Below are 109,833 nucleotides of genomic sequence, written 5' to 3'. Positions count from 1 at the left end.
GGGTGTCTGTGTCTCGTTCTCGACGATGTTCCTTATGAGCCGTGAAAGAATGAATGAATTTAGAGTGCTGCAAAACTCATGTTTACATAAATCCTTCTGAACTCATCTCTTCCTCCAGACCTCCAATGTCAGCAGAAACGGTTCTTGCTCAATTTTTAAGGGTATGTCCCGTAAACCTGCATAGAGCGTCATAGATGATTTTAATGCACTCGCTGTGGTGTTTTCTCTGATTTAATATTTCACCGTTCTTCTGTGAGCTCATGTTAAATGGGTCATTTTGCCATCAGAAATATCTGTCTGCAGAAGAACAGCCTTAATGACGATTTGTTTTCTTCTGTCATGGAATTGACTTTGCACTTTGGTACAGGGACTTGGGAGGTGGATGAATCTTTCTCATTTTAACCCTAGTTACATGAGAACTGTTACAAGGTTTTAAATAATCTACCATATTATGATATCATTTATGAGAAAACGCTATTTATTAGACTGGTTGTTCTAAATGTGTATGTTGAATGAACAGAAAAGGCTTTATCCAGCCATATCAGTCTGACAGATTTACTTGTGCACGGCTCTATGGATTGTCTGTATGTAATGTACGGTAATATACTTTGCACAAATGTCTGTAAATAAAGAGTAAGATGTTGAATGTCTGACTTTGTGTCATTGTTGATGGTAAAAATTTTGTTAATTGCTTTGTTTATTGTTACTGCATATAAATCATAATCATAAGAATATAATTTTTCTATATAATTAGGTATAATGGATTATATTTGTTTTTGAAAAACACACTTGTTTAATCAAAATATGGTAAAAACAGTAATATCGTGAAATATTACAATTTAAAATATTTTTTTCTCTGTTTTCCATGTAAATATATTTTAAGTAATTGTTTAATGTAAGAGAAAAATATATTTTACACATATTTTACTGAATATAAAACTAGATCATAAGAATCTTTTTTCACTATATTTAAATTTTTTATTTTATGCACATTTTTGTATTATATTTTTTTGAAAAAAAAAACAATTTCTCACTAAGGCTGCATATATTTTATCGAAAATACAGTAAAAACATTTGGCTTAGTGTCATTGTTTATAGTTATATGTATATCTTATATCTTAATATTGCACGTGATTTATACTATATATATATATATATATATATATATATATATATATATATAACTATAGCTATTTAGACAGACACTTAAGATATATTAAATATACATTTTATTTTTGAATAGAAAGTTCAGAAGATTATTTCATTATTATAGATTATTAAGATATATAAATATATATATATATATATATATATATATATATATATATATATATATATATATATATATATATATAATAAATGCCGTTACTGTCACTTTTGATTCATTTATTGCCTTCCTGCGGAATAAAAGTGTTGATTTTTTTTTATGTCTTACTGACTTAATTTTTTTATATTTTATATCTAATGTTACATAAAAGTATACATTACAAGAGTAAGAAACACACCCTTTTTTATTGCATATCTGATTCATTAACAAAAGTTCTGAGAATTTATATGTATAATACAATAAATTAATTCGTTTAGTATTCTAATTAATATTCATGAGGCGGATTCTCCTCCTCGGTCTGATTGGAGCGTTATTGTGCGCGTGTTCGTAGGGGTGTGACGTCACGAGCGTCAGTAGCGACGTGCAGACGCAGAGCTAATAGAGTCAATAAAGCCTTAACTTCCACTGTTTGAAACGCTCTACTGGACTTCTACCATCACAAATTACAAATCATTTACTTTTATTCGTCTGAGAACACATAGACACCTGTCTAGAGAACCACGAGTTGCTTTTGTGACTCGCTGTCAAATCTGACATTCATCAGGTAAGTTTTGATGACCGTTAGCTTGCTACTATGTTAGCATGTAAGCTAACAAGTTTACAATGGATTTCTCCATTCACTCTACTCTGCAGGCTAATTGTTGCTAGGTGTCTTCTGTACAGGCAGTTGCCTAGCGAAAAATAGTCTTATAGAGTGAATATTTAACCATATTGTAGTTAATTTGTTCGCGGTGGATATAAAAGCTGTGAAGTGAGTAACGTTAACGTTAATTTGACAGTTTCTGGAAGGAAAGCTCAATCTTGTCAAAGTAAATAAACAAGCTAAATAATTTCGATTTGCATAAATCTGTCTTTACTTACTGTGTGAAATCAACAATTAGAGTGTTTGTATTTACTGCCTACTTATCTAAACTTTGCAGGATGATTGTGACGTTGGACTAGAATTATTCATTGATTTCAGTCTGTGTGTTTACAATAACATTTAATAAAAATACAAGTTTTTTTTGCACCTTTTTGCAACATGGTTGTTTGTGCATCTTTGAGCGAATCCCACAAAATCTTTCATGAACTTAAACAATTTTATTGACCTATAGGTCATGTTTTATGTGCAAAAATGGACTCTTGTTACTGTTAAAAAACATACATATAAATATATGTTAATTTTATACCAGTCATTTAATACTAAAACAGAAATAATTCTTACTGTGAAACTGTAGAAATGGTATATTATAAATAAAAACAACAACATGGCTTATGCTGCTTTTATACTCATTTTAATAACAAATAAAAACACTTATATTTCAGTAATTCAATTTACTTTCCAGAAAGAAGTAACTCAGATCTGGATGCTTTATATTAATAGAATTGGCATGAAAATGTGCTTAATTGTCAAGGAAAACAATGTCCTGAATACATTTTCTTTATGCAAAGTATATATTTATATGTTTTCTGTCCGATTAGGGGCTTACGCAAAGGACAATTAGCTTCTTTGATTTCATAATGTAAATGTCATTTGATTGGTTGGAAAATGGTTATTAGGCCTAAAAAAAAAAAGTTTGGTTCCGGTTGGTTGTCAGTTGAGGTCATTGGTCGGTAGGGATTTATATTTTTTAAATTTTTTTTTTTTTTCTCCAGTGGCAGTTTTACACACACACACACACACACACACACACACGCGCGCGCGCGCTGATTTTAAATGTATGTACCGGTACTTTTACGACAGTGATTCTGTATTCCCGTTTAAAGTCTGTTGTTGCCATAGACACGCAAAACGCACACACACACAAAAAGCCTTCGCGGGAGTTTGACAGGCGATCTCATAGATTAACATGGAGGATTTGAACTTGAAAAACGGAGTGTACAGACATCTTCATGATCTAACTTACAGCGATCTGTTCGACACATTCAAGAGCCACAAAACGGTATTTATTGTTTACATTTCTTTAAAAAATGACCACATTTGAAAGGTGAAATAACCAAATGAGACTTTGTTTCATATTAAAAGTAAGCTGGTAATGTTAATGTCCTGTCTGTCAGCATGTTGTCAGTGCCCTCTCTGTTCCGCGATATATTGTTGACTCCCCCCTCCCCCCGTGTTTCTCTTAATGTTACGATTTCCAAACCTTAAGTTATAGCTCACTTTAGGAATTGAATTAGTTAAAGGGTTTTGATGCAATACTTAATGGTTTTTAACGGATTACTTAAGTGTAAAACAGCATTTAAAAGAAACTGTAATTTAATTAACGATGTGTGAAAGACCGTTCTTCCCCAGTCTCATAAAATAAATTTGGGTCGCACATAAATTGACAGGGTCGGTCGGAAACCGGAACCAAACAAATTTTTTTTTTAGGCCTTATGGATTATTATGGAATGGATCTACATCAGTGGCTTTCTTTAGGTGTGTGTGTAACAAAGCTGCTTTCACCTGAAGATGTAAATGAACTTCCTTCCTTGTAAGTCGAGAGAGTTCACATCATCTTCTGTGATCAGAACAGACTTAATATGAAGCAGGATGTTTAACCAAAAGCTGCTTTATGGCAGCCACATAAGAAAATGTGTGTGTGCTTAACAAAGAGGTGTGTGTAGGGCTCCGTGTCATGTGTGTTGACTCTTACTGGAGTGTATAGTGTAATCAGGTGTACATTTAAATGTTTATTTGAAACCTAAAATGTTCTTGCTTTAGGTGATTGAAAAACAGGCCTCATTAGTCAAACTAATGAAAGCGTATTCTCCCATGATCCTCCAGGTTTTGCTTGGCTGATGATGAGTCTCTGAGGAAGCCTCTGGTTGTTTCCGGAGGAGATGGGTGCAAACACCAGTCAGGTGAGCGACCTGTCAGAGAGCCAGAGCATCCGTACTCTGATTGGTCCAGACGCCATCTCAGAGAACGAGCCCTTCTGGAACCAGCTGATCTCCTTCACCTTCAGCAGTCCCACCTGCAGGTGAGGCGCTCCTCCTACCCCCAGCACTAATGTCCCATACACTCACATTCATTCAGATGAAACCTTGTCACCTTAAGCCTGGAACACACCAAGCCGACGAACTAGTGGCAACGAAAACAGACTACAGGGTCGCCTCACGTCAGCAGCGTCAGGGTCCAGATTTGCCCTGACACACCAAGCCGATTCTCGACACCCGACGGCCAACTAGCACGTCCGTTCTGCGCCTGCCAAAATGTTCTGTTCTGCCTCAGAAATAGATCATATGTGTGATTTGTGTTGTTTCTGATGAGCTACAGTATGTGAAAATTCACAAAGGATGGGCTTTAAATGCTGATCCACACGAGCTAAAGTGCATTTGAAGATGCAATGTGCCAAAAATCTTCCCAAAATTGTAATCAGATTTATAATTTATCAATAAAAATGTCTCCCTGCTGTTTTCTGCCAAAATAAAAACTCTAAGGGTACAGTTTGAAAGCAAAGAAATGAAGGAAGACATGAATATTAATATTGAAATACATTTGCAGTGCAATAGTATAATTTCTATACTCGTATATATGTCCTTATTTGATTTGTTTAATGTTAAAAATTGACTAAAGATCTGTATTATTATTATTATTAATAATAATAAAATGGTAACAAGAAGTTATTATTATTATTTGTATAGTAAAATTGAATAGGTTCCACAAAAACAACAATGAATGTTGCTTGAGAAAACAATGAGGGGATTTTTTTTTTAACTGCTTAAAAAATCTGGAGAAAGTCTGATGCGCTGATGCCCTGAGCTCAGGATCATCTTCTGGAGGGGATATGAGAGATGGACACCAGATGGAGACAAACACTAGTTCAGCAGCTCTCGGAATTATTCAGCGTTTGCTCAGATATGATCCAACTTATCCATGTCATTTCACATAATTCCCATGTTTTCGCTGTTGAGAACTATTAGATGTTGTTTAACAGATTTAACAGCATAAAATTAAGTCTGTGTGTGAAATGTGAAACTGTAAAATGGTGATTTCTGATGTCTTGACCTTCTCATCTAGTAAAAATCATACAGACATATCTGTCATAACCTATTAAATTGTTATTCAGTTCATTGCAGTAAGTAACTTCTTTTGAATAATTTATCTGTGCCCTACATTTTGCATGCATGCAACCTAGAGTAAGAACAATGACCTGATTTCCTTGATGTTTAAGATGATCTATTATCAATTGAGCATGGCTTGTAAATGCATTCTCACTCGCGTGCGTCTCTTGACCATGTGAAATGAGCTGTAAACACTGCTTTGATATTCCTCTCATCTTCTGATGATCTCTGTCTGTGTGCTTGCAGTGCTGATGCTAAACTCCTGGAGGAGGCTGTCGTCCCACTGGCTAAGACTCTGAGTATGTGTGTTTGTATAATTTACTGCTGTTTCATTACAGCCTTACGCTGATTTCAAAGCCTCTGTCTTGTTGAATAAAGGGCTGTAATTTCAGACTCTGTGCGCATGAAGCCACATGATTCGAATGATTACCCATCCCAAGCCCTCTCGGCTTTTATACTCTACTGTATGTCATTTATTGTTCGAGCCGTTTTTAATCATTCTGTTGATCTAGTTAAGTAGCTTTTATCATGAAGCGATGTTCGGTGTGTTTGATCATCTGTCTGTGTCCCTTGTAGTTCAGAACAACCCCAGGTCCGGGAACTTCGGGGCGTTGGTGAGAGTTTTTCTCAGCAGAACCAAAGAGCTGAAGATTTCCACAGAATGCCAAGAGTAAGTGAGATACATCTTCAGTAATGTGTGCACATAAGAGTTTTGAAATGTTCATGAAAGCTGAATAATATGAAGACAAACAGTATCCAAAACTCAATACTGATTCGAACTGCATACACGTTTCTAATGAAGCCTTTTCTCCATGAATGATGTGTTTCCACAGTTATAAACAGTATAAATCATTTCTTACACTATGCTTTGTGTTTTATTATCTTGCACACTAGTTAAAGCGGCTGCTGGCATCTTTCTCTCTTCTGACCACCTTAATCAATCTCAGTATATTTTTTGTCCTTTTTTGGAGTCGTAGAAATGCTATCATTTTTTTTTTTTTATATATATATATATTTACTGATGGGGCAAACGGGAACACAGAAGTGATATTTTGTTGAAGTTTACACAATTATGACAACTTTTACTTCTGAGAACCATGCTTTTATATAAAAAAAAAATGGCTTATTCAATTTTTTTTTATTTGTGCATTCTATGTTTATGCCTTTGATTCAGAAGTTACTCATTTTGTTCAGTTCCACCTGTTTTATGTTTATATAGTTTTAGTTCATTTTGTACATCATTTTAAACTAAATACAAATAAGAAACACTTCTTTGGTAAATAGCTGAAATATAACAAGTTTTTTTTCTAATATTTTTCAACCTATTTCATTTCAAGTGGCTTTCTTGAATGATTTTGTTATAATTCTCAGTAATCACCCTGGTAGCAGTTCATATACAACCTGTTGCATCTTAATATATATTCACTATAAAAGTGAATCAAACAATTTGATGTAAATATAATGGGTTTTGTGTGTGAAAGCGGCTGTTGAGATTTGTTTGTGTTTCTCCGATGGTCAGAAGGTCTGTGAGATTTTGAGAAACATATTCTTTATAAGCATATTTTCCCACTCAGGCTTTCCGTGATATTCACTAGTCACTAAAGCGTTAGGATGTTTTCTGATATGATTTTCCCATGGGAATAGCAGCAGTGCATCCCACGGCGTCACACACACACACACACCGCCAGGGCTGATATTTGTGCTCAAAGTGTTGCTGAAGCAGAAATCCAGAGCAGGGAGTGACCCAGCGCTCCTACAGCGTCAGCCGGAGAGAATATTTATGATCTGTTCTCATCACACTCAGCTGATGCACTCCAAAAAATATTAAGGCCTAAAATTAAGATTTATCTATTTGAATTGCATACAAAAATTCCAACCATCTGGATTGCACAGTTTTAACATAAACTAATAAACCTAATGCAATGCATACATAAATGAAATGGAATAAACTAAATGTGTTTTTTAATACACAATTACCGGATTTATATATTTGTCATTAATAAATCTAAATGGTTTCAATCTCACATTTGAAGTAGTTGAATATTGCTGGTTCTACAGCGAACCAGTAGAATTGGTCATACCAGTTGTGCTGTATATTCATTGCTAAGATTTGCCTGTATGTGATATGTGTAGTTGTTCCTTGACTGTAAAGCATATTTATCAGCGTCCTACTTTAAATATTTCTAGGAAATGGTTTTACCTAAAGTGCTTCGATAGACTTTATAAAAAATGTTTCTCCTGGGAAAATATTACATTTTTATTAAATAACAATTTGACAAACAAATACTTATTTATGTAAAATTAGAGTTTTTTTGGAGCCATGAATATAGCTTTTGATGCTCATATGGCATAAAATGATAATTAAATTCCTGGCTAGCCATTTTAACGGAATAAATTAATAAATGAACAAATGTATGCTTTTCTAAGCAATTTTAATGTAGTTTAAATAAACTCAAATAGATGATAATAATAAACTATAATAAACCATGCAGTGAATTTTTATTTATTTATTTTTTTTGTGCAAAAATCGGCCTGACAGTCTGTATGTGTGTTGGTTTAGTAAAGGATGATCTAAACTCCTGACAGTCCAAGCCGTGTGTGTTTTGAAAATGAACCGCAGGGTGAAGTCCTGGTGTGTCTGTGTAAGGCTGCTGGAGCTCAGTAAACCTCTATGACACACTCTTTCTCTCTCCAGTCAGTTGTTCATCTGGCAGGCCCACAATGCTTTGTTCCTGGTGCGCTGTTTGCTGAAGGTCTTCATCAGGGAGATGAATGAAGAAGAGCTGCACTTACAGTTCTCCTACCAGGAGAGGCCGCCGGGAACCTACGGTATCACATACACACAAATGAATTGTTTTCACTATATTAATTCCTTTGTCTTCACATGTCCGTTTTTACATGTGTTATTATATGTGGACCTCATAAATATAGTTGAACTGGTACACACAAACACATTGAGAATCTGTAGACTTCTGTAGTTGTTTTGGTCACACTTTACATGGGCTAGATATGTTTTAAAGAATTTATTAATCTTTGTTTCTGGTTGTATTATTTAGTGGGAATATCTGATGTCCATTAAGAAAGCTCACACACATCAGTGCCATTTTAATATTATTCATATTTTATTCTGTATGATAGTTTTAATTAATATTTTTAATCACTAAAACCGTTTTTAATTTAAATATCATTTTTAGTAATTTTGTTGTTCTTTTGTAGATTTAAAAAAATATATATTGTTATTTATTTAAGTTTAATTAAGTTTTATTTTTTTTAGTTCAGTTTGCTTTTATTTATTTGTTGTACATTTCAAATTTTTGTTTATTTTAAGCTGGTTTTCTAATTTTTCTATTTTATTTTTCAGCTTTATTGTAATAAATTAAAATGTTTTAATTATAGTTTTAGTTAATGATAACAACCCACATTAAACACACATTTCCAATGACAAAAGAAGATAAAGTTAGTGTGTTGAAGGTGTGTTTCAGCATCAGAGTAAAACATGTGGGCCTAGGTTTATGTCCTGATGTTTTTCCTCCTCCAGTGTCTTCTCTCATTTGTACTTCTCAATAATAAAGGCCAAAAGGCACAAATAATAAAGCTTTTTCAGCACTAGAGCTGTCAATCCTGACAGCTTCTCAGTTGTTTGATGTGTCACAATCCTCAGGTGTGCCACATCTGAGCATACGTGTCATGTCTGACCAATCAGAATGAGCGTCATACCTAAAGTAACTTCTCATAGACAGTATTTACATTACTGAGGTGTGTTTACAGACTCCATCTGTGAGGATCTTCTGGAGGAGCTGGTCTGTAATTTGGTGCATCTCATCGTCGAGGTGCCGCTTCTGTGAGTACTGGAGAAGAACTGTGTATGTGTTGTTCTGGATTTCTCTGTCTTGTGAATACTAAGTGATAAAGTATGTCTCAGTGTGAGAGGGAGGTGTGCGTGTGTTATTGTCGTGATATGTGACGATTCTTTCACGTACAGTCTGTGAAGGTCAACTCTGACACAAACAATGAGGTGTCACTGTCATTTACACACAAATATATTTTCAAACATTTGACCATGAAGTTCCAAGAAGTTCAATGTAGGACTGTTAATAACTTTTGAGAATAATTATAAACAAGTTAGCGTCGTCCCCACACGATGCGAGCTAGTTTAACTCCGACATGAAAATGTCTTCACCCTCAGGCCATCCAAGATGAGTTTGTTTCTTCATTAGATTTGCAGAAATGTAGCATTGCATCACTTGCTCACCAATGGATCCTTTGCAGTGAATGGGTGCCGTCAGAATGAGAGTCCAAACAGCTGATAAAAACATCACAATAACCACAAGCAATCCACACCAGTCCAATCCATCAGATAATGGCTTGCAAAGCAAAAAGCTACATGTTCGTTAGAAACAAATCCATCAGTAAGACGTTTTTAACTTTAAACTGTTTCTCCAGTGATAAAGTCTGGTCTGAATCAGAAGAGAAATCTGCACAGATCAGACACCATTTACAAGATGAAACCGTGCAAATGGGTGAATTTTAATGTGAGAGACAACATGGGATGGACTGTTTCACCGGAGGAAGCATTATTATGGATTATGGATTTATATTTTGGCCAGAAGCAATGGTTTAAAGTTAAAATACCTTGATTATGTATTTGTTTCTTACAAACACACAGCATTTGACTTCACTGCTGGACTGGAGTGATGCGGATTACTTGTGGATGATTGTGATGTTTTTATCAGCTGTTTGGACTCTCATTCTGACGGCACCCATTCATTAGTGAACAAGTGATGGAATGCTACATTTCTCCAAATCTAATAAAGACTCAAACTCATCTACATCTTGGATGGACTAAGGGTGAGTACATTTTTAGCAACTTTTACTCGTGGGAAAAAACATAAACATGCATATTTTCCACACTCCCTTTCCGTTTTTTGAAAGTTGCAGCTCCCTGAGCGCCCATGTGTCTCGTCAGACCTCTGTGTGACCCGCTGTCATTTACACACCTGAGTGGAGGACACCTTCATGCATGAAGCCAAGATTTATTGAGTGACGCCCCTTCACACACACACAGCGGCACAGGAGTTCTGCATTATTCAGCTCTCCTTCTGAGTAGCTCTAGTGTTTTTATGTATTTAAAGGACGGATTGATCTATCTGCTCTCATCAATGTCAATCTGTCTCCTTGTGTTCCACCCAGTCTATAACGAAAACCGTATTAGAGACAGATGAGTTGCGCGATGCTTATGTTGAAAAAAAATGTTGATGGGTGTGTGTGAATGTGAATCTCATCAGTTAAATTGCCCCTGTTTACCTTATTAATAAACATCTGTGATCTCATTAAGCATGTTTCATAAGTGCATACTATTCCAACAATAAAAACCCATCAAGATTCTTTTTTGAAATTGATAATTCAAGTCATCGAGTCAAGCAGTTAGTGCAGTCGGTCCAAATACACAGGACATAAAGGTTCAAATCTGGCGTGTCTTTACACTGCCTGGATCAATAAATATTCCAGATATTACCTTCAAAAATAACCAAATTAAGTGATGTCAGACAGCATTTGCATATGAAGAGAGGAAATAGAAATTTAGATTTCAAATTTGAAATAATAATAATAATAATGTCATCAGATTATTTGGGTCATGTTTTGCAATTATTCATCACTTATTTCATATTCATATTTTCTTTTATATTTATTTAAATATTTGATTTCATGTATCTTAATATTGATATCGCATTTACATTTATATTGAATTTATTTAATCATTAATAAGTGTAAAAATATTTAGTTTTCTACATTGTATCATGCATAATTAATTAATTAACTTTTATTTATTTATTAACAGGTATAAACCATTTTCTGTACATTTTGCGGCGAAACATGACCTGGATTTGTGTGAGATTGACGCAGATATAATTATTTATCGAATATTTGTGTTTGTTACAATATTGTTTCAAAGTTTCCTGAAAGCAATAGAAGTTATCTTCAAAAAGTATAGATTATATATATATATATATATATATATATATATATATATAAAAAAAGAGATTATCATCAGTGTTAGTCAACATCTGTATACAGACGATCTTGACAAATGAAGAGGCTTGAGTTTGCAAATCAGAAAGCCTTGAGAACTAACGGAGAAAGTGAGGAACGTCACGTAAACGTTTGAAATAAAGCGTGGACTTTTTGCTGGCTCACATGTATAAGTTCAGTCTGCTGTTGTTGTCCTGTGTCTGTTTTTGTGGCCGTTTGTCTCGTTTCCTTGCTACGTGCTGACTGAGAGAAGTCAGGCGCGGGTCACATTCAGAGCCCCGGCTCGCTGGTTCCTACGTGTTTGTGAGTGATTCTGTAGCTGGAGACAGGATTCTTATCATGCTGTTGTGAAGGATATTGTGAAATGTAGCTCAAATTACCACACAGATCAAAACAAGAAATTAAATAGCTGCAGAGTTACAGTACGGTACAGCGTTTATACTGTGCACGATTATGTTTCTGATCAACCAGAAACCATTTACGTGTCGTTCCAAGCCTGTATGACACTCTCTCTACTGTAAAACACAGAAGATAATGTTTAGCTGCATGCAATGCACAGTGAAAGGATGTAAATTAACCATGAAGTAAGTCCATGTGACTGAAATCTAAGGCTCACAATTTGCATTTCATCTCCTTCTAATGGAAAAAAAAACATATTCACTTTTAACAAAACACTTTTTATCATAGATGGAACGGTTTTGTATTGATAAATTCTGTTATGGTGACTAATCATGTTATTTCAATATAAAAATAATTTTTTTTTTTTGGAGATGCATGCCTGTCATTTGACAACATTCAAAACTTGACAAAATATGTGAGAGCCGAGGCCGTTATAATAATTTCGCAAATATCATAGAGGAAATTATGAATCTGTTATGAAATTATGAAATTCTGTTGAAATAATTAGCATTTTTAATTAAAAAAGTCCAACATGGAATCTGCGCATACAGATTTCTGCAGAACTGGAAGACCCATTATTCATAGTGTTTTTATTACTTTTTTTGTAGTCTATTACTCAGAATTCTGCTGATTTTCTCTCGAAGAGTCCATATTTTCAACATGAAAACCCCCATGTGGGCCGAGTCAAGTCCAACTCAAGATCATCTGAAAGCCCTTACTGTGTTGCACTTTTTTTGTAGTGCACCTTTATTTTCAGTTGCATATTTAACTTGTTTTGTAATAAGTTGATCTTGATAATCAAAACAATTCAAAGCATCACAATAAAATTGGAAAAAATTGTATTAGTTATGATTTAATGTGTTGCTAAGCCCAGTTTGTGGAGTTTGGTTGCTGTGTTGCAAAACAGAATCCAGCAATAAAGTGTGTGTGTGTGTGTGTGTGTGTGTGTGTGTGTGTGTGTCTAAAAAGTAAAAGGGAATCATGCCAAGTGACATCACAGAACTGGGAAGTGGAAGTGAAGTGAAAAATCTGAAGGAAGGAAATGAGGGACAATAGAAAGAAAAAGAGATTGTTCTATTGATGTTGTGTGTGTGTGTGTGTGTGTGCGCGTGTGTGTTTGGAGAATGAGAGGGGGCATTGAGTTCACTTTAGGAGTTCGCTATGTTGTTAATGTGATTAAATAATAATATGATCTGTTAGTCTAGGTCATATTTCATAATTTTTTATTTCACTTAGAAAATTATGCCACAATGTATAACATTTGAATGCTTATAAAATGCTTTTATAATTATTTTTTGTTAATTATTATTATTATTGTTTTTATTTTGTTGTTTTTTTTAGAATTATTTAAAAATAGTTCTTCGTCTTTTTTTAGGGTTTTGTTGTTTTATTTTTATTTTTAGTTATTTGCTTTATGTTTTTTATATATTTTTTGCCTTTTTTTTTCTTTTATCTTGTTTTGGTTTGGTTTATTTTATTTTTTGTTTTTATTTTGTTTTGATTGAATTGTGAATTGTTTCAGTAATATTCACATGAATATATTATTACATATTATTTATAATACATCTTTGTCTTTTTACAATCCTATAAAAGTCAAAACCCTCTTGACCATGGTAAAATCAGTGTATAGCACAGCAGAAACTGGCTCATTTACTTAAATATCTGTATTGATGATTGTCATGTGTGCGTTTTCATAGTGACATCACCTACAACATCCTGTTTGAAGCAGTGACCATCCTTCTGGTGCTGTTGTCCTATCAGCTCTTCCACAGGGAGGTTCTGAGGGAGGGGCTTATTTACGGCTACCTGACCAGAGGACGATGGTGAGAAAAAAAACATTGGATTTGAACATCCCTATAGTTTTAACCTCTACATGTACATGTAATGGACTGTATAGTCGATCAAATAAAAGAGTCGTAATTAAACTAATGGTAAGGCACAGACACTCGACACACCTGAATAGATGAATCTAATAGTTTCAGAGTTCCAGCGATGCATCATAAACTTCCCAACTTGTGAACCAGAGCCAATACAAGTGAAAAGTTGTTGCCTACCGCAGTGTTTTATTCTTATGAAGTTTGTCCCAGTGTGATATTGTGGCCCCCTGACCGGCATTAACAGAAGGACGACTGCCAAGTACTGCCATTTCATATGCAAATGAGGGTGTTCATTAATTCACCAGATGCTCTCGTCTGGAGCTTTGCTTGAGTTCACCCGGAGGGCTCGTTTGCATCGCACCAGTGATACTGAGCTTTTAAAGTTCCCTCGTTAGCTCTTCAGCACTGCAGCTGAGCTTGCATGTCTGAGGCCGTTAACGAACACTCGTCAAACCTCACCGGTGTCTTCAGGACTGAGACAGACTCTACGCAAGTACATAAAAACAAAGACATCTAGGGACACAAAGCACCTTTGTGCAAATGAACATTGATGATGCATCATTCCATCAATTTCTAGAAACCAAAAATGCAGGCATTGCCATGTTCCTAATTTTCATGTCTTTATTATATCTTATTTATGTCTTATTCTAGGGGTCCAAGAAATGCTAACGCTAAATGTGTTTTAAATCTGATAATATAATAACATTGTTGCCCTCTTATTTTATTTTCAAATAGTTTTCATATGCTCCTGTTATCTAATCAAAGCACAGTCGGCTATTTTAAATGTCAAAAGTGAGAAAAGTGAAAATAACATTCTCTTAGTGGTTTTCTTATGCTATTTACACTACACTAAGTGTCAATAGCGATAGATTCTTTTTAAACTATATAAGAATAGCAGTATTTTCTTATACTACTTATTTAAAATAGAGGCACATATCTGCACCTCAGTATTGTAGTACATTATGAAACAGTATGCAGTAATAACGTATTGAGTGTAAATTATCATTTTTATTAGGATATTTTATTATGGATGCAACCTTATTGGGACAATAAAACCCTCCCTACTCTTACGCTAACCTTTCCCAATACTTTATTCCCTTCATTTTGAAAATAAATGCCTTTTGGATGTGATAAGAGTTATTTATTTATTTACTTTTGAACAAACTTTATCATTTGAACATCATTTCATAAATTTTTGCTCCCGTGATTACTATAAAATATAAAAAAAACATGTATTTTAAAAACAAATTGTGTTTACTGCCTGTTTTCTGACTTCGGGAATAAGCATTGGAGGTCGAACAATGTTTTGATTTTGCCGATTAATCGGCACCGATAGTTGATTGCTGGAATTATCGGTTATCACCAAAATCCATGCCGATAGTTTTCAGTTAGTTTTGCCGATAGCACACAGTAATGAATTGTGTATTGTGCATTTTCAACTAAACGTTTGTCTTTCTGTGGCTCTAATAAAGTCTTTGTGCTTTATTCATAGAGCTATAATATAGATCATGCTTTCTCTTTACGTTTTTTAAACATAGAACTTCAAACTCATTTATGTTTCATTGTTCATTCTTGAAGTAAACTTGTGTCCGTTTGTTGATTAAATAAACTGTTTAAGACCACTGCTCGAGTTGAATGCGACGTGTTTGGAGTGTGTCTGATACCTACTTTTGTAATTTTATTTGTTTTGTTTTTTTCATTTATTTTAAGTATTTTTTTATTCATTAATATTATTAATTTTTATTATTAAAATAATAAAATAAATACTTGTTTCATGCAACTTTTATGAATGTTCTAAATCTATTTTTTTTTGTTATGGTTAAGTAAAATTCTTTAGGTTAGGTTTTAGTTAACCGTAACAAAAGCACAACAGTTGGTTGAATATAGACGGTTTGCTCACTCTCTCTCTGTCTGTAGTCTGTCTCTGACGAGTCGTCTGGTGAAGACGCTGCTGTATAACTTCATCAGACAGGAGAAATGTCCTGCTGCCACACATGTTGCAGACGCAGTCAGACGGAGGAGGCCTGCTGTATGGACTCGCATCAGGAGTCGCCAGTGAGTTTAATGCAACACATCTGATACATTTTGAGCTTTTTTACCAGATTTGAACAAACCATCCAGATCTAAATCAATTGATACACCGAAAAGATTCATTTTTGGGTAAACTATTCCTTCAGTGGTGTATATAAACATTGAACTTCACACACTGGCTCTTGATGATCTGGTGTTTGTTGGTTATGGCTCAGCAGTCTTATTTGCTTAAATGATGCCCGTGATGTAAGGTGATTATCCGGGTCTGTAAGGGTTGAACGGGGTCAGATTACTCTTTCAGATAATAATATTTGTTTTGGTTATAAATAAACCCTTCAGTCCAGTTTCTCCTGAATTTGCATGTGAAAATCCCCACATGCACCTGATTCACATGCCCATTTTGTTCAGCTTGGCCTTTTATCACTCCGATAAAGTTTTTCTGTTTTTTTAAACATGCTTTTGTTTGACAGGCCTGTCAGAAACAAAACCCAGGGCATATGAGTGTTTGCTTTGGGTGATATTGACAGTTGTGTCTGTCTTTCTGTCTGTTTGGCGTCTGGCTCGCTCAGACGTGTCAGCAGAAGTACACACAAACGTTTCATTGTGTGAACTCAACTCTTGGCTTGATCATTTACTTAATATTGAGTTACACGCTCTTCATTGTGTGCACTGAATTCAGACCAGTGTCCATCACACACACAGACTGTCCGTCACCAGACACACATTCACATCTCACTGTGACTTACCGACCTATAAACACACACTCGATTGTGAACGAATTAATTTGTACTTTTGGGGGGGGGTCTCATTCAAGAAACATGAACGGAATGCATTTCTGGTTTTCACGTAATTTGTCGAATAAGAATGGTTTTTACAAAGAATTTGTTCTTGTGTTTCATGAATAAGCATATACTAAACTACTGATGAACAAAAATGCTTTTTTTAACATCATAAATGCAAAAACTGAAATGAAACCAAAAGCAAAAAAAAAAAAAAAGCTAAATCGTCTGTTTAATAATAAAAGTGAAAGTTGTTTTTGAAGTAATTGAGCTATCCAAAGTATAATTTTGAGTTTTTAATGTAGTTTTTGTTTCGATTTTTGTTATTCATTCCAGTTTAGTTATGTATTGTCTTCAGGCTATTCTAAAAGTTTTTTTCTTTTTTTCTAGTTTCACTTGGTTATAGTTTTGAATTTAAGTTTAATAATAAAAAAAAAATAGTTTAAATTTTGTCTGAACTCCATGTTGGTCATCATCCCATCATGTCAAAGAATATAAGAAAAAAATACAAAATAAATATTAAATATAAAATAACAATAATGAAAAATAAATAAATAAATTAAAACCTATTTAAAAATATATATATAAAAAAAAGATATATATATAAATAAATAATAATATAATTTTTTTAAATAAGTTTTAATTTATTATTATTATTATTATTATTATTATTATTATTTATATATATATATATATATATATATATATATATATATAAATAATAATAATAATAAATTATAACCTATTTAAAAAAATTATTAAACTTGAATTGAATTTGAAATTAAACTTAAAAAAAAAAAAAATATATATATATATATATATATATATATATATATATATATACACACACATACACATACACACACACACACACACACACACACACACACACACACACACACGTATGCATGTATAGTATTGGATATTGTATTATTTTCTATTTGTTTGTTTCAGTGCTGCTTTTCAAATGTCTGAAATACTAAAATTGTTTAGAACTCAAATTGATGTTAATACAAATTATAATAACATGTTATTACCATTTAAAAATGAAATAAAAACTATTTGGCAACTAAACTGAAACTAGAAAAACAAGAAGACCAGAGCTTGAAATAAAAAGTAAACTGAAACTATTCGCACCACTGCTGAAATAAATACAAACTAACCTAAGGTCTAGTAAATTATTCAGATCTCATTTGAAAGTGCTCATATCTGTCTTTTTGTTGATTGTCTTTCACTGTGACCGAGACCGTTAGTCAGAAGGGTGATTAGAGTCTAGAACTTCATGTATCATCGACTGGCACCCGACTGGCCAAAAGATACAAAATGAGCTTGTTAACAGCTGTGAGTCAGTGCCAAGATGATGTCCCAATGTGTGTGTGGAATCCAGACAGTGTGTCTTCATTGTCTGACGGGTAAATCAGGCCGGCTAAATGGAGACACAAGCCCTGTGTGTCAGTCCCATCAGCCACAAAAGGAATTCTGGGCCTGATCCTGTTTCCGCTGCTGTGGGTTGGAAAGATTCAGGCAGGATTAGACGCCGCGATTCGTCACTCTGGAATTACACGTGCCGGAAAGCCTTCTGGATCACATTAATGTTAGCTCGACTTAACCGTTTACGATACTTTCAGTGACGTTTCATTCGCTCGTGGTTATAAATGTACCTGCTGTTGTCTGAGAAACAGCTTATGGTCTTTTTGCTAAATTTGAGTTGCTCTAGAAACAGGAATGTGATGGATAACCTCATTTTGTCTATATATATATATATATATATACACACAACACAATAAATCAAAATTTATTATTGTGGGAAACGTTGAAGGTCAAGCAGTTTTTTGGCGTCCAGTCCATGTCTCTTTATCCGAACTTCCTGTTTTAATAGGAAATCCGTCAACACAGGAAATAAAGTTGTGCTTGTCTGGTCATTTCATCAGTGAAATGGATAACGATACATGTTCATGCATATTTGCTAGTTTGAGAGCTACATCACACCAAGCCACCCAAGAAAGAGCTAAATGATAGTTTCTGGAGAGCAGTGCTCTCTGGGAAACACTTGTGCTTCATAAATCAGGGTCGTGATGTGTGTGACGCTAGGCTACTGAATGTCTCTTATGATTGTCTGTATCTTTTACTTCTCTTCTTTCTCCTCTCTGAGACGGACCAAATATGGTGGATCTCACCAAAACATGTTCAGATCCCATTTCACTCCAAAATCCAATGAAAAATAGAGATGACATTATGCTTTACATAAGAAAGTAAAGCCTTTTAGGACCATAAGTTTGCATTATTTTCAGGACAGTTCACCAGTTATTCAAGGCATTTTAATAATAATAAAAAAAAAATCTAAATTCTCAGATGCTCTTATTTTTATTTTATTTTTTATTTTAAATTTTTTTCATTTATAAAAGGCAACAAATCCTGCTGTGATGTATAAAAAAAAATTATAATAAAAATAAATATAGTATAATAATAATAATTATATATATATATATATATATATATATATATATATATATATATATCTATATATATATATAGATATATATATAGATATATATAGATATATATAGATATATATATTATTAAAAATATTTATGACCGTTCTCATTACATTTGGTGTCTGCTCATGTTTACCAGACATTTTGGTATTTTTACATTTTTTCTCTTATTATAATACATTATTTAATTTATTTTTTATTTAATATTTTTCATTTTTAAAAGGTAAAAATCTTGCTTTGTATAATTTTTTTTTTTTTATTCCATTTTTACAGTATTTATATATTTTTTTATTTAGATTTTGTTTCATGATTTAGTTGTTTATTTGAATTTCATTAAACTAATGAGTATTCGAGAAGATAATCACTATTAATATTACATTATTAAAAATGTCACAATACAACGCTTCTTATGACTTACTAAGGAGATTCACTTTTAAAATATAATTAATAATCGTTAATATTTTTAATGTAAATCATAGTTTAGATAGATGAGATTCCTAATTTATTCCAAATTGAAAACATTTACTGTACACTATGGTGTGATACTATGGTATATGGTCAATATTCTGATGTTTTGTGCGTTCGATCTGTGTGAATAACAGCTCCTTTAACCAGCCGTGTTTAATACTTCAGCATTACATTGGTTTAATAGTTATTAAACTTGCGTCTGGCACTAACAGAGTCCTGCTATTGTGTGTTTGAGCGGTTTAAGTCTCAAGGCCGTCACTGTGTCTGTGTTCAGGATTAGTGTCGTATCGGCTCAGACAACAGCAACAGAGAGAAAGAGAGAGAAATGGTGAATGATAGAAGTAGAGAATTACAGAGAAAAAGAAAATGCTTTTTGGCTTATTATTTCTGATCACTCTTTCCATTCTCAGGTACATTGACTTGGACTAGTTAGCAACCACCTAGAACACACACACACACACACACACACACACTCTGTCCCGCCCTGTGTTTCATCTGACAGGTGGTTTTGCATGAATAAACTCTTTTCCTCTTCACTCATCTAGAGACTGGCCTTCATGTCAACAACTGCTTTTTTAGGAAAATATCAATATTTAGTACATTTTTTTGAGATTGTCAGATGCTCAATACAAGATGGCAAGGACGTTTTTCCCTGAGCCCAGTGAATTGACCAAAGATTTAGCAGAATATTGCTTCAGAAGTATAAACCGTCACTCAGTAACCCCATATCCATTGTTATTGCTACAGAATTAGCTCTGTGGGAGTTTATAATGGCATTTTTACTTCTGGAACGAACACAAGATGGGAAATTACAGTAACCTGTGTGTTTAACCTGTTTAAGACAAGACACTTCCATGATTTCTGCTGTCTGAATCAGACTCTGTCTCTGGATCTGATGTTTCCCCCAGACTTTATTTATCATGAGTAATACAGCAGACGCTCCTGAGTTTGAATGGAGTCAATGGACATGCTCACAGATCCACAGGGACTTTTACTGGAGGACATAGACGTGTGTGTGTGTGTGTGTGTGTGTGTGTGGAAGTTAGCAGCAGCATTTGTCACCCTCAGCCGCCTGTTTATGTACTGACAGCGTTAGTGGCATGGAAAACCCCTCTGTGTGTGTGTGTGTGTGTGTGTTCTCAGCTCTGCTGGATGGCAGCCATGATGTCTTAATTTATCTGCAGCTCTGTTAACACAGCCCACAATAACAACCCCAGGACACACACACACACACTCACACACACTGAGACCCCCAGAGCATCTGCAGTGCAGAAACAAAGGACAGTTAAGACAAATCACACACACTTGGTGCAGATCGTGTTTTCAGTAGACACTGTAGCATTCATAAATATTTATATTCAGTATTTAAAAATCATATTTTTATATGAATATTTATTAACTTAATGTTTTTCAAATAATAATTTATTATTTTATCATTTTTAATGCGATGGATAATGCGTCTATTTGTTTTCCCTGTCATTTAGTATTTTTTATTTTTGAGTATATATTATGTATAATGCATTGTAATGCTATTCTCAAATCAGTGAATATCATGTATTTAAATCATAATAGCCATAAAAAGTTTAAATTATGAGATAAAAAGTCATGAGCTTGTAAGCAGTAACTTTTTCTGTCATAATTATTTACATTTAGTCATTTAGCAGATGCTTTTATCCAAAGCGCCTTACAAATGAGGACAATGGAAACAATAAAAACCAACAAAAGAGCAATGATATGCAAGTCTCGGTTAGCCAATGTAGCAAGTTTTTTATTTTTTTGCTTTTTTTATATACGTGTATATACAACACACACACACACACATATATATGAAAAAAATTAAATAAAAAGGCAAAATGCCAAAAAAATCTTTAGAAATACCCCATCATACGTCCAACTCATTTTTTTTTTTTTACTTTGGCCATGTTTTGCATGAGAATAGTGTAAATAAGTCAAAATGTATGAAATAGCATTAGACATCCGCTTTAAATAAAGTTTTCACCACACACTGCCAAAATAAATACTTGAAAGAAATGATGACAGACTTTTATTACTATTTATAATGCTTTAAAAAAAATTTGATTACATATTAAAATATTAAATAAATTGTTAACATTTTATGATTTCTGTTTACATGCTTTTAAAATAAAAATTTGTCTGGGCCAATGGCCTCGTGGTTAGTGCGTCGACACACAGTGCTATTGCCAAAAATAAATGAGAAGAAAGCAGCAGCATATGAGCCATACAGTGTAATACATCAGAGAGCTTTCTAGACTTGTCAAGCCTCATATGACCTTCGATCAGCTTTATATTAATACAATCACACGGGAATCTTTTCATGAGACACAAGAAGTGTTTTCGCACTAGTGGGCACTAATATATATGTTTTTTCTTATATAAATAATCTGAAAGAGGTACGGAAATGGTCATAAAACTAAATCCTGATTGTTTTTTAAGCAAGAAACTTTGTGCTGTTTATATCGAATTATGACTAACATAAATAGGGAAAACAGTAAATGCTATGAAAAGGTATGAGTCTATTTCTCTTGTACTATTATATCTGTGCTGAGAGAAAAGAACCACACAAAGGACAAACTTCTTCTTTCTTCATGCATCATTTTTCACGTCATAAAAGTGTGTCAGTGTGTCTGTGAGCGATTACAGGCTTCTGATTGGCTCTGAAGAGTAGATTACAGTCTGCTCTGGCGTCTGCGCTCGCTCTCATTGGTCGACTGAGGTGGGTGTGGCATCTGTCGTGACATCATCGCAGTTCCAATTCATTTGGAACACGATGACATCATGAGGAACCTAACGGATAGATGCAGTCCAGTGCCCTTTAATGTTATCAGTGTCTTAATGATATCGGTCTTCTCAGAGCTGGGAGTTTTTCTGCCAGTGTTGTTGTTTTTATTTGCGCTGGATGTTTGTTAGCTTCCTGGCTCTGCTTCAGTCTGCTGGTGGGGCCGCGATGTCCAGCCACAAGTGATTAGACGTGGAGACAGGCATCTCATTTCCATCTCCAATCTCTCTCGCTCTTTCCGACCCACCCGATGCGATGCCTGAATGATTAGTAACTCGAAATCTGTTGAAAATCAATTACTGTTCATCAGAGACCTGCTGTTTAAACATTGTTAGACGGAAAACTTTCAACCCATCTTGTTTTTGCAACGTTAAAGTCAACATGACGCCTAAATTAGATAACATTTGGAGCTCTTGAGGCAGAAGAAACTGTGCTTTTTGGAGCCATTAACATGTCCAGTTGTCCACTGCACTTTTCCTCCGCCTCGGTTATTCTGCTTCTGGCCTGAAGCCACATCTTTTAAGTCTTTCACCATTGCTAAAGTCATTGCAAGTCCTATATATACTGATATACATATTAAAAAAAAAAAATGAATTGCAGGAATTAATGTCAATGATAATGTGAGCCATAAATGCTTGACATGACCTTTTTCTTTTATCACCATTAATTAAAGTCTCTCCATGTTGATCGTTTTCCAACAGAAGTGATTGGTTTCTGTGTTATTCAGGTGGGTTGTGGAGCGTGTTCACATTAGGCGGAGTCGGCAGCAGGCCGGGGGCGGAGCAAGATCAGAACCCTCTCCCGCTGTCCAATCAGAGTCTGCTGTTACTGCTGGTTCTGGCCAATCTGATCGACGGCCCGGACTGTCCGAACCCTTACCGCCAGGCTGTTACCTGCTTCAAAAACACTCAAGGTGAACCAGAGTGGCCCCAGTTTGTTGTTGATATTCAGCTGAAAAAATTTCACTGAAAGTGCTACTGTGTGTGTTTCAGATTCCTCATCCATCCCGTCTCCACAGCCTCACACATTTCAGATCAACTTTAACAGTCTGTACACAGCGCTGTGCGAGCAGCAGAAATCAGACCAGGTGACATTACTGCTCTACACGCTACTGCACCAGAACAGCAACATGAGGACGTACATACTGTCCCGCACGGACATGGAGAACCTGGTGAGATTCAGCACCTGTGCATGCATTTCATAGTGCTTGAAGAACTCCTGACTTCTGCCAATCATTCATTGGGATGATATTTGGCATTTTTTTATTATTGGCCATTACATTTTTCTGTTTGGTCCATGTGTCAGAAGATCAGTAGTTTAGTAATATAAAGGCAAACGCTATAATACTTTCTCATATACATTCTCACTGATTGAAACTTTAAAACCTTGGTTTCAAACTACACTGCGGAGTGTGCCACTGTCATATTCATATCATATTCACTGTGTACTGTATGGAAAATTAGCTCAAACCTTTTTTGGAAAAAAAAAAAAAAGATAGATTCATATGACTTTTATTCATTTTTTAACAGTTTTGTACAGAATAAAAAAATTGCCATGTAAAGTTTAAATCTGTTTATTTAATTTTTTTATATTAATTATATATTTTTTATTTTACATGTGTTTATTTTAGAGATTTTTTTATTATTTAAATGTTATTTATTTTCATTTTTCATTTTACAGATTTTATTGAAATGTTTTTTTATTTTTATTTTTTTATTTTACAGATTGTTTGGTGTCGGTAAATATTTTTACATTAATTTTCAAGTTCTATATAATTAAGTAAATATGTAAAATAAATGTACATTTAAATTCAGCTATTGTTATGCTTGTAGTCTTTAATTTCTTTTAATTAAATCGTGTGATTTTCACATCTCTAAATAAGCAAATAAATTAAAAAAAAAAAAAAGTTGGCCAGTGTTTTTTTTTTTTTTTTTTTCACAGTAGTAAAGTATTGTGTCTTTCTGTCTCTGTAGGTGTTGCCGATTCTTGAGATCTTGTATCATGTCGAGGAAAGAAACTCTCATCATGTGTACATGGCCCTCATCATCCTCCTCATTCTCACGGAGGACGACACCTTCAACCGCTCCATACATGAAGTGGTGAGGTCACACACATCACCCCGATCACAAATCTGATTAAAACATAAAGAATCTGCCATGAAAGCTTCATCTGAGAGCCTGAAGTGGTTTCATTGTGTGTGAATATGTGCTTAGGTAGAGGTTCGAGTCTGGAACTGATTCCAGATCTGTGATTCCAGGCAGGAAATGAGACCAACACGACTCGAGTCTGTGTGTGTCCTCTCAGTATATTTGTGTAACTGATGCAGGACAGATTGTATCTGCGGTTGCTTTTCCATTGAGCTTATGTTTATAGATCTGTATGAAAATAACAGTGATATGCATGCACACAAGTTTGCACATTTATTTTTCGATTTTGTTTCAATGCATCAGATGTTCTATCATCAAAACTCACACACAGACACTGTTAGTTCAGAACATACATCATCAGTTGTTTAAAGGTTGTGGTTTGCAGACAGTTACAGCAGTGCACATTGTGCTCCAGCAACTCGATAACAAAGACCATATTTGACCAAGAGTGTTTTCAAACTGGCTTTTGTTTTAATGCTATTTAAATTTTTTAAATATTAGCATAATCTGTGGTTTTGGTAGTTACATCTAAAATAAGTGCAAGATCTTTGAAATTCAGATTGAAATGGTAGATGAACATTCGTTTTAAATAGCGTTTAAACCATTTACTCTTTAGACCTTTTGTACTCCATCCATCTCTTCATGCACTCAGATACTCAGGCGTGCATATGAAGATGACGCTATCAAATTGAATATTTAAAGAATAGTTCATCCAAAAATGAATCCACAGCACTCCAGTCCATCAGTTAATGTCTTGTGAAGCCAAAAGCTGCGTGTTTGTGTGGCTTCTGGAGTGGTGTGGATTATTGTGATGTTTTTATCAGCTGTTTAGACTCTCATTCTGACGGCACCCATTCACTGCAGAGGATCCATTAGTGAGCCAATGATGGAATGATACATTTCTCCAAATCTGATGAAGAAACAAACTCTACATCTTGGATGACACTTTTTATTAATTGTATCATCACCTTTCAAATAGAGCAAAGTCTCATGTTTTTATTGTTAGTTATTGTTGTTTTCTGTTTTCTCTCTCTCAGATGTTGAAGAACATCTCATGGTATACGGAGCGTGTTCTAACGGAGATCTCTCTGGGTTCTCTTTTGATCCTGGTTGTGATTCGGACCATCCAGTTCAACATGACGAGGACCAGGGTGAGACCTCAACCACTGACAAAAACAGCCATATAGATGCGAAGCTCCATAAATATCCAGGTCTTTGGCCGTGGGCACATGCAAATTTAATCATGCAACAGCAAGACTCACAGCAACCTGCTCACGAGTTTTACAAAGATTGCTGAAGTTTTATATTAGATCTGTGAACATATTCAGTCCAGGGAGTCCAATGAACAGAGCAGGTTTTTATATTCAAAGTATAATGAAGCCATTTCATTCTGTTTTGCCCTGCGAGAAGAAACAGCACAAATTATTTATGCATGGTTTTATTGATTTCCCCTGCTTCAGGATAAATACCTCCACACGAACTGCCTGGCTGCCCTAGCAAACATGTCGGCCCAGTTTCGTAACCTACACCAGTACGCCGCCCAGCGAATTATAAGGTTAGTCAACACAGCGCAACTGGTTAGTTGATTATTGAATATTTTAGTATATACAGTGCTGGTCAAAATATGGGGGCAGTACATTTTTTTGTAAAGAAATTAATACTTTTAGTCATCAAGGATGCATGAAGTTGATCATTTAATATTACTATTTGAAATCTTTTTTTTTTATCAAATGTTTTAATACATTGTTTTATAATTTGTTATATAATAATATTTAACAATATTATATATGTTTTTTTTTTATATACTGTGTGTGTGTGTGTGTGTATATACGTACAGACACATAATTAAAATATAAAGCCACTTTTCCACCGCTGGCACTTTTCCCAGGACTTTGGGCTGGTACTCCGTATGTTTCCACCGCAGGAACCAGGATCTAAATAAAGTTCCATGTAAAAAAATTGCCCCTCAGAAAGTCCCTGTTGGCGAGGTAGAACTTTATTAAAGTTCCGGAACTTTCAGAGGCGGGACTTGGGTTCTAAACATGCTGATTGGTTGAGTTCACGCAGCATTGTGATTTCAACCACCATTTATTCAGATAATTTTCAAAATACTACTGTTATCGTGTCATGAAATGTAACTCGCGAAGTCCGTACTACCGAAGATGCAAGTCCGAAATCTGTTTGCTTTGTATTGAGAAACACGCACAGACCTGGGTCACCAGACTGTTTGTCTAATCTTAGACTGCAGTGGAAATACAAAAAGCAACAGGTCTTGGGTGGGGGGGGGGGGGGTAGTTCCCGGGAAAAAAAGGTTCCTGGTACAACTGTTCCTGGTAATTTCAGTGGAAATGTTGGAAATGTTAGTAATAATAATCAAGTAATATATAAGTCCTATTTTGTTCTATGATGTATGTTTTTTGTTGTGATTTAGATTTATTCTGATTAATATTTTTCAACGAATTAACTGATTGATTCCGTTTTTAAATGTAATTTTAATTTAAGATTTTAATTTTGAATGATTTAAATGATTTTTGTAGTACTTTAAGCTGCTTTAAACCATTAACATCTGAGCTTTAGGTGGAATGTTTTCTTTCTTCTTGTCTTTTGATCAATTCAATCAATTGAACAAATATTTTATTCAAATTTTTTAATATTTACTAATTCTAACGTGCACAAAACAATGTAATCTACTTTTGTCCCCCTTTAAAAATGTACAATTTTAATAAGAAAAATAATTGTACATTTTATAAAAATGAGAACTTGTCAGTGAATATGTTGTTTCTGAATGGGTGAGTGTTTCGATGCTACTGCTGTTATCAGGTGAGTCTGTTTGTGTCCGTGTCGAGTAACTGTGCCGTCAGGCCGCGCGCGGTCCAGCATCACAGATGGCCTTATTTGCAACGGTCCAGTAACAGGATCTTGTTTGAGATCAGGAAGGTGAGCAACTGTTAGAGAACAAACAAGCGCTTTCTAACACTTCCATTTATCCGCTGTTGAACACAAACAGATCGCGTTTCATTGCATGATGTTTGTGATACACACACACTGAATTAAAGTGAATGAAATGTTTGTTGACTTTGGTACAAAACACCCCGGTCACCTCAGATGCACTGAAACTGAGCCGTGCTGGCTGTTTTCAAGGCCGCTGACAATCAACGGTCGGATTGGTTGGACATTTAGGCTTTTGTTTCCTGAATAATATCGCACATCCTTTTATATAACATGAAAACATTGTGCCACATTGTAAACAACAGCATAAAAAAACACGTCCTCTGGCAGAGTCAGTGGCTTTAGTTGAGTAAAATCATGTGTTCTGATACATGGCCGTATTTATTGTTTTGTCATTGTGAAGTGCATGTTATGTTTTGGTTTCTGTTGCCCAGATTTTGCCATGTCTTCATCTGGAACAGAGCAAACACAGCTCAAAGGAGGTTTAGCATGCGAGCAGCGGCAAAGTTTTCCTTAATCTTTACATTTTGTTCTGTGGACAAACTCTTGAATTGAACTAGGTTGTGCTGTGTGTTCGTTGTTCTGCTTTAGATTCTGGTTTCTCTGCGCTTTCATCAATGATTGTTTTTAAGTTATTCAGACCAATTAAAACCACTAATGTGACAATGAGAATGATTTAGCTTTTTATTGAGTCTTTTGACCAATTAATTTAAAAGAACCACTCAGAAGAATCATTCGTGAAATAGAATAGGTTGTACTGTTTATTTGTTCTTCTGATTTCGATACTGGCTTCTTAATGATTGCATTAATTATTATTTTACTACTTCAGACCGATTCAAACCATTAACATGAGATTGAGACAGTCTTTTGACCAATTCTGTAAAGAACCACTCAAAAGAGTCATCTGGCCAATTTATTAAAAGACTGATTCAAAACAGTCATTTGTGAGTTTGTTGTTCTGATTTAAATCCTGGTTTCCTGATGTTTCCATTAATGATTATTTTAGTAATTTAGACGGATTTAATAGTCTTTGTCTTTCCAGAGAGTTTATAAAAAAAGAGCCATATGCAGTTCACATACATCACAAACCCACAGCTCAGCTGGAACATCCTTTCAGTGGCGGCACAATCTAACGTTATGGAAGAGGATCTAAATAATAACTAGTTCTTGATGCGGAGTCAAAACCTCAGTCACACTGAACTCTCTCTCTCTCTTCGTTTTACTTCATTAGGAAGTGCACTATCCTGCCAAAAGAAAAAAACGTAGCACTAAAACAGCATTATGGCACGTTCTTCTGAAATGTCAGCCATATTTTCTGCAGCAGTGTCAGCATTTAATTTGATTTGTTCCTTCTTCTTCAGCGTGCTTGGCGGAGGGCAAGGGTATTGGCAGTGAGATAATGCTCACCCGCGGTAGCAACACATAGCGTTTACATAAATGCCCATAGCAACTCTGCTAATGACGGGGGAATGTGGGGCCAAGCGCACTAATTGTACATTATAGTGGCAGCGCAGAGCTTCCTTTAAAGCTGTTTTGTAGAGCTGTGGCACACCGGCGGTGTTAGCGGTTAGCTCATAAGTTAGCATGGCTGTGCGTGCCAAGCGACAGTTTTGCGAATAGGCAAAGGTCAGTGTTTATGGTGGCTAAATTGAACAATTATGCTATTTTCTCCGATTTTATTTACGGGTGGAGCTGCAGTTCTGCTGCATGGGCTAATGTCAATCATCAGGCATTGTTTCCTATGACATCACACACTTTTAAAGCAAACCAGACGCTCATGATGGTGCATGTACCATGTTCTGTGGTCGGGTTTGTTGTTAAAACTGCTTTTAGGCAGTTTATTAATTGCAAAGAAAGCTTGCTTTGTTTTATTAGGCAAGGCAAGTTTATTTATATAACACATTTCATGCACAATGGTAATTCAAAGTGCTTTGCATAAAAGGAAAAAAAAAATCAAGAATAAAACAAGGAATTTAAAAACTTTGAAAATGATTTAAAAATTGATTAAAATGAGGTTAAAAATGAATTTAAAACAGTTGAGAATAGAAAAAAATTATACATAAAATATAGTGCAATCAGTTTTATTGATATTTTGAAAAAAAAAAAAAATATATATATATATATATATATTTTTTTTTTAGTTTAATTTTAGTTTTTTTTTAAGTGCTTTTTTCATTTTCATTATTTTTTAAAATACTATTTAGGTTTAATTATTTTTTTAGTTCAGTAAATTTTTTTACTAGTAAGTCATTTTACTATTTTAATCCTTATGTTTAATTTCATTAATATCTAGATATTTAATTTCACCTTTATTTCAAATAACAAAAGTGTTTTAATAGTTAACTATAATAATCCTTATTCACAACCCCTTATAATACACATTATAATTATTTTTATGTTTTTATATCCATAATGGATATTACACTTTAATGTACAGTACATTAAAGAACACCAAGCTGCATGTTATTTTTAAGTATATAGTTTTTATTACTTTTATTTAACTTTTAGAACATCAAGGTCACATAAAATATATATATATATTTTAAATTTTCAAGTAAAAATTAATTTCAAGCTACAAAAAATGTTTAGCATTTTTTTTAGATATCTATAATCATCTATTAGTATATGAGATTTGACTTAATTTCAGATTTATTTCAATTAACAGACATGTTTTTTAATAGTTTTTTTTTTTTTTACAATATTAACTCTCATTGATTAGATTATAATACATTCTGTTCAGGTCAAAAAGAAAAGAAATATAATTGGTTATTTTTAATGTCTTTTCTTTTGAATACTGTTTTTATCTATTATTATATATTGATTAGTTGTTTTGTTTTTGAGGAGCTCTTGGTTACCAAATTGTGTTCAAGTAACCACTTGATGATATTCATGAGTTAATCCTGGATTTATTTCAAAGCAGTCCTGTCAGTTTTTACGATCTTCTTCTTCTCTCTTCCTCTGATAGTCAAAGCAATGCATCAGGTATTATTGTAGAAGTTCTTCTTTCACTGTATGAATGCATGTTTTGTCCTAAAAGACCAAGTTGCTGGTATAACCGCAGTCTGTTCCATTGAGAGCGGCTTTAAGGATATTGTTTTTCCGTCTTATGTTTATGTGTTTCCTGTGGTGGGTGTCGATAGCACCCAGCTGCTTCAGAAATGAGTAAGAACACTGTGTGTTTCTCTTTGAAGACTCTGTGTCTGTAAAAGTTTGGTATTGAAAGACTTTAATAGCTCCAGGCTGCCCAGAGGATTCTGCTTCCTGTGCGGACAGGAAGTATTTAGAGTTATGAGGCCAGTTCTTCATTAGATGAGTTGGACTTAGACCACACAGATCATAGGCTGCGTGTGTGTGTGTGTGTGTGTGTGTGTGTGTGTGTGTGGGGATGTATTTCTTGTTCATTGTGTGTCATGGGATGTTGATGCTGGAATGGCCGTTGTTTGCGCCATAAAAGCGCAAAACCACAGAATAAGATGAGACACACACACACACACACACACACAAAGAAAGAGAGACTCCAAACTTGAGAGTTTCCTTAAGATGCCAAAATGTTGTCATTCTCTGACTTTATAAGTTTGGATTCTTAAAGGAGTTATTCAACCTCTAAAGTGTTTTTGCTACAGTAAAAACATTTTTTTTTAGATATTTTAATGTTTAAGTATTAAAGAATTAAAAAAAATTATTTTTGTCTTTTTTTTATTACAATTAAACACATTTTCCCTCAAACTCCCATTACTGTAGTTGTCCAAACATTTCACTTCTGAATTTTCTCTTAATTTTAGACTGCCATTAATGCAGTATTCTCCATTAATAATAGTATTATTTTAAACCCTTTGAATATAAAATTATTATTTGACAGTGGCATATTTTAATATAAGTTTAAAGCAGCATTAATTCAGATATATACAATTAAACATTTTTTCCACCAAAGTTTCTCCAGATGATCTGCATATATTTGAAAGTTTTATTTATATGTGACTATTTTTGGACAATATTCTAATAATTATTGATAATATAAATGATTATTGAAGTATTATTATTATTATTAATGTAATAATTAAATAATTATTATGAAATAATACTTTCTTTTATTATTTTATTTTATATTATTATTATTAGTTGTAGTAGAAGTGTTTATTTTTTGCATTAAGATGTTTTTGGGAGGATTTTGTATTTTTATTTGTATTTTTTGGCACTACAGTAATGAGAATTAAATGGGCTGAATTTGGCACATCTAAATGTCTTAATACTTCAAAGACTTAATAAGCAGCGTATAAGTAATACAAGATGTAAAACTTAGATTTTGCGGTATGAAATGTCCTTGACTCATGTTGAGAAGTAAACCTTAAGTCTGTTCAGTCTGTGTGTGTCTTTGGCTTTTTCCATAGCTGTTCAAAATAACAGAACTACAAAGATTTCTGTCCAAAACCCGGTCAGTCACACACACACACACACACACACATGATCTGATAGACCTGCAAATCTGTCAACAGCATGATAATCTCAAACCACACTCACTTGCATATATTAGCCGCAGCACTGTGTGTGTGTGTGTGTGTGTGTGTGTTAAAAGCCCAGGTGCACTGAAAGACCCCGTTCGAAGAGACAGACTGGGTATTTTTAGCTTTGAGTGGCTTTAAGAGTCAACAAAGTGCAGCCTCGTCCCATTAGCACAGCGAGAACACCACCTGCTCCAGACAGACAGACGAAAAGAGACGGGGAAATCGACAGACACCAAATGAAGCACTTCAACTGGCTGTGAACAGACAGACCGTAACAGACACACAGATTTAGCTAGACAGAAAGTACCAGACAGTGTGTGTGTGTGTGTATCAGACAGATCAAAACCCAGAGCAGACGCACAGATAGTTCTGTGTGTGCCAGCGGGCATTTAATGTGCTCTGACTCTCTCAGTAGGTCACAGTGACATGGCATTTCGTACAAACACTCTCTGAGCGCCGCTGTCTGCCCTTCCTGCCGCCGCCGCCGCACAGATCTCAACCCCAAAATAAAACAGATCAATCTAGAATCTCAGACCCCATGAGTTCTCAGGGATGCTTGACGTGGACTCTCTGGTTTGTGCTTGTGGGCTGCTTGTTTGCTTCAGAGGAAACGGTTGATAATAAGAGCAGAGCGGGATGAAAATATTTATGTTCCGATTTGTTTTCCTGTTTGCGTGGTGTTTGCTAAGTCAAGCAGAGCTGAGTATACTTTAAACTTTAGTGTTTGCGCATGAATGATTCCTCAAATCCTGTGTGTTTTTGAGGATGTGTGTTGTTGTGCTTTACGAAGTGATCAGATGCACAGTTTTCAGCATAAAAAGGTGAAAAGAGCTCAGAGAAAAAACCTAGAAATGCCCTATCGGAAGTGTGTGTGTGTGTATAGAAATAAAGTAAAATACAACAAAAACGTAACTTTCTTTTTAATCTCAGAATTTTAGATTTGTATTTAGTTTGTTGTATAAATAAACATAAAAATAATAATATAAGTATAAATGACACTTATTATAATAGTATAAATATAAGTTGATGTTTAAAAAAAACACAATTAATAAAATTCCCAAAGCTTTACTAGACTTTCCTAAATTACAGTTTATAAAATCCAGTTGCTTATATACTATTGTGGCATTTATTTATATTTTTAATCACCTTCAGTTTTCATTTATTTTCATTTATTTGATCGATTTAATGTTGCCAAGCCAACATTTCTTAACAATTTGTGTTCAAGTGATTTGAAGTTTAAAGTTTTTATCCAATATTTAGATGTTATTTAATTTAAGCTTTATTTCAGTTAAAGAAAACATTTATGCATGCACATTTACTTTATGCATATATATATATATATATATATATATAATGTGTGTGTGTGTTAAATGACAGCTTCATACGGTTAGAGCTCAAAGCATGTGCCGTCCTTTAGTGATTGATGAGGTCATCAGTATGAGACACATTAATCCTTCCCATCATCCCTGCTGCTCTCCATCACACCACACGTGCAGCACTTCCATTGTCTTTCACTCACACACACATGCGCGCACACACACTCTTTCAGGCAGAAGAGAAGGATTTGAAGGTCACCGTTGTGAGGGAACTCATTACCCATGATTCATGTTTAACTCTGCCTTTAACATACAAGGCCTCTGATTGGCTCATCTCAGCCTGGCTATTATCACACACACTTACCAGGTCAGAAAGGTGTTAATGTGGGTATATGTATGCATGTGAGTATGATTTGTGACTTTTAATATGACGACCTATTAAGCTGCCTACCTTGACAGCATCTGACAATCCCAGAATGCACTGCAACGCAGTCAATGGGAAAGTGGTGCTTGTAATTCCTTAAATACTGGAAGATACGTGAACTGTCCTGGTTTTAATGCAGTAGAAAACTTTTAATGAAATATACTCATTCAGGACTTCTTTAGTAGGATTTTACCAGAAAAGATTTTAGAATTTTTATCATGTTAATATTTTTATTTTTAATTATTATTGCTATGTTTCTGTTTGCTTGGTTTTTATTTTGTTTTTATGTAACTCTTGTATTATTTTAACTTTTAACTTTTAAAAGTTTTTACCATGAAGATAGCCTTACATGCAGAAATAAAAATGAATTACTACTAATACTGCTGCTACTACTATAGTCTTTTTATTATTTATTATAGTATTTATTATTATTTTAAAATAGCTTTTGTTTTTAAATGTTCAGCTTTTCTTTTTTTTATCTTTTTTTTTTTTTAGTAATTTTATTGTGCTTTTCGTATTTTTTTTTTATTGGGTTTAAAAAAAATTATACAGCTTTTATTTTTAATAATTTTAGTACTTTTAGTACTTCAACTCAAAATTATTTATTTCATTTAGATGCCAAGCCAACATTCATAATTGTTTTTTTGGTGTTATTGTTGTTGTTTTTTTTTTTATTTTATTTTTTTTACTTTTTTTCTGCTTTTGCTGTTTTTTTTTTTTTATTTTTTTTTTTTTTACTTTTTTTAAGCTAATATATATTTTAAAAAAGTAGTTTGTTTTATTTAACTATAACAACACTGGTTAATCTCAGGCTGTATTAGAATTAGGTAACTTAGTGACTGAGACTTTTGATTAAATTAAATCATATAAACAGTTTGTGTTGTAGGAAACTTTTAGCCTGCTTTCTGTTCTTTATTTGAACTCTCAGACCCAGGCAGAAGTGCTTCTGTAATACATGTTGTCCTAGTCTTTTTTTCTAAAATGTGACCCATTTTTCTGTCAAGTTGAATATGAAAAACTACCTAGAGAAACTCAAGTCTGGAGGTTTTTCTGATCCAGCCCTCATGCCCAGACCTGAGAGAAAACTCTGACCCAAATTACACACTGTACAGACCTACGCTTCATTAAAAGAGCTCTGAAACCAGAGCAGAGTTACAAAAGCTTGTGAATGACCTGAGTTACTGATATAGCCATCATGGATCCTGTGACACCTGTTATGCAAGTGACATATCAATAGGATTTTGGTACAGTAAAGAGTCAGTTTTTGTTTGTGTTGTTTTATTATTTTTTAATATTTTTAGTTTTAATGCCTTCTGCAAGACATTGCATTGTTTCATACTTTTCATCTTCAGCCAGATCTTTCTTCCTCAACATGTTTCATGAGAACTGTGACTTGCTTAATAATATGGAACAACCTCTTTAAGTAGGGCTTCCATTTACCTAAGAAGACTTGGCAAACATTTGACCAAACCAGTCTGAGACTGATATCAGTTACTTGAAATGATGTGAAAAACAACACAAACAAAAATCTGACTCTTTACTGTACCCAAATCCTATTTATATGTCACTTGCATAATAATTTGGAACACGGTATAAAAAATTTAAGTAAACATTTTTATATATATATATATATATATATATATATATGTATATGTATATATATATATATATATACAAAAATGTTTACTTAAATTTTTTATACCGTGTATAAAATATATATATATAACAAAAGCCTTGGCAAATGGCTGTAAAAGTTTATGTTGAAGCACTAACATTATTAACTGGAAATATATAAAAACTAGAACTGAACAAAAATTGAAGATAGCAAGATTTTACTTTAAAAAAATAAATAAAATATCAAATTGCAAAAAAACTATATAAAAATAAATTTATTAAAAAAAAAAAAAAAAAAAAAAAAAAAAATATATATATATATATATATATATATATATATATATTCGTTTTTAATTGCACAAAAAAAATAGTATTTCTTTTTTAAAACTTCTCTTGTTTTGTCGTCATTTTTCTCATATCTCAACACAATGCATTGTGGGATTGCCTTCGGGAAGGATGCTTGTCATTCTGCCTTTTGAATTTCTGCCAAAACAAGATATCTTAACATATTTCTGAACGGCAAGTGCAGCATCGACTGCGATGCCTTTGAATGCAGTTTCTCCACTCGTTGCCAGATGTGTGGATTACGATCTTATACATGTGAAAATCTGTGAGGAACAATAAACTCAGCAGTGCTGCAACAGCGTCGTTCATCACCGTGACATGCTGTTTTGATTTCTTGCTGATACTGCGACAGACGATGCGAAAAGATTTCAAGAAAGGCTTTGTGGTTCTAACTCTCTCTCTCTCTGTCTTTCTCTCTCAGTTTGTTTGCTCTGCTGTCAAAGAAGCACAATAAAGTTCTGGAGCAGGCGACCCAGTCCTTGCGTGGGCCTCTGGGAGCAGACGACACGACCGTTCTGCCAGACTATGTGAGTCAATCCTTAAATCAGTTCACTGTGAATCAGTGAGAGTCAATTCACTGATTCAAAAAGTCTTCAGTTAGTTTGTTTTCAAAATGTTTTGTTTTTAAAGTCCTAAAGAGTGTAACAAGAATCTTAATTTCAATTTTAAAAGGTCTTAAATCTGGAGATTTGAAGTTGCGATACAACTTTATATGATGAATAAATGTCACATTTCTATGATTTATTGAAAAGAAAATGAAACCACCATTGCACATCCTACAGGCTCATTGTTTCATAAACAGTTTGCGATCAATGTATACCGTGCATTTATGCCAAAAGAAATTACTTATGATTTACTGTTAATAAATGATGATAATGTTTACTTTACAGTGTTCATATTGAAATATGTTTTTAGATGGTTGTAAGAGTGCATAGTTTATGTCACTCATCTGTTTGAATAAATTAATGATTTTCCAAAATAAGAGCATTTTGCTTTGTTTATAATTAAAAGTCCCACATTATGCAGGTCATATCATTTTCTGGTTATTATTGATACATCATTATAAGTGAGACTTGTCACAGCACTTACATATTATTGCTCTCTTGTTGGTTTGGTTGTTTCTATTGTCCTCATTTGTGATAAAAGCATTTGCTAAATGACTAAATGTAAATGAAAATTATTATTGAATGAATTAATGAATTGTTTAGTGGTTTACTATGTACTACTGTACACTTAAAGCACCTAATACTTGTGCCATTCAGAAGTTATTGAGTAAAATTAGTAGTTAATATGTAGAATTATTTTAAATGAGTAGGATTGAACATGATTAATTAAAAAAATAGATATAAAAATTAAAATATTTGTGTGTATATATTCTTTTATTAAAATTGGGAGCCCCGTCTATACATGCATGCTTGGCCTCGGCTTGTGATTGGATCATCAGATGTTAATATCAGGTATAAACAGCAAGTTTTGTTAGTGCTACATCTGCATAAAGGCATGCCCAAATGTGTGCGTGTCTCCAGACAGTAGACAGTCCTTCTAGACATAAAGACACATTGTAGACATAAAGGGAGGGCGGGGCTTAGAGGAAAGGGGGAGGGGCTGTTTGTGCAGGTCATTTAGGTCAGTGGGTTTGACCCTAGAGGGCAGCAGCCAACCTGCTCTGATGCTCCCTAGAGAGGGGGTCGTGTGTGGGACAATAGGGATGTTGAGGACGTGTGTGTGTGTGTGTGTGTGTTTGCACCACAAACAGCCTGAGGCCGGAGCCTTGCAGATGTCTGCTGTGTGTCTGGATGGGTCAGACTTCTGTCTGCTGTCCTGATTAAGCCCCGCACCCCTGCTTTGTGTCTCTCTCTCCTTCCTTTCACATCTACTCCTCTTCGTCTGTCCATCTGTCTCTCAGTCTGAATATCTTCACTCCCTCTTCCACTCAGTGATGACACTGCATGACCTACCCACAAAAAACAAACAGGGCATTGCGGTCCTCATTTACAAGCTTTATTCTTTGTTTTTGGGAGCATATTGCAACACACAGAGTCATTTGATTTAGCATCTGTATGCCATCTTGAATCATTCAGAAGTTCTTAAATTAAAATTCATTGTAGTAAAATATTAGACATTTTAATAAATACATGAGTATGAAAAAAAAGTGTGTTTTTAAAGTTTTCTTTAAAATAATAATAGTAATAATGCATCTAGACCTCTAATGAAGTTTAAAAAATAATTTAAAAGAGTACAATTCATACTAATCAATTAAAATCATTAGTTTATTGTTAAAATGACATCGCAAGCTCTGAATCATTCGTAAGTTAGAGTAAAATTAGTAGTTATTGAAATGATAAATAATAATAAATAATGATAAACTATAGTTATCATAAAAAGGTAATAATAATAATAACAGCAACAACAATAAAAGTTATAAAAAGTAATTTATTTGCATGAACTCTATTTAAGTATTTAAAAATATAAAAATGTTATTTATATTATTTAAATTATATATAATTGTGTGTGTGAAAAAAAATATATAGATGGATAGATATTTATTATTATTATTATTATTGCTATTCATTTATTGTTAATATGCCATCAGCTCTGATGGTGTTCCTAAGTTATTTGAGTGAGATTACTAGTTATTTAAATGGTTAGTATCGATCTATATTTTATTTTTTATTTTATATTTTACGTTTTATTTTTTTATTTATATTTTACAGACAAAATAAAGTGATTAAATAGCTGTGCAGTGTGACAATTAGAGCATTGTTCCATTAAATGCACATGGCACTGGGTGTTTTCAAGTGTCATTATTGCACTCATGGAAGCAATTTTATTTTGTGCTGTGTGTTTTTTTGGCCTTTTGAGTTGTTGTTGTTGTTGTGTAAAGCAGACTTTGTGAGGACATTATCCCAGCAGCAGCTTTAAGAGGCCCTGTGCATTGCCAGTTTTCCCAGAACCTGATTGAGCTCCAGCTCTGGGGGGCTCCGTTTCTCAGACTTTTATGGGAAGGATGTCCTAAACTGACGTTATCAAACACCAGTTTAGACTACATTTGATTTTGTAAGCCTTTCCACTGCCATATCTCATAAGACAAACGACATTGGCGCACACACTGTTATCGTCTGCTGTCACTGTTATCGCCATGGGATTTCCTTCATTCTATGGGAACAGATGAAGATGTGTGTCTGTACATACAGAGCTTTTATAGCATCTGATGAAACGGATATCGCCAGCTCTGGATGAGCTGCTTTCAGAAACATAAACCAGTCGATATGCACACATCAGCTCTAGATTCATTCACTATAGCCGCGTTTCCACCGCAGGAACTTAACCCAGGAACTAGGGACTTTGAGCTGGTACTCCCTACTTTTTCAAAGGTCTGGAACTATTGGGGGCAACCACCATTTATTCTGATCATTTTCAAAATATTAGTCTTATCGCGTCATGTAATGTAGTTTTAAATGTATTTCTGGCGACAATGTAGTTTTTATTTTTTTTACTCAAATCTGCGGTTTATTTATAAAGACAGCGCCTATTTAAAAATGTGTTTCGCAGACTTGCATCGTCGCAGACATCACCCTCCCGAGTCAAACTCACAAAGTCTGAACTACTGAGGATGTAAGTCTGAAATCTGCTAACTCTGTATTAAGAAACATGCACAGACCTCCGTCACCAGACTGTTTGCCTAATCTTACCGGTACTTTACACCGCGGTGGAAACACAGAAAACATCAGGTCTGGGGGGAAAATAGTTCCTGGAAAGAAAAGTTCCTGGTACAATTGTTCTGGGTAATTTCGGTGGAAATGTGGCATATTGGTAACTCGAAGCCATTTCTGCTTTAAAACTAAATCATTTTTGGTGTTCTTTACTTGACAGAAAAATAATTAAATTCCTAATCTTCTACAAGCCTGAACATCTCTGTAGGGACTTCTGGTCCATATTGACTGGATATTAAACACATCTTCAGATATTTATCTATATCCAAGTCACCAAGTATTTGCAGCATGTGGTAAATCTAAATGAGTTCTAAGCTGTGATTTGTAATGAACACACAAACCCATGTGACATCATTTCTGTGCACCACATATTTAATGATGTGTGTTAGATGTGTTTGCACATAAATGTGTAAATGTGTGTGTGTTTATTGGCTCTGAGTGTTAATTAGAATTGCAGCACATATGTGGCGTCTCGTCACGTTCCTCTGGGTCTCATTGATGCGCTGCGCTTTCCATCAGTGCTGGGATCTTTCACACTTCTCTACCAGTGTTATTATAGTAGCATTACGACATTATTACAGTTTTTATTCATCTTTTGAATTAGTAAATAATATTTCGAATTTTTATTATATTTTAACCTAAGTGAAAATGTGAAACTTTGCCCTGGCAATTAGACTAAATAAAGTTTTATTTCTAATTAAAATAATTATTTTATTAAAAAAAATTAACGATTTTAGTTTCAGTTTTAGACACTTTGTAGGTTTCACTTCTATATCTGTATCGTTGTTTTACTTATTATTGATCTTTATCATTGAGATACTATTATTTTTTTTATTAAAAGTAATATGAATTAGTTTGTATTTTTAATGTTATTTATTTTTATAATTTTTCATATTTTTCATATTTTTTATTTTTTAATATTCATTTTAATTAAATTTAATAATTCTATTGAACATGTGAAATGTTGCAATGGCTACTAGCTGAAGTTTCCATTAATTTCATTTCATTTAAATATATATTTTAATATTAGTTTAAATATATTTTTTAATAGTTTTTTTTTCTTTTACCTCTAATAATTGTGATCTGTACAAAGAGAGTCAGTCTGCTGGCCCGTGATTATGATCTCAACCAAGCATGAAAAGATTCACTTTGTTTCTGCAGAGTGTCTGATTCACCTTGAAGACGAATCTCCATTTGTTCTGTGATTTACCTGAGTGTTGCCATGCCAACCGTTCTTGTTTCTCTCGGCTGCGTCTCTCACCCTGACCTTTGCCCCTTGACCTCTGTTTGAGAGTGTAAGGGCTTGTAACCATGGAGATGTGAGTTTGCCTCTTTCTGGCTTAGACAGTACTGACATCACAGTCATTAGCTGATCATTAGACCACACACACACACACACACACACCCGCGCGCTCATGCATGTTTGCACACAGACATCTCTCTCACTGGATGACTAATGACTGTCTGGAACTGGATGCATGTGCACTTCCTGTTCCTTTCTGTCTGTTTCTCAATGCACACACACCTGATTTCAATTTCAAAACCATCGTTCCCTGCAGTGCTCTTTCAGCATCATTGAGAAACCATTATATTTAAGTGTTTTTATATTTATTTTATTTTTATTTTTTTGTTTTGTTTTTCACTTTTATTTTGATTTAAATAAAATGTTTTAGTGATGATGTGTGTTTTTGTCATTTTAAAAGTTTTTGTTTCTTTTTTTTAATGCTTATATAGTTTTGATATTTTTTTTTTATTTCAGTTGAATGGAATGGAAATGAGAAATGTTGCCTTGGCAGTCAGCTGAAATAAAATAAGTTACATTTTTTTTTAATATTTTGTTTTATTTTATTTAACCTTCTATTTTATTTGAACAAAATTATTTTATGGTTTTAGTTAACGCTATTATCCTTGTTTCTCTGACTCTATATTGTCTTGATTCAAATGGAGCTACAGCCCATGTCTTACATGCTTCAGTTGAAATCAGGCATCATATTTGTGATATAATACAGCAGAAGTAACTGTTGAACACAGTTTTTGTATTCATTACCATTCAAAACTTTTTTTTTTTTAGTGCCTCTTCGGCTCACAAAGGCTGCATTGAATTGATCAAAAATACAGATACAATTTTGAAATATTATTACAATTTAAAATAAATGTTTTCTCTGTGAATATATATTAAAATGAAATTTATTCCAGTGATCAAAGATTAATTTTCAGCATCATTACTCCTGTCTTCAGTGTCACATGATCCTTCAGAAAACATTCTGATATACAGATTTGCAGCTCAAGAAACTTGTATTATTATTATTAATATTATTAATGTTGGTAACAGTTGTGCTGCCCAATATTTTGTGGAAACTGTGATTATTGAGTAATGAATAGAAAGTTATAAAGAACAGCTTTCATTTGAAATTGTTTTGAATCATTTAAATGGTCTTACTATCATTCTTGATCAATTTACTGTGCCCTTGCTGAATAAACATATTCATTTCTTTACAAAAAAGCAGTTTACTCCAAACTTTTGCAGCACTTCGAGTCTGAAGAAGGTGTGAGTGTGTGGGTGTGTGTGTGTGTGTGTGTGTTTTTAGGTGTAGGATTTGTAAAAAATCCGTCTGCCTTTCCACACAGTCAGGTTATTCACACATTAACATCTGACCTGAATTCCCCTCTCTTTCTGTGTGTGTGTGTGTGTGTGTGTGTGTGTGATCTCATTAGTCTGTACTGTAGAGCAGATCCTCTCATCCCTAATTCACTCCTACGTTCTTCTCGTCTAATTATCACTCCCTGTTTCTGTCTAGACACCTCCAAGCGTCTTTCTAGGTTGTAGTTTGATCTGGTTCCCCAGTACTTTTTTCACTGACTTTGCTTCACGGCCCAAATTTTACACTGAACATCACGAAGCGATGTCATTTACCCATTTGAACAGACCTGCGACCTGTTCGTTGTGAAACTAGATGAGTATTTCCAGGTCTGGTCTGATCCTGTCTTTTTATAAGTATCTACTAAGTTCAGTTTTTAACGGTGGCGACGGTCTCCCACCCCGTTAATATTCCCGACTGCTGCATCCGCAGATCTTTTCTTTGTAGGGGGTCGTCATGGGAACCGGGGCAGGAATTTTCTCCGTGTGTTGGTAGGAGAAGGTGTGAGGAATGTGACCCAGAGCGGGGGCTTTCGTCCGGACAGATTTCATCAATGCAGCAACTGCAAACTCAACATTCAGACCATTGAATTAAATCTGAATGAGATTATAATGTGAATTGTCTTCCGTTCTTTCCATTTTTGTATTTTAATGAATGTATTTTGTTTGGTGGAACTCATCCCTAGTTTTAAGGCCAGAAGTAGTCATTATTTTTTTCGCAGTGCTGTTTGCTGCCAAAGTTACACATTTCAGCTTTAATATCAAAAACATTGTTGTCTTCTTTTTCTGTTTTCTTTTCTTTACTCTCCCTATTTTCTTTTTTTTTTTTGCGTTTTTTTTTTCTTTTAATTTTTCATTTGAATTCTTTCTTGCTTTCTTTTTTTCTGTCTCTTTTTTCTTTCTTGACATTTATGTAGTTTAATTTACTTTTTTATTTTATTTTTCTTTTCTTTACTTTTTCCTTTACCATTTGTTTTCTTTTTTCTTTTCTTTTTCATTTCTTTTGCTTTAATATTTTTGCTTATTATTTATTTTTATGCCTTTTCTTTGTCTTTTCCTATTTCTATTTTAATATTTCTTTTCTTTTCTTCTATTTTGTGTAATTTTAATTTTATTCTTTTTCCTTTCTTTTAATTTTTTCTTTTCCTTTTATACTATCTTTTTTTATTATTTTTCTTTTTTAACGTTTTTCCTTTCTGCTTTTTCTTTTCTTTCTTTCTTTCTTTCTTTCTTTCTTTCTTTCTTTCTTTCTTTCTTTCTTTCTTTCTTTCTTTTAAAGTAAAAGTGAAAGTGACGTGACATTCAGCCAAGTATGGTGACCCATACTCAGAATTTGTGCTCTTCATTTAACCCATCCAAAGTGCACACACACAGAGCAGTGATCACACACACACACACACACACACACACAAACACTGTGAACACACACCTGGGTCAGTGGTCATCATTTATGCTGCGGCGCCCGGGAGCAGTTGGGGGTTCGGTGCCTTGCTCAAGGGCACCTCAGTCATGGTATTGAAGGTGAAGAGAGTGCTGTACACACCCCCCTCCCACCTACAATTCCTGCTAGCCCGAGACTCGAACTTGCAACCTTTGGATTACGAGTCAGAATCTCCAACCATTAGGCCACATCTTCCCAACCACTTCCCCTTTCAGATCTCAGAATGTCCTGAGATCTCTTGAAATGTCTGTCATTCTTGACATTTCTATTTACTTTTGTTTGAACTTCAACTCATTCCTAATTTTAAGGCTCGAAGTATTGCAAGAACTCTGTACCTGATGCAGGTTTTTCTGGAAAACCGTTTGAAAACAGTCATTATTTTTTGCAGTTCTGCTTGCTGCCACTAGAGGCACCAAGATAACACACTTCAGCTTTAATGCAGCAACACTGGGGTCAAGGTTTGCATGGAGAGCTGATATAAGAGTGTGTTTTCCTTGTCTTGCATCATGCGTTGGGGTCAGATTTTGCCTTTAACTGTGACCTGACATCAAGAATGGCATTTTTTCTGTCTCTAGTGTTCAGGTATTAACAGATGGTAGCGTATGGGGACACTGAACGCAGTTTACTTTTGTGTGTGTGTGTGTGTGTGTGTGTGTGAGTCTCCAGAGGAATTCATCTGCGTGAGACTCAGACAGAGCACTAACCGCAGTAATCATGGAGCAGGTTTACAAGACCACAGTCTTGCCAAATCCTGGTGTCTTTCCAGTAAAGCCATTGTTCTGCTGGCGTTTGCCCGTCACTGGTGCTGCTGTGAGACTGATTCAGTCTGAGGTGTTTTACACATGTACTGTATGTCTCTGACTCTCGAGGGAAAGTCTTAGACCTGTGGTGTCTTTTCTTGCTTCAATGCACAATGTAAAATCTGATCTGGATGTTTGTCAGATCTCTTTTCCACCAGCGTTAACCGGGTGCTGGTTCAGAGTTTGCTCGACTGCCGAGCCTCCTAAGAACCGGTTCTCCTTTCCACGGATTAGAGAGCCACCACAGAGCCAGGTCTTGAATACGTCTCATCTTTCCTAGCAATGCTAGTACAACTGTGCCAGACACAACAGGCTTGTTCTGTGCGCGTCAAAAATGGCGGTCAAACGTTTTTGTTTGTCTTGTTGGTCAACTCTTTTATTTTACAGATGGTCTTTTATTTTCATTTCTTGTTTTAAATGTGATTTTCCTTTGCAGTGTTTTTTAACGACACTGTGGTTGTTTATCAGTCATTGAAGCTAAATCTATAAAGTTCTGTGTTTTGGTACATTCCTGGCCTCTTTTTCGAGCTTTTCTGATCTGTCATCTCCTAAAATCAGTTCAGTTAGCATCCACTTAAAGAGCGTTTGATGTGGTGTTTCTCTCTCTCTCTGTGTGTGTGTGTGTGTGTGTGTGTGTCTGGAAACCCGTTTGCACATTCTGTTCCATTGACTTGCTTTTGTCCAGAGAGATTTGTGGCTCAGAAACTGACATCAGTGTTGAGGATGAGAAACGGATGAATAACATGAAGAGGAGGCTGATGGCTGCAGGCAGAGAGTCTGTAGAGAAGGACAGTGGGAGAAAAGGAAATGAGAAGGTCAGAGGTCAGATACTGAAGGCTCTTCAGAGACGTGACATGCTACAGTACATGGAAGTCTTTCTGTCTCAAAAGAATCAAAAAACATGCTGAAGAGAAGAATCTTTTTCTAACACTTAATGTATATAAAATACGTTGTGAAGAATTTTTTCTTTTTTTATTCTTGACTTTTTTCCTTTATTTTCCTTTTACGCTTTTTCCATTTTGTTTTATATTTTATATATATTGTATTCTTTAATAATTGCACCTGACTCACATTTCACTGCTGGTTATATATGCTCTATATAATCGTGTATGTGATGAATAAAATTAATATAAATTAATAATATAAAATGGAATATATTTTAATAGTATATAATATACTTGTATTTTTATAAGATATAATGGTTTACTATCGCAATTAGCCCTGTTTTAACCCCAGGTTAAGGCGAGTATCTGTGTGTCTGTGATTTTTCTGGTTTGCATTGAACAAGCTGCTGATGTAAAGACTGTCTGTAAAGGCTGATAATATCACACACACTATGCATCCATACAGCCCTGACATCAAACATGCTTAAATATGATGCTTGAAATCTATATGTTGTGGCTACAGAGAGATGAAGAGGCAGAAACACAGAGATGATGCAGTTGTGTTGCCCCTGTGTGTGTGTGTGTGTGTGTGTGACCTAGAAAATGTGTTACAGCCCAGACTGCAGCAGAGCATAGGGAACGATAACCCATTTAACACACACACACACACACAGTGTGCTGTACTCGCCCTTAATAAACAGCATGTTTGGCATCATAGGTGTATTTGTGGTTTATGTTCAGCAACATTTATTAATGTTTTTAAAAGAAGTCTCTTCTGCTCACCAATGCTGCATTTATTGGATCAAAAATACAGTAATATTGTGAAATATCATTACAGTTTAAAATAGCAGTTTTCTATGTGAATATAAGGTAAGATGTGATTTATTGCTCAGATCGAAGCTGAGTTTTCAGTGGTTTTCTGTGTTTTTCCCTCAGGCTCAGGATCTGAACGTCATCGAGGAGGTGATCAGGATGATGCTGGAGATTATAAACTCCTGTTTGAGTAACTCGCTCCATCACAACCCAAACCTGCTGTACGCGCTGCTCTACAAGCGCGAGCTCTTCGAGCAGTTCAGATCACATCCGTCCTTCCAGGATATCATGCAGAACCTGGACACGGTGAGACGGGACTCTGTGATCCTGCTCTCTTCACAACACAAAGACAGCGGCCTAACTCAAACTGAACCTTGCTAGTAACTGATTTGAAATATTCTCCATAGGCAGCAACTCAAACACACTAATAATGAAATATATATATATATATATATATATATATATATATATATATATATATATATGCAAAGCGTAAAAACTCACAATTGATTAACTCTGAACACTGATGAGACCTTTATAAAAGTATTAAATATATTACGTAATATATTTGTACATTCAAATAAAATATCAAATATTATATTTAAAATCTACAGTATATTTGTTTTAATCTATTGAAAAGTATAGAAAAATAGTTAAAATTTATCATGTATTTGTTTAAAATTATATATGTAAATACATTTTATTACCATGGTAAAAAATAATAAAAAATACATTTATAAATAAATAATTAGCAAAATAAATATTTCTAAACCGACGTGTTTTGCAATATTGCTACATTTAATTTAAAAAAGAAAACACTTCTCACAGTAGAAATAGATTAACATAGGGAGTTCTTTTTATCTTCTATATTTATTTATGATATGAAAATGACAATTATAAATAAAATTATTCTTTGTTAAAACATTTTTATAAAAAATGATTTATGAAATCAATATTTTAAGCAGTTAAAAAGAAATATAAATTCGTAAATCTAAAAATTCATTAAAAATATCTTTAACTGATAGTTTAAAATAAAAACAGTATTTTCACATAAACAATAAAATTATCTATACAAATTAATTTATGAATGATTAAAAAAAATCAATATATATAATAAATGTATTCTACTAAATCTTATGTATAAACACACAAAAAGTATTTTAATGAGCACAAAACACATGGTACACAGATATTGAGTGAAATAGTTGATTTTTAAGGAGTTTTGTATTCTTACTTTTTAGCTATGAATAAAACATTGACATTTTGCATTGTGGGACTGTGTCATACCTGTATACATGCAATAATGAAATTGTTAAAAACAACATATATTTTAACAACAACAAACTATTCAAAAACCTACTATGGTACTACCATCTGTTACCATCACTTGTACTGCCACAGTACTGTGCTTATGATGCCTAAATGTGCTGTCTAGGTAGGCAGCTCACTGGACTGGAGGAACAGAGCTTGCATTTTTCTTTTATCTGTGTAATTCAAAACAAAGCTCTCAGTGCAAACGTTCATATGCTGTAGATGCAGAGATTTGCACTGGACCTGCTGCAGTTCTATTGTGCTGTAGTAGCCCAGGGGGTTTCTGGGTAATCTACAGAAGTCAGGAAGTAAATTCCTGTTTAAACGCACACACTGGTGCATTAATGCCGCATGACTCACTGCAGCCTTAAAAACACACTGCAGAATAAAATACACCCATAGATCCCTTTAAATACTCAATGACACTCAGATGAGTCCAGAAGATGGTAAAAAATGTAATTTGACGTTTAGTTTTTTATATTCATTCATCACTTTTGAGCTTGAAGGTCGTCACACACATTGCATTGTGGGATTTTATATCTCATACACTGTGCAGACATCATTATTTCAGTGTTTACAGCATTGTGTGTGTGTGTGTGTGTGTGTGTGTGTGGCAGGTGATTGGATTCTTTAGCCAGCGACTGGAGCAGGCAGGAAGTGACCTGTCCGTGGAGAGAGTTCAAGAGGTCATCCAGAAAGGTGCGACGGCCCTCCCTAAAGAGCGTCTGAAGGTAAGAACACAGATAGTAGTGATAATACGTGTTTAATACATTCACAACTTCACAGAAACACAACATACGCCGTCTATCTGGTGTCATCGACCCGCTTTCCACCTCTCCACCCGTCTGACCTCTCCACTCTGATATTTGTTCCATTTCAAAACAAAATATCTGGCTGCATCTAAATATGGAACCGTGACATTTCACTTCCTCCTAGAGACAGGAAAACAAATTCTTTTAAGACACGCTGGATTAATAATTCACCAGCTGTCTGTATCACACAACTGCCCACGTACATCAGGTATTACCATGGTAAAAATTATTAATAATGATTTTATAAATAATCAGCAAGATAAATATTTTCTGAACAACCTTGTGTTGTGCAATATTCCATTGAAATAAAACACACAGTAGAAGTAGAATAATTAATTTAGCGAGTGAAAAAAGTTCATTTGCATTTTTAGTCCTTCAAAAAAAAACTTTTTAGAAAAATAATAAGTGTGTGTGTGTGTGTGTCTATATGTATTTATAAAACAGATTTAAATATCAGAATACACAATATTAGAATATAGATTTTTTTTAATACTGCAAAACAAATTTACATGTGTATAATATATCTATATATGGATTGTTGATTGATTGATTGATTTCAATTAAAATATTTTTTAGGAAAAACAAATATATATACACTGCTGTTCAAAAGTTTGGAATTATAGGACTTGTAATGTTTTTTAAAGAAGTCTCTTCTCATCAAGTCTGTATTTATTTGATCAAAAATACAGAAAATGAAATAGTAATATTGTGAAATGTTATTATAATATGAAATAATGTTTTCTATTTTAATATCCATTAAAATATAGTTTATTCCTGTGATGCGCAGCTGAATTTCCATCATCATTACTCCAGTATAAAGTGTCACATGATCCTTCAGAAATCATTCTGAGATGTTGATTTGTTATTAGAATTATCAATATTGGCAACAATTGGATTCTTTGATGAATAAAAAGATAAAAAGAACAGAATGTATTCAAAATTTAAATCTTTTCTAACAATATAAATCTTTGCTATCACTTCTGAACAATTTAACACATCCTTGCTGAATTTTTTTTTTATTTCTTTCAAAAAAAAGAAAGAATAAAGATTTACTGACCCTGAACTTTTGAACGGTAGTGTATATTATTAGAAAAGATTTATATTTAAATAAATGCTCTTATTACCCTTTTATTCATCAAAGACTCCTGAAAAAAAAAAATCACAGGTTCCAAAAAAATATTAAGCATCGCAACAGTTTCCAGCACTGATAAAAAATCAGCATATTATTATGATTTCTGAAGATCATGTGACACTGAAGACTGGAGTAATGATGCTGAAAATACAGCTGCACATCACAGAAATAAATTCGATTTTAATGTATAATAAGATAGAAAGACATTATTCGTCATCATAAAAATATTTCCCAATATAAATTTTTTTCTGTATTTTTGATTAAAAAAAATCCAGCCTTGATGAGCAGAAGAAACTCCTGTAAAAACATTAAAAATCATTCTGATCCCAAACCTTTGACCAGTAGTGTATGATTGTGTATTTATATATATATATATATATATATATATTATATATATATAGTGAAGAAGTTCATATTTACACAAACACACACACACACACACACACACATACATACATATACATATACAGTACGTATGTATATGTATGTGTAAATATGTACTTATTTACAGTAAAGTTAGAGTTGATGTTTTGGGTTCTTTTTTGATGTTTGGCAATGTTTGCCATATGTTGTACCCTGCGTGTCGGTGAATGAAGCTGTGCTTGATCTGATGGGCTGCAGGAAGGAGCGTGTCTGATATGCAGCGAAAAGCGGGTGTCTGAACACGCAAGCGATCATGTTTGAGAGCAGGTCAGGCCTCATCTTCATTATCACAAACGACTCCTCCAGGGCCCTTCATTACGCTTTATAACACACACGCTAATGACATCTGCAGAAGAACAGGAAATCACACAGATCTGTTTCTGATATACGGCCTGAAAGACTGGAATAAATCTCAGCCGTGCATCTCGTTACCGTCCCGTCCTTACCCACAATCCCCTCTGTTCGCCCTAAATCAGTGGAAAAGTGGCCGGTACTTGCCGTTGGTCTGCTGTTTAATTGCGTGTTCTTTCACATGTTCAGTGTTTCGGATCTCACAGACGGCATCCATCATATTAATGAGCAGATGAATGAGGACGAGGGCCGATAGAGATGGCTCATGGATAGGCTGATGGATATTGTCTGATCATGTCGGCGTGAACAGCATTATGAGGAGTCTTTGTAGGGTTGAGCAATATGGCGGTTCAGTGTTATACAGTGGTACACAACTTACTTGGTGTGGATGAAGAATAAGTGACATTATAGCAAGCAGAGAGACCAGATCTGTTTTCCAGTTACACTGAAGTGTTTCTGACTGGTTTATCTAAACTAATGTTTAGTTTGTTGTTTCAAGCAACTGTTTTCACAATAAAATCAGCCCAGATACATTACGTCTTTGAATCCATCCCCTTTCAAAAACATTCTGACGGGAGGCTTTGGCCTTTTTTTTTATATAATTTATATATATACAGTACAGACCAACATTTTGGACACACCTTCTCATTCAAAGAGTTTTCTTTATTTTTATGACTATGAAAATTGTAGAGTCACACTGAAGGCATCAAGGGCTATTTGACCAAGAAGGAGAGTGATGGGGTGCTGCGCCAGATGACCTGGCCTCCACAGTCACCGGACCTGAACCCAATCCAGATGGTTTAGGGGTGAGCTGGACCGCAGACAGAAGACAAAAGGGCCAACAAGTGCTAAGCATCTCTCGGGGAACTCCTTCAAGACTGTTGGAAGACCATTTCAGGTGACTACCTCTTGAAGCTCATCAAGAGAATGCCAAGAGTGAGCAAAGCAGTAATCAAAGCAAAAGGTGGCTACTTTGAAGAACCGAGAATATGACATATTTTCAGTTGTTTCACACTTTTTTGTTATGTATATAATTCCACATTTGTTAATTCATAGTTTTGATGCCTTCAGTGTGAATCTACACTTTTCATAGTCATGAAAATAAAGAAAACTCTTTGAATGAGAAGGTGTGTCCAAACTTTTGGTCTGTACTGTATATATATATATATATATATATATATGTAAATATATACACACACACACACATGCATACACACACACAATTAATTTGTAAAAAAAAAAGGATTTTTATTCTTAGCCGTGGCTAGATCTGACCAATGGCTACGGCTCAATGCCCCACAAACTAGTCTTTGAAACCCTCGAGAGGCACCATGTCCCAACTGTTGTAAGGGAACTAACTCATCCTGGACTATTACAGTGATTTCAGCCTGAAAGCCTCCACAGGACTAATAACATTAGACTGGCACAGATTGGAGGCTGCACCACCTCAGTGATCCTGTTTGCTCTTGCAATGAACATGTTGGTGATATCGGCTGAACCAGAATGTAGAAATCCCAAGTCTAAGTCCGGGATCCGCCAACCTCCAATTCACGACTTCATTGATGATCTGACAGTGACCAACGAGTCAGTGCCTGGAGGTTGGTGGATCCTGGTGGGGCTGGAGAGGGTGATGGGATGGGCCAGGATGTCATTTAAGCCAGCAAAATCAAGATCCTTGCTCTTAAAAAAGGTTGAGTGGTGGACAAGTTTCGATTCTCCATCGCAGGAACACCAATTCCTACCATCTTCGAGACCCCGATCAAGAGCTTGGGGAAGTTCTTTGACAGCAGCCTCAGGGACACAGCCTCCATCAGGAGCACTTGTTAGGAGCTGGATGGATGGCTTAAACAAATCTTTCTGGACATGGACAGTATACCGTACATACATTTTCAATGGATGGACTGAGAGCTCTCGGACTAAATCTAAAATATCTTAAACTGTGTTCCGAAGATAAATGGAGGTCTCATGGGTTTGGAACGACATGAGTGTGAGTCATTTAGGACAGAATTTTCATTTTTGGCTGAACTAACCCTTTAAGGACGTTGACAAGTCAGGCCTTCCAGGCGAATTCAAGGCGTAAATTTATCAACATGGGATTCTGCCAAGGATACTTTGGCCATTGCTCCTCCATGAGTTTCCGATCACTACGATCTCACATCTGGAAAGAAGAGTTAGTGGCTACCTGAGGAGATGGTTAGGACTGCCAAGGAGCTTGAGCAGCATCACCCTATATGGGAACTCCAGCAAGCTTACATTCAATTCCCCTTAAAATCCATTAAGGAAGAGTTCAAAGTCTCACGTGCAAGAGAGATGCTGCAACTCCAAGGTCTCCAGAGCAAGGGTAGCAGTCAGGAACGGCAGGCAGTGGAGAGCAGAGGCTGCAGTGGATCAAGCAGAATCAGAGTCCTGGTGGGAACAGTTGCCAGAGGAAGGGCTGGACTAGGAACTATGCCACCCCCCAGTTTTGACAAGTCTTGGGGGAAGGATAGGAGGCAATGGGTCCAGCACGAGGTTAGAGCAGCCTTGGAGGATGAGGACTAGCAGAGCAGTGGGAATGAGACAGCATGGCACCTGGACGAGATGGGAGCAAGTTGTGGAGAGGAAGAGCATGTGGACTGACCTCTGGCGGGCAGAGCCTCTCCATATTAAGTTCCTAGTCCAGGCAGTCTACAGCGTCCTTCCCAGTCCATCCAATCTGTACTGCTGGGGCTTGGCCGATACACCGGCATGCTCACTCTGCCAGAGTACCCTTGAGTATATTCTGAGTCACTGCCCAAAAGCTCTGGGGGAAGGCCGATAACGTTGGGGACACAACCAGGTGCTCAAGACCATCGCAGAGAGCATATGCAGTGCCGAAGGTCCAAACCCCGAAAGCAAACCACCTACTTCACCAGAGCTGGGGAGAAAACAAAACCAACATCTAGAGCAATATCAGGGTTTCTCAGAGCACAGGACTGGCAGCTGTCAGCAGATGTGGGCAGTCAACTCAAGTCCCCACAGCACATCGCTGAAACTACCCTCAGGCCTGAAATTGTCCTGGTGTCAGAAGCAACGACGAGTCTCGTCATACTGGACCTTACAGTGCTGTGGGAAGAGCGCATGAAGGAGGCCTTTGAGCAGAAGAAGAAGTACAACAGCTTAGTCAGCGACTGCCACAGGAAAGGCTGGAAGGCAAGGTGCTTGCCAATGGAAGTTGGATGCAGAGGCTTTGCAGGACAGTCTCTCTGCAGAGCTTAAACTGCACTCGCCATTACTGGAGAGAGGAGGAGATGGGCCATCTATAATAGCACAGAGGTGGCGGAAAAAGCCTCTAGGTGGCTCTGGTTAAATAGGGCGGATCCGTGGTCGAGAGCTGCTAGGGCTCAGCTCAACCTCAGCCGGGTCACCTGTGCGAGGGTTTCTGATGTTGGAAAGACCCAAAACACCCGATGACCACTGGTAACATCACTGATGATGTGCCCTAGCTTTGCATCAGAAGATGTCTCTTTACAATACAATGAACATAAATGCATATATTTGTAAACCACATAAAAAGTATTTTATTTTAAAAGTTTTTAAATATATAATAATGTACTTTTCATATAGTTTACAAATATACATATATTTACAAATAGGTTTTTATTAAGTATAATTGTAAGAAAGACTGTAAAATAATGACTGTTCTGTTGTCGATTTTGAAAATGCACAGTCTTGCATCTCTAATTTCTGCTAGGTTTTCTCTAGTGGTTTATTGGCGTGTGTGAGCATTTCTGTCTGTACATTTTCAGTTTATCTGTGTGTGTTGTGTTTGTGTCATGGGCGTCCCCAGGACTAGGGTTGAAAAATTCTTGTCTAGACATCCAGACTCGCGCTCACACACACACACACACACACACACACACACACACACACACACACACACACACAATCAAGCATGCAGTGAGCAACACTTATCAGAATCAGAGTCCCAAGAGGGCTACTGTGTGCTTGAGGGATGTTCCGTACCCTCGGCCCTGGTACAGGCGGCCCTTATTCCACCACAAACACACACAAAGGAAGTGTGAAGGGCCAGACTGCCTGTCTGCGCAGAGCTCTGCCTCTTTCTGTATCTGCCGTTTTCTTTCTCTCTCCCTCTTCAGTGTTGAATAGGATCAGCGACAGCCGCGTGTGACGTGGATGGAGTGACAGAGGCGGTGGAATTTGTTATTTGGCCAGTGCTCTGGTGTGTGTGTTGTGCAGTGTTAAGACAGAGACACCGTGGCTCCTGTGAGGGAGGGCCACATCAGTGTAACACACACTCAGACATGTTTTCATAAGACTTTTGGATGCATTTTGAAATACTCGTTCAGATATGACACTTAACTTGTCATGAAAGAGACTGCTTTCTTAATGCATTTAAAAGCCACATTTATTTTGACATTCCAAATGTATTCTTCTTGGGTCATTTTGATTTAAGTCAACCTAAAATTGGTTTAATTTCATAATAAACGTTTGTGATCGGTTAGAATTTTTTTTTATAATAAAGGTCTCTTTAGCTCACCAAGGCTGCATTTATTTGATTAAAGTATTTTAAAACATTTTAAATATAAAAAAAAATAAAAATATATATGTATGTATGTACTGTATGTATGTATGTGTGTATATATTATGTGTATTTAAAAAATTATATTATTATATATATATATCTTTTCTCTATATATTTTAAAATGTAATTTATTCCTGTGATCAAAACTGAATTTTCAACATCATTACTCCAGTCTTCAGTGTCACGTGATCCTTCAGAAATCATTCTGAATAAACATTTCTGGTTATTATCAATGTTGGAAACAGTTGAGCTGCTTCATATTTTCTGGAATTTGTGATACATTCTATTTTCAGGATATTTGGTAAATAGAAAGTTCAAAAGATCAGCATTTATTTAAATAGAAATCTTTTATAACATTATAAATGTCTTTACTGTCACTTTTGATCAATTGAATGCATCATTGATGAATACAAGTATTAATTTCTTTAAAAGACAACAGCAAAAAATCTTATTGACCCTAGACTTTTGAACAGTAGTCTAAACAGTAGTCTTTTTTTTTTTACCATTGCATGCTATTTTAAAGAAGAAAAACAATCTAACAACTTGCCTTTGGAGCAACATTTTGACTCCATTATGGATGTGTAATATCCATTTTTGCAGAAATTCTTATTAGTAAATGTCTTGAATCAGACACAAGTGAGTAACCCTCTCTCATTCACTCAGCTCAGTGATTGTGTGTTAAATATATGAGTGTGTGCATTCTTAGGTAAAATAATCATTGTCCGTTTTCTGTGTGTGTGTGTGTGTGTGGTGTGTGTGTGTGTGTGTGTATGTGTGAAGCTCTGACTGCTGCAAACCAGGGCCAAGCCGACTGGCGACCTTGGAGCGCAGCCAACCATGAGCCAATTCTGCCCGGGCACTGTCTGGCCCTTCTCTTCCCAGGAAACAGTGGGGCCCCGCCGGGGGGGCATGTCTGTGTGTCTCTCTCTGTGTGTGTTATAAAAAGTAGAAGAGAACAGTTTGACGCAAGACTTCAGTTCAGAGAACATCTGAGAGTTTAAATAGCTCTGGGTTTACGTCTGCCCTCAGTGGAGCTCATGTGTACTCTGACATCAATTCCAGCACCGCTTTATTTCTTCTTTTATGTTTTGATTCGTTTGAGTCACTTCATGAAAATGGAGGGTTTTTTTGTCTGAAGGTCATCAAACACGTCTAAATTCTGTAGTGTACCATAATTGAGAGAGAAATGAGTGGAAATAAGCAGAAAATGATGCAATTGGGAGTTGTGATTTGGAAGATGTTTTCTTGCTACAAGTTGCAATTAAATTAAGTAATAATTTTTATTTTAATATGATATTTATGTATAATGTTCAATTGTATATATCATTTATAAAATTTAATTATGTAATTTATAAATGAATGTGTGTATTCATTAACGTTTATTAATTAAATATTTTGTAGTTGAATTTTTATATACACAAATTTATATATATATTTTTTTCTTTTTTCTTTATGAAATGTATAATTTATATTATTTATTAATGTATATTTCTATGCAGTTTATTTTATAAGTAATATAGAAATTTATATATATATATAATTTTATTTTCATTTGACATGTTTTTGGAATTTATTTAGAAATTTATGATTTTTTTTTTTTTTTTTTTTTTTTTACAGTAAAATTTATGGAATGCTGCCATGATGTATTCATATTTTAATAATTACTTTCGCATTAGAATGATGAGACTTTTTGTTCATTTTTCAGAAAAAACACTGTCGCTATACATATAGATATACACATATATATATATATATATATATATATATATGAATTATGCAGAACATAATTTCTATATTCTCTCTCTTGATTTTATGGACAGATATGACCAAGACAAGCTCTTGACGTGTTCTTGACACATTGACCAGTAGAGTTTAAAAATAAAATACAGAATGGACTAAACGTCCCTTGTGTTCTGCCATTGGCCGTCCTGAAAGCCATTGACCTTTTGACCTTGAGTCCCTCATCACGCGAGTCTCTTCATGTGCTCCCACATGTGACAGGCCGGGTCCGTGCTCTCGCATGGCGTCTGAAAGGAACAGACAGACTTTGAGAGGGCGTGAATAGAGCCGCAGTGTAGCCGAGCCAGCAGACACGGAGTCAGCGAGTCCAGCCAACTTCTGAGCCCTTTCTGTGGAGTCAGATATGAAAGCGCTTCAATGCGGCCTCTGTCTCGCACAATGAGAGTGCTGGGGAATATGATAGGATGCCGATGCATTATTAACGCCGATGGGCAGCTTACCTGCTGTCGATTGGCCCGTGACTCACCTGAGCTCCGGCTCAGCTCCGATTGGATCGGCTCAGGTTGATCGGGGAAGGGTCGGATCACTGTTGATGGACCAGTCACCTTGCAGCTGTTGGTTTTGGCAAGGTCGGCCCGTCGCCAGCCACTTCCTGCATTTTTTATGTAGGATATTGTAAGCGTTTGGTTGAGCTGGATTGGGTTTGGGCTGTTTGTGTTGGCTCTCGATTCCTGCGACTGTCTGATTAAATACTAACTTTCTAATATTTGAGATGTACACCACAACCAGGCTTCTTTCTTCACTTAGGGACCTTAGAAGGTTTGCAGGGTGTTAAAGATCATTCAAAACGCACGTTATTCTGATTAGAAAACCACCATTAGACGATATACATGTATATGTTGTGTGGCATTTGCATGGTGCTTATGCCAACGTGATGGATTTGATTTCCATGTAATGCATGAATGCAGTGGAAGTGTGTGTTTTCAGCTGCTTTTTAATCTTGTGATGGTTTGAGTGGCTTATTCCACCGGAGAGGATCAGAGAGCATGAAGCTGTTGGAAAGTGACTTTTTGTTTTTCTTTATGTGACGTGGATGGGCAGTAGATCTGAAGTCGGATTATGAAAATAAAGCAGATTGTGCAGGTGTTCTCATGGATTACTCTTTTATTCCCGGCTAAGACTCTGATTTAAAGTGTCCTAATTTGCTTGTGAAATCTTATGAATTGCATGCATGTTGTGGCTGTAGTGCAGGTCGTATGAAGAATAAATGTGCACTTGGCAGCACATGCAAATAGGAGACACACATGCTTTTGTTTGTCCTAGTTCCAAATATCCGAAAACTTGTGGCTGGCACTAAATATCCACAGGTTATAAAACTTTGTAATTATATGTAAAATATTGATTTGACCCTCTGCCGATTTTGTAAGTTTGTAAGCCCACTTATAAAGAAATGAAGGGTCTGCAATTTGTATGGTAGGATTATTTTAATTGATAGAGACAAAATATCACCCAAAACATCCAGAAAAAAAAACATTGTATAAAGGTTAGAGATTGATTTGCATTGCATAAGTTTTTGATCCTCTACCAACCAATCTGGCTCCCACAGATTGGTTCTGTGCCCATGTGGAACAGATTAGTCCTGACACTTTAAGAAGTCACTCCTAATGTCAGTTTGTTAGGTGTATAAAGACACCTGTCCTCACAGTCTGTATCTTCCATTCCAACCTATCCGGCCACCATGGGCAAGACCACAGAGCTGTCAAAGGATGTACAGGCCCGTTTAAAGTTTCCCATAAAACATCGAAATGATTCAGAGAAGGCTTGGGAGAAAGTGCTGTGGTCAGATGAGACAAAAATTGAGCTCTTTGGCATTAACTCGACTCGCCATGTTTGGAGGGAGAGAAATGCTGACTATGACCCCAAGAACACCATCCCTACAGTCAAGGTGGAAACATTATGCGTTGGAGCTGTTTTTCTGCTGAGGGTACAGGACGACTTCACCGCATTGAGGGTCAAATGGACTGAAATCTTGGACGAGAACCTCCTTCCCTCAGCCAGAACACTGAAGATGGGTCATGGATGGGTCTTCCAGCATGACAAAAACATACCACCAAGCAGACATGGGGACTTGTGACTTGGTGACTTGGACTCGAGTCGACTCGAGTCGCTATTTTTAGGACTTGTGACTTGACTTGACAAAAAATAAAATACTTGAGACTTGACTCAGACTTGGAAGTTAAAGACTCGGGACTTGACTTGACTTGAGACACGATGACTTGAATGACTTGAGTGTTAATCACATTATGTTTTCAGTTTGAATATAAAATATATAAATTATTTTTTTTTTTTTAAATAAAATTGATTACTCAGCTGGAGCGCAGGCTGAGAATCGCGTAGTCATGACTGGACCAGGCCACTACCATCAGTCATGCCCTCTCTACCTTACGCAGACCACGCCCACTTAGATCAGATATCACATCAACATCTCAGCTTGAGGGGTACCGAGGGTCATCGCTTTTGTCGTCAATAATTCGCGCCTAAAAACGCGTGGAAATCGCCAGTTGCGCCGCTTTCTCCTTGTTTCCAAAGCGCTCGGGCAGTTGCGCCCCTGAGGCGTCGAGCGTGTCGCACCGCCTGTGCGTCGCGACCGCGTTGCTTCCATTATGAGCGCGCATACCGGTGGCGCATACATGGTGGGATAGGCCACATCGTGCTCGGCTTGCAGACAAGACTCTCGAATCTTATATTTTGCAAGTGCAATACCTTGTAATAGAGGTAATGACTTACGGATGTACTCTGAGAGAGAGATTGTGTGTGTGTGTGTGTGTGTGTGTGTGTGTGTGTGTGTGTGTGTGTGTGTGAGAGAGAGTGAGAGAGAGAGAGAGAGAGAGTGAGAGAGAAACACACTCGTGCTTCACCTGATGAAGGAGACCCAAACTGAGTCTGACTCCAATCACAACCCCAACATTCAGAAACTAATGGACAAAAATCTGAAGTATAATTATGATGAAAAATGAAAAAAAAATGAATTTGAGCTCCAAACCAAACTCCAGTGTTATTCGGCCCTAAACAGAACCACAAAACTGGCAAATTACTTATCACTCAAGCAATTAAAAGAAAGACAAATCCTTTCAAAATATCGACTCAGTGATCATGATTTGGAAATAGAGATTGGTAGACATAAAAGATCCTGGCTACCGAGAGAAGAGAGGCAAACACTGTGAGCTGAATCACACAGAGGATGAGAAACACTTCCCAAATACAGCACTACAAGAGAAACATTCTTCTCACAGTTTGAAGCTTTGAATCCTTCATTCTTGTCTCTAAATGACTCCGAGAAACTACTCTATATACTTGGAGAGAATGAGACGGCAGTCACAATAGCTGCTAAATATTTATACACCATACACACCATACGAAAGGGATAATTTATTATATTCAACTGTTTTATTTGATATTCTTAATTGTATATAATTACTATTATTAATATTAGAAATATTATCTGCTGCTGCTATTTTTATTATATTGTATTTTATTGTAATCATATTTTATTCTGTATCTAAATGCTTTGGCAATACTGTAACTCAAATGTCATGCCAATAAAGCAACTTGAACTTGAACTTGAGAGAGAGAGAGAGAGAGAGAGAGGAGAAATGTAAGAAAGTTTAATGTTTTATGTAAACTGTGTTTGAGGGGAAGTTGTGGCCTAATGGTTAGTCGGACTTGCAATCGAAAGGTTGTGAGTTCGAGTCTCGGGCCGGCAGGAATTGTGGGTGCGTGCATGTACAGTTCTCTCTCCACCTTCAATACCACGACTTAGGAGCCCTTGAGCAAGGCACCGAACCCCCAACTGCTCCCCGGGCGCCGCAGCATAAATGATGCCCACTGCTCCGGGTGTGTGCTCACAGTGTGTGTGTGTGTGTGTTCACTGCTCTGTGTGTGTGCACTTCAGATGGGTTAAATGCAGAGCACGAATTCTGAGTATGGGTCACCATACTTGGCCGAATGTCATGTCACGTCACATCGTTTGAGAGAGAGAGAGAGAGAGAGAGAGGGGGGGGGGGGGGGGTGTTCAGAGAGGAGTCTGTTGGATGTTTAGCTGTTATTTGTTTTATGGACTCAATGTTGAAAATGTAAAACATTTCTGTTGGCAGAAGTGAAAATTAAATAATTTTATGAAGTTAAAATTTGGTTTGATTCCATGATGTATTTTACTGAACATGAGTATTTACAATGCAAATCCAAATTATTTTAATTTACTGTTACTTATATCTTGTCTTTTAACTTTATTAAGATCAGATTCTGCAGGTAAAATTACAATAATAAGGTGACTTGACTTGACTTGACTTGACATAACTTGTGACTTGACTTGACTTGACTTGCCCAAGAAAAAAATACTTGGGACTTACTTGAGACTTGAAGGTTAAGACTTGAGACTTACTTGAGACTTGCACATGTGTGACTTGGTCCCATCTCGGCCACCAAGTAAACAAAGGAGTGGTTCAAGAAAAAGCACATTAAGGGCCTGGAGTGGCCTATCCAGTCTCCAGACCTCAATCCTATAGAAAATCTGTGCAAACCTGATGACCAGCTACAAAAAACGTCTTACCTCTGTGCTTACCAACAAGGGTTTCTGCACCAAGTACTTGCAAATCAATGCAAATCAATTTCTAACCTTTATAAAATGTGTTTTTTCTGTGTTTTTTTGGTTGGTATTCTATCTATATATGTAAAAATAAACCTTCCATAAAAAATTACAGACCCTTCATTTCTTTGTAAGTGGGCAAACTTATAAAATCAGCATAGGATCATATAAATATTTTCCCCACTGACACACACATATATAGACACACACACACACCCACACATACAGTGGGGAAAATAAGAATTGAACACATCACCATTCTCAGTAAATATATTTCTAAAGGTGTTGTTGACATAAAATCTTAACCAGATTTCAGTAATCCCCAAGTAATCTATCCATTCAAAGAAAACAATACAAATAAGTTCAGAATTTAAGTTCTTTATAATAAAATTGAATGACCCAGGGAAAAATGATTGAACACACTTACTGAAATTTATTTAATACGTTGTACATAAGCCTTTGTTGGTGATAATGACGCTTCAAGACGCCTCCTGTATAGAGAAACTATTCGCATACATTGCTCGGTGTGATTTTGGCCCATTCTTCCACACAAACAGTCTTCAAATCTTGAAGGTTCTGTGGGCCTCTTCTATAAAATCTAATCTTAAGTTCTTTCTATAGGATGGATTCATGTCAGGTGATTGGATGGTCCATTCTAGTAGACTCACTTTCTTTCTCTGAAACCAAATGAGAGTTTCCTTGGCTGTGCTTGGGATCATTGTCTCGCTGGAATGTCCAGCCTCATTTCATCTTCATCATCCTGGTAGATGGTAGCAAATTTTTATCAAGAATGTCTCGTTACATTTTTCCATTCATCCTTCCTTCAATTATATGAATTTTGCCAGTGCTACACCATGATGTTTTGGGGTGATGTGCCATTTGACCTCCAAGCATGGTGTGTTTTTGAAAGAGTTTCATTTTGGTCTCCTCTTACCAGACTATAATCTTCCAGTATTTCACAGGCTTGTCTAAATGTTGTGCAGTGCTTACTATTTTCTTTGAAACAATTGTACCTGCTAATTCCAGGTCTTTCTGAAGCCCTCCACAAGTGATCCTTGGACAACTCTTCTGATCACGATTTTACAGGAATCTTACGAGGAGCACCTGGTCGTGGCTGGTTTATGGTGAAAAGAAGTTCTTTCCACTTCCAGATTATGCCCCCAACAGTGCTCACAGGAACATTCAGAAGTATAGAAACCCTTCTTTAACCAATGCCATCAGTGTGTTTTGCAACAATAAGTTTGCAACGGTCTTCTAAAAGCTCTTGCTTTTACCCATCATGTTTCTTGTGTGACATGTTTATATAGTCCATCAGTTGGGACTGAACCAACTAATATTAATTTCCACTGACAAAGGGATAGATTTCTGCTGGTGTTTTGGCTTTCCATGCCTTTTTACACTTCCATTTCATCATGTGTTCAATACTTTTTCCCTGGGATATTCTACTTTATTACAGAGAACTTAATTTCTGAGCTTATTTGTTTTGCATTATTTGTATGCATGGAGTAATTGGATTGTTACCGACATCTGTTGGTAACAGCACCTTTAGAAATATATTTACTGAGAAAATATTTATTTATATATTTATTTATATATATAGTTGTGTTCAAAATAATAGCAGTTCAGCATCACTAACCAGATCAATCACTGTTTTTGGTAAATATTATATTTCTACATGGCAAATATTTTACTAGTAGGTGTAGTGGAGTAATAGAAAACCAAAAGACCCAACAGTCATGACATGCATGCTGCTGATTCTGTGTATTTGAAACATTGATTGATATTGCGTGATCAAAATAATAGCAGAATGGAGTTTAATTATAGTAAATCATTCAGGTAAATCATTCTGTAAAAAAGCTGGTGTCAAACAAGTGGCCCTTATGGACGAAGGCAGCAAATGTTGACCTGTGCATTTCTATCTGAAAATCAGAGTAAAATTGTCCATTCCAGACATTTTTCAGAAGAAAAGCATACTTAGATTAAAAAGTTTAGAGAGGGGAAACATTTAAAGAAGTGCAGAAAATTAGCTTCTAAGCTAAAATGGTATCAAATGCTTTTAAAATGGCAACCAAAACCCAGAAAGGTGTGGAAGAAAACTGAAAACTACCATTTGAATGGATTGAAGAATAGCCAAAATGGCAAAGAAAGTCTACAGTTACCTGTGAGTACTGTAACAATTAGGAGATGCCTATGTGAAGCCAAGCTATCGGCAAGAAGCCTTCGCAAAGTCCCATTGCTGAAAAAATGACACGTGCTAAAGAGGTTACAATTTGCCCAAGTACACATTGACTGCCCTAAAGAGAAATAGGGCAATATTTCATGTACTGATGAAAGCAAGATGGTTCATTTTAGGCCCACTGAATTTAAGCCACAGTACACTGTGAAGAAACTGCAACTGGGGATGTTTCTCATACTCCGTTTCGGACCTATTTATCACATTTCAGGGATCATGGATCAGATACATTCTTTAAGTAAATTTTAAATACATATTTAATAATTAATGCTATAAATATATATATATATATATATATATATATAATCACATATATATATAATCACATTGCAATTTAATCCAATTCAAATTCATTTGCAAAGCCAGTGCCTTGTATTTGAGTCTTAAAGTGCATATTCATTCATGTAAATCCACAAGAAAATCTTGTTTGTATAAAATGCTTTTTGCATGTGCTGGCAAGTTTGCTTTTTTTCACAAATGTAAACCTTTACAAAGCTTTCTCAGCCACAAACTCTCAAATGTCTGTGGCAAAGAAGGACTTCCAGAGAGCTGCTCATGGCAGCCGTTGAAAAGCCACGTTTCACCAGCCTCCTGTTTTTTTACACGGATGGGAAATGACAGCATTTGTTTGCAGAATCGCTCCAGGGGAACTGTAAAGTTCCTGTGAAAGGAGTTCCTTCATGTCTTCTGGGCTTCTTTTCCTCCGTGGCCTGTGAAAAGCATGGAAGGAGGATTTCTGTGGTACTGCAAATAAAGCCAAGAGAGAACAGCGTTACCCGCAGCCACAGACAGACAGCTTCCTGTTTCAGAAAGTCTTCTTCCAAAGAGTCAGCCTATATGTTTGAGATCTTCCTGTGGGCAGGAGTCAGTCGTTGTGTTTGTTCAGCAGTCATTGATACCGAACAGAAACCCTGGCCATAGCTAGCATAGATAGACATTATAGAGCGGGACTTGATTTAATTCACCAGCATCTGATTTGATCGTGATTTAAAAAACATTTTCTTAAACTACGAATGTGTTTATTTTTTTATTAATTTGTTTTAATTTTATATTATTGCCATTGTTTTATTAAGTAATTTATTTATTTATATATAACTTGAGTTCAAATTAAGCAAAATTTGAACTTTAAATTTATTGTAAATTTTATGGATAGATCATCAGATTTTTTGTCAATATATATGCATCATATATGTGTCTATATATATATATATATATATATATATATATAAACACACACATATAGTAGTGAAATAATATGAAGTTGTTGATTCCAGTTACTGTTTTCATGCATTTATAGAGTTCATATATATATATATATATATGAATATGAATATATGAATAATTCTCGTTTGAATTTATTTGTAGATTTTTTTTTTTTAGATTTTCATTAGGGCAATACAACAGTATTTATATTATATGTGAATTTGAGGAAAATTTGCTGAAAATGTCCTGTAAATTGATTACCATGATCTGAGATGTGAACTAATGATCTATGTTTCAGTTGAAGCCTTAGGTATAAAAATACTTTTTATAGCAACATTCCTTGACTGGTTATGTGCGACATCACCCACAATATTAAAGTGACATTAGATATTAGAGAAGTCACTGTCACTGTCTAACAGTGTTGCTAACATGCCTGTTATTGATATGACATTTCTGTTCTTTATGTATTTAGATAACCCTAAAACGACATAAAAACCCAAACTGATTGAACTGAGCCAACCTGTTTGTTTTTGGAAAGGAAGATTAATGAATGGCTAAATGCATCGGTGTAAATGTAGACGCTCAGGAACTCGAACCCTGTGGCTCTGTCTCCTCCTCACCTGATTAGCACACTCGAGACGGCCGCTAGCGTCTCAGATACTAGCGCCACGTATCGCTTTACCAGAGGTTAAGAGGGTTGTATTGAAACATGAAAAGCAGCGTCTGAGGTGTTCCTTTGTGTCATATAATCAATCAAACCCAAGTGTATTTACCTCACAGGTGGATGGAATTACACCTGCGTCAAAACTGCAAGCGCTTCACCTGAAATCAGATAACAAACACAGCGTATCTGTGTTCAGCGCTCATTATCAATGCTTGCTTACACTCCTCATTTGCACTCTGTGCTTCTTTTACATATAAAAGTAGAACGAAACTTCGACCTTTAGACTTCACTGATGTGACAATCAAAATAAAACCACAGGAAAGGAAAATGGACTTGATAGTGAACACTGCATTGGTGCATCTTATGCTAAAGTATAAATATTTATCTTTAATCTATAATCTTTCATCAGAATGAGTCATTTCACGTAAGAGAATGATGCTGGATGTTGACTTGAAACTCTTATCTCAGAGCTGATCTTTGTGTCTTTTTAGTGCCATATTTCTGAATATCTCATCCGTCTCATCTTCTGATCTTCAGGGTGAAATAGTTCAGCGTTAAGGCTTATTGATGCTTCATTTTTATTAAAAGCCATGCAGGAATGCAGTGAACATTTACACCAAAACTGAATATAGTATAAATCGTACAAGATGGTGAGAAATTTAAAAAGAAAAGAAAATTAAAGAAAAAAAATGCATTGTGTGTTTTTATTGTTATGCTTGTCACTGTTAATGTTAGTCAGCATTGTAAGTGTTAACTAAACTATTAACTAAAATCATTTTTATTAATTAAAGATTAAGTAAAATGAAATACAAATATGGAAGGAAAAAATTTCAACCTAAAAAAAACTAACTACAATAAAATAAGTTGAAATACTAAAATATGTTAGATTAAACATATTAAACCTAAAGTAAAATAAAATAAGCTTAAGTTGAAGTGCAATTTATTTTAACTTAGTAAAATAAAAATAAATTAAATATAAATATTAAAAACTAAAATTAAAACTGAAAATATAAAAATACAATTCAATTCAACATTTGTATTACTAATTAAGCACATAACCAAAACATAAAGTAAAACGAATGAAAATATAGTAATAAAAGCTAATTCATAATATTAATAATACTATACTAGTATACTGCATAATTTAATTGTCACTTTCTTACAGTGCTCTTCATTTGAATCAGTGTTAACTAAAAATGTAATTTCTAAAAAAAAACTTTTAAAAAATCTTTACAATTATTTTATTAAAATAAAGATGAAATATAAATATGGGATTTAAAAACTGTAACTTTAAAACTTTACTAAAATACTAAAACTGAAATATAAAAAGTGCTGAATCGAAATATTTTTTAAAAACTAATACAAATTTCAAAACTCAAATTAAAATGAAAACTGAAAAACATTTACAAAAAATCAGTTGTTGTTATTTCAAATAATCATGAGGTATAATATAGTATAAATAATGGTAAAACGTTACTAATGTACGAAAATAAACTTAAACTAAAATAAAGCTAAAGATAAATCAAAATATAAAAATATAAAAAAAGCTAAAAAAATAAAATTAAATACTATACTAGTATATAAACAATACCAAAATAACACTGTGAATGCTTCTTTGGACTTTTTCTTTATTCCTGAAGAAAAAATATTATATCTTGTATGTTTTTAAGGTTGGAGAGGTTTTTCGCTGACTTTTTAACACAATAAAAAGGTCAACCTGTTGGCCAGTTTGTTGTTGTCTGTGTAGAGATGCATTGCTTGATTTGAGCTGGAGTTTATAGACGTGTGTTTCTCCTGCAGAAGTTTCCGGAGCTGAAGTTTAAGTACGTGGAGGAGGAGCAGCCGGAGGATTTCTTCATCCCGTACGTCTGGTCTCTGGTCTTTAACTCTGGAGTGGGTCTGTACTGGGACTCTCAGGGCATCGAGCTGCTCGGCATGGACTCGCCCTGACCGGGTGTGTGTCTGTGTGTGTAAGTCACATGTCCAAACCTGGAGCTTCTGTCCTCATCGCACCACTCAAAGGGCTGCAGCTTCTGCTCCGTCACCGGCTGCACTGAATTCTGGGAATTGGTACGATTTGGGGTTTCAGCTAAAACACTTGGGTTGATTGTGATAATCCTTCGTTTGATTGTTTCTGTTTGTGGGTCACATGTGGGGAAAATGAGTCGAACCACATGATTTCTTGACTGACGGTGAACATAAATTATACTTTGACCCCATTAGGAATGATTCTTAAAGGAATAGTTCACCCAAAAATGAATGTTTGCTGAAAACGTGGTCACCAATGGATGCTCTGCAGTGAATGGGTGCCGTCAGAATGAGAGTCCAAACAGCTGATACAAACATCACAATAATCCACAGCACTCCAGTCCATCAGTTAATGTCTTGAGAAGAAAAGCTGCATGTTTCTAAGAAACAAATCCATTGAAGACATTTTTATCTTCAAACCGTTGCTACCGCTATCCATAATGTTGTTTTCTCTAGTTAAAAAGTCTGAATGAGGAGAGAAATCTGCACTGTTTCAAACCAAAAACAGTTGAAAACAGCTCTAAATAAATCTGTGGGTGGATTTTGATGGGAGAAGACAACAGGAGATGGACTTTTTTACTGGAGGAAGTGTTGTTATGAATTACAGACTCATATTTTGAAGTTAAAAACGTCTTAAAGATGGTTTAGTTTCTTAAAAACATGCAGCTTTTATCTTCTCAAGACATTAACTGATGGACTGGAGTGCTGTGGATTACTTGTGGATTATTGTGATGTTTTTATCAGCTGTTTGGACTCTCATTCTGACGGCACCCATTCACTGCAGAGCATCCATTGGTGAGCAAGTGATGTAATGCTACATTTCTCCAAATCTGATGGAGAAACAAATTCATCTTGGATGACCTGAGGGTGAAGACATTTTTATTTTCGTGAACTATTCCTTTAATGAACTGATTATTATGCACAGCCTCATCACATATCACTATATATATATAGGAAGTTACAAATAAATAATATTTGACCATTCTTGTTTTTTTTTTTATTAGGATGCTTTGCTGTTTTAAATGAATTTATTCTTTTGTCATTATATTTAGTTCATTGTACCCATATACTGCCCTTATATAATCTACACCTGAGCATCGGCACAAAGAAAAAACAAAACCTTATATATATATATATATATATATAAATAAAAGTTAAGTTAATTTCATTTCTGACGTTTGCTGTTCATCTTCGACACTTAGGAAAATATCTTGCATTTAAACGGTTTTCTAATCCTAATAATAAGAGTAATACATATTTAGATACTTGTGTTATTAAATAAGCAACTTTCCCATGTAAATGCAGTTTAGTGTATGATTTATGTAAATTATAGATTTATGTTGTATAGAGAAATACACACTGCATTCGTTGCATTGCTGTTTATTCCCTCAGTCTTTGATTTTAGGTACAGAGATCCTGTGAATATATAATTAAATATCCCTCCTTTACTGATCTGTTTGCTCTTATTACATCTGTTACACCGCGGCACAAACTTACAGTAGACCGTATTCACACTTTTGTTCTTTCTTAACAAGTTTAGTTTTTCTTTGCAAGTCCCTATAGGAACCTTTTTTTTTTGCATGTAAATTGAATTTCATATTTAATGCTTAGAAAGTATAATTAGTTTCCCTGTATTTTGCATAGCATCTGTTTATTTCTTTCCTCTTGTTTTGCATTAATTGTAAAAAGTACTTTTTGAGAATTACATTTGCGAGTTTAGGTTGTTGGAAATGAAGTGGTTTCCACACGTTCCTCTGGTTTCACTGACAGAGCTAATAACTGACTGATTCTACAGTAGAATAAAATAAGAGCGAAACTCCTTTTCCTTCTTGTACTTGCTTGAAGGCCTGAAACTGTTTACTGAAGAATATTTGAAGGTGTCTTTGGAGAAAATGAACGTGTTGAACCAGTTCTGCTGAAAAAGAGGACAGTGACTGTTGAGCGCTTTCCATTACAGAATAATTGAATCATGGGAGTCTGTGAATACGCCTGTGAAATTAAGCGTTTTTGCAACGGCGTCAGTAACTGAAACCTTTTGTGATGCATTTTCCGCACGCATCAGTATAAAGTCAGCACAACATCGACAAAAGACATCAGACGTTAAAAAGAGCTTGATTCTGATCTCAGTGAACGAGCGTCTTTCTTTTTAAGTGGCTGTTGCTGTTGAAATGATAAAAGCTGACGGCGTTTGTGCGTTCTTCTGCAGGAATGCACAGGAAGCTGGCGTTTACTGTAATTAGAGCTCACAGACCGAGAGTTTCCATCAGAGACAGTCACAGCTTCACGTTTCACCATATCTGTATTATGTTCAGGATCTCATGATAATTATCACCTAGTTATGTCTATTCATGTTGTTTATTTTATTCGTCATTTTCTATTCATTGCTGTTATGTTTTCACCAGTTATTTTAGCATTAAAATTTTCTTTTCTTTTTTTCTTTTTGTAATTTTGTTGTTTTTGTCTTTTTTTTTTAATCAGTTATCGTTTTTATTTTAGTTTGTCTAAATTGTTTAGCGTTTTTTTTTTTTTTTTTTTAATTTAAGTTAATGGTAATTTTATTTCAAGTAACAAAAGTGTTTTTTAGATATGTATTTTAATATTTCTGTTTTCATTTTGATTTTGGTTAAAGTGATTTTCTTTCTCTTTTTTTTGGTCATTTTTATGAGTTTCCATTTTTATTTGAGTTATTTTGTATTTATTTTCTAGTGGCATCTAGCTTAAAATAAATCTATTTTTCAACAGCAACAGAAGTGTTTTTTATGGTTTTGGTTTGAGTCTGCTATAATAACCCTGCTTGTCATATAATGCAGAAGGTTCAGCATTGAGCTGAAGCCTCTATTTGGAGACGTGTGTGTGTGTGTGTGTGTGTGTCAGCGCGAGCAGCAGATGGTGGAGGTTTTGCCGCAGTGTCTTTCTTCTTACCTGTGAGGTCACCTTCTCTATCTCCGGCTCTGTGGTTCAGGTGAATGAACAGAACACTGTGGGTCTATGGGTGTTGTATTTCCAGCAGACAGCAGCAGAATGTGTGCTGTTCCAAGATTCTTCATAATGTCTCTTTGGTATTCCATATAAACAATATTATCATTGAGAATGAGTAAATTGCTGCTTTGAAAGAAGCCTTAACTCGAGGTTAAGCGAGAGCTAAAACTTTCAAGGTCCATTTTATGTTTATTAAAAATAATATGAATGAGGATGAGTCCTTAATAATTTTCATTTTCAGTCATTTTAGTATTATTTATGTCCGGTGATAGTTTTCATTAATATTTTGAAATAGCCTTTTTTGTATTTTTGGTTTTGATTTCATTTTAATTTTTAGTTTATTTTTATTAGATTTTTTGTGTTTATTGTTCTTTTAAAAATATTTTTAAATGTTTCTTTTTTAGAATTAATTTCTGTTCTAGTTTTATTTCAGTTACTAATTTTATTAATTGAACTGATTTCAGTTAGCTTCCAAGGCAACATTTTTACCATTTTTATTTAGTTTCAGTCTAAAATTTATATTTCCCATTTTTAAAATTAATTTCAATTAACAAAAATGTTTTTAAAATGGTTTTAGTTATTGATAATAAGACCAGTCTGCTGCCTCATAAATAAATGAAATATAAGTTTGATGGTTTTTGTGATGCATTACTCACATCTGCGTATAAATGTCAGTCAGTCTGGGTATTTCCCAGCAGACATCAGGTCACATGTCTGGGTCATTCTCCGGATCTCACCCACTCCTGCACGACTGGGGCATCACCATGAAGACTGCCATGCTGTAGGCATTTTGCCATTAGAAATGCTGTTAAAGGTAGATTGACTGATATCTAAAGAGCAGAATATCACACAGACTTGAGGGTTTAAATTATGGACAGAGGACAGAGCAACACTACAAAAATCACTAAAGAAAATAAAAAATTGCTCAGAAATATAGCTAAAAAATAAAAATATCTAAGAACTATCGCTAAAAAATTTCTCCGAATTATTGCAAAAAAAAAAAAAATCTCTGAATTATCACTAAAATAAATTTCACCACTCAGAATTATCACAAATAAAAGATTCATTGCTCAGGACTATTGCTAAAAAATAAAAATCTCTAAGAACTGTCACTAAAAAATAAAACCACAAAAAAATTATCACTAAAACATCACTCAGAAATTACTGTAAAAAAATTACTCCGAATTATTGCTAAAACATAAGAATCACTCTATTACTCAAAAACTATTAATATAAAATATACTATTGCTTAAAAGTTATAGAAATATAACTATTGCTTAAAAATAAAAAAAATTCTAAGAACGATTGCTTAAAAATTAAACTGCTCAGAAATATAGCTACAAATAAAAATCTCTTAGAAGATTATCACAAAAAAAAAAAAAAAATCTAAGAACTGTCACTAAAAAATAAAACCATTAAAAAATTGCTCAGAATTATCGCTAAAACATAATAAAAAATAAAAACTATTGCTAAAAAAATGTACATGTTAGCAAATGCATAACATTCTAAAAACTGCCTGGAACACCTTAGCAACCGCATAACATTACTGCTCAGAACACCTTAGTAACCGCAGTGCAACAGTTGTCGTTCCAGATCAGTGCGATCTCTGGTTTATTTTGGTTTTCTCCTCAGTAGCTCATCCAGTTCTGGAGCTCCGAGCTCTCCGTGTAGGAACGGGCCAAAGTTTTCAGAGCAACTGAAAGTCGTATCAGACTGGTGAAGTGGGGTCTAGAGTTCATCTGATTGGCATAAAGCAGTTCCAGCTTTTACAGTGGCATCCATTGAGAGACGCAGGCAGAGCGGGGCATATGGCTTCCCATCTGGGGCTCCTGTCCCGTTTGATTCATTCAGGGAGCCGCTTTGTGCCGAACACTAGATGAGACGCCAGCGGCCGCACACACTTCCCTGCTGTTGTGTTTCCTTCTGTCAAACCTCTCAGTGAAGTGATTCTTCTGCTTTCGTTCCATCAGTTTGGCTTTCAAGTTGAGTAAATGTCCTCTTCTAGCTCTCTAAATCGCTCTTCTGTCGATATAGGGGCCGTGTCGGACCTTATAGCGGCTCCATTAGACGCAGTTTGATGTAGCTTGTGTTCTTCAATACAGCAGGGTAATTATATGAGGTAATTACATACATTCAGAGAGGCTGAACACATGAAAGTGCTGCAGGGATTGTGAGGAGAGGCCCGTCTTTAACATGCAGGCTTTTACACTGATAATGCTGGACATCCACATCTGTTAGGACGACGCTTGAATAGAGAGCTGCCAGGGCTGTTTAAGATTTAGCAAATTCAGTTGAATGAACATTTATTTGTATATTTTCAGATTTCAAACTTAGCCAATTAAATTTAGTTTAGTAATTTTATGTGGTTGTCATTTTTATTCATTTTCATACCTGTTTACATACCTTTTCAGATAGATGGATGGATGGGAAAAATTGCTCAGAACTATTATAGAAAATTAAAATCGCTCAGAGCTATCTCAAAAATATACAAATTGCTCAGAATGATCGCAAAAAAAATTGCTCCGAGCTATCACAAAAAAACAAATAGCTCAATGATCGCAAAAAATAAATATCGCTCAGAGCTATAGCAAAAAGAATTAAAAGATTAAGAAAATCGCTCTGAACTATCACAAAAAAATGTCAATTGCTCAGAGCTATCGCAAAAAAATTCAAATTGCTGAGAACTAGCGCAAAAAAAATTAATTGCTCAGAGTGATCAGAATTTTTTTTTTAATTGCTCCGAGTTATCACAAAAAATATAAATCACATATAAATCTAATTCCTAGGAACTATTGCTAAAAATAAGTCACAATAACTATTGCTAAAGAAATGAAATTGCTCCCAACTAGCAATAAACATTTAAATAAAAATCATTCAAATCTATTACTAAAAAATGCAAACTCCTCTGAATTATCACCAAAAAATAAAAATCACTATTGCTAAAAAACAAACTAACTAACAGACAGACAGAGATAGATACATAAACAGCTTGTTTATACACTGCATTCTCAATTCTGCTTTCGTTCCGCTCTCACAGCGTGACCTTTGACCTCATCAATAGGGTCAGCTTCCTGTGGTCTGTTGTTTGGGTTTCTAGCAGTCAAATGATCTGCTTCAGTGTGAGACACAGGAATTCTCTGAAATTCACATCAGCTGTACGAATCCAGTTAAATACACTTGACTCAATGTGAACACATGCTGGAGCTCATGCTGTATATGTAGACCGTTTATAGTGGTTTTTACTTCTCAGAATGACTGATTCGTACATCAGGCCACGAAGCACATGAAACTGCTTCTGGTTCCTCCAGTGGAGTGACGTCCGTGAGATCTGGACAGAGTTTGAGCTGAGCTGTTCTCCGTCTGAGCTTCATGCAGTTTATTGCTGATCTATCAGGTGAGTCCATGTTTGAAAAATAAACAGCTGTTTTGTGCCTGGAGTCATGAATGTCATTCCCTCACAGGTCACTCAGTGTTGCCAAAACTCACAAATAACTGACATAGGGCTTTTGTAAGACACAATTTAAATAAATGTAAAACATAAAAGCATACATGCATAGATAAAAGAATTCATGATAAATTACAAAAATTACGTAGAAAACAATAAAAGATTTATTTAAATAACAGTAAATCAAGGACTGAAAAATTCAGTAATAACTTAAAAAGAAATTACTTAAGGATAAAAAATAGAAAATTAATACAATAAAATAATGTTAAAATAATGGGAAATATGAATAAAAAACTAATTAGAAATCATATAAAATATTTAAATAAAACTAAAATGTAATGATTTATTATAGATAGAAGGACAGATCTTTATCCATAAACAATAGCAGCCCACCATCATCATCGTCATTTTTCTGATGCCCTGTAGTGAAACACTATCTGTGTGTGTGTGTGTGTGTGTGTGTGTGTGTGTGTGTGTGTGTGTGTGTGTGTGTGTGTGTGTCTTTTATTGAATGACATGAAGTCTGAAGTTGTTTCTTTCACTTATTTTTTTAATTCATTAATTATTTGGAACGTTCCCGTCGTGACGTCATCGCGAAAAGAGGCACGCAGCTCTGATTGCGTAACTACAGTCTTTGTGAGCGCGCACGCAGCCCGTTTGTCAAGCGGCGCGAGCCATTGATCAAAGGTCGCGACCCCTTCAGCAGACAAACGAGCTGTTCATGAGAACAGAGCCCTACACATCATCAGAAAATGATTTTCATTACCGTTACTGACTCTTTCAGCCGTGTGTGTGTGTGTGTATGTACTTTGACAATGTGAAATATTTCTCACCAATAGGCGGCAGACTAAATACAGACAGGAACATGTTCACCCATTTACAAACACTGCCCATATAATAATTATTATTTTTGTTAATATTAAAACAGTTTAAGTATTTTCCCAACATGAAAATAACAATGTACATGTTATGTATAACAAGATTATTAATGTTAATTAAATATTTTTATAAAAATATATATCTTATATTTAGATAATATAATAATTTTAAATAATACGTTTGTTTTATTAGAAAATAATTGTTGAAAATTATTAATTATAATAAAAATAAACAGTAATAATAGTAAATAATGAGTTCAAATAAAATAAATATAATTGATCACATAATTTTACAAGTAATGTATTGATTAAAAAAAAACAATTTACAAAAAAGATTAAGAATAATTTACTATTTTGTTCCAAAGTGTAATATAGATCACGTAGCCTATATCATAAATATATGCATATGTACTATTTTTATGTTATTTCAGCATATTTGTATTTAAATTTCACAATTTACCTACAAGAAATGTTTCCATCCAAACATGTCATGATTGCATCATAAACATTTGTTGAGTTTGTTTTTATTTTCAGTGTGTGTGTGTGTGTGTGTTTCATTCTTAATGTGAATTTACCTGTGCGCCTGGCGCCAGTGTGTGTGTGTGTGTTTCCTTAAATGAGACTTTATAGCACAACAACACAACCAGCACAAACACACTCTAATTCTGCCAGTTACGCTGTAACTTTATAAAACCCGCGTCCCATGCGTCAGTCTGATGGTGCATGTTACTTTGTTTTATGTTTGCGCAACACAATCACTTTTTCCTGCCGGTACTTTTTTTTTTTTTTTTTTAAAGCGACAGGGTGTCTAGACAATCACATGACCTCCGACGCGCCAATGAGAGACGCGGAGACACACGTACACACACACACACGGAGAGAGAGAGCGAGCGCGCGCGCGAGAGAGAGAGAGAGAGAGAGAGGCAGAGGCGTCTGATCTTCAGCTCGTTCTCAGTCCTTCAGTTCTTCATCGACTCGGAAACGTCGCGCGCTCGCGCTCTGGAGACGGATATTTGTGGATATCTCGAGCGTTGTATTATCGTACCGTCCGAATTCTCATGAGAGGTTTTCTTCAGCGCGGTCTGATGTGGATTTAAAGCCTTTTTTCAGTCCGATCCGAGCTGCAGATTTGATGTCAAATGAAGTAAACGGCAGATTAATCATCCCCGATCCGAGCGAGCGCTGTGGATTACGACCGAACTCGTCTCTCGCGGATCGGTTCCGATGATTGCGCACTGACATCAGATCCGAGCTCGTACCCAGCAAACCCAGACAGTCGTTTCAGCGTTTCCCTTTTGGATTCAGTGGGGTGAAATAGTAAAGTCTGGCGTATGAAACGGATCGCGTGCGCTTCTCCTGCTCGCCGTTTCTCCGCCGTCTGCTCTGCGCCTGTGGATTCGGACCTCCGGATCTTCATGACTTGCGGACAAAATGGCCGTTTTGTAGCCGGGGAACCCTCTTGTCGTCCCGCATGTTCAGGACCAAACGATCGGGGCTCGTCAGGCGACTCTGGAGGAGCCGTGCGCCCGCGGAGGGCAACGGAGACGCGGACACCAGCGGCGCCGCGGGCTGCTGTCTCGGGAAACCGGGCGCCAGTAAGCCGAACCCCGGCACCGAGGCCGAACTGAAGGCGCTGACATACTCGATCCTGAAGAAGATCAAGGAGAAGCAGCTGGAGGTGCTTCTGCAGGCGGTGGAGTCCCACGGCGGAGCGCGCAGCCCCTGCCTCCTCCTGCCGGGGAAAGCGGACACCAGGCTGGGTCAGCAGTCGCTCCCGCTGCCGCTGCTGCTCTACAAGGTGTTCCGGTGGCCGGACCTCCGGCATTCCTCGGAATTAAAGAGACTTTCGTGCTGTGAATCTTACGGGAAAATCAACCCGGATCACGTGTGCTGCAACCCGCATCATATGAGCAGACTGTGCGAGCTCGGTACGTCCTCTCTGAGATCTACAGTGTGCTACATCTGCGGGATTTCTCTCACAGACGCGTTATTATAGTTGCATTAGAGGCTCGTCTATACTGAGCGCTCGTATAGGACTGTAAAAACATCCACACAACAGTGGCGTTTAATTACAGCTTAGGATGGAATAGAATCAAATAGAACAGAACAGAGGTGGAAATAATATAGGGGATTTGAACTAAAATAATTCTGGTTGTTGTAAATGTTTCATATAGTGCTTATGCAGTACTATAATAACACATAGCATGTTTATATATATTTATAGACGTATGCGTGTGTGTGTGTGTGTGTGTGTGTGTGTTTGTTTAGGCTAATATAATATAGAATAGAGAAAAGGTTTCAACTAAACGTTATTTTGGCTTTCATATGCAGAAGATCATAATAGAATAGAATGGAATAGAGAATAAAATATAATAATAAATAATATTAGACAATTTTTCTTCTGTTATATATGAAGAGTTAAAAAATGTTATAAATGTTTCCATATCATGTTTTTTTTTTATTCCTGCATTCCAGTTGATATCAATCAAACTGCAGCTTTTACAAAACATGAAAACATGATTAAGGAAGATGAATAAGAACGGAGTTATAAAGATAAATACAAGCAATCGTTTTGACAAATAATGCACATTCTTACATACATCATATTTGGTCTGTTTGGTTCAAAAGCTGAACCAACCGTTTCATCGAATATGTGTCTTGGTATGAGCTACTGATTATAATTATTATTCTTACACACTGATGAATGTTGTGTTTCCATGTGGATAAATGCATGAGAGTTTTTAGCTGGACTGAACCTGCAGTCTGTGGTTGTTCATGTGAAACCCGCCGGAGGCCCCAGAGTTCAGTGAAGTTAGTTTGCAGTGATCAGTGTGTGTGTGTGTGTGTGTGTGTGTGTGTGTGTGTGTGTGTGGAGTCTGGCGCCAGGCGGCCGTGTGTTTATCAGAGCTGTCCTGCCTGTAACCCTCAGCACTACACAAACACTTTTCCCAGAGAATGCCAGGCCTTATCATCAGCCCACATCTCCACTCACAGTCTCTCTCTCTCTCTCTCTCTTCTCCTCCAGAATCCCCCCCACCCCCGTACTCAAGATATCCCACCGATTTTCTTAAACCACCTGGTAAGTTGAAGTTTCATCTTGAATTTAAGCAGATGTGGAGGGTTCTATTGTACATTTACTATGGTATTACCATGGTATTCTCAGTATTTAAATACCATCCCAATGGTTTTTCCTAAACCACCTTAAAAGTTGAACATTTAAGATGATTTGGAATCTTACATTTGTTTTTAATTGAAAACTCCTTGCAACTATTATTTTTTGCACATTTACTATGATAATACCATGGTATTTTTGTACCATTTAAATACCATACATACCTACAGTGTGCTACATCTGCGGGATTTCTCTCACAGACGCGTTATTATAGTTGCATAAGAGGCTCGTCTATACTGAGCGCTCATAGATAATACTTAAAATAAATTTTACATGCGAACGGATGTGGAGTCTTCAAAAAGTTTAATTTTACTTAAAAAAAAATGTCAATGTTAAAAATGTTTGGCCTTTACTATGGTAATACCATTATATTCTCACAATTTACATACCATTCCACCAGTTTCATTAAACAGTTTGATATGTGCAAGATTTTTCTTAAATTTAAGCCAATGTGCACATTTTTTAAATCATTAGTTTGAGTTAGAAAAAAGCATACAATGCAAGTTTTTAGACATTTTCTATAGTTATACCATGGTATTCTGTCCATTGAAATACCATCCCACCAATTTTCTTAAACCACCTGGTGTGTTTATGTTCCATCTTAAATTTGGACGTGGAGACTTCAAAAAGTTTTGTTTGAGTTAAAAATATGAAGGTTTTGGACATGTACAGTGGTAATACCATGGTGTTTTTACCACATAAATACCATGGTGCATGAATATGGTAATCATTTAGTACCCTGCTATATGTAATGATACTCTTTTGAAAATCTTAGTAAGTTTGCTATGCTGTTTAAACATTGTACCATGGTAATAATGTGGTATATGAAGATAGTAATTATTTTGTGGCATGCTTTCATGTATACTTTAGTGTTTCTACCACAGTACTGAATGATTACCATACTTAACTATCACTTCTCTAAGATGCTAAGTGCTCGTAATTGGAGAAAATGCATTAATAGCACAGTATATGAATATGGTTACGATTCGTTGTTTGGTCCGAATGATGCAAGTGGTTTGAATGTTTGTGAGGACTTCAGAAACGTGGATCACATGAAGGAAAAGCTGAGAGAGCTGATTTATCTAGTGAATTAATCTGAGGTTTTGGGAGTGTCGCTTTGCGTCTTTCCTCTGAGCGTTTGCTTTCTCTTTACCCATAATGCCGTTTGGCTCTTGAGCATGTCCTGTATATTGGCTTCAGATAAGCGTGTTTTGTTTGGCAGCGTCCCGAATTAGATTTCCTTCCGATCGCCCCGTAAAGATCCTTCTCAATCCCAGCCAAATCTGCTCGGTTAAACAGTATCACTTACTTATTGAGAAATTCAGCCTAGTTTTGACGAGCGCCTGTTTCGAAATGCTTTCTTTGCGTCCAAATATGTGCATCTCGATATGTTTATAGTTACTAGTGTGTGTGTGTGTGTGTGTGGGAACGACTCTACGCTGACTGACATTGGCTCTCGATCTTTGAGTCATTCTACTTCTATGAATCAGTTTGGGGTTTCGGAGCGACTGCGAGAGAAAGCAAGAGCGTGAACGAGAAAATGCACTGCGGTGGAGGACAGGAAAGACAGTTTGGGGAGGACATTTCCTATGAGGACACACACACACACACACACTTCCATTAGCTGCGTTTGGCTCTTGGACGTGAGACAGAGAACAATAGAAGACGGGCGATTTTCTTTGACTGAAAGAGAGAGTGACATTGAATGCTGGGAGGAAGTTATTCGTCACTTGTTCGAGTGTGTGTGGTGTGTCTCGTTGATAACGTCAGGACGAGGGAGACAGTTTGACTGTCACATTCACACGTTGTTGATGTCTAGGTGCGACGAAATGACCGTTGATGCAAGCGCAATTTGCATATCAATCACTTTAAGCTCTCAGACGCAAACATTCACACTTATAATGACAAAGAAAGCAAAGTTTCACCAAGAACTATTAAAATGTCGTTGGCTTTGCTAAATTCTAGAAGGGTTCGGCTGATTGTGGTTGCTATTTTTGCCACGTCACGCGATCCGTTTACACGCTAGACTCGTCTGATTTGAGTCTTAAAGACGTCTGGATCTCTGAAGGTTCCTCGCTCTCTCTCTCTCTCTTTTTGTGGTCAGGTTCAGGTTTGACCGTGTGTCTCATTAGACTGACCACAGCTCAGGGACTGTGTCCAACTCCCAAGGTTGCTTCCCAAAGTGAAACCATTTCACAGTTTATGCTCACAAATTGGCTAATTTTTGGAAATACTCTCTAACATTACACTTAAAAACCCATCATCTTTACATGTGGAAGGATGTCACCATGGTACACGTCCAAAAGCTCATGATAAATCAATGATATGTCTTAGATGTCAATGGAAATCTTCCTAGAGAAGCGATTCACAAAATTTTGGGATATTGGTGAATGGTTACATAACTTCAGCTATTTAAACTTTTTAGTAAGTGTTTCATTTTGATTGTTTTTATTTTAAAATGTAATTAACTAGTATCTTTTCATTAAATCATGAAGTCCTTGCAGTTTGTGAACCCCAATTTTGGGAAAACAAATTAGACATTAGATGTTGCTGTGCATTATGTATGTATTTGTGAACTTTATTATTTAATCATTATTCATATTTAGGTAGGGATTTACAACTCGACTATTGTCGTGACTCTAGTTTATGTAAAGGCATTAAACCGATTCATGTTTCATCCTACATTTAGTCAGTAAGTGTTTCCCCAAAAGCTAAGCTAATTTGATGTCAAATATGGTAATATTTGTGGGTTAGAGACTCACAATTAGTATTAGCCTGTTGTTTTAGCAATTCAACCCTAAAGTTTTTCACTTCTTAATTTTGTTAGCGTAAACCAAGTATTAACTAAACTGCTCCAAATTTACCATAAATCACTATGTAACTGTTTATTTCTTGATCTGTTATGGGAACCGGTTTTAATCGCGTCTAGCACACTAGTTTGTGTAAAGACATTGAACAAAATTGACTATTTACTAGGAAATTATTCATGTTTAACCACAAATTCAGAAGCTTGCAAAAGCTAATTCGATGAGAAGTCTTGTTAAAGAAAGTAAGTCAGGCTAATGCTAACGTTTGAGGTGTTTTCAAAATCCTAAGCTTGGGTTAGCCTAAGTTAGCAATAGCCTGTTCCTTTAGAAACCTAAAGTTTTTGGCTTCTTATCTTTGTAGCATTAACCATGTGTTAGCTAAACTGCCACGAATAAGATTTATGATTATATTTACCATAAATTACCCAGGTAAGTGATCTGCATTGAGAGACGTTCAGCTTTCATTGAGACTGACGCACTTTCTCCTGCAGTTGTTTGATCACAGTAACTCTAGGATCCTGACGTTAGATCCAAACATATGGAGACAATAATCCAGCCCCGTTTATTAAAGGGTTAACATGAAAGAGGGAGCGACAGAGTGTTTTTCCTGTCTGCTCGCACGCCAATTAGAAATTTTACTGTACACAGTTTTCAAGGCTGCTGCTATTTCCTGACTAGCTCGTTGTTTTGGACTGGATGGAGTATATCCTGCTAAACAGTGTATTGCTATTAGAGTGCAGCCGCTCTCGCTAGCTTTCTTGGCGCAGACTTCGATCTCAGAACTTTATGTATTTTGCATGACAGAAAAGTGGAAGGAGCAGGAAAATGAACGACCCAGAATGAGGCCGATATGTATTTTTGTCCTAAGAACTGGGTGGGCCTTTTAACCCTGTGATTGACAGCTGTCACTCTGTTTCTCCGCAGATTCTCCAGGTTCTGTGCCTGCTTCCACTGAAACTGGAGGAACTGTGTATTCGGCCCCTATGGGGTTCTCAGGTAGGAGCTCAAGACCATCTTTGAACCCATTTGTGCTGGTTTGTTGAATCCTAAACAGAGCTGAGTAGCTTGAAGTCAACCTGAAATCCTTAATGCACATTCCTGATCATATCATGCACATAATTCCAAACAACAGGAATTTGTCTGTGTAATCTTTCATCACAATGTTTAAACTTCCTGTGCATCTAAAAATACTTTCCTGATCCACTGATGTCTGCAAGGCCATGAAGTATATTGGATGATGTTAACTAATAGTCAACTAGGCTTTTTTTCCCCAATTTAAATCAATCGAATCTGTTTGATCAGAAACAGTACCGAAAAATTGCAGTATTATTATTCTATTATAAATCTATAAATGAATACTTGTTCTATTTAATATTATTTTGAATTAGCATTTATTTGTATAATTTATTCTTTAATTTTAGTTTGTTTTATTAATTGTTATACACCTTTTTATTTTATTTTTTTATAAATGTTTGTTTTATTTTATTCCATTTATTTCAGTTAATTGCCAAGGCAACATGTCACATTGTAAATGTATATTTAATTAGAGAGAGAGAGAGACAGAGAGAGAGAGAGAGAGAGAGAGTGAGAGAGAGAGAGAGACAGACAGAGAGAAAGAGAGACAGAGAGAGAGAGAGAGAGAGAGAGAGAGAGAGAGAGAGAGAGAGAGAGAGAGAGAGATTTGTTTGGTCTAGGCCTGGTTCCTGCATACAGATGCTTCTCATTACAGTGACTTTAAAGAGTTTTTATGATGGTGTTTAATTCAGTGCTGGGCGGCGTGTGTGTGTGTGTGAAGGTTTTTTAGATGGGTTTTCAGATAAGAACGGCTAAATGATGGAAGCTTTACATAAACACATGTTAAAATGTGTGTGTGTGTGTGGTGCTCCCTTTCCCTGGCCTCCTCCAGCATTTGTTTTGTGTTTCTTGTTTGTGTGTGTGTGTGTGTGTGTGTGTGTGTGTGTGGGATGAAAGATGGAGTGCTTCAGTCCCGGACAAACGCCTCCTCCCGAGTCCCGACTCCATTTACATTTCTGACTGCGTTTGTGTCCCGCTTTCGTTCAGAGGTGTGTTTTTCCTGCTGAAACGAGTGAATGGAGCTCAGAGACGAGGAGGAGGGGAGGAAAAGAAAGAGGCAGAGGAAGAAAAGTCGGGCTCACTGGAAACACACTCCCAGTGAAAGCGTCTCTCTGACCTCCTAATTCACTCGATGTGATGAGACGCTACAAACATGCTTGAACTTAAATGTTGTATATGAGAGAGTATGTGTGTGTGTTTGGGATTACTGGATGAGAGTCTGAGCACTGTTTGTCCTGGTTAGTCTGAATTAAGAGTTAACCTTAATATATCAGACAGACTTCCTGTGCTGAGAGACAGATGAAGGGTTTCTTTACAATACTGTCTCCTTTAGGTTATGCAATAGTAACAGTATGGCTGCTCGATTATGGCAGAAATCATAATCACAATTATTTTGGTCAATATTGTAATCACGATAATTTAACACGATTATGAGGGGACCATAAGACAAAACTTTATATGAGTGATTTATTTAAAGATATGAGCGCATATCTCTTCCTGAGGAGCAGCACAGGTTCTCTTTCATGCTTTTAAAAACATGAATAAATATAGTTTGATAAATCCAGCATGTCCCATTTTGCAAATAATGTCACGTTACATTATTTTACTGATTTGCATGGGAAATTGGGCTTTTATGGAGGAACGAAAGCTCAGCGATGCAAAACGGGGCGGAAGGGGGCACAATAATCAGTTTATCGCGATTATTGGATTTTTATAATCGTTGCATGCCAAAATCGAAATCGAACCGTTTTTTTTTTTCAATAAATTGCACAGCCCTAGTTAACTCAGCTATAAAAATAGCAATAAAAATATTTAAATAAAATATAGCAAATAAAATAGGAATATCAATTCAAACATTTTCAATTACAGTTGTTAATGGTAACTAATGAAGTAAACTAATACGACCTTGTTATAAAGCTTTTTTTTTTATATTGGCCAAGCCAATTTTTTTAAATTAATTTTTATTTTATTTTAAATTTAACCAGCTGTAAATTACTGTAATCTTTTTATGTTTTTAATCGTAGTTTAGTCATTTTATGTGCTTTTGTCTTTTTTTTTGTTGTAATTTTTTTTTATTTACGCATGTTTTAATACGTTACCAAAATTATTTTATTTAAGTTCTAATTGACGTTTAAATTTTTTGTAATTGTATTATGTGCTTTTGAAATTCGTATTAATTTTGTAATATTTTTACATATTTTTAAATAATAATTTGAATACCTCAATTTAAATCTATTTGATCTCAGATTGTTACCAAGGTAACATTTCTAATTTTAGTTTATAATGAGAACACTTAATGTTTTCACATGCACTTTGGTTGGCTACTATTCTTGAGTTTCTTTGCTTGTTTTTCAAACAGATAAAGTGCAAAATGTATTGCATCAGATCAACTGAACCTCATTGTAACTTGTATATTAAACATCTTTGCTTTCGATGTGGACAAATGACTGGATTTTGGAAGAATCTCTCCCAGCTTCCACCGATCTACAATCAGGCCTTTCTAAACGTCCCGTTAATGTCTGTAGGGCCCTCAAAGACCGTAATCCCCCCTTTTAAGGGGCCTAAACGCTGTTACTGTGGCAACCTGGTGCCTCATTCCATGGTTGTTTGGGTTAGGCAAGGAGGAAAGGGCAGCACAGGAAATGACATCATGCCTCGGAGGAAAAAGCCTTGAGTCTTGGGTTGTGCCTCCCGGGCGCCTCCGCCGAGCGGAAAGAAAACATTACGAGAAAATGACACAAAGCGGCTAGTTGAACGTCCAGAGCGACTTCGTTTGACGACATGTTTTGAACTGTGAACGCTTTGTTGTGCTTTTCGCTCGCTACCAGCCACTTCCTCTGCCATCAAGCTTGGAATCTGACTGCAGCTCTTCATCCATTTCAGGCTAGAAGAGGAACATAGCCCTCAGGATCCAGACACCTCAGCCGCAAATATTTTCTTAAACCGCAATCTAATCACTTAACTAAACACAGAGACAGACGGCATGTTTTCTCACGCACACACGTGATCCGTTCATTCAGAAAGTCTCTTACTGTCTGCGGTTCGACTGGCTGCTTGATCGCAATGAACAACTGAACATCACACTATAATTATTTACCGTCTAAATGAGAATAAAACAGCAACTGGGGCGTCTCCGCTCAACAGGCTTGACTGGTAGTTTAAACCGGGGTCTGGAAGGGAGTGCTGGTGGAGACGGGGAATAGTTTATGGAAAAATAGTGTAAAAAATGTAAACAAATAATCAAATGATAATTATTAAATAAATAGGACTAAAAGAAAGAAATAAAAATGGAATAAAATATGATTAAAATAAGATAAGATAAATGAAAAACAGGCTAAAATAAAAGACATTAATTAAAATAAAACAATAGAATGAGATAAATAAAAATGTGATTAAAATACATAAATTAGGCTTTAAATAATAAAAAAAAAACCCAAGCAAATTAAAAGATGCTAAAATAACTAAATGAAAACATAATAAAATATATAAAGGTGAATTAAGAGAAAAATATAACAATTTGGTTAAAATAAACATTAATTAGATTAAAATAAATAACAATTTTAGTTTATAATAAAAATGAGGGATCTTTTTATTTTATTTTTGATTATAATACATAAAACATACTTTAAAATAATGAATATAAATGAGAAAAAATAAATAGAAAATTGATTATTATAAAATTAGAACTAATAAAAAGAATTAAATCAATTTTTAATAAATAATAATCTGATTAAAATAAGTAATTAAGTACTGTACAGTATCATACTAAACAACATAATTTAATGAAGCTGAACAATGGTGCTAGTTATTCCGATTATCACCATATCATCACTCAGAAAATCAGTCGTGACACCGGATTTAGGCGAGACCGCCATGGCTTTTTATTAGTGGAGAGAGTTAGACTGCTGACCTTTGACCTCGTAATCAACATGATGTCATAAAAGGTTTCCTTTGGCCCGACACTCCCACAGCAAGCGTACAGTATACAACCTGAGCATCATAAAATCCCAGCCGCCTGATCAACGTATTAGATCACAATGGAGGACGACGTGAAGTATTTCCTGTGCGTTGCAGGTTTTCCTGACACTGTGTGTGTGTGTGTGTGTGTGTGTGTGTGTTATGTAATGGCTCTCTGTCTAATTGCCAGTTTCCTTTATTGACTTCCAAACAAAGAAGTTGCCAAACATCTCTGTCCGTCCATCTGTCCGTCTGCGTGTCTTTCGGTGGAGCGAGTGTGAGATTGTTGTTATGATAACTTCACCCGAGGAAAAAGATAATATTTATAGAGCCGTAACTGACACACACACATCAGAGAAGTTGCCTCCGGGTTTGTTTGTTTAATACTATTGGTATTTTGCCTGGCGAATCCCAAACGTCTGCCAGTTGTCTGCAATCATTTCGTCTGCACAAGAACGTGAGCGTTAGCGAAACCCTTGTTTGTAGTTCAGATAATTACCAGAAGAGGCGCTGTGGTGTGGACGTTTTTCTTCTATAGCTAGTTGTAAAGCTGCAAGATTAAATCTTAGTAAATATATGTTAAATATTAGTATTCTGCTTTTGCAGTTGTACTGTAAAATAAAATTACTATTGTTATTCTTGAATACTCATTTTTCTATTTTACAGTGAAATGTTATAATAATAGTAATGTTTCTTATTTAGTACATTTTTTATTTAGTAATAATAATCACAATACAAAGACATTTTTAAAATAATTTCTTAAAAAATTATTAATGTTGTTATTCTTAAATACTCGTTTTTATTTTACAGTGAAATGTTACAAGTGTTTTTTTTATTTTGTTAAATTTATGTAGTCGTAGTAATGATATTAATAATAATCATAATAAATATTTTTGTCTTAAATACTCCGTTTTTTATTAACAGTGATATATTACAATTGTGATACTTATTTTAATATTTTTATTTAATAATAATAATAATAATCGCAGTAACAATATTTTTATTTAGTAATAAGAATCATAAAAACAGTAATAATAGTAATTATTTTTATTTTGTAAATACTTAATTTTTTTATTTTACAGTGAAATATTACAATCGTAAAGTTTCCTATTTTGATTAAAAAAAAAATATATATATATTTTCATATGTAATCACAACATTGTGCAGCCAAGTAACACAACAAAACTGGGGGGGGGGGGGGGGGGTAGATCTAATTTTCTAAAAAAATTAGATATTTTTTCTAAAAACATTTTTAGCTTCTCCGTTTTTGCATACTTGTGTTTCTTGCATCTGAAGACTTCACATCACCCATGTTGAAGATCATTGTGTGCTGCCATCATCACTGGTTTAGGTTTAGGCCCCTGACCTCTGACCCCTGACCTCACGGCAGCTTGCTGGATTCACGTCCGCGTGCCGTCAGCTCCGGCTTATCGTAAAAGAGGCTAACGCCTCCCGTGATCCTCAGCCAGAAAAGAGACGATCAATAAAAACACCGACTTCCCTCCAGTGTGTGTGTGTGGAGACAGACAGAAATAATCATTAACTTCTCCAGACTGCTGAGTGACTCGCGTCTGTGTGTGTGTGATTTCATTAGATGTCCAGACACTTTCTGCTGTTTTTTTGTTTGTTTGATGTACAAAGTGACTGTTTAAAAAGCGGAGTTTCCTTAAATGGAAAAACTTTGCCCAACGACCCCTCAATACACCACTCTGTGTGTGTGTGTGTGTGTGTGTGTGTGTGTGTGTGTGTGTGTGTGTGTGTGTGGTATTCGAGTGCTCAGACCAAAGGGAGCCAGTGTGGACAGAGGAAGGATGGTTTGTTACCTGAGGCAGTAAAGCTCTAAATAGAGATTTGACTTCAGCTTAACCATAAACAAAGACCCTGGATGTGTGTGTGAGTGTGTGTTTGTGTAGAGTCGTTTTGTCCCCTCTAGAAGAGAAAGAAAGAAACTGCTTGGGGGGAAGAGAGAGAGATTGAAAAGGACCCTGTGAAATCAGTGTTATTTATTTATTAGTTTATTTACTTGCTTGCTTACAAATTCTGTACTTCCTCTTGTAGTTTTTCTGGATTTCATTTTATTTTTTCTCAAATTCTGTTTTGTTTGTTTATAAATTTCTGGTTTAATAATTTTTTTATTGTATTTTATTTCATCCATAAATTCTGTTTTATTGTTTCCTAATTATGCATTTTCAATTGTAACTTTTATGGATTACGTTTGAATCATTTAATGGAATTTGTAATCATTAAACAGCCTGTTTTGAATTCATAAAATGTAATATAATACATTATAATTTACAGTAAGACTTTTTCTTTCCAAATAGAGTGCTGTGCAATAGATCTTTACTTTATAAATTAAAATGTTACAGTAAAAATTTCTTGATATTCTTTAATATATTAATGTTAAAATTCATAGGCTAAAATCAATATTATTTAGTCAGTTTTTTGACTGTTTGTTTTGAAGACCCTTGAGTTTCTGTTTCTGTGCTGTAATGAACTCATAGAGCTCTAGTTGAGAGTGTTTGGACTAATAGAGTTCAGGATGTCAACTGAAGGCTTGAGGCTGTAGAAGACATGAGGTGTGTGTGTGTGTGTGTGTGTGTGTGTGTGTGTGTCATGTTGCACGCTCTATTTCAGGACACTCTCTGCGTCTGGCTGTCACCATGTCATTCAGGGTGACACTGTGGTCATCCAACCGACCGACACAGAGACGCCACACACGCAGTAGTAAATTCATAACTTATACTCACAAATCCGTACACACACACACACACACACACACACACAAACTCAGAGGTCTGTTTGAGGTATGATTTGTGTGTGTTACTCAGATTTGCTTGCTGTACACGATGTCGTCAGAGAGACTAGTCAACTATTAAGGCTGAAATAGCATCAGTCTGGAGCATAGCAACCACACACACACTAAACATTAAACTGCTAGTTGTGTCTCAGTATAATGGCTCCTCTTTGTAAAGAGCTGCCTCCATATAATAGTAAACAGGAAGTAGATGCTGTACTGTGCTTCAGTGATGGTAATACTGTGAAATAATAATATATATATACCATGGTATTGGATTGGAATTGCTGTGGTTTTTACAGAGTGTAATATGATGCTCATCTGAATGACAATTTGTCATTCACAGAGTCTTTTATACTCACCAAGACTGCATTTTTTTTAGATTAAAAATACAGTAAAAAATTTTTTTAAATTTATTCCTGTGATAAGATGTGAATTTTCAGCATCATTACTCCAGTCTTCAGTGTCACATGATCATTCAAAAATCATTCTGACACTATCACTGTACCATGGTACTGCCACAGCATAAAGTATTAACTTGCTGTTATTTCCTATGATTCAATAATACTGTGTTATTTTAATATATGCCTTGATACGGTTTGATTATTGTATTCACATACAATGCTACTTAAATTGCACTGTAAGCCTTTCAAAGCATATAATGGTATTACTATGGTAACATGTCCAGACAAGCATGTTTGTAAGGGTTATAATGACGGCTTTACCTACTCTAGTCATCAACTTAGTCTGGGTTGGTGCGTAATTAACTATCCTGTTAAATTACGGCCTACTAACCAGATCTGAGATTAAAGAGAGACCGTCCTTACTGTGGACAAACAAAGAAAGAACTGCTTAACTTTAACATTGTATACTAACCCGGACGTCAGATCGATTTTTGTTTTCACTGAAATCAAAAACGTTGCGCAAAGCATGGTGTAGTAGAAAATACAGAGCAAGATGTGGACCAACGTGTTACCACTAGGCGGCACTAAATTGCATAAAGTTCATTGCATTATTATATATTTGGTGTGTCTTCTATACTGTTACATCACAAAGTTCAGAATGGGTGTTGACAGCGGATTTCTCTCCTATCGCTGTTAAAACTGCCGTTAGTTGGTGAGGGCGAGCACAATTGCAGATTTATTGTTGCGTTGACGTCAGAACATTGTTCGGGTTGGCGTACGGAACAGAGGCGGCCCAGACAAATGATAAGCAGTACTGCTAATGTAAACAAGCGCTGGAGGCCAGTGGCGCGGCTCTGTGCGGGGCGGCAGATTCCTAACATTCCGTCGCTGCCTCTCGTCAACGCTGAAATTAAGGATACAAGATATGTTTGGCAGAGCTCAGGATGGTTTTCCTGGACAGAAGTCATGCGCTGGTGTGAATGTGTGTGTGTGTTTTCCTTTTTGTGTTCCCATCTAATCTAGTCAATTTATCTCCTCAGTTCTCTCCTTCCTTATTTGACAACACTTGAAAACTCTAGTAAAGCTAGTTTCTGATGGTTCTTACTGGTCTAAGTTGGTCACAAACTATTGGTGGTTTTGGTTTTAGCCCAATAGACCACCTTGGACCAGCAAGTACCAATTTGACCACCTTGATCTAGTATCTTCTGGTTTTTCCAGCAAGGATTCTGTGAAGTTCACTTGATGAAGTTAAATTGGCATAAATAATATTTGGTTCTTGTTGGAAAGTCTAGTGAAGCCAATATAGTATGGTTCTTACTGGTCCAAGTTGGTAATAATCTATTCTAGATGGTAAATCAGTTGGCCTACCCATTGGTGGCCTTGGTTTTAGCCTGGTAGACCATCTTGGTCAGACTGGAAGAGCTTGTAGACCACCTTGGACCAGCAAGTACCAATTTGACCACTTTGAGCTCAAGCAGGGATTCAGTGAAGTTCACTTGATGACGTTAAATTGGCATAAATAATAAATGGTTCTTGTTGGAAAGTCTACTAAAGCCAATTTACTGATCCAAGTTGGATATAATCCAGTCTAGATGGCCCTACCCATTGATAGTCTTTGTTTCAGCCTGCTAGTCCATCTTGATCAGGCTGGAAGAACTTGTAAACCATCTTGGATCAGCAAGTATCAGTTTAACCCTCTTGATCTGGTATCCTCTAGTTTTCCCAGCAGGGATTCATTGAAGTTCACTTTGATGATATATTTAATAATTGGCTCTACTCTTTACTTCCTTAATCAACACTTTGTTCACTTTTCCTCTGTTTGAAACTCTAGTAAAGACAATTTTCTGATGGTTCTTACTGGTCCAAGTTGGTCATAATCAAGTTGGTTAATCAATTGGCCTACCCATTGGTGGGATTGGTAGACCAGAAAGTATCTGGGTTTTCCTGGTAATCTGGGTTTTCCTTTCTTTTCCTTCAGGGATTCAGTGAAGTTCACTTGAAGTTTAACTAGCATTATGAATAACCATGTTTTTCTTCTCTCTCTGTAGATTCCCTGGCTCTTCAGGAGCGTGGAGAACAGCCTCATTGGTGTGTGGTGGCGTACTGGGAGGAAAAGACCCGCGTTGGGCGCCTATACTCCGTCCAGGAACCATCTCTGGACATCTTTTATGACCTACCTCAGGGCACAGGCTTTTGCTTGGGCCAACTCGCCTCCGACAACAAGAGTCAACTGGTGCAAATGGTTCGGGCCAAGATCGGCTACGGCATCCAGCTGAGCCGCGAACCCGATGGTGTGTGGGTGTATAACCGGAGTTGCTACCCTATATTCATCAAGTCAGCCACACTGGACAACCCAGACTCGCGTACGCTGCTGGTGCATAAAGTATTCCCCGGCTTTTCCATCAAAGCCTTTGACTTCGAGAAGGCAAGAAGCCTTCAGAGGCCCAATGACCACGAGTTTAGCCAGCAGCCGCGGACGGGCTTCACCGTGCAGATTAGTTTCGTGAAGGGCTGGGGGCAGTGCTACACCAGACAGTTCATCAGCAGCTGCCCCTGCTGGCTGGAGGTCATATTCAATAACCGATAACAGCGAGCCCCAGCCCCTCACCACGCCCCCCATTCCTTCATGGAGACGGACTAGCCCTTACCTTCTATGGACTATGTTGTCTTTCTGTTTTGTTTTTCGTGAGAAGTTCTCAGAAGGATGTTTTACGAGAGAAATGGAAACCGGAAGCTCACTCGGACTTGTTTAATGAATGACTAAGATTTAAGTGAAATAAAAGCTAAAATGTATTTTATGTTAAATATAAATATATTATTACCTGTAAATACGAAGTTTTATATGCATTGTTATTTATGTATTGTGCAATGTGTTGATGAGAAAAAAAGAGATGCACTTTGCTTAATATAAATGCAAACAAAGAAATGCCAAAATAAAACAAAAAATACAGAATACATCTCTGAATTTGTGTTTGTTTTGCTAATCCACTAGTTATTTGCTAGTTGCTAATCCACTAGTTATTTGCTAATCCACTAGTTAAGTCTAACTGTCCAGCAGTTTTATTTCTTAGTGTCTTTTTTTTCTAGTCTTGTTTTTACCCACAAATTTTAATATTTTTTCTAATGCTCAGCTCTAAATTATTTGTTAAATAATATTTAGTGTTTATTTTTTATTATTCAAAATTTTGTATTATTCCAAAAATATAAACAAACATTATATGTGTATAGTGTGTATATTTTTCTTATGCTAAATTATAAAAAATATTGAATATATGCAAGTATACATATATTAGATATTCATATATATAATTTATTACATATACATAAACTATATATATATATATATATTCATATATATAATTTATTACATATACATAAACTATATATATATATATATAACTCTAGTCTAGTCTAGTAATCATGATCAACTCTAAAAGTCATGGAAATTTATTGGTCAAAAGTGGTTCATGTAGATAGAAACTCTCACAACTAATGACCCACATTGCTCTTTATTTTCAGAATCGCATTTTATTTCCATCTGTGTCATGTTTTAATACTTAATGAGGCTTCACAGACAATGTGAATGAGCTCCTGTGAGAGAAAATTCCCTCAGTCTAACTCGAATGCCCCGTGGGCCAGTTGTGTGCAAGGAACAGCAGGTCTCTGGGGGAGGGGAGCGTCTGCGGGCCGTCTAGACGAGCGCCACACCTCCTCCTGCCGCTCCTGATATGGACGTCTGCAGGGGGGATTACAGCGTAAGCCTGTTCTGACCCGACCGGCTGGCCCTGAGAGACCTACATTCACCAGCCCAGACTCCCACAGACCTGAGAGCCACGGAGACAAACACAGCCATTATTTCATGATGAAAACATAACAGTAAAAATGTGGGTTTGGTTCTCAGTCTGTGTCTCTCTCTCAGGTCTGTTCGGAGCGTGTTGGTGACTAAAGGGTATTCCTGGGTATTAGTGTCATGGTGGTGTCCTGGTCTCTGTAATCCAAACTCTCCTAATGCATCTAAAGCTTGTGCTGGCCAGGAAACCTGGACAGATGCTTCGACCCGACACCAATACCAAGAGCTTATTTATTCCCTTTCTGATAAACAACTAACTCCACAAAGAGACTGAACCATGAACACACCAGCTAATTACACCAAAGACTGAACTATTACAATTAATGCATTAAAACAAATATTTGTTCTTATGCTGAGATCTAAAATATTTGTAAAAAAAAAAAAATAATTATTATTTATTTTATTATTGTTTAAAAATATATATGCATATATTTTAGGTGTCTTAATGAACTTAAAAATAGGAATCATAAATGCAAAATATACCTTTATGTAATATATATATATAAATAAATATAAATAAAATATATTCATGAATAATAAAAACTTCTTAGTATACATATCATAATATGAATTTATGTAATATGTTTAGTAGACAGAATATAGACATTTCCCGTGAATTTTGACCCATGAATCACATTTGTCCCCAAAATAAAATAAAATACACTGAAATAATAATTGCAAAATTCCAAATACAGATAAAACACCTGTGTAAAAGTAAATACTGAAATTCCTTAAATTGACTTCCATCAAAATCCCTTCAATCAATCAATCAATCAATAAAATAAAATAAGCACATTCCCATTCACTTAACTACTATCTAATGACGGATAATAACATATTACTTAAATGTTTTAGTAATACATTTCAAAGAACAGGTGTACTGAATTTAATTTAAAATGTAATTTAGTTTTCATTATTACAAACAAAAATGGTTCTTAACATAGGAATCGTTATTGTCTTTAAGCAATATATATTTCTATTTTGAACACAGATGAACGTGTGTAATTGCATGTTACAGCGACCGACCGCACAAGCCAAAACCTGCTTCACTTCACCACACTAAACCACAAAGTCACTTTATCTGATTTCATATTCTTTTGCTCTTTCTTATCAATCAGATAATGCCGTTGCCCTCATATGCCGAGTGTTTTCGGTTCGCTCTTCACACGCTACGACTGCTACTGACTCCGACGTGGAGCCGAAGCGTCTGTGCGTCAGTCATCCACCATCCTCCACCGAGTTCAACAAATCATTCACCCAGTTATGAAAAGACTGCCATTATTTACTTGCCTTCATGTGTTTTCAAACTCGCTTTGAGGAACTTGTCATGGTCCAAAAAAGACAAAAGCACGCTAACCGTCATCTGTATGACTCAAATGCTGTTTTTCTAGACTTCTATATTACATTTTAATAGTCATTTAACAGCTTTGTATGAGGGAATTTAAGTGCGTTGAAGCTTTGAAATCAGTCATATGTAAAATATATATACATATATGAAATGGAATGCATGCAACCTGTTTGAATAGAGCAAATGCAGAATGCACTGAGATACTATTATAGTTTTTATTAATATTTTGGATAATTTTGTACATTTGTAAAATTTTGTAAGATGTTATTTTCAACTGTAGTGATTTTGAATTTTTTTGTCATTTGTATTCTTTTTATATTAAATTATATTATATTATATTATATTATATTATATTATATTATATTATATTATATTATATTATATTATATTATATTATATTATATTCAGAGGTGGGTAGTAACGAGTTACATTTACTTCGTTACATTTACTTGAGTAATTTTTTGGGGTAACTAATACTTTTCGGAGTATATTTAAAGATGGGTACTTTATACTCTTACTTGAGTAAATTTTTGGGGGAAAATTTGTACTTTTACTTCGTTACTGTGGGCGACGCTCCTCTCGTTACTTTATCTTAATGCAATAAATGTTATAATGCTTCAGTTTATTCCAAACGCGCCGTCTACTTTTCTCTGGGCAATGAGCGATGCCCATTCGCGAATGATTCATTCTTTTGAGTCAATTATGTTCAAAGGCTTGATCAAACCAATTGGCAAACGAGTGAATTGGTTCATGAATCAGTTTGAATGATTCGTTCAGTTCCCTGCCGCACGTGCTGAGCATCTGAAGTGGTTCACTCAGAGTTGTAACGTTTAACATCAGCAGCGTTGAAAACGGGGCTGGAACTGCACTGAAATGAAATCTGCAAAGGCTATTATTTGCTAGCGATGGAGATCCTTATTAGATGAACACCGCGTGTGCTGTCTACTGTTAAACAGGTAATAACTTGGGCTACATTCGATTACAGTACACGATGCCACTGTGACATTAGTTTGTTGTACGTGTGTGGCTTATAACAGAGGGGAGTCAAGTTGAATGCAGCTTCCAATAGACAAAAAAATAGCCGATTAAGATTTTATCAATTTTAATACAATCACACCAGCGTGAGTACGTTCATGCAGTCATAACATCAGCTGCTAAATTCAGATCTGTGATCGCTTGCTGGCGCTGAGCCAGAGATAGATGCGTTTATACAGCGCTGCGCATTATAACAAATCACACATGATTCTTTTGAGCTTATTAAAGCATTGGCCAATCAGAGGCGTTCAGATGAGTCATCGCTAAAATGCCGGTGCTTCCTTCACTCGCTCACTGACTGAATACCTCTTTCTGGCGAATTCTCTCGCAGGAACAACAAAGTGCAGATATGTGTACGAATCTTTAATTAAGATATTGATTTCACAGTGTTAACAGTTTCAGTGATTTTAATGGGACTTTCTGAGAGTGATTGAAATCTAGACTGTCAGAGAAAATTATCTTTAATGTAAATGTTATTTTCTCTCTTTCTGAACAATGACAGATTAGTGGCAATATTTATATCACATTAACTTTCAATGTTCAATTCACATTTAATATAAAGTCAGTCGTAAAAATATGTTATGGCATGACACCTATATCTGTTACTTAAGTAAACAGACAAGCTCTTATAATAAATTACATAAATTGGAGTAAAGGCTGATGAAATATATACATTTATACACACACACACACATACATTACATACATTTTATCTATATATCTAAATAAAAATAGGCTCAGTATATATGACCCAAAGTAACTAGTAACTAACTACTTGAGTAGATTTTTTATCCGATACTCTTTTACTCTTACTCAAGTAACTGTTCAAGACTAGTACTTTTACTTTTACTTGAGTAAATATTTCTAGAAGTACTTTTACTTTTACTTGAGTACAGTTTTTGGGTACTCTACCCACCTCTGATTATATTAGATTAGATTATATTATATTATATTAGATTCATACAAAATATATAAAATATGTTATTTCAATTAACAAAAACATATTTTTGTTTTTATAGTTTCAGTTAACTAAACCTTGTTTGAGCTTTTTAGTTAACAATGCTGCAAAAATCCTGTTGATTTTACAGAAATAAACTAGTTGAAAATTCAAAACAATTGAAAATTCACTGTAAAATGTACAGGAATGTACTTCACTTTCTACAGTAAAGTCACTGTAATGTTTTTACAGACTATCTAAATGAGGTCACATGACTGACTTCTGTTGTTTTTATATGAAGCTAATTATAATTATATCAGACAAACCCAAACCCTGCCCTAAACCAAACCCTTATGAACCATTTTTTACCTTTGAAGTTGTTGTAACTACTCTTGTCTGTGTAATTCATTTCCAATCTTTCAGCTTGTGGTAGTACACATGCTGTCTATAAAACAATCCCGTAGAAGAGTTTTATTATTCCAACTGTTCAACCAGGAAAACACTAGCCCAATGAATACCTACTGTACATTTACTCGTGATGAGCCTGAATCAAATCAACAGGTTTAACTAAGCCTCTCTTAAACAAAACACTGAATCAAACCCTAAAAATTAATCAAGGATCTAATTTAATTACTGGTACATTCCTTGAATCATTTGAGCTACAAGCAAAACAATTAAACTTTCTTAATATATATTAAAATGTAATTTATGCTGTATTTTCAGCATCATTAATCCAGTCTTCAGTGTCACATGATCTACAGAAATCATTCTAATATGCTAATTAGAAACATTTCTGATTATTATCAATGTTGAAACTTTTAGTTTAGTGTAGGTTCAGGCGTCTGTTCAAATCACTAACCATAACAAGCATGACTTGACTTAGTTACCTACTAAACAACTTCTCAAATCTCCAGATGCTCAGATAGTCACCAATGATAAATAAACACGTCTATAAATGTCTCATGATGCAACATTCTCAATATGAAAACAGGAGCCCACAGGACACGAACATATACCCCTGAACTCACAGCACTTATAAACCAATGAACGAATGAGACGGAGCCCAGAAATCTGAGAGAGAGAGAGAGAGAGACAGAGAGAGAGACAGCGAGGGAGAGAGAGAGAGAGGGAGAGACACAGAGAGAGAGAGAGAGAGAGAGAGAGAGAGAGTTGTGTTCTCTGGCTGTTGTTAGGGAAAAGCTGAGTTGTGTGAATTCCTTTGTGGATTGCCAGTAATTACAGTGAGGAAACGTACAGAACAGCATCGATTGGATTGTGTAGATTTTTCTCTCTCTCAGAAGTTCAAACCAGAAAATAACATGTCAAACTCACAAACTTCTGTCTCCACAGAAACCGAAGGCTATAGTCAGAATGCTGGATCAAAACATACAAAATCACTTGCCTGCTTTCTTTTTTAAGTGCAACTGCACTCGTTTGTGTCCTTGATATTTTCTTTCTTAAAGAGAGAGAGAAAAAAATCGTTATGCACCACAGAAAAATGGCTAAAATATGAAATAAAATACTAAGTTTATGGTGCTTTGACAAGCGTTTTTGACACATAATAAATGAAAAAAATATATAATAATTTGATATTAGATTTATGCTTAAAATAAGAAACAAGCATTTGCCAGTAGTAAAAATAAACAATTGCAGGACTTTTCCCCGAAAATTTTTAAAGCATATTAAGACAATATTCTTGAATGAACTTAACATATTTAAATATTTAGATTTTCAAACTATATTTGATATTTTGTGAGTTATTTTAGGTTTTCTCAATGCAAACTTTTTTGCCTCAGACCGTCTCTTTCACTCACTAGTACAGCAATTCTCGTTCATACACTGGTCACATCCCGTATTGATTATTGCAATTCCCTTCTTGTTGGTCTTCCTTTCAAAACTTTACATAAACTTCAACTGGTTCAGAACTCTGCTGCCCGAATTATCACCCGAACTCCTTTCATTAACCATATTACTCCTGTACTTCAGCAGCTGCACTGGCTCCCGGTTAAATACCGCATTGATTTTAAGATTTTACTTCTGGCCTTTAAGGCTATCCATAATCTTGCACCTTTGTACCTCACCGACCTACTTCACATTAACACACCGACCCGGACTCTTAGGTCCTCTTCTTCTATACATATTACTGTACCTTCTGCCCGTTTGACCACCATGGGGTTTAGAGCTTTCAGTCGCTCAGCCCCTCGTCTCTGGAACTGTCTTCCACCAGATATCCGTAATATTGACTCACTTTCTATTTTTAAATCCCGCCTGAAAACTCATCTCTTTAAGCTGGCATATTACACATGATCAATCCATTCTTAATTTTGTTTTTAGTTATGTACCCTGATTTTATGCTCTGTAATTATTGTTTTTTTTTTTACAATTTCATTGATTTATAAATGTATTGTACTAGTATGTTTTGTGAGGTGACCTTAAATGTCCAGAAAGGCGCCATAAATAAAATGTATTATTATTATTATTATTAATGCAAGCGGCAGCATATAAAAACAGCACTGTGACCAGCAAACAAACAAATAAATGCTGTAAACTATAAATCAGTTCAATAAACAGTGTTCAGACAAACAATAATAAATGTGTGAGCACTGATGCTAAACAGAACTAGAGGTCTGGACTCCATCAGACCTGCAGCGTATGGTATAACATCTGTGCAAAAAAACATAGTGAACTGCCTCGACGTCTACATAGGGAGCAACTTTCTCATTAGAGACCAACCTGAAACACTTACATGAGCAGCAACAACAGAAGCTTGACTAGCACACAGCAGAGAGCATAACGTTAGCATGTTTCTCATACTTATGAGCATTGACTATCCCCCATGATTTCCAGTTTTGAACAAATTGTATGTTTATAATAAGCATGAGCAACTCTAATCTAATGCTAAAATGGCACACTGTTTAGATTTTGGAACAGAGTGATAGAATGTGGAATTTACTGCGTTAAATTACAATGTTAAAAGTAATATTTATATTGTATTTAGCTTGTGTATGTAGTATATTTAGCATAAATACACAAAGTGTGCTAAGGTTTTGCAAAGCTTGACTGTTTTTTGGGTCCAGAAAATAAACACAATGAATCAGAAAGTGCATGAGAGAGTGAATATTCATAAAAAAACAAAAAAAAAATTTTATTTGAAAACAATGCATTTCTATATTTACATAAGATATTAAGATTTTGAAAAATCAGGGAAAGACATTTTTATCTTCTTTCAGAGAGAATTGGTCTTTCATTTGTATGTTTTTTTAAGAAAATAATATAAATATAAATATTAGATTAAATATTGCTTTGGCAGCTATTATTAAAAATAACAAAAATGAATAAATAATTGTTAAAAGTTGAAAACCGAAAATGACTAAAAAAAAAAAAAAAAAAAAAAAAACTATGTGGAGATATAAAAACACCAAAAAAATAAAAAGAAATAATAAAAAAAATAATTAAACTAAAATAAAAATGAAAACTGAAAATACAAATGAAAGGTTAATTTAAAATATTAATGAACTATAGTAAAAAATATATATTATAATTAAATAATGCATTTTATATAATTATTTAAATTTTATTTTATTTAATAATGTATATATTTTTATATTTTTCTTATACACTATATTAATTAGTGTGCTATTAGGTTTTTTTCTTCTTTGTAGTAGTAATAGTACATTTGAGCTAGTAGATTTATGGTTAAATAAGTCTAAACAAGATGAAATTTTAGATTTTAGGGAAAATGAAAACTAAAAAAAATATAAAAAGTTAACTCAAGAACCAGTAATAGTAAATAATAGCAAAAAACTGAAAACTAAAAATATATTATATTATATTATATTATATTATATTATATTATATTATATTATATTATATTATATTATATTATATTATATTATATTATATTATATTATATTATATTATATTATATTATATTATATTATATTATATTATATTATATATTAATTAAATAACCCCCAAAACAATTCAAATGAAAACTGGAAATAAAAATTAAAGGTCAAATTAAAATATTTAAAAAAGCTATAACATTATAACACTGATTAACATTGCTTAAATGTGAACTAATGTCTACACCACTAGCTGAAGTGTAAAAGTAATGACTGTTTTCAAAGAGGTTTCCTAAACACTCTCCTTGTCTACCATTGGTCAGTCCTACAGAAAGCCACGCCCTAAACTTTCGCCATTGGTTCAAGTGTTTGCATTCTCAAAACAAACAATTGAAGTGCCACAGAATTTATGCTCAGATGACTCACTTATGATTGTTTCTGCATATTGATTTGCAGTTCCAAGTATTTTACCATTGTTAATGGCTGTAAGCGTGTGTGTCTGCTCTGTATCTGTCTGTTGTTCTGTCCGACTGTCTGTCTGGTTCTCCATCAGTGTGGGGTGCAGGACTGTTGTCTCCCCCACCTGCGGAGCTCCTGACTGGGCAGCTCTGTCTGCTGAAGCCCCATAAATCAACTCTCCACCGCAGTGGAGGGAAGTTTGCAGTAAGGAACTGCCTTTAATCCAGACGCCTTTTATCTAATTAAAATATCTGAAAGAGGAACTACAGGGAGTCCTACACCCCCGTTACTACACACAGAGCAAACACTGAAACACACACACATATGATACACACACACGCTTATATGATTCCTGAGGTCAGGAATTCAATTTTCTATGTAACACATGTATATGCATGTATGAATCCTGACAAGAACATGTCCAGGTTTTTCACTCTGTGATCGTCTTTATATTTTTAATCTATTTTATCGTTTAGCAGGGTAATGGCATCAAAAACATCCAACAGGAAACATTTTCTGTAAACTTGGGCAGCATTTTTGTCCAAATGAAAACATGAAGACAAGCTCCTTTCTGAGTTTTTGAGTGTGTGTGAATGTGTTTGGCATTTAAATCACAGTAAAACAATGAACATGCAGGGTTAAAGGCATGTCTGTACATCACATCAACACATCAACATGCTAAAGGAGAGGTGGATTATGGGATGTCATGGGAACACACACAAGCACAATATTGATGTCCTGTCACACTGATTGATGTTAGAAAGAGTCACACCTACTTAGAGGCACTTAGAGAAGACACCTGATCACGAGATGAAGTGTTGGGTCCATCACAGCCGAATGATCAGAATCTTGTGGATTTGAGTGACAGCTCAGATTAAGCCACTTTTGTGCTGAATTATCACTGTCAACCAGATGGACACTGAAGGAGGGAACAGAGCCATATAAAGAACACATAGACTCAAAAGTGAAGGCTGTTCTCACTTCTGACAGTATGAATCCACCTAGCAACCATCCAGAACACCCTATCAACCATCTAACATCCATCTAGAACAACCTAGTAACAACCCAGAACAACATAGCAACCATCAAGAATACTCTAGCCACCAGCTGACAAGCACACAGAACACACAAGCAACCATCTAGAACGCCCTAGAAATCACACAGAACACACTAGCAACCATCTAGAACAGCCTTGAAATCACACAGAACACACTAGCAACCATCTAGAACACCCTAGAAATCACCCAGAACACACTAGCAACCATCTAGAACAGCCTTGAAATCACACAGAACACACTAGCAACCATCTAGAACACCCTAGAAATCACCCAGAACACACTAGCAACCATCTAGAACGGCCTTGAAATCACCCAGAACACACTAGCAACCATCTAGAACAGCCTTGAAATCACACAGAACACACTAGCAACCATCTAGAACACCCTAGAAATCACCCAGACCACACTAGCAACCATCTAGAATGCCCTATAAATCACCCAGAACACACTAGCAACCATCTAGAACGCCCTAGAAATCACACAGAACACACCAGCAACCATCTAGAATGCCCTAGAAATCACCCGGAACATACTAGCAATCATCTAGAATGCCCTGGAAATCATCCAGAACACACTAGCAACCATCTAGAACACCCTAGAAATCACCCAGACCACACCAGCAACCATCTAGAACGCCCAGAACACACTAGCAACCATCTAGAACACTAGAAATCACCCAGACCACACTAGCAACCACCCAGAACACACTAGCAACCATCTAGAACACCCTAGAAATCACCCATAACACACTAGCAACCATCTAGAACACCCAGAACACACTAGCAACCACCTAGAACACCCAGAAAACACTAGCAACCATCTAGAACGCCCTAGACATCACCCAGATGACACTAGCAACCATCTAGAATGCCCTAGAAATCACCCAGAAGACACTAGCAACCATCTAAAACGCCCCAGAAGACACTAGCAACCATCTAGAAAACACCCTAGAAATCACCCAGAAGACACTAGCAACCATCTAAAACGCCCCAGAACACACTAGCAACCATCTAGAACGCAATAGAAATCACCCAGAAGACACTAGCAACCATCTAGAACGCCCTAGAAATCACACAGAAGACACTAGCAACCACCTAGAACGCCCTAGAAATCACCCAGACCACACTAGCAACCATCTAGAACGACCAGAACACACTAGCAACCATCTAGAACACTAGAAATCACCCAGACCACACTAGCAACCACCCAGAACACACTAGCAACCATCTAGAACACCCTAGAAATCACCCATAACACACTAGCAACCATCTAGAACACCCAGAACACACTAGCAACCACCTAGAACACCCAGAAAACACTAGCAACCATCTAGAACGCCCTAGACATCACCCAGATGACACTAGCAACCATCTAGAATGCCCTAGAAATCACCCAGAAGACACTAGCAACCATCTAAAACGCCCCAGAAGACACTAGCAACCATCTAGAAAACACCCTAGAAATCACCCAGAAGACACTAGCAACCATCTAAAACGCCCCAGAACACACTAGCAACCATCTAGAACGCAATAGAAATCACCCAGAAGACACTAGCAACCATCTAGAACGCCCTAGAAATCACACAGAAGACACTAGCAACCATCTAGAACGCCCTAGAAATCCCCCAGAAGACACTAGCAACCATCTAGAACGCCCTAGAAATCACCCAGAACACACTATCAACCACCTAGAACGCCCTAGAAATCACCCAGAACACACTAGCAACCACCTAGAACGCCCTAGAAATCACCCAGACCACACTAGCAACCATCTAGAACGCCCTAGAAATCACCCAGAACACACTAGCAACCATCTAGAACGCCCTAGAAATCACCCAGAACACACTAGCAACCATCTAGAACGCCCTAGAAATCACCCAGACCACACCAGCAACCATCTAGAATGCCCTAGAAATCACCCAGACCACACTAGCAACCATCTAGAACACACAGAACACACTAGCAACCATCTAGAACACACTAGAAATCACCCAGACCACACTAGCAACCATCTAGAACACCCAGACCACACTAGCAACCATCTAGAACACCCAGACCACACTAGCAACCATCTAGAACACCCAGAACACACTAGCAACCATCTAGAACACCCAGAACACACTAGCAACCACCTAGAATGCCCTAGAAATCACCTAGAACACACTAGCAACCATCTAGAACACCCGAGAAATCACCCAGAACACACTAGCAACCACCTAGAACACCTGAGAAATCACCCAGTGAAAACTACACTAGCAGAGCACCATAGTAAAAATCCAGAGTACCCTAGCAACCAATTGGACCACAATAGCAGCCACCTTGCATTCAAAAGGAACACCCTAGCAATGATTCAGAATATCCTAGCATCCACCTTGCAACCCTCAAGAACACCATAGCAATCATCCAAAACTCACTGGAAAATCCTAGCAACCACCCAGAACACCCTAGCAACCACCTAGCATCCATCTAGAACACCCTAGAAAACCAATTAGTACACCCTAGCAACCATCTAAAACACCCCAGAAATCACCCTGATCATCCTAGCAACCACCTACAGTAGCAACCATCCAGACCACCCTAGAACATCCTAGCAACTACCCGGAACACCCTAGCAACCACCTAGCAACCATGCAGATCACCTCATAAATCACCTAGAACATCCTAGCAACAATATAGAACACCCAAGCAACCAATTAGAACACTCTACCAATCATCTGATACACCCAAGCAACCACCAACCCTCCAAAACCCTCTTTTTGGTAGAAGACATTCTCAAAGACTGATTTTAAGAACAGAAATTCATAAAAACAGAATGCAGATGAATCAGAAGGACTGATGATGTGAAACTGTGTCTGTGTTTAAAACACACTGCTACTGAGAAATATTCACACTGCTATGCATCTGTCAGGACTCGGGTTTGATCTGTCCTTTTTTCTTCCTTTTTTCTTCTTTGTTTATTTTTTATATTTTTTTCTGTTTCTACTCATTTTTCTACACTTGTATTCATTTTGTTTCCATTTTTCCTCTCTCTTTGACTTTTAATACATTTTCTCTGGTTTTTCTTCCCTTCGCTCTAGCGCCAGCTGATCTCGCTCAGCAATCTAGGCTGCGGCTTGTCTGACGCACCTGTTCCCTCTATCTCGTTACTCACCCTATTTATTCTGCTTGATTTTCACTCCTCCTTGTCAGTGTGTTCTGTGATGTTTTGGCGTATGGCTTCGGTTCTGTCCTGTTCCTCCTTTCTGGTCAGTACACTCGTTGGTTTGTCTTCCCGGTTGGTGTGACGTGTGCTTTGTCCTCAGAGGATTTCGGACTGCTCTTCTGGTTCTCGACCTGGACTGTTTCTGACCTTGATACTGCCTGCCGTTCTCAGCCCTGTCTGCACCTCGCTTGACCCCTTTTCTGTTCGACCATTCTCCTGCCTACCGTTTTGGATTTGTTGCTCCTCCTCTCCTGGCGCTCTCGGAGGCTGAGCGCACGACCTGCCCGCTGTGCAGTAGGAAGTTAAGACTGAATTTTTCCCTGAGTTGGGTTTTTTGTTTTTTGGACGTTAGGACGTTCCTTCTGTTAATAAAGTTACCATTTTCAGCCTCATCCGCTCTTGGGTCCTTATCTGTCCTGACACCACACACTGACCAAGAATGGACCCAGCGGAAGGCTCAACTTGGCAGTCGGCTTTGGAGCATCAGAGAGCGATGTTGGGCCATCAAGAGATGGAACTGTCTTCCACCCGTCACTCTGTGGACGCCTTGTCGGCTCAAATCGTGGATATGGTGGGTCGACTCGATCGTCTCACTCGAGAGGATTTCCCTTCACTGCCTCCCGGGCCTCTCCCATCCGCTTACTCCTCCAAACCGAGAGTGAACAACTCCCCCATGTATTCCGGTGAGCCTACTAGTTGTAAAGCTTTCCTTATTCAGTGCGAGGTGGTGTTTTCTCTACAAGCTCGAACCTACGTAGACAGGGTGCTGTTCTGACTTTAGTTCTTTTAAGGAGGAGATGATTAAGACTTTTGATCAGTCTGTTTTTGGCAAGGAGGCGTCCTGACTGTTAGTGCGTCTTCAACAGGGCAGACATTCAGTGGCAGATTACTCCGTGCAGTTCCGCACCCTGGCCGCTACTTGTGGATGGAACACCGAGGCCCTTATCGCTCGTTTTTTAGAGGGTCTCAATGACTCAGTCAAAGATGAACTGTTTGCCCGCGAGGTTCCTGAATGGTTGGATGACGTGATTAGTTTGTCCCTCCGCATAGACGCCAGGAGAGAGCTACGCCGTCGAGTTTAAGCGGACTCCGAGCCACTCACGTTCACCCCTCCATCCCAGAGTGCCGAGGAGTGTGAGCCTATGCAGGTGGATCGCTTGCGCCTCACGCCCAAGGAGAAACAGCGCCGCCTGTTGGAGGGTCTGTGCCTATATTGCGCGGCTCAAGGACACCGAGCTCACTCCTGTCCTGCTAAGGCTGCTCGTTCGCCACAGAGAGTTAATTTAAGTGGTACTGCCATTTCCCCCACTCACAGGTCACACACTCTTCTATCTGTGTCTCTGTTCACTAAACAGTCACCTATAGTCGCTCATGCCGACTATGGCTGAACATTAACTGGGCAGACAATTTAGTTTTGTCATGGAGTCAATATTGCCATACACATTGCCTTCTGTTTGCTCTCTCCTCGGTCTCTGATTCTGTTTCCCTACAGGAGGAGGAGGCGGATCTTTCTCGAGTTCCTGCTTGTTACCATGATCTGCGGGCAGTCTTCAGCAGGTCCTGGGCTGTATCTCTTCCTCCCCACCGACCATACGATGGTGCCATCTATCTCCTACCTGGTACTTCTCCGCCTCGCGGACGGCTGTACTCTCTCTCCGCGCCCGAGCGCGAAGCGATGGAGAAGTATTTAGGTGATTCTCTGGCAGCCGGTATTATTCATCCCACTTCTTCTCCGGCCGGAGCGGGGTTCTTTTTCATGAAGAAGGATGGCTCTCTGCGCCCCTGTATAGACTATCGAGGGTTGAATGACATCACAGTTCAGAACCGGTACCCTCTGCTGTTGATGTCTTCGGCCTTCGATCTCTTGCAGGGGGCCGAGTTCTTCACGAAATTGGATCTTCGCAATGCTTACCATCTAGTACGGATCAGGGAGGGGGACGAATGGAAGACCGCGTTTAACACGCCTCGTGGGCACTTTGAATATCGGGTTCTCCCCTTCGGCTTATCCAATGCCCCAGCTGTCTTTCAAGCACTTGTCAACGACGTGCTGAGGGACATGATCGACAGATTCGTTTTCGTTTATTTAGATGACATCTTAATTTTCTCTTCTTCTTTTCAGGATCATGTCCAGCACGTCTGACAGGTGCTTCAGCGGCTGTTAGAGAATCAGCTGTTCGTTAAGGGGGAGAAGTGCGAGTTCCACATTCAGTCAGTTTCGTTCTTGGGACACATCATCTCGGTGGGGGGGATTCGCATGGACCCTGTGAAGGTGAGGGCCGTCTCCGAATGGCCGGCACCTGATTCCCGCAAGGCATTACAGCGGTTCCTGGGTTTTGCCAATTTCTATAGGCGATTCATCAGGAACTTCGGGCAGGTGGCGGCCCCTCTGACCGCGCTAACCTCCACCAAGGTCAACTTCCGTTGGTCAGCGGATGCCCAAGCGGCGTTCGATTAATTAAAACGTAGATTCACATCAGCCCCCATCCTGGTGACTCCAGATACTTCCCGGCAGTTCGTGGTGGAGGTGGATGTGTAAGAGGTCGGTGTCGGTGCCGTGCTCTCCCAGGTATCCTCCTTAGATAACAAACTGCATCCTTGTGTTTTTTTTTTCACACCGTTTGTCTCCCGCAGAACGAAACTACGACATCGGTGATCGCGAGTTGTTGGCGGTTCGACTGGCTTTGGGGGAGTGGCGTCACTGGCTGGAGGGAGCTGCCGTTCCATTTCTGGTGTGGACTGACCACAAAAATTTGGAGTACATTCGGTCTGCACGCCGGCTAAATGCCAGACAGGCTTGGTGGGCACTCTTCTTTGGGCGCTTCGACTTCACCCTCTCTTACTGACCCGGGTCCAAGAACGTTAAACCCGACGCGCTGTCACGTCTTTTCGCTTCTCCAGGTGATCCGCCCCCCGACACTATAATACCTCCAGGTTGCGTGCTGGGGGCGCTTACCTGGGGAATCGAGAGGCTCGTCAGACGAGCGCAGGGGGGAGTTGGGGTGCCCGCGGGGTGTCCCACGGGTCTGCTCTTTGTGCCCAAGTCAGTTCGCTCCCCGCTTCTCCAGTGGGGTCACTCCTCCAAAATCATCCAGGAGTGAGGAGGTCACTGGCTGCCATCCGCCAGCGGTTTTGGTGGCCTGCCTTGGCGGAGGATGTACGCCAGTTCATGGGGGCGTGCCCGGTCTGTGATCAAAATAAATCTTCTAATTCTCCTCACGCTGGTCTGTTAATGCCGCTTCCCATCCCATCCCGCCCCTGGTCCCATATTGCCCTGGATTTCGTGGTTGGACTCCCTCCATCCAGTGGCAATACTGTAATTCTCACCGTAGTGGATCACTTTTCCAAAGCGGTCCACTTCGTTCCCCTTCCTAAACTCCCCTCGGCTAAAGAAATGGCCCGGGTGGTCATTGATCACATCTTCCGGATTCCCCAGTTCGTTTCGCATTTTTGGAGAGAGTTCTGTCGACATATTGGAGCCTCCGCGAGTCTGTCGTCAGGCTTTCATCCACAGACCAACGGCCAGACCGAGCGTGCCAACCAGGATCTCGGTCGGATGCTCCGCTGCCTGGCATCCCATAACCCCTCCTCCTGGAGTGATCAACTCACGTATGCAGAATATGCTCACAACTCGTTACCGGTGTCGTCTACAGGTATGTCCCCGTTCATGTGTAGTCTGGCTTATCAGCCTCCTCTGTTTTCTTCCCAGGGCTCCGAGACAGCTGTCCCCTCAGTTCAGGCTTTTGTTCAGCGTTGTCGCCGCACCTGGAGGAGGGCCAGGGAGGCGCTTATCTGAGCTAGGGGACGCGTTAAGACTGCCGCAGACCGCCACCGTAGGTTGACGCCTCATTATGTCTGCGGACAACCCGTGTGGCTCTCCACCAAGGATTTGCCACTGAGGGTCCCATCACGAAAGTTGGCACTTAAGTTCGTTGGGCCATACCGTATTTCCAAGGTCGTCAACCCGGTGACGGTCTGTCTCCGGTTGCCCAATTCTCTTCGTCGTGTGCACCCTGTCTTCCATGTGTCCAAAGTTAAACCTGTCTTGCGTTCTCCCCATTCCCCTACTGTCTCTTCCCCTGTCCTCCTGGGGGAGGGGGTACTGTCAGGACTCGGGTATGATCTGTCCTTTTTTTAAAATTTGTTTATTTTTTATATTTTTTTCCGTTTCTACTCATTTTTCTATACTTGTATTCGTTTTGTTTCCATTTTTTCTCTCTCTTTGACTTTTAATATATTTTCTCTGGTTTTTCTTCCCTTCACTCTAGCGCCAGCTGATCTCGCTCAGCAATCTAGGCTGCGGCTTGTCTGACGCGATTGTTCCGTCTATCTCGTTACTCACCCTATTTATTCTGCTTGATTTTCACTCCTCTTTGTCAGTGTGTTCTGTGATGTTTTGGCGTATGGCTTCGGTTCTGTCCTGTTCCTCCTTTCTGGTCAGTACGCTCGTTGGTTTATCTGCCCGGTTGGTGTAACGTGTGCTTTGTCCTCAGAGGATTTCGGACTGCTGGTTCTCGACCTGGACTGTTTCTGACCTTGATACTGCCCGCCGTTCTCAGCCCTGTCTGCACCTCGCTTGACCCCTTTTCTGTTCGATCATTCTCCTGCCTACCATTTTGGATTTGTTGTTCCTCCTCTCCTGGCGCTCTCGGAGCCTGAGCACACGACCTGCCCGCTGTGCAGTTGGAAGTTAAGACTGAGTTTTTTCCCGAGTTGGGTTTTTGTTTTTTGGACGTTAGGACGTTCCTTCTGTTAATAAAGTTACCATTTTCAGCCTCATCCGCTCTTGGGTCCTTATCTGTCCTGACAGCATCTTTAAAGTCGTGCTTTGAATTGGCGTAATTAGAGACCAGGAACACCACAATGAGATACAGTCGCCAAGCAACAAAGCATTTGGAAATAGAGATGATGTACGAGTGTTACTTTTTGACAATAGAGGCGATCGAGTGTAACCCAAAATACACCCAACTGAGCTTCATATCCATCAACATGAGCCTGACAGCTCAATCCAGCCGCATTATATCAAACAAACTCAACTGAAGCAGTTCTCCAAGTCTAAGGTCAGGTGAGAAGAACAGTCACACACCTGCTGAAATGTCTATGCTGTAGATGGAGTGTAATTTCCCGCTGCAGTCTGTGCAAACAAACACATTTTTGTAATGACAAACACTGTAAAACCATTATCATCATGATTGATATTCATAGCAGCAATAAATATGACAAATCCTCATCTGCTGGATGACAAAACAGGTGAAGAATCCAACAGGCACACAACAAAGGAGAAACTCGATTCTTATCTAGACCTGAAGATCAGAGAAATGCAAGATAGTAAGAAAACAGCTAAAATATCCCACCTAGCAACAACCGGGCAACCATCTAGAACACTCTAGCAACCACCTATCAAGACCCTGGCAACCATAACAATGTTCAATGTGTTGTTGTTTTTTTCCAATAAATGTCATTCTTTTGAACTTTCTGTTCATCAAGGATTCCTGATGAACCTATCAAAAACGCCATAGAAACACCACATCAACCATTCAGAACACCTAACAATCACCTAGCAACCATCTATGACAACTAGCAACCACCGAGTAATGATGCTGAAAATTCAGATTTGATGACAGGAATAAATTACATTTCACAAAATATTCATATAGAAAACATTTATTTCG

General features: G+C 36.5%; 2 protein-coding genes across 3 annotated transcripts; both read left to right on the top strand.

Moving 5' to 3' along the window:
• The first annotated feature begins 1,625 nt into the window (after positions 1-1,625).
• Positions 1,626-67,206, top strand: LOC132116909 (dymeclin-like). The gene is given in 18 exon segments (XM_059525801.1): positions 1,626-1,871; positions 4,074-4,269; positions 5,600-5,652; positions 5,930-6,023; positions 8,049-8,182; positions 9,122-9,194; positions 13,480-13,605; positions 15,577-15,657; positions 15,659-15,714; positions 22,957-23,142; positions 23,222-23,400; positions 24,203-24,328; positions 25,414-25,527; positions 25,837-25,931; positions 35,948-36,053; positions 45,939-46,121; positions 47,744-47,857; positions 66,694-67,206. Coding segments are annotated over 17 exon segments (2,010 nt in total). The 5' UTR covers positions 1,626-1,871; positions 4,074-4,129; the 3' UTR covers positions 66,844-67,206.
• Positions 67,207-72,985: 5,779 nt separating this feature from the next.
• On the top strand, positions 72,986-91,388 carry LOC132116908 (mothers against decapentaplegic homolog 7-like). 2 transcript variants are annotated; one of them, XM_059525800.1, is made up of 4 exons: positions 72,986-73,294; positions 77,249-77,302; positions 81,127-81,198; positions 90,480-91,388. In XM_059525800.1, exons 1-4 carry the CDS (start codon positions 73,270-73,272, stop codon positions 91,016-91,018), a joined length of 690 nt encoding a protein of 229 aa, XP_059381783.1. In that variant the 5' UTR covers positions 72,986-73,269; the 3' UTR covers positions 91,019-91,388. The 2 variants fall into 2 exon arrangements, with proteins under 2 accessions (XP_059381783.1, XP_059381782.1); XM_059525799.1 differs by lacking the exon at positions 72,986-73,294 and adding an exon at positions 75,126-76,151.
• The last annotated feature ends 18,445 nt before the right edge of the window (positions 91,389-109,833 follow it).

The sequence above is a fragment of the Carassius carassius genome, chromosome 36 (assembly GCF_963082965.1).
Source record: "Carassius carassius chromosome 36, fCarCar2.1, whole genome shotgun sequence".
Lineage (NCBI taxonomy): Eukaryota > Metazoa > Chordata > Actinopteri > Cypriniformes > Cyprinidae > Carassius > Carassius carassius.
The sequence above is the reverse complement of the archived record's forward strand: the minus strand, read 5'-3'. Positions and strand labels throughout refer to the sequence as shown.

Excerpts from the sequence above, each read along its gene's own strand:
- LOC132116908 (XM_059525799.1), top strand. The coding sequence starts at position 75,695 with ATGTTCAGGACCAAACGATCGGGGCTCGTCAGGCGACTCTGGAGGAGC. Across the intron at positions 77,303-81,126 it reads CGATTTTCTTAAACCACCTG|ATTCTCCAGGTTCTGTGCCT; the intron begins GTAAGTTGAAGT and ends GTTTCTCCGCAG. Across the intron at positions 81,199-90,479 it reads GGCCCCTATGGGGTTCTCAG|ATTCCCTGGCTCTTCAGGAG; the intron begins GTAGGAGCTCAA and ends CTCTCTCTGTAG.